Consider the following 144,179-nt stretch of genomic DNA (forward strand, 5'->3'; position numbering starts at 1 on the left):
GCAGGATGTGAGTGGTCAGCTTCACGCCCCGGACGCTTTACCACCGAGGAAAGAGCCTGCGGTACCCATTGAATAGGAGGCTGGGTGGGTCTCCGAACTATTATGGACGACTTGAAGAAGAGAAAATTCTTGACCCTACTGGGACTGGAAACTCGGACCCCTTGCTCGTCCAGCCGACTACGCTATCAAGGCTCCGTCTGTTCATGAGTACTTATAATATTTTTGGAGAGCCAGGCTAATTAACTCGGTATAGCTACTGGCTAAGGGCTGGACGGCCGATGGGTTGGGGTTCAAGTCTCGATAGGTTCAAGAATTTTCTTTCTCCACGTCGTCCAGACCGGCTCTGGGATTGACCCAACCTCCTATCCAATGGGTACCAGGGACTCTTTCCTGAGGGGTAAAGAGGCCGGGGTGTGAAGCTGAACACTCTCCTCCAGCTAGTGCCGAGGTCAAGAGAATGTGCATCTATACATCCACTCCCCCATGCGTCTTCATGACGCAGTGTTTAATTAGTTTAGCACAGGAACAGCTTTACATTTTTATCTTACCTTATAAAATTTTTATGCGGCTAATTGGAATATTATTAGTTTTTAACATGGAACGTGACTTAGTTCAGGAATGTTTTGAAGATTGCTTTGCTTTTCAAAACACGCACGTATGAATGAATCCGTATAAATCAGTTCTGTAAAATCTATCCCTCGAAATTGTTAAGAACTTCACTAGTATATTCAACATCGCTATTTCATGAGCATAAAACTATCTCATTAATGCAGGGATTGACACCAATTACAGAGGTGTCCTATGCTGATAATTCCATAATTAGTGACGCAATGGTCATAAGTTATCTTTGAATAGCAACGATGTTGTAGCCTAAATATACATGGATCACATCGTCCTTTATTTTAACAAGTCTCTAAACTTTGCAGTTTCTTTTAAATAACCCCATTCTACGCTGGATTTATATTCATTTAATAAGGAAGATGGTTCTATTTGACTGTGAGAGTCATATTTTAACTTTATCATTGACTAAAACGGCTCGTTCTCAGTTTTCTTACAACAGCACTCATAGCTTGAAGTTGATTTCACTAATGGTGAAATGTAACGGCACATTTGTGCTTAAACATCACGCCTGAAGATGTATTAGGGAGTGGATGTGTAACTCCATGCATTCATAATCTGAGCGTTGCTTTAAACAGAGTGGTGAGCTTCATGCCCCGAACAACTTACCTCCAGGAGAAATAAAATAAACGAAATGGAATGATCATGATAGTAGTGTTATATCTGTATTACCAGAGATCTATGCATTAGTAAAGTAGGCTTAGGAGTTATATTCGAATCTCCTTTTTGTTCGTCCAATCTTAAATAGAGGACGGGACCACCTCTCTCTCTCTTCTCACATATTCTGCGTTCATAATCGTCCCCAAACCACAGCAACCAGTAGTACTGCAGCAAAAAAGTAGGAAGTGGAACTAACCAAATGGACCAATATAAACTGGTTTCCAATTCTTTTGTCTGGCATGTTCGTTTCCAGAAGGAAGGTGGCAGGATATAGCTCAGGGTTATGACGTGTCCCTAAAAAAGTTTGGTTTTGTTCTCAAGTAACATTGTGTGAGTTGGTCAAACTCGTGTGTCGTATTCAGACATAAAACTTCGAACACGCACTGAGAAATATATACATCGATATGTTACGTGAAAAGATAAGCAACAAATTTTCTGGGACTGTGACAAACCCGATGCGCTATTCTCTTCCTTTCTTCTCCGGTCTCTCTCATTCTTCTTTCTTTCTTTCTTTCTTTCTATCGTCACTCTTTGTTTTGCAAAAAAAAAGTTTACGAATTTGTTTTGTTCGAATGTTACGTGCGTGTCTGTCCGTAAAGGCATTTGAATAAAAAATTGATTTTAATGACATTTGCACGAAATTAATAGTCGTAACATTGGAAGCCATCCGAACTTCTTCACCATTATTTCCATATAATTAGCCATAGTAGCATGATACCAGGAGCACGCGGTAGTGTAGTTGGTTGAGGCACTATGCTACAAGCCGGAAGGTCGCTGGCTCAAGTCCGAATGAGGTCATTGGTTTTTTTTGATTGACCTATTCCTTCCAGCGGCACTACGGCCCTGGGGTCCACTCAGCCTCTAACAGAAATGAGTACCAGGAATATTCTTGGGGATAAAGGGCGGCCGGCGCGTAGGGCTGACAACCTTGCCGCCACCTTTGAGCCGATCGTCTAGATAATGTGGGAACCTCAACATCTGACAACCCTATGAGCCTCCACGGCCTGTTTCAGGGATACTTTTACTTTTATTTTTATTAGCATGATACCACATGATGTGCTAATGTTGTAGTAAGGATGTTGCTATTTAAGATAGACTCCTGAATTCTGTGGGAAGAGGAAATTGTTGCAATCTCAGGCAGGATAGCTGCTAGTGTACCAGCAGAGACTCGACCCGAACATCTCTGGAATATAAGTCTACAGCTTTACAGCCACACAAGCCTGCGCGATAGAAACATATTTACTCTCCAATTTGAGAGCGAGAACTGATCTAAAATTGCTAATATGACAACGGGTAGAAACTTTGAAGTTTTGCCTGCTGACAATTATTAGAGATCAACCATCTGATGGAGTGAGGAGATCACTAATTTGCATAATTATTTTTCTATAATTTCTGCTGCTCGGTCTCTACAGTTGACAGTCTTTTGAGGAAAATATATCTTTTGTTTTCCTCAGGAAACCATCTGGGTTTTTGTAATACGAAAACTCCAGAAACACGGTTATGAAATATTCTGTAACAGGCCAAAAATAACTCCACTGCTCCTTCGACAAATTCATCTGAAATAAATAACATGATAGATGTTGGACTGGACTCATCTGGGTCAGGAAGCCTCTAGCACAAAGATCTATTGATCACCATATTGAATCTTCGAATTCTACAGAAGGTGTAATATTTTTTGGCGATCCTTCCGGATTAGAGCCCCAAGCCTATATCTGGAACATACAGGAGGTTCAGGAGATGATGTACGTTTTTCTACGTTATGTATGAAACTTCTTTACATGTAGGCCCTGTTTAAAGTGGCCATGGTTTAGTGAAGGCAAAGGTAAAGATGTGCCTGTGCTTAACTAATTAAACACTACGCCATGAAGGCGTATGGGGGAGTGAATGTGTAGATCCACATTTTCTTGATCTCGGCACTAGTTGCAGGTGGGCTGTCAGCTTCACGCCTCGGCTGCTTTACCCCCCGCTAAGGTGTCCCGGTACCCATTGGATAGAAGATTGGGTGGACCCCAAGAACAGCTCTGGACGACGTAGATAAGAGAAAATTCATGATAAAAATGGGACTCGAACTCCGACCCCTCGGTCGTCCAACCCGTAGGGTTTAGTGAAGGAAGATACATTGTTACTTGTATCTGCAGTGAAGGTTTTTCCGCGTGTGTAATCCTATCCCCGTACCCTTCTGACCTATATAGGAAAGTCATGAATCGAGAGATGGGAAAGGTAGGGGCAGGAGTTTCCCAACCCAAGACTTCATAACAAGACCCCCTTTTGTACGGTTTCTGTTCTGGTGCGCAAGAAGAGTTCAGTGCGGGAGAGAGGGAAGGTCAGAAGACAGGCGTGCAGAGGCCCGAAAGAGCGAGGGACCTCTTTCCATCTTCTGTGGACCATGCGATGGGAAGAATATATCTCCCAAGCTTTTTGTTATTCCTCTTCTTCTCTTTCTCCACGAAAGATGCATATATAAAAAAGAAGGAAGGTTTGCTGCACACGTTTAAGGGTGCATTATATTACGTCTCGTGAGAGTTGCGGATTTAGGGAAATGGTCTGCTGCATTATTTGTTAATTAGATGCTGATGCAGCGGCCGGTTGCTTTCTGAATAGGGGACAGACACATGGGCCCACAATGACTTGAGGCAGAAACTGTGTCATATTCTTTATGTTACTGTGAGGAAACAAGGTACTGTACAGACACGAGTATACTCGTGTTTTGTAGCTCACAGTCAGAAATAGAACCCGATCACAGTGGCCGCGTGGTCTAAGGCATGAACTGTCTTCGCTCGCTTGAACTCTGGGATCGTGGGTTCGAATTCCACTCGAGACCTGGATATCTGTGTTGTTTCGCGTTTCGGGCTGATCACCACGTCCAAGGAGTCTACCGACTGTGTACAGGATTAAAAAAACTGAAAAAGCGACAAGGTCCACAAAGGATGTAGAGTCATATATATATATATATATATGAGATAGATAGATAGATAGATAGATAGATAGATAGATAGATAGATAGATAGATAGATAGAAATAGGTCTGTGTTGCTATATGTCAGGGACCGAAACAAGGGCCATTCTTTTAGCCAGTATTTCCTGATAATGGTAACACGGTGCTCCTAAGGAAATGACGTGGATGAAAGTGATATTCTGCTCAGTTCTATCCTCAGAAATAGAGGGAGTTAAGCGATCATCCTGGAGAAAGGACAGTGGAAGTTCATTGGATAGGAGACTGGGCTTCAGAAGCCTTTTGGATTTTGGATCAAAGTTAAAAATTTATCCTGTCCCAAACAACACAACCAGAACCTGGTCATGAGCCTCAGTAGAGGCTCGACACCAACGCAGACTATCTGATGGACTGCCTGTCGCTGTGTGACTCTGGTCCCCTGGCTTTAATCATCAAGCCATGAAGGCGTCTAAGGGGCGTGGAAGTAATGCTCAAAGAATTCTTAATCTTTTCTCTTAGTGCCGGTGAGCGGTAGGTTTTGCTCTCTGCCAGCTTTACCGAAGAACGCAGAAGCCCCAGTATACACTTGATAGGAAGCTGCAGGGCCCCATATCGATTTGAGAGTAGTGATAAAGAGGAATATCCCAGCACATGTCAGCAACAGAATTCCATTCGTCCAGTCCACATCTGGCCACATTTTAAATTCGCTTAGTGGGGGGTGGAGTCCAGCTGGGTCCACTCGGTACTGCGGCCACCGATTGGCCTATTGTACCTGCTCCGGTTGATTATGATGATGGAGAATTTGGTGGAATGAAGATTGGCAGGGGAAACTGAAGTACTCGGAGGAAACCTGCCCCAGCACAACTTTGTCCACCACAAATCCCACTTGACCAGACCCGGGATCGAACCTGGGCCGCCGCGGTGGAGAGACAGCGACTAACCGCTTGAGCTATGACGCCGCCATCTGGACACTCTACTGACCTATCCCTACCGTCTCCAGATTCATTTATGTCAGAAACTTGCTTATTGTGTGCCGTGTCTACGAAAGACTGGTAGATCATTCTCGCATCTGCTTACATTTCCTTCTCTGGCTTATATAGGCGTGGACTGGATGGCATATCGATGGCAGACCCGAGTTCTGGGCGTCCATTCTCATACTTTCGCCGGGACACATAGGAGTGGGTACCTCAACAATCCACAGCCGTGGCTGTCCAACTTGAACGTGGTGGTGAAGGGAAGTATTCTTCCGTCTGTCGAGAGTCGAACCCGAGTCCCTAGCTGACGGAGTTATCCCGGCTGTCTGTATGCGCTAAGAGAGAAATCGAAAATAGTCAGTGGAGATTATGGCAACCGTTTTCTACTGCGTTCAGCTACTAACTGCTTCATGCTGAGTTGAAGAAGCAGAAGTGTCCATTCCTTTGCCGGAAAAGAAATAACTTCAATATAATTGCGTTTCCTCGTTTTGCTTTTAAAATTGAAACTGAAGCAGCACACAGAAACGGGTATAAAGTGGCGGCATTTGAATCTTTCCGAGAGACCTTCGTGGTCATGGTTGTAATGCGGGGGGATCCCTAATTTACGGAAATGCTGGGTTTGCAAATCTTGTTCTTCAGAGTAAAATTACAAGATGTGTGGTTGCTTGATCCCATGGTATCACAAACTGTATGTACTGTAATCACTACTCCCTCTAACTCTGTACTTCCAAATTTCTCGGTTCACATGATATTTAAATTGAGAAATTTAGTAGTTGCTTTGATTTTTATGTAAATATTAGTGTATTTATATTTTATAATTTGAGTGCATAGAAGAGCTTGATATGTATAGCTTATATTCTGTAACAGTGAACCTTATAGCTATCATTTCAACATTAATAGGTCTACCATTAAAATTACTTGGAATTTTCTCTACATGGGCTCGAGTTCAGGGAAGATTCTTTTAAAAAACAGCATAAAAACTTCACAAATTTCTAAATTGCGAATTTAACAGTGTTATATGAGGTACGGTTTCTGGATTGGAAGAACTGGATGTCAGAAAATCACGCTTCGATTCTAATAAGACTGTACCTCCACAGAACTAGAAATATTCGACGTAAAATAAGCAACAAAAAACAGCAGTTCATTTCCAAGAACGATACAGTCCTTTAAAGCGTTGATAATCAATACAATTAATAATATCATTACACCATTTCACACATTTTACCTCATATTTATTTTTGGTGCCCCTCTCGATCAGCGGTAAGCAGTTAATTCTACTCGGGAGAATATTTTGAAATGACCACGCAAGTGACAACCTTGAGAGAATTGTTCTGAACTTCAAGAATTCTTAAATAGCTATCACTTTCCCGCACCAGCTAAACACTGCTTCATGCAGACTCAATACACACTCGAAGACATAAATATAATATTAGGCTCTTAATAACTACGTGTAATTCGAACACGATAAACTGAATTCATATCGGAAAGCCTATTCTCGAGGTGTCAGTACAAGTTAAGTATATAGAGCAGAGTACTTCCGGAAAAACCAATAGCCGAACTCCTTTTTCAGAAAATCCATGATTTCTATGGATCCCGAAAGTTTATAACCGTGTCTGCAAGGACCAAACACTGGACCCCATCTCGAGCCAGATGAATCCAATCCACACTTTCTCATCACATATATTCAATAAATTTAAAAAGATAAATTCTCCCTGGGCTTGATTAATTAAGCACTACGCCATGAAGACGTATGGGGAGTGAATACATAAATTCACATATTCTTGAGCTCGGAAGTAGTCGGAGGTTAGTGATCAGCTTCATGACCCTGCCTCTTTATCCCAGGGAAAGCGCCCCCGCTGCATATGTTGGATAGGATTCTGGATAGGCTCCACAGCCGTTCTGGACGAAAAGGAGAGGAGAAAAATCCTGCCCCCACCGGGACTCGAACTACGACCCCTCGACTGTCCAGCCCGTAGCCAGTCGCAATACCGACTGTGTTATCCCGGCCCTTAAACCTCTTTAATATCCATTGATTAATGGGTTACATTATTAATTGATTATATATGTATATACTGTAATCGAACTTGTTCGCTAAAATTATTTAATTGTAGTTATGACCAGTTTATGCATGTTTTCACACGCTGAAAGCAGCCCCTCCGGCGAGGTACCATCCCATGACCTTCAAGTTGTAATTCAGCATAGTCCTCCTTAGGCTTATGGTACCACTGTTGTCATTAACGTCGCCAGTTTGCTCCTAGTGTTATCTTCCGTCGAGATGGGCAGGTATTTTGAGTGATAAATCCATGATTTGACATTGTACGAGACCTGCCAGAAGGAGTCTTGAATTGCCTACCAGTGTACCTTGGAGACCTGAGATGGTTTAATATAAACATATCGGCAAACAAATGTGGTACTGGTGCCTAGCATGACCCTTGGCTGTCTCTTGTTCCATTAATGACCACATAGGGACTTGTGGCTAGGAGCTGCCTGAAGGTGAGTGAAAAGGCAGTTGAAGTTTAGACAGAGAACAGAGAAGTGAGTTAAAGTAGGAGGTAGCGAGTTGTGTGTAGGGCCAGCGAGCTGGGAGCGAATTGGTGTGAATAGAAGTAGTGATGCCGACAGGAGAGATCAGTGAGAGGCGAGCTTGAAGGAGGACTAATGTAAAGATTGACAATCACTGTACGCAATTTTAACTTAAAACGGAAATACACGGTGTTGGTTCTGGAGACCCCGTAATTCATAAACCCCGAAGTGTGTTCCCCTTCCAGTATCCGAAACCCCAGTATCCCCAGGCAAAGGTATCATCTCAAGTGACAGTCGTGTCTTCATTAGACGGCTGTCGGCTGCAATACCAAAAGAAACATGTTCTCGGGCAACACTGATAAAAGAAAAAACTTCCATTTCAAGCGGAACCTTCAAAATATATTAAGAAAGCGCTTGAACAGTTATGTTGAATATTTGGGCGACACACGATGTCAAACGATTCATTCCCAATATTACCACAAAAGATTCATAAGCTGGCTTGCAAAGCTATGCAAAGGACCCTGTACTTAAAGAACTACAGGTGTTTTGCTTGCACGAAACTCCCTAACTATTCAGAGACCGGAAAATATTTGGAACAAACTTCATAGAGAAAAACGAACCACGAATTTTACATTCGGTACACTTTACGTAAGTCTTATTTCCAGACAAAATTGATGAGAGCCAGTAGACTTCATTTTCTACATCTTCATACTTGCATATTTTCAGTCAGTAATTTCATACATTGATTTTTTAATGAAACAATAGCCCAGATCCAGAGATCCATAACGTCGAGATAAGTCCAAAGAAACTTTTGGCAGAGTTCGAAACTATTTTTGGCTCCAGTTCAGCTGACACTAACTCTCATTCTTTGTGGTTAGTTTCCGGGGTGCACTCTTCAACTGTGCTGCAATAGTTCGAATTTTAACTCGACGCAACACATATTTATTAGGCCGGTTTCCTAAACAGAAAACATGATTTTAGAATATGTCCGATATCTCGTGCCCACCCTTGACGCTTAAACTAAAAGTTTACATAGCATAAAATTCGATTATAGATCTCTACCACGTCACTTTTCTTTTTAATTCCGTGCCTTCAACAAAACCAGAGGGCTCCACCAAAATGCATGTTGAGAGATGTCTGCAGATTTGAAATTTGTTTTACAATTGCAGCACAAAACAGAAAATAACATGGAGGTCATAAGTTTTATGAATCGTTACACTTAGAAATGTTAAATTTAGTAAGTAAAAAAGTAAAGCTATCCCTGTCCCAGGCCGTGAAGGCACGTTGAGAGTCCCACATTATCTAGACAATCGGCTCAAAGATGGCGGTAAGTTTGTCAGCATAATAGAAAATAAAGTTTCCTGTGTACTTAACGAATTAAGCACCAAGACACATAGGAGAGTAAGGATATGATTCCTTAGCCCTAAATGAAAGTTGAGTGGTCGGCTTCACGTGCCGGCCCCTTTATTCCAAGGAAAGAAACCCCAGTACCCAGTGCATAGGAGGCTAGTTGACCTCATAGCCGATGTGGAAACTGGAGAAGCGAAAAATTTTCTGTCCATGTCGGGAGTCGCATCCAATTTCCTCGGCCATCCAGGTCGCAGACCGTCACTATAGCGACTGAGCTAACATGATTCGCAAGTTTAGTACAAGTGCCTCATTGTACAGGGAGATTATGTTGAGAAATAAAAGCATTTTTCAAATCAGTCCTCTTATTTGTTTAAGTTCTATATCCAGTTATAACTTACTGGTTGACTTACCTACGTACAATAGAATAGTAGTATACAATAGTATAATAGAAGATTACAAACATACGTTTGCACATAAATAATCATTTTGTGAAGTTGAAAACACTTAGTTAGAAATGGAGTTTAATAATTAGTCTGCCCATTATATAACAGCAAGGAAGCACATTAAATTATATTAATTGGAGGTGCATTATTCATATGTTTTCAGTTGAATCGGTTAGTTAAAAAGGGGAACAAGTTAGCCCTCCCCGCCACTGGACATTCTCCCTTGAAGCAGGTAGTGCTACAAATTCTTTTCACTTCCTTTTCCACGTAAATTAATACGACACAAATCGTCAGAAGGAGGCGATACGTTCGTAGCTCAGTCGGTACAGCGACTGGCTGGACGGCAGGAGCAAAGAAATGATTCCCTGCTCCAGACTGGCTCACGGGTCCACCCAGCCTCCTGTCCAGAGGGTACCGGGGTCTCTTTCCACAAGTGTACAGTATCTGGGGCCTGAAGTTGACCACTCATAATGCCGAAGTCAAGAACGGTGGAGCTATTCCTCTATTCCCCCATACGTTCTCATGGCATGGTGCTTAATTAATTACACATAGGGACTACTTCGCCTGTGGCATTACTGTCGTTTCGAGATTCTCACAGTGGTTACGATGAACAGTATACTATCTTGTTTATACGCGGCCGTGTAGTCTGATAGAAGTGTTAGTAAAGTAAAGGTATCCCTGTAACAGGCCGTGGAGGCCCATAGGGTTGTGAGATGTTGAGGTTCCCACATTTTCTAGACAATTGGCTTATAGATGTCGGTAAGGTCGGCCTTACACGCCGGCCGCCATTCACCCCCAAGAATATTCTTAGTACTCATTTCTGTCAGGGGCTGAGTCGACCCCAGAGTCATAGGGCGGCTGGAAGGATTAGGTAAATTGGAAAAATCCGATGACCTCATCCCGCGACCTTCCGGCTTGTAGCATAGTACCCCCTGATAAAAGTGTACTTCTAGAAATTTCTACAAGACTACGAAGTGCTACATTCCTGGAGATAATTCTTACCAATTAACTATTCTATCTTGATATGACATGGAATCATTTTGTTACAAGTGAAGCATATTTCTGATCTCACTGTAAGCCTATCGTAAACAACTGCTTCTTTTTTGTTTCATTATCGTAGGGTAGATCGCTGTCACTCGAATGATCTGTAAAAGTAGACAAATCACTCAGAGGACGACCTGTACCCTTTCAAAAATACATAGTGCTAGAGAACGCCTAGCGGGAGCCAAGCGTCACCAAGGCTCTATATTTTCCTTACTCATTAGTTTAAGGCACGAATTTGCCTTGTTCCTGCTGCGCAGTCGGTATCTATCGGCGTACACAAACGACCGTGGAAGATTAAGAAATTATAGATCAATGTATGAACTAATCTATAGATTTACGCGCCGATTTGGAACTAAATATTTTCAGATTAATAATTACTATTAACAATCAAAGACAATGAATCACTTTTATTAAACACTTTCCAACTAAATGGATATGAAATTAAAGAAAACATTATTTGTCATACGTCTCCATCTATTGGTAGAATCTGTACAATTTGTGATTCATTACATGGTATACCGAGAGATGGCAGTGAGGTGTCAGATTGTATCCGTTCTCGAACGCAGCTAGAACACGTACTAGTATATGGCGGATTGTTACAGAAATAGCCGACAGATGGAACTAAGGTGCTAAACTCTCTCTCTCGATGGTACACGTGTTAAAGAAGGCTGGATGGGCATTGCCTAGGCCATTTTTGTATTCGCAGTTTTTTCTTACAATAATAAAAAAACCAAATATATAAATAAAACTCTCGATGATTCGGTTGTATCGATTCTCGAAAGCAGCTTTGAGAGTATCGACGTACTAAAGTTTGTTATTGGGCATAACGTCGGGTAGTCCGGTTTAAGTTGCCCCACGCTTCGGGAGAACATATGAACTCCAGCTTCAGGGTCGAAGTGTATGCCAAGCAAGAAACCAGTATGAGAACTCAGCATGAATAGCCAACCAAGTGCATGACGGATTATATTATGACTCACACAAAATGTTTCATTCTTTCAGGTGGTAATTTAACGACGCTGTCAGTATCAAGACTATATAACGTCGGACGATAAGACGAAAGATGAATTGAAAAATATTTGGTAGGAACCTGTCGTGGCCTAATCGAAGTATTATCCCAGCATTTGCCTGGAGAGACTGAGGAAAGGCACGAACAATATGATTGTTCCCACATGTTGCTGTTCTGGAATGTTTCTATAGAAATACAGTGAATGCCTGACCTAATGTGGCCCCACTACAGCGGTGCGAAATAACTAACTTTTGAAAATCAGGTTGTTCGGTTATTTGCAATCTGCACCAAATATTAATAAGGCGATAAAATAAAAAGAGGGTAAAATTAACGGGACATGTAGCACACATGAGATCAGAGTTGCTTAAACAATTTTTACGGGAGGTAATAAGGGAAGATTTTTGGAGGTTTTGGGAAAATATTAATGTGTATTTTAACAAATATGATTAAAGAGTTTGGAATATGTGTCAGGGAAGAGTCCAATCCGCGCTCGTGCGAACACGATAAAGAAGCTTTGGATTCCATTAAGTCGGGAGGGGGGGGGGCATTTCTTGGTCATCCGAGCAAATACAGGCTTTTCAAAAAGCACCCATCTTGAACCATTATAAATTTAATTCGTTTAGTTGGGGGTGGAGTCCAACTGGGTCCACTCGGCACGGCGGCTTATTGTAGCCTGCCCCGGGTGATTATGATGATGGAGAATTTGGTGGAATTAAGATGGACAGGGGAAACCGACGTACTCGGAGAAAATATGCCCCAGCTCCACTTAGTCCACCACAAATCCCACTTGACCAGACCCGGGATCGAACGCGGGCCGCCGCCGTGGGAAGGCAGCGACTAACCGCTTGATCTATGGCGCGGCCTATCTTGAGCCATGGAATTATACGTAGATAGTTGGTTAGTTAATTAAATTGTTCTTGTATTACTCTGTTTTTCCGTCTGATATTTTGGAATGCACTGGAAGGTTCGAATACAGAGTATTCAACAACACCTAAATAAAATTCGGGCATCGCTGCTGATTTAAACCTCCAAAAGAAATATCAAAATGGAAAGTTAAGTTCCATATGCGTTCTTTGCGACATTACATATTTCATTGACCTTGATGTTTATTACTGTAGATAGAGGTACTTTTCCTGCTTAGCTTAACACACTGCAGAAACATTATAAAGTGCCATAAATAATTATTTCACGTAGTCTGATAACGTGGCGTATGTAGTGTCTGAAATGTATGAAGTGAAAGTTGAACGTCTTAACGAGATTTACACGTTATTTAATTGCGTGTAAATTCACAATAAACCGCTTTCGATGGATATAATAGTTGTACGTAGATTTATGCTTTATTTAAATTAGGGGCTATATAAAACGGCAATTTTGTCTGACACATAGACATGAATGGAACGATAATAAAATAAGTATTTAAGAAATTTGGCGTGAGAGAAAGCATTTGGATTGAATATGTTCAGATTGAGGTCCAGTAGCAAGTTCTTATGTAATCGATAATGAAAGTTTGCGTTCCAACAAATGTGGAGAAATTTTTGACTATCTGAGCGACTTTCGAAGGACTCTGCATCGTTAATTTAATAAAACTGGTCGAATCAAGGAGCAAACGCCCTGCCGGATCAGTCAGGGAACACCGGAAAACATCCGTTTGACGCTGTAATTTATGAACAGCTGTTACATATTCAGATTGCGCCCTGAAAAATATTAAGTTTCTTACTCGAATGTTTACACTTTCTTCGACGTTGATTTTTCCAGCGAAAACCCAATTATTTGTATATCTAAGTACTTTAACAACGTTTTTACAAGAAGTGCTGATTAAATTGGAAGGCTGAACGGTAAATAAGTGAGAAATTAAAAAATTGTTATGGTTGCTTTTTATACTAATTTGTGACGCTTCCCCTCGCAAGTCTGTTTGGTTTCATTTGGACTGATGCTCCTGGGCCTTCGGATCTTTGTAAAATTCTGTGTGCATTCACATCTCCCCCATCCATTTTTCACCTTCCTCTTACAGACGGTAGAAAACAGAGCGAAAAATACGTGTTTAACTTTAGGTTTCCTTTGTCTTTATATTTATTAATGATTACATGCATTTGCACGAACAGTTTGTGTGCTTGCGTGCACGTGTGTGTCTACTTCGAGTGACTAGGCTCTAATATGAATTTAATTTCAAGTTTAATAGCAACCCCGTGTTGATGTGGATTCTACTCTTGACTCTTTGATCCACGTGAATGATAGCAGAATCGCAGACGGCTTGAAGATATTTGTTGCCTCCGTGTTCGTGGTCCTGAATCGGCATCAACAATGGACAACCATGAAGGTCTAAGCTCGACAATGGGAACACAATATAAACACAGATCTCTGGCGGACATATAAGTCGTTTCAATTACTACACTACAGCAGGATAAAATAATATAGTTTTTGTTCTGGTACTAAACGTAGATGAATAGAAGTCGATGAGATGTCGAATTAAATTAAAAAATCTGAAGTAACCCAGTCTCACAAAAATTTTTGTGCTGTAATTATAAAAAAGAATCTAAAACAGACGCGAGGGATACAGCCGGTCCGACTCAGTAAGTTGTGGGAACAGTGCATTTTTAAGCTCGTACACATTTTTACTGAACTACTTATAGAAGTGTCAGCCGGTCTGTGCTATGTGCTACCCACACTGGGGCGGAGGGGGAAGCAGTTGAGCTTAGCTGGGTTCGAATCCTCCCTCAATCGGGGGGAAGTGGGACTTGTATTTCTACTAAGTGGAGTATGATATTAAGCTGCACTTTTCAGAAGTAACTTTACAGGGGGAGTAGGTGCAGACTCTTTGTTTATGACGTTCTTGTCCACAAAAATAAGACCGAATTTGCTGAAAGAAAGGCACCATGTAAAAATAAGTGTAAACTCATGAATGTGAAATTCAAATAACACTTTCCTAAATATAGGAATAGAGGGAAGGTAAATATTTCGTATTATGTTCTGGTCCCACCTCTTTAGGTTGTCACGCGTCACCAGTAACGATTTTAGATATTTGAAAAATTCCACTCCCACAGTCCGTAACCACTTATGATTTTGGGATCAGTTCTCTGTTAACTTGTTACTTCGCAGCAACATCACCGGCCGTAATAATGCGCTTACTCACTTACATGCTGATCGACTGCTCTGTGCTGCACTGACTGAGAACTAAAAGTTTGATATGTAAGATTTGAGGTTTTCACGGCGGTGACTATGAAGAATGCCGTCTTGTGGGATATTGCGCCGTGTAGACATAGTATAAACCGACGTTTCGGAGGAACGTACCTACTTCATCTTCAGGGTAGAAGAAAAAAGAGAAAAAACACGCGAGCGTGGAACCAGCGTGAGCAGATGGCTTCGGACTAAGTCTATACGCATTCATGGTTTTGTGCTTAATTAGTTAAGCACAGGGACAGCTTTATCCACCATGGATATCAGAAGTGAAGGGTGACGGTGGGGCGGTCTCCCGGCAAGATTTTCACTATCCGTTCAGTGCTCGAAATGGTGAAGGTGAAATTATCTCTCTGCTTAATTAATCAAGTGCTATGCAATGAAGACATGTGGGGGAGTGGAGGTATAGCTCGGCGGTAGATGGATGTGAGTGATCAGCTACACGCTCCCGCCTCTCTATCCCTGGGAAGAGCACTAATTTTCCGTTGGATAAGGGGCCGGGTGGCCCCTAGAACGGTCTGGATACTGTGCAGTAGAGAAAAATCTAGCCCCTGTAGGGAATCGAACCCCGGCCTTCCAGCCCGTAGCACAATGCTACACCGACTGAGCTATCCCTACTTTGTTGAATGCTGAGCTCTACGTTATTTCGCTTTCCCACCAATTGAAAATCTCTGAAATACTCCTCTTCTTCAAGGTCACTTACACGGACTGTCCAGGCTCTTTTGAAAGAGGAAAGCATTTCTCTAATTGAAGCTGCTTATTAGCTTAATTTTGTTCTCTTGAATTCTAGTATACGAGTAAATGAATGGATGAATAGCAAAATGAACAACTTTCAGAGTAGTATTCTTCCATCCTTGAAAAGATATTTTGAAATTATTGCGTGTGTAACTTTTACGGAGACCATTTTTAGAATATGTAACGGAATACAGCAAAAGAGACTATTTCAGTTACTTTCAAAGATTTAGGAATTTGTGGGTCAAAGATAATCGATACACAGATGTTGTGAACGTATTTCAGAATGGGCGGGTTCATTGATTCTCGTGCAGGGATAGTCCACTGGCTGCCCAGAGAAGAGGGGTGTGAGTGGGTGGAGCGTGGGTACTAACCATTGATCCTGCTTTAATACTGCCTATATTCTTCGCTCTTACGCCGGGCGCTCGCCTTCTCGGGGCGTTGGTCCCGAATATCTCGCAGACGACGAGATCCCGCTTGTCTGCCGTCAGATGTTTTCCAACGACAGGTATTTAACATTCTGTTTTAATTGTAACTGAACTAGATTAATGCACGCTGCTGACGTAGAAAGATGTGTAGCAGTACTATGATATACAGTTGTTTACGTGATTTATAAGGACATTTCTTTAACAATATGTGTTTGAGCACATAATTTTAGTCGATTATTTACGTAAAAATTGGACAAAAAAGTGTTGCTTTGAATACTGTAACAAAAATTGGCACGCATATGGAGTCCTGAAAGCATGCATATAATTAACTACTCGTACTAAGTACATACGTACAGGCCTACACTCACACGTTCTTGCTTCAAAGGAGATATATTTTTTTTTGTTTTTCTGAAATAAATACATCTCAATGTCGTTGCAGGGCTATAGTGTCACGAAAATAATTACGTACAATAAGAATAGAGGTAAAATATTTATTCCGTTCTTTCTTTTGTAAAATACGAGAATTCACCATTATCATATTTTCATTCAGCAAATTTTCTCGTAACTGAATTTACAATAAGCGCTCTAAATATTTAATTCATTTTGTAGACCAGCGTAGTAATTTCGGAATGTGTTGTCACGCGTTAAATAGTATTATTCTTTGAAGAAAGCAGTCTTCTGGTATGTGGCGCTGTGTAGATATTGTGTTAACCGACGTTTCGGAGGGAAGTATTCCCTCCATCGTCAGGGTAGAAGAAGAAGGAATCAGCGAGCGAACCAGCGTGAGCAGGTGCTCTGAAGATGGAGGCGATACTTTCCTCCGAAACGTCGGATAACACAATACCTACACGGCGCCACATCTCACAAGACTGCTTTCTTCATAGTCACCGCCGTGGAAACCTCAAATCTTACATAGTATTATTCTTTGATCGATGCGTCAGATCACGTTACGGTGTTTGTAAACAAATGATTTCATTGTACTTTACCTGTTGGACAAAGTTAGTAGAAACTGTAGTTCGTGGATACAACTGGATAAAGGGGATGTACAGTAGCCACTGAGGCGGAAAGTTTCGTTTCATCTTCCCACGGCCGATTTTGTTTTAAGAAAACGTGTGGTTTATTTTTCATTAATAAACATAGTTCCTTTTTTTAGTTTCTTGGGATGGGGTGAAACTGAGTCCACTGGGTAAGTCGGCCACTAACCGGCATATTTTACCAGCCCCGGACGATAGATGATGAGTCTGGAGCAATCAGTGGAATGAGAATTGGCAGGGGAAACCGAAGTGCTCGGGAGAAATCTATCCCAGTGCGACTTTTTTCTCCCTCCTTGGCACTACAGCCCCAGTGGGCCTAGGCCTACCTCCATGAACTTCTCCGTTCACTTCGGGTTTTCTAGATCTTACACATTCGGTAGGACTCCTTGGGCGGGTGATCAGCTCGTCGCAAGGCCACTACCTGTAGACAAACACAGAAAAACGCACACACACAAACTAAACATCCATATCCTGAGTGGGATTCGAACCCACGATCCCGGTTTCCAAGCGTGTGAAGACCGCTCGGCTACCGTGACCGACCAGTGCCACTTTGCCAACCACAAATCCCACATGATGTTACCTGGGCTAGAGCCCGGGTCACCGCTGTGGGAACCCGGCGACTAACCGCCTGAACTATGACATGGCCTTCAGTAAATATAAGTAGGTTATTTCTCCTCAGCTCGATTCTCGTCCTTACATGTAATAGTGTTTACTAATTTGCAGTTGTAGGAGAGGATCCCTGGAAAGGTAAATATTTTAATTAAAAGATTAACATGTGAGAAATATAATACCGACAATAATACTAGTGTCTGCTATGAAGAAGTGCAACAGTACTTGTCACACTCTCGTTTACGTATAAATGAGAGTAACTGGAGAAGAACATTGTAATCATGCAGGAAGTGACTGTAGGAATCAGCTTGGTCAGCAAGTGGAACGGAGTGTATTTAGGTACGAAGTAACTTCACGGAACGAGGATAATTTCAATACGTCGCTGGCCCTGAGCCCATTTGGGTTTGCTTTCACGTAGATGCAGGCAACTCAAGTAGTTGTTATTCTTAAGCAATACATGTCTACTGGCCATGTTTATGTATGGTAGGTAATGACGTCATTTCTCATTTCTAGCGATCCTGTTACCTCATGGTACATACAGTTTGCTTGAATGTGCAAGTCGAAATTTTGAGACACTAAGTTATATTGAGGCCATCTGTGTGCGTTTATTCTGTGTTTGAGATCTATGTGTAAGTAGAGTCCTTGCGACAGGCTTATCCCCAGTGTAAGGAGTCCTACCGACCACTATCGGCTGTATATAGGATTAACTTACTCATGGAGCCGCGCCGTTCATGGAGCAGAAGCTAAGTCTACAGCTACTCAAGAATTTCCCAGCATTTTATGGAACCTGAAGGTTCATTACCGTCTTCACAAGAGCCCTCCACTGGCCCCTATCCTGAGTCAGAGCAATCCATTCCATACCATAGCGTCCTATCTCTCTAAGATCCATTTTAATATTGTCCAACCACCTACGCCTTGGTCTTCCCAGTGGTCTCCTTCCTTCTGCCTTTCCCATCAATATCTTATATGCATTCCTCTTCGCCCCCATTCGTGCTACATGCCCTGCCCACCTCATCCTCCTCGACTTGATCATTCTAATTATACTTGGAGAAGAGTACAAGTTATGAAGCTCCTCATTATGCAGTTTTCTCCAACCTCCTGTCACTTCATCCCTCTTCGGTCCAAATATTCTACTCAACATCCTGTTCTCAAACACCCTTAGCCTATTTTCCTCCCTTAATGTCAGAGACCAAGTTTCATACCCATACAGAACCACACGTAAAATTATAGTTTTGTATATTCTAATTTTTATGTTTTGGACAGCAGACGAAAAGACCAAACGTTCCGGGCTGACCAGTAGCAAGCATTACCCGAGTTCAATCGCCTCTTAATTTCCTCCTGAATCAGGTTTCGATCTGTTATCGTTGTTCCCAAATAACTGAACTGTGCCACATTTTCAAAACATCTATTTCCTATCTTGATGTCATGATTTTGCCGTGCATTTTGGTGACGAGACAGTAACATATACTTAGTTTTCTCTGTGTTTACTTCTAGACCAACCTCCTTAATTACGTCAATTAAAGTTTGTGTGTTTTTCTTTATGGTATCTACATTGTTACCCAGTAGATTCACATCATCGGCATAGACCAACAGCTGATTAATAAACTTAAAAATGCGGCCAAGTTTCAAAGGGCTGTAGAGCCATAGAGAGAGAGAGAGAGAGAGAGCGTGTAATATTGAGCCGAATAATTAGAAATTACATACCCTTTAATGCTTCACTGATATGAAAAAAAGAATTATTGGAATACATTGTAATTTTAATGCTCCTTTCATGTCAGTTGCCAACTACACAAATGAATTTAGAGCTTTGTTCTTTAGAATGTCGGATTGACAGAATCCAAGAACTCAGTAATTCTGATTGTTATGCACCATTTCAGTACCTTTCAGAATCTAAATTTACAGTTTTTTTCCGCTTTTAATTACTAGAGCGGAAATGTGCGTGCTGATTTAGTATTTAGAGATACAGAAAATAATAAAGACAGTTCCTGTGCTTCACATTGTGAGAGTTCACCATCACAGATTTGGTCGTAAATTTGTTAACATTGTACGCTCTGGTTTTCCTCACATTTGTTATCATCATTCACGGGTTCTTACTATTTTCTCTGTGTATGTTTATAGCCATCAAATATCAACATTTCAGGCACAGAGAGTCTAGGTTATTATGAACTGAAGAAGCATAAGTCATGGTTTGACGAATGATGGTTAGAATTATTAGATCAAAGAAAGCAGGCCAAATTGCAGTGGTTACAGGATTCAAGCGAAATAAATGGGGATAATCTGAAAAATATAAAATCGTGAAACCAGAAGACTTTTCAGGTATAAAAAGAGGAATATCTGAAAGACAAAATTAATGAGCTTGCAGAGAACAGTAAGAAAAAGAACATTAGAGACCTGTATAGAGGAATAAATGACTTTAAGAGGGGCTACCGACCTAGCAGTAACTTAGTGAAGGATGAGAATTGTGATCTGCTTGCAGATTCATTTTGAATAAGTGGAAGAACTAACGTACGCCTCTCATTTATTGAATGCACATAGGGCCAGTGATGTTAGGTAGATAGAAATTCATACAGCTAATCCGTTAGTACCTGTTCCTAGCCATTTTGACGTTGAAGTCACTACTGCAAAATTGAAAAGTACAAATCGCCAGGTAATGTTCAAATTCCGGCAGAACTTATTCAAGCAAAAGACGAAATATTACAGTCTGAGTTCTACAAACTCATTAACTCTGTTGTAATGAGGAAGAAATTCTTGATCAGTCGAAGTACAGCTATTTGTAGACTTCAGGAAAGCCTATGATTCATTTAGGAGGGAAATATTGTACAATATTCTGTACTCACGAAACTGACTAGGCTCATTAAAATGTGTTTAAATGAAACGTATAGTAAAGTCCGTATAGGTAAACATTTGTCTGATAAATTTCCCATCCAGAATGGTCTAAAACAAGGAGAGGCTTTATCGCCACTCCTTTTCAACTTTGCCTTAGAATATGCAATTACGAAGGTCGAGGAAACCAGGTGGGACCGAAACTAAACAGGATACATCAGCTGGTTGTTCTCGCCAATGATGTGAATCTACTGGGTGATAATGTAGATACCGGATAGAAGAACACACAAACTTTAATTGACGCAAGTAAGGAGGTTGGTCTAGAAGCAAACACAGAGAAAACTAAGTATATGTTGCTGTCTCGTCACCAAAATGCAGGGCATAATCATGACATAAAGATAGGAAACAGATGTTTTGAAAATGTGGCAGGGTTCAGATATTTGGGAACAACGATAATAAATCAAAACCTGGCTGAGGAAGAAATTAAGAGGAGATTGAACTCGTGTAATGCTTGCTACTATTCAGTCCAGAACCTTTTGTTTTCTCCTCTTCTGTTCAAGAACATAAAAATTAGGATACACAAAACTATAATTTTGCCTGTGGCTTTATATGGGTGTGAAACTTATCTCTAACATTAAGGAAGTAACATAAACTGAGGGTGTTTAAGAACAGGGTGTTGAGGAAAATGTTTGGACTGAAGAGAGATGACATGACGGAAGGTTGAAAACAACTACATAATGATGAGCTTCATACTTGTATTCTTCGTCAAATATGATTAGACTGATGAAGTTAAGGAGGGCCGGACACGGTAACCGGCGGTCTAACTCTTGGAAACTGGGATCGTGGGTTCGAATCCCACTCAGGATATGGATGTTTAGTTTGTGTGTGCGTTTTTCTGTGTTTGTGTACAGGTAGAGGCCTTGCGACGAGCTGATCACCCGCCCAAGGAGTCCTACCGCATGTGTAAGATCTAGAAAAACCGAAGTGAACGGAGAAGTTCATGGAGGTAGGCCTAGGCCCACTGGGGCTGTAATGCCAAGGGGAAAATAAAGTTAAGGAGGATGAGGAAGGGCAGGGCATGTAACACGGATGGGTGGAAGAGGAATGCTTGTAGGATATTGGTGGGAAAGCCAGAAGAGAATAGACCACCGGGAAGACCAAGACGACAGTAGGTGGATAATATTAGACCTGATCTTAGAGAGATAGGATGGGATGGTATGGACTGGAATGATCTGGCTCAGGATAGGGACCAGTGGAGGGCTCTTGTGAACACGTTAGTGAACATTCTGGTTCCATAATATGTTGGGATGTTCTTGAGTAGCTGCACAACGGGCAGCTTCGCAAGAAAAGTTCAGTTCCATGAAATTAGTTAGTTATGTTTAGGCCGCGCCATAGCTCAAGCGGTTAGGCGCTGGCATCCCATCGCGGCGGCCCGGGTTCGATCCCGGGTCTGGTCAAGTGGGATAGTAACTTTCTACCGATAAAATTCGCATGAAAGAAAAAGTAAAACATAAGGTAAAGTTGTCCCTGTGCCTAACTAAGCACTACAACGTCCATGAAGGTGCACAGGTCCATATTTTCTTGACCTCGGCACTAGTTGGAAGTGAGTGGTCAGCTTCACGTCCCTGCTGCCTTAACACTGGGGAAAAAGCCCCCGGTACCCATTGGATAGGAGGTTGGGTGGACCCCAGAACCGTTCTGGACGACGTGGAGAAGATAAAATTTTTAACCCTACCTGGACTCGAACTCCGAACTCTTGGTCGTCCAGCCCGTAGCTAGTTGCTATACCGGCTACGTTATCCCGGCTCACTCGCATGAGAGAAACCAAATTAAAATTATTGGTGCATACATGCATTTGTTGCAGTTAATCACTACTGCATCCAGAATGAGGATTTTTAACGGAACATAAAATTATTAAGAGCGTTGAGAACTGTGTCTTTCTGGTATGATTGTACTCGTTCATTCTGTTTGCTACCTGTTAGCAAATTAAGAGCAGGTGGACACTTGCTACCATATTACTAATAGGAAGTCCATATTGACAGTGCAAGGAGAGCAGTTCATGGAGAACGGAGCTGTGTAGCGATGCTTAACGGAAGCAGGTCAGATTTTGTTTTGGATGAATTAGATCGACTCCAATATCGGCTTTTCTTTCGATATCGAGTTACGACTGAAACAGACTCGGCAGATTGCGGAAGCTGGTAAGGTAGAAACAAGAACTAACAGAAAATCAAATTTACGAATCTACTCGATGACTATGCTCTACTGAAGAGCCAGGGCACATATCATGTGGCAATAGAAACTGCTCTCTCCCTGTATACTGTTAAAGGCACTACGATCAAAACCTTATTTGTTCTAGTTTGTAATCTATCGGTATTTTAAAAACTTTGGTTTGTCTAGAAAATGTGGGAGCCTCGACGTCTCACAACCCTATGGGCCTCCACGGCCTGTTACAAGGATAGTTTACTTTTTTTTTTAATTCGCTTAGTGGGGTGGAGTCCAACTGGGTCCACTCGGCACGACGGCCACTGATTGGCCTATTGTACCTGCCCCGGGTAATTATGATGATGGAGGATTTGGTGTAATGAAGATTGGCAGGGGAAACCGAAGTCCTCGAAGAAAACCCGCCCCAGCGCCACTTTGTCCGCCACAAATCCGACTTGACCAGACCCGGGATCGAACTCGGGCCGCCGCGGTGGGAAGCCAGCGACTAACCGCTTGAGCTATGGCGCGGCCTAGCTTTACTTTACTTACAGATACAGACCTTCTTTTAAGAGCGTCGAGGCATTGCACCTTGCTTGTGAGTTTGAATTAATTTTTTTTGTGCTCTAAATTAGCTTACGATTGGTCTTCTCCGCAAATATCTTTCTTCATGATTGATTCCAGCTTCTCTCATTCGGTTCCGTATTGGAAGTAATAAAACTTGTGCATGATGAAGAGAAAGATTTGTTGGAGTTTTGCTCCCCTAGTTGCTAGGTAAAACGTAGTCAGCGCAAAGTCACTGTCTTTTCTGTAAATGCTTTAGTGCAGAATGTAAACATTAGAGCGTTAACGTTTGCGTTCTGTACGCAGCGGTTGTTCAAACCCACTTGATCAGGTGAATATTTGAACTCATATGAGGTAAAATCTCGCATAATTTATTCCGTGCCCGTACCTCGACCATTTAAGTTTTATCATCGATTTCAGAGGTAATTAATCTGCCTATACCAGAACCATCTTTTCATGAAAGCACAGTTTGTACGGAGGGTCCTTCTGAGAAAATACTTATTGACTGCATAACAATGACGCAAAATATTATATTTAAGGAAATTACAATATTAACGAATATTCTATTTTATAGGTAAAGTAATCTATGTACTTAATTAATTAAACACTTCGCTCTGAAAATTTGTGGTTGAATGAATGACTGTACAAGGGATGGGCCTTCTCGGCCCTTGCACCGCGGCCCACAGTGATCTATTGTGCTTAAGATTTGTGGTTAGTGGAGATGTAGTACCACTGTTCTTAACCTCCGAAATGGATGGATATGAATCGTCAGCTTCACACCTCTGTCGCGTTAACCCGGTACTAATTATAAAGGAGGCTGTGTGGAACCCAGAGCCGGTCTGGATGCTATCGAAAAGAGAAAAGTCCTTTTCCCCCCCACCAAGAATCGATATACTGGCTGAGGTATTCCCCCCTTCCAAAATATACATATTATGCTCATATTTTTGGCAAGGTTATCCTCATATTTGTATATGGGGATAAATAGGAAACTATCCCTCTATTTCGGAGTTAGGAAACTAGGAAAGAAAAATATGGGGACTACGGAAATAAATATGGTAGCCTAAAGCAACAACTCTTTTCGTACAGTGTTTATTAACTACTTACTTATGGAGCTGAGCCCTTTTTGAGGAGAAGCCAAATCTGTAGCTACTCAAGAATTTCCCAGCATTTTATGGAACCTGAAGGTTCATTATCGTGTTCACAAGAGCCCTCCAGTGTCATTATCCTGAGCCAGATCAATCCAATCCATACCATTCCATCCTATTTCTCTAAATCCATTTTAATATTGTCCACCCACCTACCCCTTGGTCTTCCCAGTGGTCTCTTTCCTTCTAGCTATCCCACCAATATCCTACATGCATTCATCTCCCCCATTCATGCTATATGCCCTGCCCACCTCATCCTCCTTGTCTTGATCATTCTAATTATACTTGGAGAAGAGTATAAGTTATGAAGCTCCTCATTGTGCAGTTTTCTCCAACCGCCTGTCACTTCATCTCTCTTCGGTCCAAATATTCTCCTCAACACCCTGTGCTCAAACACCCTCAGTCTATGTTCCTCCCTTAATGTCAGAGACCAAGTATAGTGTATATTAATACTAAGTTAAAAGTGACATTAAACCAAAGATCAGTGACTGAGGATTCTTGTTATATTTGAGGCCTTCAGCTCTGATCCAGCGCCGTATATTTTAAGAAAACTCTACTCCGTCTCGTTAGCAGAGTATTCAGTACAGGTAATAGAAATAGTATCTGATATCCAACTATTGTGAGTGGACATTCTCCCAGTGGAAAGAGACCATGGTGTTCCATCCTTGAATGTGAGGCACCATGGGACTCAGACACGTTCTAGACTTTGTAGTGAAGTGAAAACTCCCAACTTCCTTTCACGGGCTCGAGGCTCAGCCATCAAGTCCCCAGTCCATCAAGTTACTGACAATTATTACTGCTAATAGTACACTGCAAACCACTGTAACAATAAGCTTGCAAATATTGAGACGGCTTATGCCTGATTAAAATAAAAAATCAGGCAAGGAAAAGTATGAACTGAGAAACTGAAGGCTTCCCTTCGCAACAGACTCTCTTATAAAGCAGGAGTACCAGCTTAAGATCCGTGGGCCGCATTCAAAGCTAGAGTGGTAACCAATACAATGTTACTCTCTGTCGTGACGAATTCTCAAATTATAGCATGATATGGTGGTGTGTTTGGGGGCGCAATTGAAGTTCCGCGCTTTCTGACCTCGCAGTATGTGAACACTGAGAGATGAAGCCAACAGCTGCAGCGGATACAAGTAACCCTTATAACACATATTGCATAAACACTGTTCAGCTGAGTGACTATTTTTAAAATAGCCCAACAAGTAAGAGAACACATTATTATTGATTATTATTAATAAACACAACGTGAGTTCTACAACGTCCGGAGATAGGGACTAGCTGTATCGATTGGGCCCAGCTGAGTAGGCTTTTACCTGAGGACGGATAGAGAGTCGAGTCTCCGAAACGTAGTATTTATAAAAAACGGGACGATGGATATTGTCACAAACTTCTAGACCTTATTGACGTGAGTTTTGTTTATACTCTATACATTTGTAAATACGCTAGCATAATGTCGGTTAAAATGTAAACTGGAAATTATTACAAAAAACTTCGTCAAACTACCTAAGCTCAGTAGTTTGGGAAGCTCTGCTAAGACGCTTACATAGAGAGTGAACTTGATACAGTAATAATATGCATTAAGAAAAGTTGGTCCTGTGCTTGACTATTTAAGCACTACGCCATGAAATCTTATGGAGGAGTGGATGTATAGATCCATGTTTTCTTGATCTCAGTAGTATTTTGAGGTGAGTGGTCAGCTTCACGCACCGGCCGCTTTACCCCAGGGAAAGGGCTCCCAGTAGCAGTTGGATAAGAGGCTGGATGGGTCCCAGAGCCGGTCTGGATGACGTGGAGAAAAGAAAATCTTTGACCCTACCGGGACTCGAACTCTGATCCTTCGGTCGTCCAGCCCCTAGCTAGTCGCTATATTAACTGCGCTATCCCGGAGACCAAATAATATGAATTAAGTTATTCTTAAGATTTATCCCTTATTTGGTTTGTAGATTGTGTGAGTCTAAGTAAAATGGCACATAAGGTCAATATTGGAGTTTTCCATTTCTAGAAATCGAAAGAATTGTTACACAGAGTGGCGTGTGTCTGCCTGGGTGAAGTGGATGTAGCTGCCGGCTTCTTGTTATCGGCAGGAGATAATACAGCCAATATTACACAACACGGACAGATGGAATGGCTTTTTCCGCAACCAGCCACCAGCAGTATGCTCGGTATTATGACGATGGAGCCGAATACGCAGATATTGGCATGCAGGAGTGACAGTACATTTACACATTTCTCGTGGGTAAGAGTAAACCTAATCATGTTCGCGTGAATTCATTAGACCTATACCTTAATGGAAAGGGGAAGAGATGCTGTGGGGCCGTTTAGTGACTTGTTTTAAGAGAAATTCACACTGAAAATCGAGCAACCTTGCGACTCGTGACTGAATAAAATTCACCTCCCCCATATTTGAGAAGGGGCACGCGGTAGCGTAGTTGGTTGAGGCACTTTGTTACAAGACGGAAAGTCGCTGGTTCGAGTCCCGATGAGGTGGATTTTTTTTTTCAATTGACCTAATCCTTCCAGCCGCACTATCTCCCTGGGGTCTACTCAGTCTACTCAGCCCATAACATAAATGAGTACCAGGAATATTGTTGGGGGTAAAGTGCGGCCGGCGCGTAAGGTTGACAACATTACCGCTACCCGTGATCCGATTGTCTAGATAATATTGGACCCTCAACGTCTCCAACACTATGGGCCTCCATGGCCTGTTCCAGGGATAGTTTTACTCACCATATTTAAGAAAAGAGGAAATATTTTGTATTTTTTTATCTTTCTTACTGTCACGTATAAGGGGTTAGGATGGCGAATATGTGTGGGTTCTTGATTTGATTTGTTGATTACAGTTGATTATAACAGTTCAGATATTGCACTTCTTGAAAACCAATCTCTCACTGTTGCCTGAATCTCGGTCTGGTCTCTCGAATTCTCTCTCTGGATCTCTGTATCTCGAACTGCACTAGCTCAATGCGGACCCAACACGTATCACCAAGTAGAACAGTTTATTGTTCTCTTCTGCTCTCCGTTGCCATGACAACGTGTGACAATCTCCAGGCAAAATCTCGATTCATACCAGCGTACTCGTTGCCGCGGAAAAGTATTTAAGCTATCCGTTTTAACGGAAACTTACTCTTTACTTGGTCGTTGTTCAACAACGGTGGTCTGGCTCTGGCTCCGTTATTCCGACTTTCAGCCGTCAAGTCACAAAATTTTAGAACTGATTTTTGTGTTGCGTCCTGTCACTTCACAGTAGCTTCGGACTCTTCTCAGTTTATTTGAAGATAACTTTTTTCTGCTTAAGAAATTTTGGTAAGCTACAGTAACACTATGGTATCATTATCATTCAGTCGATGGTCGTGGCCGATTTATTAGAATTCATGCTTCATATTCGTTATGTCCTGAGATCGGTTATCCTGTTATCCTACCTGAATGTTCTTTTTACAGTTCGTCTAGAAATGTATCCTAAGATAGGCAATACAAATTACTTCGGCGTTCTTTCAAAATCATTATTAGCTAATTATCCTATCATTCGGATTATAGGCCTAAGCTTAGCAATTAAAGTGTCGTTAAATAAGTCTAAAATAAATAAAATACAATTGGCTCATTATTCGTAGGCAGTAATATAAAGTAAAAAATGGAAGTAGACAGTAAAAATTGACTGCTCCTCCAAGTAGGCCGCTGAGAAGGAGATAACGTTTTTCCTAAGCATCACGCTAGCCAGAATGAAAAGAAGAAAAATGTTTCACACATTCGTTCGCATGCCAAAACAGATGACCAAGTGGAGGAGAAATTTCACAGGAATTTGTTAACGAATGCGACTCCTCTGATGGCGAATTTATATCTACTGCCTCTGTTCAGTTATAGTTTTGATCTATCATCACCAAATTTAATAATAACGCCCTGTATTTCAAAGCAGTCAGTAGTTCACTGATATAATTTGGAGCGATATTTATCTCCACAGTGTCAGCATTGTTCACCAATGTTCAAGTTATCACAGACATGAGACAAAAGACGCAGTCTTACTTCATTCGTGATTCGTCAGCATGAAGCTGACGTCAGTAACATGACTCAGACCGGTGTGCGGTGGTTTACATATTCTCATTCGTTTCAACTGTGTTCCTTTCTTTGCGTCATGTCACAGACATCGTGTCTTGACTGTTACATGTCTTGACACATCCCGGTGTGCGGTCTACCTAACAGTAGCTACTACAGGACAGCACATCTCACACGATTCCTTGATTACTATTCATTCTGATTCGTTTAATGACGTATTCTAAGCTGTGTAGTTTACTATACACGTATTATATTTAAGCATCCTGTTGCACTATACACTTCTATACGTAATAATACAAATGCCGTCGTGAATGCAACAATTTATTTGGTTGTAGTTCTTTGACTTTTCTTCCCTTACACTGCATGTTTCGGCCGTAACTGGCCATCATCAGGTGTATTTTTCACTACGTAGCTGTCACACAGCACACAGTCCAAAATCCAAAACATCAGACTGTCAGTTTTGTTTTAAAATCTCGCCAACACAAGTTCGTCAATTTGATTTTAGAATTATAGTTTAAAATTTTAAAGTTCAAAATTTAAAGTTTTAAATACAAAAGTATTAAAGATGAGCAGCGACACACACACACGGAGCCTGCACAGAACAATACGTCAACGGTACTGGAAACAAGAAATAGCTGCTGCAGCACATGTAGACACAGAGCGGGTGTCCCTGGTATTTAAAACTGTAAATTTTGAACTTTAAAATTTTAAACTATAATTCTAAAATCAAATTGACGAACTTGTGTTGGCGAGATTTTAAAACAAAACTGACAGGCTGGTGTTTTAGATTTTGGACTGTGTGCAGTGTGACAGCTACGTAGTGAAAAATACACCTGATGATGGCCAATTACGGCCGAAACATGCAGTGTAGAGGAAGAAAAGACAAAGCTCTACAACCAAATAAATTGTGGCATTCACGACGGCATTTGTATTATTACATATAGCTGTGTAGTTTAGATGGAGTTTAACATGAAGGAGGTTGTGATCTGTTTATATATTTGTGGTTTATTCAGCAACTCAGTCAACACCGCAATCTATATAGGCGATTAGAAGGATGCGCAATGAATAAGGATTGGAAAGGATATAGCAGGAATTCGTCATGACCTAACTGAGGTACGATAGTAACATTTTCTTGGATGGACTGCAAAACACATAAAATATACCAATCAGGATAATCAGTGTCCCGGTCGCGTTTCGAACTGGGAACCTCTCGAATATACGGCACTTATCATGTTCACGTTACTAATCATTCTCTTAATTTTTTTTAACAAGCCAATGACAATTTGGAAGTGAAACTTTCCAGTCTTGTGTTACTGTATGTTCAATTACCAATTATGTTATTTAACGGCTCGGTGTCAACTAACACCTGCGTTATCTCCGGGCTGACCCACTTAGTATATTTTCCCCTGTTAAGATTTTGAACACATGTTACCTGATTTCAAAGCTCGTGACGATGTTATATTAACAGAATACAAGTGCAACAGCGTAAACGGCGCCTTCTTTACAACAGTAATACCTACGAAATAAAGACGAAAATAGATACTAAAGCATCAGTGTTTGTTTTATTAATTATACACAAGTGTTGTCTTTATTTTGTAGATATTATTGCTGTGTATGTGGCCCCATTTACGCTATTGTACAACACACAATAGGATGCATACCATAAAAATGATATATTAATATAGTGGATATTAGCTACTGTCCTGTTTTGAATAAAATACAGGACGACGGATAATGCCAAAAAAGTGAATAATTGTACAGACTACCGGATTATATGAATCCGTAACCTTGGAGTACATCCTCATGCCTGTATGTGAACATATCACCACGGTCGTCTGTGGAGTGAGAACTAGGTTATCTGTAATCGCCTGTCCTTGTTTGTCGTTGCAGGTGACTTAGACGAGCCTCAAACTGTAACGGGCGGCATCAGTCAAAGCACCGAAGTCAGGGGCACGCAACATGAGGCGGCGCCGCTCCTCCTGACTAACCTACTGACGAGAGTGAATTAACACAGTCAGCCTAACAACGCATCTCCAATTTTGTTTCAGTTTTTTTCGATGTTAGTAGCAGGGCCTACATCTTCATCACTGAGCGTGAGTACAGATTGTTAAAAATATTTCGGTGGTCATATCCACATCAGTGTTAATTAATGATATTAGGCCTAATCGTATTTAACAGCTTAGGCCTATACAGTCAGGATTTACATGATGACCATGAGTATGACGATATTAGTAATAAGGCTAATGAGATAATGCCTATTTTAATAGTTTCTTCTCTTTATCTACCTTACCGCCATCTGTGAGCCGATTGTCTAGATAATGTGGGACCCTCAGCGTCTCACAACCCTATGGGCCTGCACGGCCTGTTACAGGGATAGCTTTATTTTTTTTTTTTTTTACTTACTTTACTTCCCTTTATGATCTACTATGAGTTTCTCTCTTTACGTCAAGGTTATATGCCCAGTAATTTGAGTTCTACTGTAACGAAAATGTAATATTTTGCTTATATCAATGTAATTCACTTTTTAGCTCTAATAATGGAATACGTTCGTCACTTGTCAGATAGTAAGCTGTCTAGAAGACTTCAGGTTTTCTAAATGTTGGAGCGAATTTTCTTGATTGTTTGTGTTCCCAGTTTTTGTTCTTGTGCCCAATTTCTTATGTGCCTTCCAATTTTCAAGAAGATGTATTTTTGTTCTTAAGGTCTTGAATTTCTAATCCATTTTCATGTCCTTGTAAGTAAGTGAAAATTGCATCAACTCGCAACTCGAACCAAGCCCTTGCTTCTAGCGCATTCCTAAATTATTGACAGAAAAACGGGTTGTACAGAAGAGTTTATATCTGTCACATTTCAGCCAACTCTGTTTCATTCTGTGTTCTACAACTTTTTCAGTCGAAATTTTAGGTCTGACAGTTAAATGACTATTTGAAGTAGATGAATTAGGTGAGCTATCACCACTGCTACCATCACGCATATCGCGATATTTGCACAATTCTTTGCGAGAAATAGCAAATGCTTCAATATCCGTTTTATTGTTTTACGAGCCCTCCCGCCGGTCACAGTGACCTCACGGTCTAAGGCATGAACGCTGGGAGCGTGGGTTCGAATCCCACTCAACGCATGGATGTCTTTTTGCGTTTATTCTATGTTCGAAATCAGTGTATTTCGGCTGATAAATCTAATTACTTCCTAGCACATAGAAACACAGAGATTCACACTCACTCATGGAGCTGAGCCCTTCTTGAGAAGCCGCCAATTGTGCAGCTGCTCAAGGACTTCCCAACATTTTATGGAACCCGAAAGTTTATTACCGTGTTGACAAGAGTCCTCCACTGGTCCCTATCCTGAGCCAGATAAATCCAATCCATACCACCCCATCCGATTTCTCTGAGATCCATTTTAATATTGTCCACCCACCTACGCCTTGATCTTCCCAGTGGTCTCCTTCCTTCCGGCTTTCCCACTAATATCCTCTCTCCCATTCGTGCTACATGCCTTGCAAATATCATCCTGCTTGACTTGATCATTCTGATTATACTTGGAGAAGCATACAAGTTATGAGAGATTCTCCTTCACAGAAACCTAACATGTACTGAGTCCCCAAATGTACAGTACCGCATACCTCTTCCTCTCTTCAACAGTCACTGTTATGGAGAAATTTAATTTAAGAAAGCACCGCGATAGCGGGTTCGCAATGTTTGGGCCCCCCTTTACCTTATTCACACACTCAGAGAACTTCATAGATTACTGGTTAACCGGACACGTTTCACACCTGTTACTTCTTGACTCCACCTTCTCTTAGAGACTGTAGAGGTTCTGACTGAATCGCGTTTGTGGTTTCTTCTTTTCTTCGCTCACACCCCCGGAGTTTGTGTATTTTCCCATACCCGGTATAGCGACTAGACTACAGGCTCGATGATGGAGGAATCGGGTTTCGACTCCCGGCAGGGGGAAGAGACCGGCTCTGGGTCAACCGAGCCTCCTATACAGTGGGTACCGGGAACTGTTTTCATGGAGGTGAAGCGGAGGGGGCGTGACGCTGACCACTCATCTCCATCTAGTGCCGAATTGAAGGGTGTTAGAGCTGTACGTGTTGATGGGGTGCTGTTTAATTGAATTATGCCATATAGAACTTATCTGTTTACACCTTCGTGTTGGGGTGGACGGGAGGCTTTTGTAGTCGCTCTATTATGCGCCTGGCAAATGATTTTGCCTCTCTTCGCGGCTATTAAGTGCACAAGAATGGCAGTTCATTTTTACTGCCAACATGTCAATGTACGTACGTGTCCGTTTGGCTCCCGGGTTAGATTCCCGGCGCTATAAGATTTTGTGAGGAGTAGCGGGACTGGAACAGGGTCCACTCAGCCTCGTGAGAATAATTCAGGAGCTATTTCAAGGAAATAGCGGCTCCAGTCTAGAAAACCGAGATCAACGGCTGTGGCGATTCGTTGCGCTGGCCACGTGACACCCTCTATCCGAAAAAGTTGGCATTAACTTCGCCGACAAGCTGCGGTCCTTCGGTAGGTATAGTTCGCTTGGGGACTAAAGCCACAGAGTTTATGTTTTATTTTAAATTATAATGGAGTTTGTCACTCGAGACTGAGAGACTGTCTCTTGCTTGCTGTATATTCACTATATTTACAGTTATGTTTATTCCGCACCAGAACTTCCCCCCCCCAACTGCATCCGGTGTGTATGTCATGCGTTCTGACAAAGGATCCACCTAGATAATATGTCTACAATATTTTTGAGGGAGCGTCATCATCAGATAGGGATGTAGATTATTGATCCATTTTTCGAATATTGTCAGATTTTATTTGAAACTGGCGGTGGGAATCCAAGTCGCCGTACCGGAAGTGTCGTTACTGACACAGAATTCTCCTTCAGTACAGTTGTCTAACCATCGGAAGATGTACTGTCTAAGATATTTTAGACAAAGAACAGCCCATGTTGAATGTGACCTTCCCACAGCCGTTATGTCTAAGAGTACTATGTTCTGGAATGTAACACTGTCTAGTTCGGTAGACGGTCAACGACTTTTCGGAGGAACGTACTTCTTTCCTTCAAATCCGGCGAACTTCTTCCGACCTTCATGGAGTTAATCGCCCCCCCCCCCATACAGTAAAAGCTATCCTTGTAACAGGCCATGGAGGCACATAGCGTTGTGAGATTTTGAGGTTTCCACATTTTCTAGTCAGTCGGCTCAGAGATGGCGGTAAGGTTGTTAGTCTTACGCACCTGCCATCCCTTACCCCCAGGAAGATACCCTCGTACGTTAGAAGCTGAGTCGACACCAGGGCCATAGTGTGGCTGGAAGGATTATGTAAACTGAAAAAATCTACGTCATCGGAAATTGAACCCGCGATCTTCCGGATTATAGCATAGAACCTCAACCAGCTATGTTACCACGTGCTCCCCCATCCCCCCCCAAAAAACAGTACTCTTCAAAATATAACCCAGTTTGATAACCTCACATTTGTTTGTTAATATTTTTCTCAGAAATTTATGGAGTACAACTGAAAACGTTTGTTGCGCAGTATTGTCGCTCTGGTACATGTTCTGACCCAAAGTTCATAATGTTTTAGGTGATGACGACGGATGACAGTATGAGTGACGACGTATTCGAGTCGCCAGAAGACACAGCTATGACGGAGAGTGGAGGGGGAGGATCAGTTAGCAAACAGATGAATATGATGTCTGTTCCTGGGCAACACTCACAATTAAAGACACCGTCTCCAACAGGATACCGCGACTATAAGCCTCCTGTTGAGATGCTAAAACTGTACGAGCAACAGCAAGAAGAGTCTGAACAAATGGTACACAAGGTACGTCAAAATTATTGCATTGTATTCTGATGTAAACGCATCCTTCGTATTGGCTTCATAAATGGACACACTATAAAGACCTGTGGTTCTACGTTTCCGGCCTTTCAGAACTCGCCAATGAACCTTAAGATTGTTGAAACATCTCCTTATTCCTGTTTCTCATTATAAACTGCTTAAAGCATTTTCTTTTCGCCACAACTTCTTGCTTGGCCAAGTTTTATGATTATCATCTGCGTGTCTCGTGAACATTTCTGACTTCGTTCCATTAACAGTTTTGTCGTCTTCGCACTTCTTTCAATAGGCAATTTGAAAATCATTGCATTACTTAGATTTGCAAGGACTTGTGACAATTCCGAATAGTTTGTGGCCTTCTCATGGATAATATAGACATAAACCTCAATACTGGTGCTAGTAAGAGGCAATGTCAGGATATTCGTCAGAGAATTTTTAAAGGAACCCGGGCTAAGCTGTTCGAAGATGCTTCATACTTCTCTGCGCAGATCTTGTGTCATTGGTTCTTCTTCACCGCTGCTTGGTGCCTCCTTCCGTTGCATTTAGTCTCTTCCAGATTTGTACTGTTGACACAAAGAGTACAATTCTTCCGCTTGACTTCCGCTATGACTGCTGTTTCTTAGAGTCTCACATTCTTTGCGCAATACTTCTGATAATCCAGCTTCGTTTCTAACCCATTTAAACTTCACTTTTTTGTGAGTGATCACTCTGTGCCTTTTCTTGTTCTCTACGTAATAGTTAGTATCTAGGAATCGTTTATTATCTCTTATTTTCCCCAGAAAAAGTTCGTATCTGCCAAACTCTAGCTGATATCTCACTTAGGTGTACAATTATGATATGAAAACCCGGCATATCTCTAGTGTTCTGCGTTCCTAAAATGATTCTACCCTCATGTCTTATGGATTATTTTGCCTTAGCATGTGCCAGTTCTTTCCTACTCTCTACTTTATCAAAACTGAGGTCACTTTTCTTCATATAATTTCCTTTTAACAGACACTACCTTTTCCATAATATATGCCAGTTAATTTCAAATCTTGGCTTTCTCAAAGTCTGAGGTCACTTTTTATACGGCAATTCTAAACTCAGTTTTCAGGTTCTCTGTCTCGTATGTCAATCTTTGTCATTACTGTTGGGGCCTCTTTTATCAACACGTGCTTCCTGCACCAGGCGAAGCAACTGGGTTTACATTTATTTCTCTCCCCACCCCTCATTTTCAGTATCAATTGAAAGAAATCTCGGGTTGATACTGCAGGCTTCATCTTAATATCACTCTTCGTCTTTTCGGTTCGGCTTCTGACACTGGGAAGTCTCTTTACCGACTCAGTGCTCAAAGGCGCCTGTCCTCACTGGCTGGCAGTCCTGAGTTGTGCAGAAATTTGTTACTGGCATTCGTCAGCACAGTCATTGTTGGTTTCGTGCCTCGTCGGATCTAAAGGACACATATATATTCGTTCCAAGACCATTTACATGCTCTGAAATTGGGCGTCCCCTTCTGCGAGAACAGAGGTTGGTCTTTATGAGTAGGCGCCACGTTTGTTGCACCGTTATTCACAAATTTACCCGCAATCACAGCGTCCAGGAAAGAACATATGCACGTTATGAGCACTGTACACACTTTTTGAGTGCACTATACTAAATAACAACTACATAAGACTTACAGAGGACCTCTGTGAGTGCAGACTTGTGCAACAGGCTATGCCTTAACATATTTAGCCATTCTGAAACGTCAGTTAGTCACTTCAACGGTCATAGGCCGGACCGCCACCGAGTTCAAGTATTCAGAGCTTATTGAAAATGAAAGTCTAAGCTATCGATCTGTTCAGAAATAATGTAAATAAACAGTTCAGTCATTCTGCAAAAGTGCTGTATCTGGCAGCAACGTAGTGATCGAGGTGACTTGCCGATTCAGATCAAACTGATTATCTAACTATGTTGTGCTGCTTATTGTCTTACCACTGGATATGTGTAGACCTCCTGAACGTTTTCAGATATCCACTCATTGATGGAATTCCTAGGTCTATAACTCCATTGCCATCAACACAAAACTCTCCCGTAGACCCACTTCTGGTCCAGTTCAGTATAAGTCGCATCCGCCCAACCTGCTTCCATAAGACCGATTTTAATAACCAACCTTTTCTCTGTCAGTGTTTCTCAAATGGTGTTCCGCGAACCCTGAATTCCTCGAAGTGAAAATATGGGTTGCGCAAGAAAGTTTTTTATTGTAACTTTATTGATGTCACTTCAGACAGCTAATATATACAGTTAAGGAAATTTTTCTACTTATATTTTGGGGCGGCTAACGCCAAGGACATTTGGCTTTATCAAGATGTGAAATTCGTCATCTGATACCTTTTTTTTTACCTTCGCACTACAGCCCCAGTGGGCCTAGGCCTACCTCCATGAACTTCTCTNCAATAATCAGCAAAAACAGAGAACCAGATTAAATTCAGCGCAATATCTTAGAATTCAAGCTGTCAGTATCAAGCCGAACACACAGAAAATATTTGGGAAGAAAAGAAAAAAACTGCTCTTCACATGATAATTCCATGCATGTGGTACAGTAGGTTTAAGCTTCAGTTTTCGTATACATGAAATGCCATGCTTGTTTCTAAACGTGTACAATTAGACAATGCTTTTATCTCATAAAGTGAAGTAAAGCTATCCCTGTACCAGGCCTTGAAGGCCCATAGGGTTGTGAGACGTTGAGGCTCCCACATCATCTAGACAGTCAGCTCAAAGATGGCGGTAAGGTTGTCAGCCTTACGCGCCGGCCGCGCTTTACTCCCCAGGAAAATTATTTAATTAATTCCTGGTACTCATTTCTGTTAGAAACCTAGTTAAATATTTATTTATTATCATCCTTAATTATTTGTGGTCCATTTTTAGCGTCACATGGTTCTGTAAACTTTTTTTTTCCAATTTCGGAATGGTTCAGTGGTCACATTATTTTGGGAATCTCTAATAAAATTTCAGATAACCAAGTGAATATGGTATATAGGAAGTTCTCTTTATCTTCGGTTGGGGCGCTGAAGGCTTTGCTCAAATCCCACAGACTATTTTTCCCCGAAACATGTAACGCATCGCATTTTGAAGAAGTACCTAGAAGTGCGCACCGCATTCTCCTAAGCAGAACTGGCATAGTGACAAAATAGTTCAAAACTTGCGATAAAATTATCTTCAAAGCAGAATTTTTTCTTTAATATTGCCTCTCATTATCGCCATGAAATAGGGATGATTTGCATAAGTTTTCCCTTTCCGTATCACCAATAACAAACAAAAAGAATGGAAAAATTCAGAGTTTGGCGCGTATTTTTTATTAATGAAATCTGTCTGCTCTCTCTTCTCTGTAAGCCTATATGAAGTGTGAAGCAGATCGAGCAGGCAGCATGGGAAGGTGACAGCAGGTGATGGGTCAAAGCGTTCGATTGTGCACATGTAGTAAGGACTTTACACCTATTATAACAAAGATCTTCTCAAAATCTCTGAGTTTTAGGCGAACATTTTTAAGACGTAGCATGAGGTCTATTGGAACGTACCTTACTCATAGTAATATCCTTTCTTCAAAAATTGTTTTTTCAGGTCAATGCTATAGGAATGTACGAGAAAATAGGTTTCGGTTCTTAAGTAATGGATGTTACAACGAATGAACGCAAATGGACAGGTTTGTGATACTTAACAGAATTGCCATATTTTGGTTTTCATAAAAATCTACGAAATAACTGAAAAGTTTCGTATTTGACGCGAAATAGCCGTTAAAATGAAAGTAAATTAAGAAGAGTACTATCTTCTAGGATATAACACCGTGTAGTCCGCTTAAAGTCAACCGAAGTTTCGAGGAATATATTGCCACCATTTTCAGGGTATAATATGCCGGCTTATTCGACCTTGGAAATGAAGGCGATATGTTCATCCGCAAAGTCGGTTGTCTTTTAACAGACTACATGGCGTAATACACCAGATAATCAGCACTGTAATAACCTCAGCTCCCACAAAGTAAGTTAAATTTACACTTAGTAATAGATTTAATCCTGCAAGTGCATCTGTTCTACTTTTGCACTGAAGTATCCTAACAAAATATTCACGTGGGGCGTAGGGATTTTATCCAGTACACGCTCTATTTCCTCATGAGAGCTAGGGCCTATCCTATATACCAACACTTCTATTCTCAGTTGGAGCATGCGCAGGTAGAACAGTAATATCACAGCAACGACCTCTTGCTGCTGAGGGCTCATACGATATTCTACCACTAAAACAACTATCCATTCTTTTCTGTTGATCTGATCCTTCATGTACGAGAAAGGTCTTCTCCTAAATTGATGATTATTCTCTTTCAATAGAAAAATATGGAGTCTTCAGTGATGGAATAAACCTTGTCCCGTCTGACCTCCTGGATTAATTGCATTTTCAGGAACCTCATGCTCTTGATTTTAACGAAACAGACCTGCACAAAACCTGATATTCTAAATTCTTTATCTCTTCTCCATTTTCTGTTGCTTTGAAACTTTACTTACTGGAGGAGCAGAGGATGTTAATTACATAAGGAGAAAATTGGAAGAGCATGAGAAATTGGGGCCTTAAAAATAAATTATGGGAAAGCGGAATATTTAGGAACAAATTATGCAGATAAATTGAAAATTAATAGGAATACAATTCCAGCTGGAAAATATTTTGAGTATTTGTGGTTAATAGTTCTGATCTTGAAAATGAAAAGGATTAATGAAACAAGAAAAATTATTAAAACAAACTCCGTGACCTGTAGTCTGCAAGCGAATAATACCGACCGAGCGACCGCCGCTTGTCGGCGAAGTTAGTGCCAACTTTTGCGGGTAGTGGGGGTCACGTAGTCAACGCAACGGATCCCCAAGGCCGTTAATTTCGGTTTTCTAGACCGGAGCCGCTATTTCCTTGAAATTGCTCCTCAATTATCCTCGCGAGGCTGAGTGGACCCCGTTCCAGACCCATGACTTCTCAGAAAATCTAGTAGCGCCAGGACTCGAACCTGGGACCCCTGAATCTGTATCCAGAAACTCTGAGCACTAGACCACAGAGGAGGTCGTAAGGGGAGTTATTAGCGTGCTATAATTCAGTTTTATGGAATAGAAATATTTTACACTCAACAAAGTTATTAATATACTGATCAATAGTAAAAAGTATATTAACATATGGAGCTGAAACAATTTCCAAAAAACGGAAAGACACACATAACATATTAGCCATAGAAATGGATTATCTAAGACGTTCGGCAAGGCTGTCGCAAATGGACAGAATTAGAAATAAGGCAATTAGAAGAAAAATGGAATGAATAAGAAGAAGAAAAAGAAAAAGAGCAATTAAGATGGGACGGCCACGTTACGATAGTGGAGGACTGCAGAATTGCTAGGCAGGTAGCAAGATGGCACCCACAAGGGAAAAGAGGTGCGGCAGTCAATATACGGAAGGATGGGATTAGGGACAAAATGCGAAGAAGAAACCTGAAGGATAAAGGATATTTCATTCGAGGGATCTATAGGGCAAAAATTATGTTTTTGGGTTTAGGAAAACCGTGTATTCGCAAAAAAAAATCATATGTATGTAGGTCATGTCAGAAAATGTGTCCTAGTACGAAAGAGTCTGTGGCATCTTGTAACAAGCTAGTTCCTTAGGTAAGGGTTGTTTGCATCCTTCCCAACCTCACAACTGAATGACACCCCTTGTCACCTGTTCACGATTAGATATTCAACATATTCACGGCTTCTCCCCGCATCAAAATATCTTCTCTTCCAGCTGCAACCTGAAGACGACTCATGACCACGTGGCATGGCAAAATGAGTTAAACTGAATGAATACTCGTGTAGTGATTCGTGGTCTGTATCAAGTCTATCAGAAAGTGTCAAACAGTGAGCGCTAAATTTCATTTAGGCCTGTAAGTGAAGTGCCATATAAACGATTGAAACCAGACAAAAATCGAAATGGACCAACCAAAGTTAGTGTAGCTCCATTGTTCAGTGTTTGATCAATTCCCATTTATATGTTCTGGGCCTTATTAAATGCTGAAGAATGATGTTTTGAACACTCCGGTAAATCAAATGGATTCAAAATGTGACCGCTGAGAAGGCCTCAAAACACCACTTATCTACGCGTTCATCATAGACTTCAGCTAGTCACTTTCTTTCCTTTGTTCAGTCTCCACAATAGGAAACCCAGATACACCACATATTCTTCGTTTTTGACAACTTGCTTCGACACATTGAACCATCATCAAGTTTTTGACTTCTTTACAAATATACGGTATGTTGGGGCACACGGTAGCGTAGTTGGCTGAGGCACTATGGTATAAGCCGGAAGGTCGCGGGTTCAAGTCCCGATGAGGTCATTGAATGTTTTCAATTGACCTCATCCTTCCAGCTGCACTATGGCCCTGGGGTCGACTCAGCCTCTAACTGAAATGAGTACTAGGAATTAATTAAATAATTTTGGGGGGGAGTAAAGCGCGGCCGGCGAGTAAGACTGACAATCTTACCACCATCCATGAGCCGATTTTCTAGATAATGTGGGACCCTTAACGTCTCACAACCCTATGGGCCTTCACGGCCTGTTACAGGGATAACTTTACTTTTTCTTTCACACGTGTGTTGGTCTGTAAGAATACTAGCAGGCCACACAGGTGTGTGTAAAGAGCCAAATGCCTGATAATGGCTCAGTGAGCAGAAACATATTGTAAAATTCGACGAATGTATGGTACTATACCTGGGTTTCCTACTGTGGTGACTGAACAAAATAAAGAAATTTCACACACACATCTGACGCTAAAGGTAAAAGGTAAGGTAAGGTAAGGTAAAGTTGTCCCTGGGCATTTACTGTCTTTGTTCGCTTGGAAACCGCGATTGTGGGTTCGAATCCCACTCAGGGCATGGATGTTTAGTTTGTGTGTGTGCGTTTTTCTGTGTTTGTGTGCAGGTAGAGGCCTTGCGACGAGCTGATCACCCTCCCAAGGAGTCCTACCGAATGTGTAAGATCTAGAAAAACCGAAGTGAACGGAGAAGTTCATGGAGATAGGCCTAGGCCCACTGGGGCTTTACTACCAAGGAAAAAAAAGTTGTCCCTGTGCTTAACTAATTAAGCACTACACCATGAAGACATATGCGGGAGTGGATGTATAGATCCACATTTTCTTGACCTCGGCACTAGCTGGAGGTGAGTGGTCAACTTCACGCCCCGGTCGTTTACCCCAAAGGGAAAGCCCCCGGTATCCATTGTATAGGAGGTTGGATGAACCCCAGAGCCAGTCTGGACGACATAAAGAAGTGAAAAATTTTGCCCCCCCGGAACTCGAACTCCAAATTCTCCCATCTCCAGTTCGGAGAAAGTCGCTGTACTGACTGAGCTATCCCGGCTCCCATGACGCTGAAGTAAAATATTCATTCCTCGTACAAATGTTTATCTTGTGAGCTGTTGCATTTTCCATTAGAAGTGCCCGAAACAAAATTCTTCTCAGTCATTTCAAGAAATTGATATTAGTCTAACGTACAGGAATAATACGGAATATACAATGTATTAAAAATAACCAAGGCCTTGTTTTCCTGTCTGATTGCTCGAAGGACTGCAACTTAAAGACAATGGAATGAGGCACATAAGAGCCCAGGCGCGATGACTTGGCCCCCGATATCATCAAATTTGAAGCCACACGACCTCTTTCTTGTGGCTCTATATTGAAAGTGTCATGTATAACTGTACTGCGTAAGTGGCTAACTTAAACAGCCGATCACTGCAGCTGTCGATAACAATAATTCCAGAGATGGACTAGAATTAATTATTGGCTGTATATCTCGAATGCCAGAAAAGGAACGCATCTGGATATTTATTGACAGAACCTTTCTGATTAAAACTCAGTTTCAATGAGTTATTTCTTTAATATGTGTAATTGTTAAGAAAATACAGCCTACTAAATCTTTAAAATATCTTTCTGGAAATTCTATATGTGTATAATATGTCCACATACATGTTGGAAATAGTAAAAATTGTTATACTGTTTAAATATATAAACGGTTTAGATTAGATCTCAGCTACTGGTTTGCACACACGTGACTTTCAAGATAAAAGTACACACAGCCGTACTTCTATCAATTGCATATTTAATGGTGCATTTCGACGTTACCTTGCTGCATGTTTTCGTGTCTGCTAACTTTCCCTATCTTCTAGAATGTACAAGGAAGTCGGAACTCAGTTCCAGGAATTCTGTCTAATGTTAAAATTTTCGATATCGTTAGGCCTGTGGAAGAACTCGTTTGTCATCTCGTATAGACGGCAAGACTTCGGCAACATAAAACTTGTCGGTATGGGGAGACAGATGATTTAATTATTCCGTTTATACGAATTCAGAAACTGAGGATGAAAGCGGTTGCTCGGAGGGATAATGCAATACGTGGTAGTTATTCCGAGGAGAACAATGTTGGTAAACTGATTACTCTAACGTTTGAACAAAGTTTATTCTGCAGACCGCAACTCCCGCCATTTCGATCACGGTGAGAGGGCTGCCGGCAATGTGAGCGATAATTGCGGTTTGCAAGTGGAATTGTCCACAGGCTGAAATCAGAGCATTGTAACATGTAGGCCTGTAGATCATCTTGTTCAAATGCCGTGTTCTTTGAGATGTTAAGACCCACGGGAATTCTGCTGACTGTGAGTTTCCGACTCGCTCTTCAGATCACCGCATTAAAGAAATATTCTTTCTAAAGACTTTTTTACTACACTGCTGTATATCGTACACTGTGCCGGCCATAGAAACTGCTGGATCAGGAACACAGCACGGAACCTTACACGTCATCACAGCACTGAAATTATGTTTAGTTGTTTTAAAGTGTAAGTTACCTCGAGTATCGACCGCGCCATACCTCAAGCGGTCGGTCGCTGGGTTCCCACCGCGGCGGCCCGGGATCGATCCCGGGTCTGGTCAAGGGGGATTTGTGGTGAAGAAAGTGGCACTGGGGCAGGTTTTCTCCGAGTACTTCGGTTTCCCCTACGAATCTTCATTCCACCAATTACTCCACAATTACCTTCACATATCATCTGGGGCTGGTACAACAGGCCAGAAGTGGCCGCAGTACAAGGGACTTAGTCCAACCCCACTAGCCAAAAAAAAAAATGGATGGTAAGAAGCCTCGCTTCCCCTCCCCCCCTTGGCGTTACAGCCCCATTTTGGGCCTTGGCTTACCTCCATGAAACTCTCCGTTTTACTTCAGTTCACTAGATCTGGGACATTCGGTAGGACTTCTTGGACGGGTAATCAGTTCGTCGCAAGGCCACTACCTGTACACAAACACAAGGAAATGCTCACACATACACAAACACTGAACATCCATGCCCTGAGTGGGATTCGAACCCACGATACCGGCTTCTGATTGAGCAAAGTCAGTGCATGCCTTAGACCGCTCGGCTATCGTGACCGGCAACAAGCCTCACTTAGTATTTTAATATAAAAACTGTCTATTACGAAAAATGACATAAGGAACGGGTATGAAACATTTTTTATCGTCCTATTATTTTAAGGGTTCGCTGAGTTTCGACTAAGCATGAAAGGGGTTGAGTTCAGTAAGAGATTAACATCTCAAGGCACGTGTTCATATTTTTGTATTTCTGCCACTGTGATTTTCGGGATACGCTATGCTTTCGTACCCCAAGTCCGTATACGTATGGTTAAAATCTAAGAGGGGACATTCTGTATGAAAATGACTCCAAATCCATATTCTGCTAGAAATTCTAAAGAAAAAACTTAGACAAAGAAAGAAAGGAAACGCAGTGTACGTTCCTCAGAGCAAAGCTTGGTCATAAATGTTTACGCCCTTATGCTAGTCAAACTTTTGTGATTGATTCTATTAGTTTTATTCTGTAGATAGACGGGAAATAGGATGAATGAGAGAGACACTCAGTGTCTGCTAAAGCTATTCTCACTACTCCTTTGAGCCGTGCAAATAAACACGTTAACCCCGTTGTCTAACGGCCAAACAGTTGCATCCTAGTAGTTCTACGCAGAGGTATGATCTATGTGACCAAACACGTCATAGTTAGAGCAGTTTTTTTAATTCGCTTAGTGGGGGAGGGGGGGGTGGAGTCCAACTGTGTCCACTCGGCACGGCGGCCACTGATTGGCTGATTGTAGCCTGTCCCGGGTGATTATGATAATGGAGGATTTGGTGGAATGAAGATTGACAGGGGAAACCGAAGTACTCGGAGTAAACCTGCCCCAGCGCCACTTTGTCCACCACAAATCGCACTTGTCCAGATCCGGGATCGAACCCGAGCCGCCGCGGTGGGAAGCCAGCGACTAACGGCTTGAGCTATGGCGCGGCCATAGCCGGTTTACTGAGTATCATTGATCTTGTGTTAGGGCAGAAAAAGACAGTCCGAAGTTAGCAGCCGTGTTTTAAATTCTAAACTCCAAAACACGAATAGGACATCAGTGCTTACAGAAGCCTCATAGCAACAGGTGCTCTCCAGTGTTTATATTGAGGCCATTCAGCTACTCCCTCGCTATGTGAGAATGTAGGAGGTTGTCCTCCTCCCTCCACTTTACCCCCTTACTGACAATTCTACTCCGATAGATACCGAACTATACTCCTCTTTAATGTTCGTTACTGTGGAATTTTACCGACCAATGATATTAATGAATTTTGCTTGGTTCTCAGATTATTCTGCTCTGAATTTCATTCCAGATGTCGGATCTTCTGAATACTATCACGTGTTGGAGTGTGAATCTCTATGGGATTTTTGATTGGAGATTGGATTTATTGACTACTTTAACATATGACTCATGATTGCACTTAATTATACAGCGCCATCAATGATTTACACACTTTACAAATAACTACAGCACACGCTAACGCGTTTCAGTCTGCTGTGTCTTCACCAGTTTTTCCCTGGTAACGGCTTTTAACAGTGGGGATACTTCAACTGCACCGATCAAGTCTTCTCTTCACAGATTCCCTTACAACTCTCTTGTAACTGACTCTGTTACAACTGATTAACTTCCAAGCTTGTCTGTTATAACATCTTAGCACGGACCTAGAAGAAAACACCGTTCATTTTCGTACTCCAATCGTTTCCATGGCAACGTGTTTGTTTGCGAAGGCGTTGCCCAGTAACGGCTGTGTATACTTGCTTATTAAGAATCTGTTGCCTAGGAGCAGATGTTTCGTTGTTTTTTCGAGGTTATTATTCAGTAACGGGCCTAGACACTACAGTATTTTCCTGATACGTTTCCGTTTTCGATATATATATATATATGTGTGTGTGTGTATGTATGTGTGTGTGTGTTTTGGTATAAAAATTATGTCAACCGCCAACACAACTAATACTCAGTTTTTAATATTCGATCTTTATTGCTGCTACATAATTCTGACGTACGAGAGTATAATTTGAAAAACACAGAACAGGATGTAACCAGTGAAGGAGATTTCCGTTTTCATTGCTTTATATTATTTTGCATACTGTTATTCTGATTAATTGCTTCTTGCTAAGATATTTCCTGAGTTGTTCCCATATTCTTAATTTTGGTATTTTTTTTTTTTAGGAATTATCCCCGTGCATCTCCGTCGTCTTCTTTAATTTACTTTTGTAAGAGTTATCCCCAGTAACTCCCGTCGTTTTTATGCTTATAGGGGACGGTTCTCTTAAGTAATGCACAATATCTCTGGAAAACTTATGTGCTAAAAATATCGTTAACTTTTTATCGTCTTCGAAATACGCGTATATCTATAATCGCTTTTACCCTTTTCAGTTTGATAGTTTTTAGGTAGGGTGTCTGTGCGTTTTTATCCTTATACGTGCACTATGAACCCACATTTACAGCCTATGGGCTGTTCGGCATTTCGCTTTGCTCCATCTTGGAATTCCGCCACCTTGATTTCCCGCGTGGGGGATCGAGAGCATGCGCACTTCTGCGGGAATATAGCATCTCGTGTAATTTTAAGTTTTACGTTTAAAAATGTAGCTGTTGTATAGGAATCAGAAGAATCTGTTTCTGCTACCCCTGTTTGACATAAACTAATTAGTTTATTCTCATTTTAATATAATATACAATTGTAATAACACAATCTCCATCCTTCCATGAAAATATAAGCCACATTTTTATTGATTCTATAAAAATGTCTCTGAATTAGGCTTTTCCCCTACGCGTTGTTTGAAATGAACGTAACCACTTCGTTAATCGGAATTTAATTGCGTCACTGTAGGTTCTACGAAATGTCACGGATCCTGTCAATCCTGGTCGACATACCGTCCATTTACATTCGATCAAAATTCATATACATGAAGGTAATTATTGGAGCTAATGATGACAGAAAGAATTAGCACAGCAATTTCATCAGACACGTGCGGTTTTAATACTTCGCAGGTAAATTGTAAGCTGTTGTTTAAAGAGTAGTGGTGTTTACGAATATTTGGGGTTCCTGTATATTCATTAATAGTAGTAACCCATACTTATAAGGGCCGCGCCATAGCTCAAGCGGTTAGTCGCTGGCTTCCCACCGCGGCGACCCGGGTTCGATCCCGGGTCTGGTCAAGTGGGATTTGTGGTGGACAAAGTGGCGCTGGGGCAGGTTTTCTCCGAGTACTTCGGTTTCCCCTGCCAATATTCATTCCACCAATTGCTCCACAATCACCCTCACCTATCATCTGGGGCTCGAACAATAGGCCAGAAGTGGCCGCATTGCAAGGGACTTAGTCCCACCCCACTAGCAATAAAGAAACGCATACATTTAATTTCCCAGTGTCCTTCTGAGGAAATACGTAAACAAAAGTTTAAGAGAGACAGTTGATGAAATTGAATAGGCTACTAAAATAATCTCTGAATTTTGATAAATGGGGAACAGACAGTTTAATCATGATGTGCTATGTATTCATACGCAATGTATCCACTTACGGGTAGAACTAAGCTAGACTACATTGGTTTAAAACTCTTTACGTAAACACGTGGAATCGTTTTATGTTGCAGACAATTTTGCTGGGGGACAGCGGAGTCGGGAAAACATCTTTATTAGTGCAGTTCGACACAGGGAAATTTCAGACTGGGACGTTCTCAGCTACCGTGGGTATCGGTTTTACGGTAAGTGAAGGTAACGTTCTCTAAAATACTGCGTGTGGTACGCTTACTGGTAAGTAAATATTAATATATGAATAAATTCGAAGAAACTGTTCCGTGTAAATATGCAGCTGGCATCTGTTTTAGTCGCCGACTGAAAAACAGATGTTTCGCCCAAATACGTTAGCAAGAAGACTCCTCCAATAGAGCAGGCTTGGTACTGTCGAGGTTTTAAGATGATGTCGGGTAATTCATATTACGCTCGGAGTTTATGTAATGTTATTTTTGGATAGTACTAGATATGAAAGACCAAAAATTGGGAAAGAATGTGGACACAGAAATAAACTACCAAAGCGATGTTAGCTCTGTTAAAATATTTTTAAGTTCCTATTTTCCGATTTTATTAAAAATTAATTAGATGTTGTTTCTGTCCCTGTAAATACACTTTGAATTTTTTTTGTGTGTGTTTCTATGAAACTTATGAAAACACTTTCCTAGTTACCCTCACAAAATAATGTAACCGCCGTGGAGGAAGAAACAGGGTAGTAGTCAATTATATCTAAGGAAAATATGTTTAACAGGATGTATATAATTCAGGAGGTTAATGTCATATTTCACTATTACGAAAGTGCTACGTATAATTTAATTATCATAACGTCTTAGAGTATATTAAAATTAAATATGGTCTACAGTTGTTGTTAAAAGATGATTTTAAAAAGGTCACCTAAATTAGTTTACGTGTTAGGGCAAGAATAGTGTGAATTAAATTAAAGTATTAATTGTCATTCAGACGAAAACTATAACAAATAACTGGAAAGATATTATTTTCAGATATATAGTTTTTAGTTCGTTTATGATCATGTAAAAATAAGCTTCCATATTTGTGTAAGAAAATTAATTACAATTTTCATAAATTTTATAAAAATCAAATTTACAGTCTAATATGATTAGAGAAATAATCTAAAATCTAGTCTACAGAAAATCTTCAAAATTTAAAATGTTTCGAAATTTTGAGAATAGCGTACATTGCTGTTAAAAATTATTAAATAAAAATTAATCTCTTTGCATACTTATAAATGTAGAAAGATTGAAGTGTTCTGAATGTTTTCGAAAGAAGTAGAGTTTGCGAAAATGGGAATTCTGAAAGGTAATCAAGTCTAGGAAAATGTCTAAAATTTCAGATTCGAAGATTTTTTTTTGAAAGGTGGAAACTAGTACGAAGAGCGAAATTTCGAGAAATTTTGAAGATTTTTCCAGAAAACGAAAACACTGAAAGTTTCGAAACGTCACTTTGGAATAACTCAGCAAGAACAAACGTTTGGATAGTAGTCTATAAGGTAAATCAATATTTCCGAGACATTAAGTTGTTTTATGTTGTCGAAGCTGCTCAAAACATATAAATCTTCCAAATATTCCACAAATGTGTCTTAGGGATATGTCAGGAATTTTATAAGACTAGAAGTTAAAGAAATTAAGAAATTTCTCAGTCTGACAGTACCAGACCTAACGTAATCTGTTGTACTCTTTTGCAACACTATACAATTTGTTTCAGCAGTACCCTGGTACGTAAGTGGTTGAGATTTATGTGCAGGGTAGTGTGCAGCTAGAAGCAGAAGCTCATGCTATTTGAGCTAGTGAGTTAACTGTGCGCAACCTAATCCAATCCGGCCTGGCTGCCTTGAAGATATAGTAGAATGCACAGAGTGCTTTCAAAATCTTCTGATGAGGTATCTAAAATTTTCCCTTCATATCATAACCTAACCGAAGCTAATTATTATAAGATTTTATATTTACCTTACGAAATTGTTAATCATGTATATATTGCTGAAATTTTGAAAATTTCTCGAACTACAAATGCTAAATGCCCTCAGATATTTTACATAGATTCGGATTATAAGATTTTTTTTTATTGCTAGTGGGGTGGGACTAAGTCCCTTGCACTGCGGCCACTTCTGGAGTATTGTACCAGCCCCAGATGATAGGTGAGGGTGATTGTGGAGCAATTGGTGGAATGAAGATTGGCAGGGGAATCCAAAGTACTTGGAGAAAGCCTGCCCCAGCGCCACTTTGTCCACCACAAATCCCCGTTGACCAGACCCGGGATCGAACTCGTGCCTCCGCGGTGGGAAACCAGCGACTAACCGGTTGAGCTATTGCGCGGCCTTGGATTATAAGGTAGCGAAAATATTGTTTAAATTCCACTTAGCTCATGAATGGTGATTTGAAGTAGATTGAAATGTCCAAGAATTACGCACATGTTATAAAAATCAATCCAACTATAGAAAATTGGCTGTCCTAAAAATGCAAACAATTCGTTGTAACTAGAGTCCGTAATTTTAAAAACTCGAAGTATTACATAGATCTGATGATCTTCTTAATTTGAAAGTTGAAACAGTCTGTGAAATCGTAAAGTGAGCTTTTTCAAGTTGTAAGAAATTTGAAAAATCCAGAACATATACGTGGTATGAGTATGAATGGAGACATTTTCAAAATACTCGTAACCCTTTGATCTTTCAAAGCGCAAATGAGTATGATTATAACGATCTGCGCAACATTGAATCTAATTCCGTACCACAGGATTCACTAGCCATTTAAATATCCGATATGATATCATTAATATTGGAAATACAGCGGTGTATATTTTAAATATTAGGGCTAATTTCACCGACCACACAACACGTTTTTAGTATTGTCACACTACATGTTTCGACCTCAAGAGGTCATCCTCAGGTGTACGAACACAGTTGCACAATCACACTCAATCACATTCGTTTTCAACTTATTTCGATCCTGTATCCTGTTCAGGCCTACGCTCAATAATATATGTCAAGTTCTTCTTATAAAATAAAGTTAAAATACTATTCAAATGTTAAAAGTTAAAATTTAAAATTTAAAAATTTTAAAAATTAAAATTTTTTTTTTCGTGAGTCGAAGTTCAATTTCGACCACTGGTTATACTTTCACATTCACTTGTTTTCTCTGTGTATAGTTCACTTTAACTAGTTATATTATTATCACTGGTTAAAAAGTTCATGAATTAAAGTTCAACTTATCATATTGGCTGCACTTTCACTTTTGAAGGTCTCGCTGCTCTTCCGCGTCCTCTGATGCTGGATCTGTTACGTTCCTTGTCATGATGGAAAACGAATTTGATTGCGTGTGATTGTACAACTGTGTTCGTACACCTGAGGATGACCTCTTGAGGTCGAAACATATAGTGTGACAATAATAAAAACGTGTTGTGTGGTCGGTGAAATTAACCCTAATATTGATTAAATACACAACAGGATGCAAGAAAGAATTAAAAATGTATATTTTGTTGGAAATTAAAATTCGTTTGTATGTTTTCATAAATTCTTATGAAATTTCTTCATGCGCAACCAGTAATTCGCGAATAATGACGTGAGGAAAGATTTTTTTAAGATGAACTCTTTAGGTGGAAGTTGAACGAAGTTCCGGATTGAACTTTCTTGTCCTCTGGCCATGAATTTGTTACGTATTCGGACGTCATTTACTAAGAACGTTTGGGATGACACATATATAAGATATGTGAGATTGAAAGGCCTTGTGAGAAGCAACCACTCTACCACACTTCTGAGGCCAGGTAGACCAAGTGGTTTAAAAGTTCACTCATTCTTTGAAGGAAGTAGATTAGATGTTTTTATATCTGTCTCGATTTGTTATTATTTCCGATGATTATCTGCGTTAATTTAGAATATTTTTCTTTACATTAATAGGAGTGAGCCATGGCTTAGAGCAAACACGGTTGTAAAACGCCTTGAGCAGTCTTGTTAACGTTTGCTGAGATTATATAACTTCTGGAACATCACAGTGCCCAGAAGTGGAGTAACTTGCAAATTATTTGTTTGAGGAAGAGTAAACGAGCTTAATATTATGAGTAACCGTAAGAGTTTCTGAATTTCAAAAACCAGCCTGCAAATGAGAGAAGTTTGATACTGTTTGCTACGTAAATAATTTGCTGAGAAGGAAATGTTAAATTCACAGTTCATATTTAACTGAATCCAGCCACAGTGATGGTGAAGTTAAAGTACGTAACATGTTTGCAGTTCAACTTGCATGATCCCTTCCACGGGACATGGATGTCGGGTCCCATTTTCATAACCAGTAGTCATTCTTCTATTAATTCAGGCTGAATTGAGGGGCGATTTTCAGAGGGGAGAGTAATCTGGTTTTTGGAGTGATAATTCACAAGAAAAATGATTTTGTGGTTTCTGAATTATATTTAAATTTAAGTAAATAACATATTTTTAATAAAAACCGATACTTCAATAATTCAAAGGCAGCAAATATGGTAGGCTGTCAAACAAATCGAGTAATTGAAGGGCACGTGAGTTTGTATGTCAGGGTATTCTTGCATTTTTTACATTTGGAGCAGTTTCACATGTTCGTATGCCTTTCGAAGTTAACATAATGATCGCCCGTCTTAACCATTGTTACTGGTAAGTAAATAATTATGAATAAAATGTATTCTTCATGGATGGAATTTATTAGACAAGGTGACATAGTGTTCGTTAAAATGGAGTGGTACATCATTGATATAAAATGGACAATGTGAAATTGTCACGGAAAAAGGTGACTTATATCGCCGCTGTAGGTGTTTACATGTGTTTCTGACAAGGAGACGAAATCAATAATCACTGGTATATTTTTAATTGAGATTTTCATTTTCTTAGATTTTTCTTATCCTGTCGCATATACGTGTGTTCAAGTACACGTAAGGTTTCAAATTATGTAACTCAAAAATATATGTATGGCTTTATTTTGAAATATTAAATATGGTTCTAGAGATTAAAAAATGTATTAAAATGTTCTAGACAGCCATTCAGTTAAAGTAATAAATTGTAACAAATTATTAAATATCTTTGCATTATTCAATGTTGGGTTCAATGTAATTTAAAATTATTTACGAAAACCAGTGAAAATTTCTGTCCTTTCCGGAATGTTATAAGGCAGTTTTATGAATAACATGCAATACGGTAAGCTCTTCAGTGTTGACATTTAACTTCTTCGACGAGGTAAGTATTCTTTGTATATTACTAAAAATAGTTCCAATTAATGGAATAGTGTTCTTAATTTACAAAGAAATCTGGTTCAATATTTCAAAGTATCATGTGTCTATAAAATGAAGCATGTCATCTTCTGGGATGTGGCGTTGTGTAGATTTTGTGTGAAGCGACGTTTCGGAGGAACGTCGGATCACACAAGATCTACACGGCGCCACATCCCAGATGACGGCATTCTTCATAGTCTCCGCCCTGAAAACCTCAGATCTTACATAATATCTATAAAATAATTTTGAATTATAATTTAATCCCTAGTAGGAATTGTGCATTCTTCTTCCAATATTTTTCTGTCATACACGAAGTTACTAGTACAGGTGTGGACACATTACAAGGAGATCGATATACAATTGTACAGCAGTGTCAAATGTCATCCGTGAACAGAAGAGAGTTGTATATTTATTATATTTCTGTTCGTTAATGCCCTGAAGTTCAATCATTCTCACTGAGGACTGTGCGAAGGAAGAAAGCCGACATTCGATAATTTTTCTGTTCGTCATGAACGTATTAATCCACATAAAATCAGTTTTCTTTTTGACCTTGTGTCAGCCCTTCTAGAACGAACTTAACATAGACACACATTCCCATAAACTTGGTTTAAATATCCTGACGTGAGTCAGAAGAAATCCTTATTTCTAAGTCATGCTATAGTAAATTATTTGTCACTTAGCACTAAATGACACGTTTGAGGTTATGGTTTATGAGTTATATTGGCTGGACACCTAGGTCCCTTGTCACATTCAATGGATATTCATTTGTACACAACGAAGTTTGTCGGAGATATAAATTCAACCTCTATACTTGACATCATACCTCATAAACAGATTGTCAGGTGTTAGTGACTAGGCACGGGGTTTGGATTCTTAACTGACTTATTGAACTCTCACATAACTTAAGCATAATAATGTTAGGCCGCTGTCGCTAATTCACATACTCTACGATTCACTAAAGAAGGCAAAATATCTTGTCATTCTGTTGTGTATTCAACAGTCCATTCTTGGTAACGGCTCCCAACTCCGTAGGTACCTCATCTTCCGAATTCACGTCCTTACTGGCCGGCGACTGTCTCACAATTCTACATGGCTGCAACTCCTAACCACTCCCTGTCTCCTAGCCGTGTCTCTACCACTATTATTGCTTACAGACTCACAATCTCGACTACTAACCACTGACTGCAGAACTAACTCAAAGCCCCAGTTGGCTCTTCTTACATAGTCTCTGAAGAGACCCAACAGAGAACACTGTTGTTGCGTTCATATCTTTTGCAGCTGTCGCGTGATTCGGCTACCATGGAAACGCGTATACAGACCCGTCGCTTATAAATGGTCGGTTGCTTTTAATGCAGTAGCCTAGCATGGACGTTTCTTCTCGCTCCACATTTCTGGCCTTTCGAGCCGTCATTCTACAATAGTATTCTGCTCTATTCTGTGAATGTATGGGAAGTAAAGAACCTTCACCATTAAGTAGGGCATACTTTGGAAATTCATCACTTCGATGAGTATCAGGGCATGTTCTGCACCAATGAAGTGTTTTAGTTTAATTTGCGTGTGAGATGTGGAAGAATTTTCCAAATCTGCCTGCCGGTGAATAGTTAGATTGATTTTTATTGTTGTGTTGTCGGCCAAATATCGCCAATTCTTGAAATTTCTTGTGTTTCAATTAAATATTGCTACTTCATCAATGTATCTTCTTCACGGAGAAGTTAAAGTTATTCTTCAGTGGGAACAGGAACGAAACCGATCCACCGGATATACGCACACGTAGGGTGCAAACACCCGAAGTGAGGCAAAGAGAGTCCGATAAAGGGAGACTGTTAAGTTAAAAATGAAAAAAAAAAAATCTTTATTTTACTCGTCTGATTTTGCTATTTTTGACGAAGGGGACAGAGTGAAAAATCGGTGGGGGGGGGAGACGATATAGCAAGCGGACGACCTGGTGTATCAGTGTTGTATATAAAAGTTATCAGAGGCCTGAGGAGTGCCAACTCGCCGGGGCATTCATACACGAATCTAGTCAATTCATATTAAGTTTGTGAAATGCCGTGGACAAGGACATCTGGTTTTGTTTTTCTGATTAATTGCAAGTTTTGTATTGTTAAAATATAATTTGGGGTCTCGCCGATCACAGTGACCGTGTGGCCTAAGGCATGAACTGTCTTCGCTCGCTCGAACACTGGGATCGTGGGTTCGAATTCCAATTGAGGCATATGTGCGTTTATTCTGTGTGTAGGTAGCGGCCTTGAGACTGGCTGATTCTCGTTCTAAGGGGTCCTACCAACTGTGTATAAATTAAGAAACTGAAAAATCTGCCAAGGTCCAATAAAGGGCTGTAGAGCCATAATAGATAGATAGATGGATTTGGGGTGTCAAGAGCAAGGTCTTTTATTACGAAGAAAATAAATAACAGGGTTGTATCAGAAAATTCAGTAGCAACTTGGAAATATGAACCATATTAGCATTTGCTTCTCAACAGGGAAAACTAACAGAAGAGTTTTCGAAACGGTTGGTAGCTGTAGCCAAGGGGTCCTACCAACTGTGTATAAATTAAGAAACTAAAAAAGCTGCCAAGGTCCAATAAAGAGCTGTAGAGCCATAATAGATAGATAGATGGATTTGGGGTGTCAAGAGCAAGGTCTTTTATTACGAAGAAAATAAATAACAGGGTTGTATCAGAAAATTCAGTAGCAACTTGGAAATATGAACCATATTAGCATTTGCTTCTCAACAGGGAAAACTAACAGAAGAGTTTTCGAAACGGTTGGTAGCTGTAGCCAAGGGGTCCTACCAACTGTGTATAAATTAAGAAACTAAAAAAGCTGCCAAGGTCCAATAAAGAGCTGTAGAGACATAATAGATGGATGGATGGATGGATGGATGCATGGATGGATGGATGGATGGATGCATGGATGGATGGATGGATGGATGGGTGGATGGGTGGGTGGGTGGATGGTCTCTTATTACGAAGAAAATAAAGAACAGGGTTGTATCAGAAAATTCAGTAGCAACTTGGAAATATGGAACCATATCAGCATCTGCTTCTCAACAGGGGAAAACTAAGAGAAGAGTTTTCGAAACGATCGGTAGCTGTTTTTAGGTATATAAGGATGATAACTGGATATAGTGCTCGGACCGGAGGGCAAACCGGTGCGAGTCATGTATTTTAATCGCTAGGTTAAGAGACTAAAGATGATTACAGATATAACAGGATGGCTCTGTACAGCCAGCCAATTTGGAATAAATATGAGGACGGTAGGAAAATGATTTCTGTACAAAACTTTAAGCATGCTAACTGTAGTAATTGCTCAAGACTTTTTAAAATTGCTGCTGATCGCTGTCGTGGAATCAGTAGAGCGTGAGGAAGGATAACTGGTCGGTTAATTATACGTATATGAGCGTTAATATTTAGCTATTTTGCTACCATCTATATCCACAATAAAGCCAATATCAGTAATGAATTATTGTAAAATACAACTATCCAGATTTTTGTACCAAAAGCAAAATTAAAGAACAGGCCTATTGAAGACAGTGAGACCACATAAAATATTTTTCCAGTCATAACACATAGCTAAATCTTTTTATAACCCTAGCCATTCACTGTCAGTATTGCTCTTAATAGAATAGGGTAAGTAAAATGTAAAGTAAAGCTATCCCTGTATCAGGTCGTGAAGGCCCATAGGGCTGTGAGACATTGAGGGTCCCACACTATCTAGACAATCGGCTCAAAGATGGCCGACCGCGCTTTACTTCCCAGAAAAATTATTTAATTAATTCCTGGTACTCATTTCTGTTAGAGGCTGAGCCGACCTCAGGGCCATAGTGAAGCAGGAAGGATTAGGTCAGTTGAAGAAAAATCCAATTACCTCATCTGGATTTGAACGTAATAGAATAGATCTCGCCCAATATGTGAAGAAAAATGTTGCCTAAACATAATTCTGTGTTCAACTCAAACAATTTCTCTTAATGTTTTTGTAGTTAGTTATATCATATGTACGTACCTTAAATTGCTTGGTACAGTGAGAAGATTACGCAAAGGCAAAGAAATATGATGTTAACATAAATTAAATTGAGTAAACTTTGTTTCTTTATTCCTAACTGTGATCATGGAAGCTTTAGTTTTAAACTTCAGGCGCTTTCTCAATTTTGTTACATTCTGTCACATATAATTCTTCTGTCGCTGCATATAACTTATATTATAAATGATCAAGTCCATGATAATTTATGTTTCATTGCGTGCAATTGATGTGACGTGATATGATTTTTCTCCACGGTAACACGACAGGTCAGAGAAAATAACACCGAAATCGTCGTAACATTTCAAGAAGGCCGCGCCATAGCTCAAGCGGTTAGTCGCTGGCTTCCCATCGCGGCGGCCCGGGTTCGATCCCGGGTCTGGACAAGTGGGATTTGTGGTGGACATAGTGACGCTGGGGCAGGTTTTCTCCGAGTACTTCGGTTTCCCCTGCCAATCTCCATTCCACCAATTGCTCCACAATCACCCTCACCTATCATCTCGGGCTTGTACAATAGGCCAGAAGTGGTCGCAGTACAGGGGACTTAGTCCCACCCCGCTAGCAATAGAAAAACATTTCAACAACTTGAGGTTGTGGCTTTAACACTCCTGTTTATACTCGACAGATACTCGTTTCATACCAACTTTAGAACTGATTAATCTTACCGAGGTTCTAGTATCTTTCCATATTTAATTTGGCCTTAAAATAGGCCACTTGTTCAGCTGTTCCCTACAATGGTTCTTGTAGTATTCCTGTCTCAGGTTTCGCTAACGGTATTACATCAATCATGCTGTTGAACAATTGATAAACTGTGGTTAAATAATTAGTGGTACATTGAACAGTAGTTTCTGACCATAGTCTCTGTGCGAAGTGACCTGGACTTTTTTTTTTGTTTTCAATTTTAAAGAGACTTATAGAAATCCATTAATACCAGTTTTGAATTTAAAATAATAATTACTATGAATTTGCGGGTCATTTGACGCTAACGGCGTTGCAATTACCAGAGAGCTGGTAGATTCCTAAGTTACTAAATTAAAGCATTTGACATTATTTTTGCTTATGTAATGTGTAAAAACCGTACTGAATCTATAAAATGGTAATTTGTTCTTGCTGTTTGGTTTTCATACAAAGTAGTAAAGCAAAGATCTTGCAAGACTTACAGCCACAACCCCTTAAATAGCTCCAGGAGCGTCAATTGACCTGTATTTCATTATTCATGAAGTATATACTACCACAGTCAATAAGTTCGTGGAATGGCCGCAAGGCGTCGTACGGGGAATTTACTGCCAATATGTTTCAGTAATGTTTTCGACAGCTATATCAACGTTGGCAGACTTGCATAGCGGCCAACGGCAACTATTTTGAGGGGCGATGTGAGTCTGTGTAAGTGTATGTGGATACCTTGTGATATGATGCGATAAAACCACATTCCACGAACTTAATGACTCTACCACGTTGAGTATACATCAGCTGACAATGATACATTGCTTCGAATAAGAAGGAGCTACCAAATATGGCTTTAAAGTTAGGTTTCTGTCTTCAGAAAATAAATACGTATTGATAGCAAGGGGTGAGGTGTGATGAACTTATCACAAAACCCAAAGTCAAAGATTATTTAGAAGCACTGGGCATAGATGGGATGATAGAATAGAAAGGTAGTTTAGGGAGCGTAAAAGTGTGGATTGAATACGTTTCACTGAGGATAGAATTCAATGTCGAACTTTTGTCGACTTGGTAATGGATTTCATGTTCGTTAAATGAAAGCTGTTTTCTGGTTTCCTGAATAAGTGTTCATTTTCGAAGAAATCATTTTTAGCATGGAGGAGGGAAGTTAATATAGCAGTGAAAGTAGATGCTGCTGAAACATTCCCGAAACAAATGGGTTTATAATAATACGTATTAACTCATTGCGACTGTTTGTATCTGATTCTGCGCTGTAGAGCGGGAAGTTTGAACACCTCCAGTAGGAAGAACTGGCCGACATATGTATGTTTTTCGATCGCTATTGTAGTTCTCTGTTATTAGCGTGCAGTAAGTAAAGGATCAAGTCACGAAAGAATATGGTACTTTTTAAAAGAAATAGGTTGTCCAAAAAATATGTTTAAAATTTAGGATTTACGTAGGTTCTCACAGAGGTGGTTATGAAGTCATATCTTCCGTGATATAACTCCGTGTAGTCCGTTGAAAATGAACAGACATTTCGGAGGAACATATCGCCTTCATCTTCGGGGTTGCAAAATGACACAAGAGAGAGACCAACTTTAAGCAGATACCAAGCAAAAGCGACATGTTCCTCCGAAACACCGGCTGACTTTCAACGGAATACACGAATTATAACCCAGAATACAGAATCCTTCAATATTTTTAAAAGTAAGAGCCCTGTTTGATTTGTGTGTGATTCCTGTAATTAGGCGCCGTTTATTCAGAACGGAGTTGCTTTCGCATGTGTTCTGGTGAAACTCACCACAGAACGCTTCAAATTGCGGGATTACTTTTGCTGTCGTTCCGTTAGTTATGTTGCAACCAACGCACTGTCAACATTAATAATATAAGTAAACCATGAAACTTTCAGATATATATTTATTTTATGCCGAATGCGTCTCGGCATCGATGTGCCATTATTTACTATACTGAAACGTCGACACTATTAACTACATATATATGGAATTAAAATCTTGGTAGTGAATGGGGGAGACGAGGAATTCGTGTAGGATATTGGTGGGAAAGCCAGAAGGAAAGAGACCACTGGGAAGACCAAGGCGTAGGTGGGTGGAGAATATTAAAATGGACCTTAGAGAGATAGGATGGGATGGTGTGGATTGGATTGATCTGGCTCAGGATAGGGACCAATGGAGAACTCTTATGACCACGGTGATAAATTTTGGGTTCCATAAAATGTTGGGAGATTCTTGAGTAGCTGCAGAATTGGTGGCTCCTCCAGAAGGGCTCAGCTCCATGAGTAAGAGAGTAAGCAATAAACAGTGTTACCAGTGACGATTGCAGACTGATATCAAATACGTACACCTCACGTAGAGCAAAAGTAATAGAATTATGAACGATAAATTTTTAAGGCTTTGCTATTATATTTTGTAATTAACAAATACTGTGGTATTAAACAACACAGAATTAATGAAACTTCAGTCTTAAATCGGACCAGCTGTTATCAGCTTATGAATAAACGAACAGCGGATGTACTCCATGTTTTATACAGACTTATTAAAATCTATCATAAAACAGAGCCAGTGTTTATAATGCATTGTCTGTTACTCATGCGTCAGCCACGAAATTTGCTCTCTTGTTGACAGTGAATGACAGATGGCGAGAACGGGATAATTGAGAGTCAGACACTGATCACACATAGGTCCTTACTTCAGTCTGATAATTGCTAAGATTTTTAGTTAGAATTGTTTCACGTTTTTGCCACAGGATTCTTAATTCTAGAACATAGAAAAAACAGCTTAAATATTTAACACGGACCGTAATACACATATTTCAGTAAAGTGACACGCTGCACTATCAGGAGTTCGATTAATGTCACGCGGTTTGGAATTTTCTTCTTTCCATTTTTTTTAAATCTTGTAAATCATAACCAACACTATGTTCAACTGTTACCGAGCACAGACCACCTAAATCAAGCACTCAAAACAGTATATAGTCTAGCTTGTGAAATTGATCTCTCCAATACCGAAGCTACAGTTCTGTGAATTGTTACCATATGGTGCTAGTATTCCCAATAAAAATTCGTAATACGCAATTTTCATGTCTCTGACGCAAGGCCTAAAAGTGCAAATTTAATCGCACGAAGTAAATTATGTAAATAATATTCTCCCAAAAATGCCGAAAATATAATTACTTGGTGGAGGGAATTATGCGGGGAAATATAAAATGTCACATGTGCTGACCAGAGGTAATGCTTTTGAGCCATTTTTGCTTGCAAATACTTTTAGCACGTTGTAATTGTGACTTGAAAACTAGTTATCACTCTGAGTGCCTTCTAACTTCCGTAGAAAAACAGCAGCTATTGAAAAGTACATACCGGTAGAGATTAAAACGTGTTTTCAATGCCAGTTGTACATTGAAGTCAGAAGTTCAGGGGCAGAGTTCTACGTGGCATAAAACAGTCACATTTTCCTACAAGCGTCTCAGTCTGATGAGAGTAAGAGTAAATACTCGTATTTCGGCTTCAGCAAAGATTATTTAACAGTTTAACATGTAGATAATATTCTTAAAACGGCGAAAAATTAAACAGACTTCATCATCCACATTTTGCTGATTAAACTAAAAACTAAACTTCGTAGCTCATACTGAATATTTTAGGAGCTCACTGGCTACGGATTGGACTACCAGAAATCGACTCACGGAAGGAAATTTTCCTATCTGAACCCAATTAGACAGGAATCAAATGGGTATCAGGGGCTCCATTCTCGGAGATAGAGCAGCCGGAGCTTGAATATGACCACTCATTGCATGTGGTACCGAGGTTAATAATGCATGGAGTTTTACCTCTGATCTCCGTTACGTCTTTAATGAAGCGGTTCTTAAAACTCAAAGGCCGCTATACCGCTTACTTGTACTAAATATTTTGGGTCCTCAGAGAGAATATATGCAGTTGCTTTCAAAGTGCATAACATCGACTGAACCTTGGTTCTAGGTCCCTGCTCATCATGTAGGCCGATACGATGGGTAATTGTATAATCTTAACTCTTTACTGGCTGCCTCTGAATTTAAAGCAAGAATGTAAGCAATACCACTCTTCATTCGGCGAGATTGTAGTTTTACATTGAAAATATCACATTAAAGTTATGACAATAAATAATAATTCATACAAGATATATGGACTGATTAATGTAAACTGGTATACCCAACATCCATCTTCACCTAAGAAATTAAGGGGAAAAATTATTAAATGTTTGTGATCGGTAATGAATGGTAAATCTATGGAATTCAACCCGTAAAGCGACGATTGTACGCAAATTTACCTCTCATATGTTCATACTGATTAAATTAAAGAAATAAACTCATACCTCGGCGGTCGATACTGAATGTTTTAGGAATCGTTATAATGAAACAATAAGTCGCTTTCCGGCGAAGTACCAATGACGGAACAAGGGAAATCCGTCTTGCGACAGTATATGCTTACAACCTGATTTTTGCCATGTGACAATACATTATACAAACTTCAGATTGTGCTTTGAAGCAATATGCTGCCTCCATCTTTGGGGTCGGTCCTGAAGATGTATACAGTATATTCGTTTGAAGCGTTAATATCTGTCTACAAGACTACACGGTGCTACAGCCAAGAAGATCAAAATCCGAATACCTGCTGCTGCGGGAACCTCAAATCTTGTATTTAAACCTACTTATATATTTTCTGGAGAGGAGACACACGGTAGCGTAGTTGGTTGAGGCAGTATGCTACAAGTCAGAAGGTCGCGGGTTCGATTCCCAATGGGGTCCTTGGATTTTTCAATTTACCTAATCCTTCCAGCCTCACTATGGCCCTGGGCTCGGCTCAGCCTCTAACAGAAATGGGTACCCGGAATCTTCCTGGGTTAAAGAGTGGCCGGCGCTGACAACCTCACCACCTGTGAGCTGCTTGTCTAGAAAATGTGGAAACCTCGAACTCTTTACAACCCTATGGGCCTACACGGCCTGTTACAAGAATTTCTTTATGTTTTTTACCTATTTATTCCATTAATAATTATAATTGACGAGTTTCAGTCACACGAATAAGAAGACATTGCGAGATATATACCATTCAATGTTGGATAACAACTGGATACAAATCCACTCGAATCCCAGATACAAAATAATTTATATTATTCTGTAAGACTGAAGAAAATAGTCGAGATGACGAATAATCGATTTACAGTTCTCTATATTATTTACATGAGACTGGTTTTGGATTTTATGAGGGGAAAATTTAAATAAAATATAATTTTATTAATAATAATTTGTATGTGGTTGTGTATTTATCCGGTAATATTCGCTCAATTCTATTATCGTACTCCCATTGTTCTCAAGCAGTAGTTGTTTTATCTGCATAGCAGAACGGCCATATTGGAAAGATTATGCTAATGAATTGGGTAATGGGCTATAGTTGAAGAAAAACATATATACTTTCGTTGATATTCGAACCTGTCTCTCTAGCATTCGGTCGGCTCTGTCGCTTTTAATTAACACTGTCGTTTAAAGAATATAATCGCTCTTATGCAAATACTTGCAACTCCCTATTTCTCGTACTAAGCGTGTTCTGAATAGTATTAAAGACATTAAACGCTATTAGAAGTTCATTTCAACTAATTTTCGCAGATGGTAACATCGTATAATTTGATTGGCCTGCTTTCGATGTGAATCCTAAGCCCAGGCTTACCTGGCTCCATAGTCTGCTTTGCTTTGTAAGCGGCTGACAGGGGTTGCAGGTTGGAAAAAGAGCGCAAAGGGGAAACTGCTTTCACTTCATCACCAACATGAACAAGAGCTCAGCTACCTGCTGTCATGGTAACTTGGCGTTTGTCTGTATCATCCCGCGTGCGCTACTGTTGCGTTAACCGCGCGACACTTTGAGTCATATACTCGTAGTTCCGCCTAACATTTCCCGTTTGGCGCTGGCAACGGAAGCACGTCACGAAATTCGTCCTGTACACATAGACTTCATAATAAAGGATATCTCTTGAACACTTTACTGTTATCGGCACTTTTCCTGCCTTCGACGTAATTGTTATCAGTGTCACTGACTATAGGAAGAGAACAGGACATTCGGCGTGGTCTGCACACGCTGACTGAACACAGTGAGTAGTAATTTATACTTTGCAATTATGGAAATGTGGTGATCAAGTGTACATATTAACGCAGTATTATTGTGTATGCATATATTTCAGGTATGGTGCAAGCATTAAAACTTAATTTTTATAATAAATAATTTTAACATTTATATTCGAAATTATTTCAACAAATGTATTGTTAGCCACTTACTCGTAAATTATGCATTTCTTTTTGTCCTGGGATTTTAGAGAATGTATTAAACGGTACTATTTTTAATTGTATGTAATGATTTTAATTTCTAATTAATTCTGATGCAGTATAGGTCTAGACCACAAGTTATATTTATCATATCACCTGCATATATGAATTCATACATTCGAGTATACATTTCTGTTGTGTGAGATATTGGATGTTATGGGAATATCAGCGCGTTTTAGATATTATATCTCTCTATCATCGATTGCATTGATCATTGTCATGATTTCACCTTTAAAGAGATTCAGCAATAGACACGATCCCCCACATAATACAAATTCAGGTCAATATAATTCTAGGAGATGACTATTCGGAATTTAGAGCACTCCCTTACATTGGATGAAAGCCACGACGAAAAATTTATACGTGTTATTTAAACGTGAATTTAAAAATTTCCGAACAATGCAAAGGGAGTATAGTATGAAGATGTAAAGCATCAACGGATATCTTATCTATAGATTCGTGATTCTTAATGAATATCTATTTCTATATGCAAAGAAATGTCCTATTTAATGTCACTTTTTGTACTCTGTTGAATATTATGAAAGAAAAAATTTCTAGAGAGTCGTATAAGAGGGGGCTCCTCAAGATAATACTCGGAAAGCGTGCATTCATATCATTTGTAGTTTATATAACGTCACCGATAGTAAGTCAGACCACGTGGCATCAAGGGCTGTGCCATAGCTCAAGCGGTTAGTCGCTGGCTTCCCACCGCGGCGTCCCGGGTTCGATACCGGGTCTGGTAAAGTGGGATTTGTGGTGGGCAAAGTGGCGCTGGGGCAGGTTTCCTCCGAGTACTTCGATTTCCCCTGCCAATCTTCATTCCACCAATTGCTTCACAATCACCCTCACCTATCATCTGGGGCTGATACAATAGGCCAGAAGGGACTTAGTTCCACACCACTAGCAATAAAAGAATTAAAAAAATCTAGCATCAATGACTGAAGGTAGTGCTTAGCATCGAATGATTGATGTACCACGGAGAAGAGCGGCTCAAGACGTAAGGCTTTTGACTTGTATTCTAGATATGAACGCTTTCAGTCTTGTCCGGAACACCGACTGAGGGTTTCAATAGCTTTGCTTATTCCCTCCAGTCAAATTCCAGGATTATAACTCAAAATAGGCCACGATCGCTTCCTCTGTAATGGACGCAGTTACAACCACAGCTCTCTCATATCCAATTGTTCGTGTATGCTATATTCTTATAATCTAACACTATCGAGCCCCTTTCAGGCATGTTAAATTTTTGAGAGTATAAATCATATGTTAAATGATTTAGATAATATTCCACTTGTGGTTTCATGTATGATATTAAGTAACTCTATTCGAAATATTTTAAAACAGAGAAGAAGTGTCCCGAAGTACCAGGTTCGAATCTCAGAGGAGGTTTTGTTTGTTTTTACAACCTCTCCAAATGACACCTTGGTACCACTGTGACTGTATCCTTCTAACGCAGGTCATTCATAAACCTCATTCGCTTTAGGCCTTTCATTACAGATATGTGATAAGATGTCATTTATTAACCTTAGAAAAATTTAAATACTTCAGTTTTACGAATTGTCATTGAAATTGTCTCAGTTCTCTGGTCAGATGTGTCGGTATTCGCGAGGATATGGTTGCAGACTTTAACATGAATATGCCGCAACTGTCCAAACAAATGACGTAATATAAACAGAGTCACCTTGCTGATCATTTCTGGTCTTTGTTCATGTATGTTTTTATTTTAAGTTACTCAAATATCAACCTACGCTCTTACGTCTGCACACAAAGCATTTCGTGAATTAATATCTCCTTGCGGGTTTACATGACCTTCATTTGACATTTTCCTTTTCCAAACTTACTGTCCAGACATGGCCTGGTACAAGATGCCGAATTCTGCTAACAAAAATATTGAAAATGTATTCTTATTATTATAGCCCGTTCTTAACTTTTGACTTCTTAATAATAAAGGAAATGACATTTTAGACACTGATATTAAGCTGTCTGTGAACACAGCGTTTCACATAAAATTCAACGACAATGTGTTGTCAAAGCTTTAATAATTTTAAAGGTTTTAAACATACTGTAAACTGGTTCTTCTTTTCTTTTTTACACTTACAAACCGTTTTTACTTTCCTTTATCTCGATAAGGTTCTGTAGACATTAGACAAAACGGTTGTAAACGTAGACCTTCTGCTAGCATATCAATATCAGTTTAGAAGAAAAGTAGGCAAAAAATCTGAAACAGAAACTCCTGGTGAAATGCACATTGTGAAACCTTGCTCGCCAGGCTGCAGTATCAACTGACCTCCTCTGAATGAAAGAGTGGTTGTGAAAAAATTCTCCTAAATTTGGATCCGCAAGATATATATCGATAAAATTGTTAGTCATATCGCATTATGTACAGTGCAAGAATTGCTTACGTGTATTGAATCACTCATTAGCACATACATTTAGATGGTCACTGAATAAGTCTTATGATTGATAATGAAATTGAGGGAATAGACGCAATATAACAGTAGTCTTTGAAGCAAAATGTTGACATTTAAGTATGAAAGTTTGATAAAACAACGATAAATGAGTTTTAAATACTAATTATGTTGTCACATGTAGGATGGTACGCGTCACGAAAATGACGGTATGTAGTTCGGATGATTGGATTTATTAGAACTTCGGTTACATTCTCCTTAATCACATTAGTACAGCGCTATCGCTGTTTCCACGATTTGCAGTTCACTGTTGCACACGCACTGGCATTCTCTGACTCCACTAGTCGTCTCCTAGCAACGGACCTCAGTATAGAAACTATCACTTCAGATCACTATGAAATCTTCTTTTCTTCAATCATTCTGCACTCCTCTGTCCTAATTTGTCCTCAGTCTTCACAATTCACTAAGGACACGCTCCATTCTCGTTCTTGTACCCTCAACTGCTGAACCATCCTGGACTCTCCACTGCCTTGGTTCAAGTCAAGTCAAAGTCACAGTGTGACTGACTGTCATCAGTCAGTAAGTCTTAGTGTCGAGGCGCGTCTGGGGTTCTTGACCAGATATTTATTACTGTATGGCAGTTACGGTCTTGTTTTTGTGGGTCGCCCTCTCTGAAGGGAGGACAGATCCGTCTGTTTTATACAATGCTGGCTCTTTCCAGCGCAATTTTCTCGGGTCCGAGTCCCTTAGTAGTCTTGACCATATTTTAGTGTCCTAGACTTGAAACTTCTCTTTTTATCGCCCCTCACGTCTCGCACGGCCACGGTGGATGTATTCGACCCCACCTCCACACAGGTTATAGCCTTGATTATTATTGGAATCCCGTTATATAGCCGCGGCAAGGATCACACAGAAAACACAGACCTCTTGTAAGAATCGGTGAGTAGCCTAGCAACTGATCACAGAGAACCCCGTTCCTAATGTTGTTTGGCGCGAACTACATAGAAAACACAACTTCCTCTACTGTTGCCTGTATTCGTGTTTACAGAGCTGCTGCCTGGCAACACGTTGATCAAATGCGTTACAACTTATTCCATCGGTATTAAGTTTTAAACTTGAGTTTGTTACACAGTAATTAGGCTCATATACATTTCGTGATCACGTATTTGAAACGGAGCAGTTACAACACAAAACAGAACATGAACTGCTCCACTCTTATATAATCACTATTTTCACCGATTATCGAGGCTCTGCCCGACGACCAATCTCGTAACCGCTTCAGCAGCTTTTTGTGGGAACATTCTTTGAAAATTTCATTTAGAAATAAACTTTTATATGTATAGAGTATACTGATACGTACAACTAATAATCACGATGAGATTAAGAATAAAATAATAACAGAATCCACGTTTCTAAGTTTGAAAACGCTTGCCTTGCATTTGTTTCCTTAAGGACCGTAGATAGAGATGCTTGTAACCCACGCTTCTTAGTTTCTTACTCTAAGAGAAGTGAAGTAATTTGGAAGCATATAATAAAAAAGTTATATTTGAATATTAAGTATAACTAGATAGAAATCGGGGGCACGCGGTAGCGTAGTTGGTTGAGGCACTATACTACAGGCCGGAAGGTCGAGGGTTCGGTTCCCAATGAAGTCACTGGATTCTTCAATTTACCTAATCCTTCAAGCCGCACTGTGGCCCTGGGGTTGACTCAGTCTCTAACAGAAATGAGTACCAGGAATCTTTCTAGTGGTAAAGGGCGGCCGGCGCGTAAGGCTATCATCCTTACAGCCATCTGTGAGCAGATTGTGTCGAAAATGTGTGAGCCTCGGCGTCTCATAACCCTACAGGCCTCCACGGTCTGATACAGGGATACCTTTACCTTTCTACTAGATAGAAATCGGAGAAAATTAGACTGTAATGAGACACATAATGAGTTATATGAACTATGCGTGTATCGCATTCTTTCAGACGTATGGAGTGGAAACATTAGATGGTTTTGATTGGGAATCTAATTTGGAGAGAGACCCCTGGGTAGGACGAAATGAAGATGGAATTGTGATTCTCTTAATGTTTATATAGCAGTCCATTCTTTGCCTCGAAATTGACATTGGCCCTTTCGGGGTATTGTACGTTTAATTGATACGATATTCGCGTTTGACTCTGTTCTGGTCCTATGGTTATCGTAATACAGATATATATTCTCTTGAGTTTATTTATTTTTATTTTACATAAGTCGTTAGTGAGAGCTGTCGAAATTGAGCCAGAAGCCATTTAAATACTAAATAAAACTACTATCCATTTCTCAATAGGTGAGTGGTGTGAATGGTGCTGTAATGAGATAGGTTCACATGGAAATGAGAGTAGAGACAACTCCCGAAACGTCGAATACATTCAATATACTTAAGATAGAACTATGATTGAGACGCAAAAGTTGTGATGATGCATGTTTAGCTTGGGAAATAGTTCGGTTGAGTAACAATGTTTATACTACGATGGAATTTGGAATTTTACGGTATTTTTTTTATATCTTCACTCAACTGGAGCATTGGAATTATCTAAAATAAATAGAATCAGATTACTTGAACTAATGTAGAAATATTTAATCTGCTTAAATTGAGAGAATACATGCAAATTGTGAAAACTCAGGCCACTAGAAATGTATTTAGAACCTATTAAGTTAGATAATTGTACAAACGTCTAATATCTCTCTATTGTGTCTCAACATTTGTGTGAAAGTATTATGCATATTATGATTTTACATTCTGTTTTTGTAATAATCTTTTCTCATTAATGGATTTTATTTAGCATTTTATGCTTTATTACCGGTTGAAATTTCTTTTACATTAATTCAAAATCACCGCGAAAACAAGGTTCAAAGGTTATGCCCTGTATCTTAACATACGTCATTTCCGCATGCATTATATACACCTTTGCTGATACAGATAACTTCTAACATCAATAATTTTTACCATTGCCACGTTTTTATTTCTTTACTTAGAAACAATATTTAGTATAGATTTTTTTTTACATTTTATGACCTATTTCTGTACCAAGTACATACTTTCCTAACTCAGTGGTTCACTAAATATGGTTAACAATCAGAAAGATAATGCTTAACAAAAGCTGCTTATTTTTAACAGGTGTGTTAACATACATAATCTGAGGATTCTGTATTAAGTGTCGCTAGATTCAGCATAAATCGATGCTGTTGTGACTGAGGTCTGCCTTCTTCAATTTTGCCTAAACGTAATTAAATATAGAGTGAGAACATGGATCTTTCCCATGAGATTTGTTTTAATCACTCATATTTTGCTTACAGCATACACACACAAATTGCGTTATCTCCAATGAAATTATACTCTGAACCGAACTGCAAACTCTATTAGCACTATGAGATTACTTTCTCCTCAGATTCAGTGCATAACCCTGATTGAAAGTGAACTTCAAAATCTCGCTTGTATTTTCCTTTAACTTGGTCCTCTAGAATTATTTTGTTACATATTTGCGTCAAATATTCTTTCAGTTCAGTTCAGCTACTATTAAATGAGCTTAGAAACCAATCTTCACTGTGATCACTGTTTCACAGATTCCAGATTGTAGCTTTGAATGCAATTTCCTGTATTCGTGAATTATTTGGACTACACCCTATTTAACTATTTGTAAATAACCATTTGTTTAGAAGATTCCTGGAATTTATGTTACAGTTTGCACATCAAGAAAAGAAATAGAGATCACTTAGCATATATATTTTACAAGGGAGCTCATATAAATAATTCATTACATGCAAATATTTTCCTACCTCCAAGAAAAATAACCGAATTTTGGTTACGAAGATGGATCGATTAATTCTGTTTAAGATAATAGACTTCGTTCTTTCTTAAATCAGAACCCACAGATATAGTCTGTAGATAAATTGAAGAATTATTTAATATTATATAAACTGAAGCAGATAGTCACCTCCGTACTATAAAATTTAAAATATATTTGATATTAAAATATTAATCGAAATAACGCTATTCTTATATTGTACGCAATATTGTAACCTTCCTTGCATCACTTTTTCGCCATAACACAAGGTGTATCACCTTAGATATTTAGCAAGTTAACACACATCTTGGACACTGGAAATTCAGCATATTTATCATATTCCTCCAAAGTATTTCCAACGAGAGAGACAGATGTACTTTAGTCTGAGGTGTACTATGTAGTGTCCTAATGCATTCTTTGCGATTTTTCCACCCCTCATTGGTCGTGATGTTAATTTATTGTAGATACATATAAACATGTTGTTGCCAGATGTATCGACAGTAAGGATACTACACTGTTTAGTCATAAATTGTGTCCTTGACGGCTGCAAGCAACAACACTAAATATATTACACAGAATAATCGCATAAATTATTATACCCTATGTTTCGTTTAATATGCCTACACTATACTGAAACTACACTTTCAGAATATGAAGATTTTAATAATATGTCTGTTTTGTAATTCCGTCTTCTTACCTGAGATGGTTTGTGAAAATTTGACTAAATACATTACTAAATTCGACATACGCTTAATTACATTTAAGCCGATGTAACTCAAATCCAGATTAAACCAATGAGTTTATGTAGACCCCTCAATAAAAAAAAACTTTAAAAATCGCTGAATAATAATAGTTTGCTATAACAAAAGTCCATCCCACTCATTTGTATCAAACAAAGAACGCCTACAATAGATGTAGCCATTCCCGTTAATATGTTGCCACACATACAGGAATAGCTTTTAGTGCTATAGTAGACACAGAATATTAAAAAGAGCCCATAACAATAGGATACAACAGTCCACTCGCTTGGTCTTCATTAAAAATCCAGTTTTAAGGTACTCGATTGACTGTGTTCAGTATGTGGTAGTTTTTAAAATATTTTTTCCAACTATTTTCTTCAGGCACATTTTCGAGTTTACAAATTTCTCCCGTATATGGAACATGAAACACATAGCCCGCAGAACAGCACAGTTCTACATGTAGCGATGTTTGGATAGGGACAGCACCACCTAAAATCACGAACAACATTAATGAGAATAACAATGACAACAAAAATAAAAATAATTCAATTATTGTTTATTTACTTGCAAAATTAACAGCCTAGGGGACAAATATAAAGTTAGCATGACTGAGCATAATAATAATAATTATAATAATAATTCAGTTCAATTCTTCATTATTTACTTGCCGAGTCAACAGCCACAAGGCCAGTTACAGACACAGTACAGCAAATTTAGGGGTTCCCAGTAAAACATTAGCATGCTGAATAACATCAGGTACTATATCTACAAACATTAAGTCGAGTGGGGTCCATTGCTTATTCTATCTAATGAATGACACATACCTTCAGCATACATGTCGAAGTTTAGAATGCTCTTCCCCATTAATTGTTAATGATGCTATCATATGAACGTATTTGCTATAATGAATGTGCAGCCACTGCGCATAACCCACAGTTATTTAACGTGATGCTTCCCTTGCGACTCTTCTGCCTGTACTCACTTTAAAGTAGTTTGAATCTGGCTCCCGAATAAGAATTATTGCCCACTCCTGCTATTGTGAGAGACAAGAATCGTTTTTTAAATCCTCCTACAGCTATTTAATTAGAATGCCGTGGTAATTGAAATGAGGACTCTTGCTGTAAACGTCACTTTAATTAGGATGGATAATTGCTATTACAAACAAAGGAGTTTTCTGAAGAAAGTCGTCTTCTGGGTTTTGGCGCCGTGCATTCTTCGTTTTGGCCGACGTAATTACGCTACTGCTATCTGCATTCACAAGCCATTCACCTCCTCTGTAGATGGAGGCGATACTTTCCTCCGAAAGGTCAGCCAAAACGAAGAATACACGGCGCCAAAACCCAGAAGACGACTTTCTTCATAGTTATCGCCGTGAAAATCTCAAAACTTACAAAGGAGTTTTCTGTTTCACCATTTTTCGAAAAGTTGGTTTAAACATGACTGAAAAAAAAATTCCTATACTGTTCTATACAAAAATCGTATATAATTAGGCTCGACATTCTGAAAACTTATACAAGTTTATTCGTCAACTTGTTTCATTCTTTCATCAATTAATTCTGCTTATTGGATTAAAGTGCCTTCTTTAGGAAAAGTTCATCAGTAGCATAAGAAGGACCGTAAGGGTGCCACTGTTTACCTTAAATGCCTTTACGATTAGTGGAAGGTGTCCTTATCACAGCGATAAAGATGCTCGTTTACTCGTATTTATCATCTGCTGCGCCGATGAATGATTACAAAGAGATCGCAGAATTTGGTTGGATTTAGCCAGTGCTGAGCTTTTCAGTACGATACACGGACAACTATAACCACAAAACGTGTAAGAACGCAAGAGGATGTTTGGAGAAAACAGCATGCCTTCAGTTCGGTAAACTTGTAACCCCCGGCAAAGGAAAGGACAACCTCATTAAGTGTAATCGCAAGGAGATTTATTAGAGAACCAGAAATTCTGGGAGGACTTAATCGCCTATATTCCTTTGACATGACACGGAACGCATAGAAATCGAATCCTCCAGCAATTCTTGTTGCAGGGGGAACGTCTTTTTTTTTTCTTGGCACTACAGCCCCAGTGGGCCAAGGGCTACCTCCATGAACTTCTCCGTTCACTTCGGTTTTTCTAGATCTTACACATTCGGTAGGACTCCTTGGGCGGGTGACCAGCTCGTCGTAAGGCCTCTCCCTGTAGACAAACACAGAAAACCGCACACAAACATCCATGCCCTGAGTGGGATTCGAACCCACGATCCCGGCTTCCAAGTCAGCGAAGACAGTGCACGCCTTAGACCGCTCGGCTACCGTGACCGGCGGTGGGGACGTCTTTACGAATTATTATCGAGAAACTATAGGAGGATAGGCATAGAGTCCCGCAGATACACACGTCCAATGATTCTTCTACTGTTGCTTGTAATGTCTGCCGCAGGAACATGTTCACCTAGCCGTTGCGTATCAACGAAAGGAGGGATACACTTAACAGTGTCTTTGCCCAGCAACAATAGGAAGGATACCGTCACAGAGAATGATGGGAGGGATTTAAGAAGTACGCCGTTGAGTTGGGCTCGGATGTCATGAGCTATACCAACTTACGTTACAAATAAAGAAAAACACAGTGTGGAAATCGTGTAAGCCTACTTTCATTCTTTTTTCAAAATAAGGAAAATAAGCTAAAAATGAATTCGAGGTTTCTTATTGTTGAGCAACAAGTCATATAAGTACACGTTTCATTTCAAAAGAAAATTTTATTCCATACTGAAATTATTAAATGCAAAGCGAAAGAGGCGAACCGTTAAAAATTGCCCTGATCACTGGAAGTCTATGCTTTTAACTTGAGAATTTAACAGTTACAAACTCAGTGTAACTATTCCTAACAAACGTCATGCCATAGTGCATAACAACCTCCTGTGTACAAGTATCTCGTAGTTCCAGTGTTTGGCGCTGGCATGGAGACCGGCAATCCTGCGTGAGGTCTATCCTTCTTTTATTGGCTTTTAGGAAAGCTCTGGGGTTGCACTTTGAAGCGATTTTATTTCTTTCCTTTCCACATTCTTACCATTCATTATTCACAGCCACCGTACAGTTCGGCACTGTAAAAGGCACAAGAGGATAAACTTCATTAAACAAATCCAAAGCCAATCCCAGTTTATTGTAAATAAACTAGATTTTTATAATGTTACTCTTAATGAAAGGCAGCGCCATAGGTCAAGCGGTTAGTCGCTGGCTTCCCAGCGCGGCGGCCCGGGTTCGATCCCGGGGTCTGGTCAAGTGGTATTTGTGGTGCAGAAAGTGGCGCTGGGGCAGGTTTTCTCCGAGTACTTTGGCTTTCCCTGCCAATCTTCATTCCACCAAATTCTCCATCATCATAATCACCTGGGGCAGGCTACAATAGGCCAATCAGTGGCCGCCGTGCCGAGTGTACCCAGTTGGACTCCACCCCCTACTAAGCAAATTAAAAAAAATGTATATTACTCTTATTGAAGAGTACAGATAGTAAAGTTATTCCTGAAGGGAACATAGTTCCTTTCAGCAGAGCTTCAACATCGGTAATAGAGTGGTACGTGTGTTGTTTAATAAAATTTGGAATAAACTATTTTCTCTACGTCGAAGAAAGCGTTAATCAAGTGGATATAATAGATTGAAGCTAATATTAAACTGTAAGCTACAGAGTAGGCTTCCGAACAAAACGGTAGATAGGTTCCTGCGTCTACTGCCTACACCTTTAGTGCAGTGGCTGTAACATAATTGGAGTGGCGTGTCAGTACAGCGAATGATGATGTCTCTCCAACCATGAATTCACATGAACGGGCTTTGAGTAAAAGGGTTTAGATGGATGTGGTATATTATTATTTAAAGTAAAGGCTCCATTTACAGAAATTCAATGTAATTTCATATAGGATCCATGGGTAAGTTCGTATAGTAAATAGTCATATGTGGAACTCATTTTACAGCCTCTCGTCCCACAGTATCTCCGCTGTAAGCTACGACTAGTATCATCGAAATGAAAAGAGTATGTTTTCCGCTTGATACTTCCACTTATCAACGGGTGAGGTCAAGTGAAATATGAAGCAGACTTTATTCCTCTCCTTACATGTATGGCTTCCTTTTGGGGGATGAAATCAGACTGAATTTTATGGTATTTTTTATTTAATTAATAGAGTATTTACAATCTACTCTCGATAATATGGAGCAATAAGTAAATTTGTTCTAAGTAGATGTCTTGAGTAGAGAAGCCATCCAGTGATTATACTCTGACAGGCCCTGTAAAGAATGGTGATGGTTTTAATCATCGTCATCTGCGGGTTGTGGTAGGTCAGGCGGTCACTGTCTCCTCAATCTTCTTATATTTCGGTGGGTTGCTAATTTCTACAACTAGTGTGTTTCAGCCTAAAATGGGCCTATTGTACCAGTCTGTGTTAGAAGATAAGAGAATGCAGCATTGGTGAAATGATAATTAGTGAGGAAAGCTAAATGCTCGAAGAAAAACCTACCCAGTGTCACTCTACATATACTACATATAACTGACGTATAGAACAAAGATGCTCAGATATAGCAACTATTAAATCATAGTAACATATAATTTTACACCATGAGATACTCTATCCGGGCTTCACATTTAGAATATTATTGCATATATATTAGAATTAATGGCAGAATTGATTGGATGAATAATTGAAGAAGGTACACACAACGAACACAGGAATGTTACAAAACTATTGGCACCACCGATTGGAGTAGGTGAACAAACAGAAATAAGTATTATATTACATCAGTTTTTGTGATCAGAATCGGGCTAGACACGTTCAAAATCCAATTAAGAATTCGAAAAGTCAATTTCTCTCTCTTTTTCCTTTTAGATTTCTTTGCTTTGTTTTATTCAGTAACGGACTGACCTTCTTTAGTGTTACATTTTACTGACTAGAATATTGTTTCTGAACTAATATGATATACACTTCGTATAATCCGTGCTTAGTGCTCTGAAGTTGCTCAGTTGTTTTGATGGAGATAGGGTCGTGAAGGAGACCATTAATTTGTCTCGATTAGAAAGTTAGTGACTGTCCCGAAGTTTGATAAAACATCCAACTTTACATGTCCCTTATGTGTTGTTACATAATTTGGTTATATGTTTTCATGTGGAAATAGCGTTAGGGTTCTGTATGGAATGTTTCGCTCCTGGGTTTCCATTATATAATATTATAATGATTTTATGGATCATATAAGCATGTTTATTTTGTTCCTGTAATCAAAAACCAGTGGCTCACACTAGGAATTGAATTATAGTTAGTTTCGTGTTATCCTCTGCTAGTTATTCAATCCATCCTAAAAATATGCACATATTATAAATAATATATATATTATATGGCATTAAGTTTAAGGAAAAGTGAAGAAGACAGAATGGGTTCAGTGTATCAGGCATCTCGGCCAGTATTCGAACACATTTCCTACTAATTCAAGTTACATCCACTTTAACTCGTCGAATGATCCAAGTGAACGAGGAAATAAGATACGAGCATGCTCTTTTTTTTTTTTGCATTGCTTTAAAGAGAACTTCGGCGCAATGGACATATATTGGTACTTGTTTATTTACTTCAGATTTACTTCGCTATAAATTCTTTACTTCCAGCCCGACAAGTTCTTCATGAGGCAGATTCATTGTAACCCGAAAAGTAGTACCCAAATGTTCATTTCATAGAATTATGATGATCTTTGCTGATACAGCGCAGTCTTACTGCAGTTATAATGTGAATCGTGATTATCTCGCTCAGTGACGTTGTTTTAATTCGTTTTCAGAGGTTAGAAACGTTTTAGACTAGAGATATTTGTACACTTATGACGTTCATTTTCCTTTACCCAACGATTTTTCCGTGGGTTGAGTGGATGCCGTTTATTTTTCAGGAGGCAAATTGACTTGGGAATGAAAATCGCTACACATCCCCATCTAGTGGCAAGGCTAAGAGTACGCTGAGCTGAGTCAAGCACAGGGAAAACTTTACCTTTACAAAGTTCTTTAATAATCTGTTGATTAGTTCGAAATTCTCTCAAGGGGTTCAGACACACAAAGATGATCATGAAGTTAAACTACGTGCTAGTTTCTCTTTAAGTAGCCGGGATAGCGTAGTCGATATAGCTACTGGCCGAGGGGTCGGAGTTCGAGTCCCAATAGGATCACGAATTTTCTGTTCTCCACGTCGTCCAGACCGACTCTGGTGTCCACTCAACCTCCTATCCTATCCAATCTTTTCCTGGGGGTAAAGCGGCCGGGGCATGAAGCTGGCCACTCACCTCAACCTAGTTCTGAGTTCATGAAAATTTGTTACATAATCCACTCTTCCTTACGCCTTAGTGCGTAGTACTTAATTAGTAAAACGCAGTGACAACTTTAACTTTACCTTTCCCAGTTTCTTTGTTCTTTGAAATAAGTATAATTTCACTTTCCTCCTTAAGGAGATCTGAAATCAGAAGAAATAGTTCTGTTTTGTCATTCAGAAAAAGAAACGTGGATATAGGCAGCACAGCGGGAGAGCCGGTTTGTTTAAGATGCACTTCAAACCATGGTGACTGCAAACTGTGACAGGAAATGGAAGACTTTCATGTGCTGCACAGCCCTCTCGTGGTTCATCTTACATCACTACTTCTTTCTTTCTTCTTAATGGCAGCTAGGAGCCCGGTGGAGCGCCTATTACTTTTGCTCCAATCGTCCGTCTGTTTGTATGTACGCACGGAACAATTCAAGAACCACTGACCGGATTTCCATGAACTCTGCTACTGATACAACTGTAGTAATATCTGCCACATATTTCAATTTGGTTAAAATGGGACAAGCATAACGGACACTTACATGAAGACATACGAGTATCGTTTCTGCGCATATCTCGATATTAACTCTCGAAATATTTATGGGAGCGAAAAATGTTGCTAACAGACGTTGTAGAGAAGATGAAACGCATGCTGCTTTATGTTTAATACACATTTCCGGTAAATCTTGCGGTTTTCAAGACGGTTGCACAAAGGGGACACTATTTTATAAAATTGTCAATCGAAGCTTCCTCCAAACGCACGCATACTTGTATATCTGTTTACTTAAACTCTAATTGATCTTGCTGCCGACGTCTTTATTTTTGTTCATAATAGACCAATCTATATGATAAAAAGTACTTCAGTTATTTCAGCAAAAGGTCGCATTTAAAACAATTTGGTTGAGTTTAGACTGTAGTGAAATCAGATTGATTTTATTTTATTCAATACAGAGCTTCATTACAATATTACTTGGAGGCGTATATAAAGCAAATTACTGCAGCAATATTTTCGCGACATCTTTTACACGTATTTCAACGGGCCGTTCTCTAGTAGCAGTAGTAGTTGTGGTAGTAGTAACAGTAGTCACGGTGGTAGTGGTAGTAGTAGCAGCAGTAGTAGTAGCAGTAGTAGTAGCAGCAGTAGTAGTAGCAGCAGTAGCAGTAGTAGTAGCAGCAGTAATAGTGGTAGTAGTAGCAGTAGCAGCAGTAATAGTAGTAGTAGCAGGAGCAGTAGTAGCAGTAGTAGTGGTGATAGTGGCAGTAGTAATGGTGGTAGTGGTAGTAGTAGCAGCAGTAGCAGTAGTAGTAGCAATAATAGTAGTAGTAGTAGCAGTAGCAGTAGCAGCAGCAGCAGTAGCAGTAGTAGCAGCATTTTTTTGTAACGTAAGGTTTCTGTACTCAGATGTGATAAAGGGAAGACCGATAAGCATGTACTAAAGATTTTTTTATAAAATATACTCGTATATGTGTACCGTGAATTAACGAAAACTATGAACTTCAACTGGAACAAGATTTTGCCCTTATTTCTCACAGCATTTTCCATATTTATATTAATATAAAACTTTTATTTTGTGTCTTATAAGGGAAGTACCAATACGGAGTACCATCAGAAAGTAGGGTCTTGCATATTGTAATTCTAATTTAACGTTCTGAATGAAATATTAGCTGCTATGAAATTCTCTCATCACAGACTGTAGAGATGACCCAGCATAATATGTTACATGTAGGCCCTATGGATATTGAAAATGTCTACCACAAGTAGGGCACGTCAAATAGATTGATTACTGTCATTAAGTCATTACGTGACACGTGAAGGAATTTCGGATCCAGTAACGCAACATTCGATATACTAACGAAGGAAACTCACAGTCCTTTCGAGACAATCTAATTTTCGAAGCAGAAGTTGAAATTTGACATATTAAACATGTAAATGTAAATCAAACTATAACTGCATGCAAGAATATATAGAGGAAATGAATTAACATGAAAATATGCTGAATGAGGATAAATAAAGTAAAAACAATAGATAAAAATATATCAAAAGAAAATGCTACTCAATAGTTGTGAATTAGTTCAGGACTGAATGGCTTAAAGTGAAAAGTAGTAGTTGCAAAGAATAGAAGGCTGGCTTTTTCTTATATCTTTTAATAGATTATTAGTTTTATACAATTTTTATAACAACTGTGACTGGAATTTTAACATAAATCTACATAAATAATGGAATTAATATTATTTTACGTAAGTTATTAGAATTTAATTACATACTTCTCATATCATTCCTTAACGTTATGACAGAATAATATTGTGCACGAATATTTTCGGTGTTTACAAGAATATATGTATATTGATTACGTCTTCTTTAATCTCGTGGGGGCACGCGGTAGCGTAGTTGGTTGAGGCATTATGCTGCAAGACGGAAAGTCGCGGGTTCGATTCCCGATGAGGTTATTGGATTTTTTTTTTCAATTGACCTAATCCTTCCAGTTGATCAATGGCCCTGAGATCGGCTCAGCCTCTAACAGAAATGAGTACCAGGAATCTTCTTTTGGGTAAAGGGGGGCCATTGCTTAAGGCTGACAGCCTCACTGCCATCCGTGAGTCAATTTTCTAGAAGATGTTGGAGCCTCGACGGCCTGGTACAGGAATAGCTTTGGCTTTTTTTTAACTTAATCACATATTCCTTATGCATGAAAAGATGCTTACTAATGAATGCAAAGCAGTCTGACTTGGAATTTTGGATACGAGGTTCTCATAGTGGTAACAATGAAGGGTGCTCTTTCCTGGGATTTAAAGCTGTGTAGTCCGGCAGAACTGAATTGAACTACTGGGCTACACGGTGTCACATCCGAGGAGGAGCGCTCTAACTTCTGGAAAGTTAATGAAACTTGCATCAATGCTCGACAATGCACTCGGTTTATCAACGTCTTATTCGCAACAGAATTTAAATTCATGCAATATATTCGTCAATAAAGTGAAAGAGAAGGGAGAATAAGTAAAGGAATGCAGTTAGGAAACTGAAAAAACAGATATAGAAAGAGTGCAGAATGCCAGAAGGGTGCTATACGAAATAAACAAAACTCTGACCCAGATAACCAGGTTAATTTTATTTTATGTGACTCTAATTTGGAGTACTTATATTGTTCAAAGCATTTCTTGCGATTTTGAAAACTCACTGGCTTCAACATTTTTCAATTGCCAATAGAAATCTAATCTCCGAAGACAATCACTCTGTAGATGCATTGCATATAATAAGAAAATATTTTTCTCGTAGTTCATTAAATATTCATATATAGGATACTGTTTCAAATAAATACGGTAGGTAAATGAATAGGTCATTATTTTACTGTCTTTATATTTTTTGTATGATGAGCCACTGTTGATAGAATTCATGAAGTTCCTTTTACATAACGTACAAGTTACGCTAGATCGATATGGGCTAAAATCTAATTCGAGCGAGTTATAGTTGAGACTTCCGCTACCAAACCTAATATAAATACTGTCACGTACCCTGATAAGTGACAAATAATTAATGGGTTTCGGATTAGATGAATCGATTTATTGAACAATTTCACAAATTGTAATCACAGTTAACTATAACACTCTCAGATTACTTTTCGAACTTGCTACACTTACTTGAACGATGTCTGCCACTCGAAAGCACGCCAATTCACTTCTGGCGTCACTGCTGAACTTCTGGCGTCACTTCTGAACTTCTGAAATTCTGAAATTCTGAACTGTTTGCTTCTCGACTGGCCTCTCTTTATTCTTGCTAGGCGGTTGGTATAGGAATCACCTCCTTGAAGAATTCTGTTTTTATATCGTTAGTAACGGTCTGTTTAGAATGTCGTTACCGTGAACATGTCTCCAATAGCTCCATTAAATCCAGAGTAACGGTGTATTTCGCGTTACCAAGGGAACGCGGCCCATGAAGCCACGCCAGCAAATGGGCAGGTTGCGGCTGTCAGGCCGCACGTCATAATTAGTGCTATAGTCGTTTCGGAGTTGCTGATGGATACACAAATGATTTCATGAATAACACTTCATTTTACATATGTTTTGCTACAAGCCCAAAAAATTCGGTTCGCTCTGACCAAAAATAATTTCAGATTCAAAAAACTTCTTTTAACTGAAGAATGACATCATGTCTGCTATAGACCTTATATGAATCTTTAATAAAATACTTATCTAAGATATAATTATAATTTATGGTTCAATATGCATACATTTTTCATTCTCTCAATGCTGACGTATTTAAATAGCAGTGGCGTTTGTGATGATCGATAAGCATAAAGCAACCAGAATTTTCTTAATTAAGCGACGCCAACAGATGATTTCCCTGAAGAGTGGAGGTGTCGGAAATCTGACCTGAAGTCTGTAACATAGCATTTTCTCGCCAGTAGTAGTGGTTAAGTTCCTGAGAAGCACATCGGTTTGCAGGACACAGGATTTACGCGATACGGGGGATTAGGGGAACTGCGGTCGCTGATAACATCAAAGCCTAAGTTGCCTGTTCGTTCACTAGACACACAAAATTAATACTCAACAACACCTTAAAAATAAATTATATATAACATACAGAAAAGGGGGGGGGCACGCGGTAGCGTAGTTGGTTGAGGCACTATGCTACAAGCCGGAAGGTCACGGGCTCAGGTCCCGATGAGGGCATTGGATTTCTTTCAATTGACCCAATCCTTCCAGCCACACTATGGCCCTGGTGTCGACCCAGCCTCTAACAGAAATATGTACCAGGAATTAATTAAATAATTTTCCTGAGGAGTAAAGCGCGGCAGGAACGTAAGGCTGACAACCTTACCGCCATCTTTGAGCCTATTGTCTAGATAATGTGGGACCCTCAACTTCTCACAACCCTATGGGCCTTCACGGCCCGTTACAGGGATAGCTTTACTTTTTATTTATACACAAAAGGTGCTACAAAGCACTCCCAAATAGAATTACAAAATTTAGGAAAGTGGGTATGAGGGACCAAACATTTTAAAGGTTTTGTTGCAGTAACTTCAGGGAATCGAAACCAAGAATAACTGTGCTGGCGAAGACCAGCAGCAATTTACTGCTCTGCTCTATGCATTTAATTTTTAAATCCGTTCTAAATAGGTAATATAACATGGAAATCTAGAACTTAGACAAATTCAGCTACAACATCTATGATATTCTCAGGGAGCTTCTTGTATAAATGTAAAATGCCTATTATTAACTTTCAAGAAGGAAACCATTTTTCTGCGTAACAAATCAGCAGAACTCAGTAGACCTTTTTACGTATACGTATGCTTAGGAATGTTCTAACCAATTTTATGAGTTTCTCATTCATTCATCTTTAATATTGTTGTGCCACACTATATACAGTTCGAATGATAAAAATGCATATAATGCATATCTTATTATCGAACAATACAGATCTGAACAGCCTGTACCTTGTGTATTTCGCATATGTATGGGATGCCATTATGTGGAAATCCGCAACACGTTACCATGGAAACGTTTATATTGAATTGCATACCAGTTACATCGGAATTACTAATGAAGGATGCCTATTATGCAGAAGCGTCCATGGAGGATATACGATAGAATAAAAAATCCAAGAGTGAAAAGATATATTCGAGTGGAGTACACAAATTCTTCAGTTGTGTTCTTTGTGAATGTGCTTTTCTCCGAGGTCTTGAATTTATTTATTATAGATATAAGTTCCTCCCTTCTTTCGCTTTTACATTCTGTGCTGAACTCTTACAGCAGATGCTAACACTAAAGCGTCCTCGAGCAGAGCAGCATGTAGAAATGTATAGACTGAACGAGCCACGAGTAGACGGCTGCAACATCTTGCCCGTTATTTTGTTAATGACTTATTAAGACCTCATGAATAGCTTAATGTTATGACTACATGACAAGCTTGATCACATTTTGGAATTATGTAAAATTATTAACATTTATAAATTATTTCCATGTTCGCTGTCCTCTACAGTCTTGTGGGAGAAATCGAAGTTAACCTTAAAGTGAGCAAACGAAAAGCAACTTACCTACGATGCTGCTAAGGGGTGATTTTTTTTTCAAATATATTATCTTTAGACATACACCATATCAAAACATATTTTAAGGACAAGTTTAATTCGTAATAATACCGTAACATGGATGGCAAGAGTGTTTCAAGGCAACGACCTGTAAACAACTTTCAGTTGAGTACGTGACAGCAATAGGATGAATGTTTATAGCTCGTTGCTAGGCGACAGTCAGCGCACCAAAGGACTGACGAGATTTCACGTGACGTGTTTTCTGTGTGGTCAGCGTCATCAAATTTCAATTGTTTCCTATACTATCCGTGCTGCGACTTTATAACGAGAGCTGTGAGTCCCCCGTGTGGAGGCGGGATCGAATAACTCCACCGTGACCCTGCGAGTCGTAGGAGGCGACGAAAAGCGAAGTCTCAAATCTGAGACAGTAAAATATGGTAGCGAGTCCCAACGGACTCAGACCCGAGAAAGACTGCACTGGCAAGGGCCAGCAGTATGTACAAGTCAGAGAGGACGTCCCACAAAAACAAGACCGTAAATGCCAAACAGTAATAAATATCTGGTCATGAGCCCCAGATATGGCTCGACACCAAGATTTCCTGACTCACTGACTGACTGACCGTCAGTCGCAATGTGACTTGGACTTGGGACTAAATTGAGAGCTAATTGGAACTAGAAATGGCAGTGAGAGCGAGTTCTCAGTTCTAGGTAGGAGACAGCCATGGAAAGTTCGTCGACTGGTGAAGATTTAAAGTTCGATTATAAGACTTTATTCATATATAATATTCGGAGTGATTTGAAGCCCTAGTTTCTGTATTTAAATTGTATTACCAAGAGAGGACTAGTTTGTGTGTAACAGTGAATTATAAAGTGTAAATCAGCGACAGCTCTAAATGTGGTTAAGAGAGATTGTAACCATAGCGCTAATAAATCCGATTATCCGAGCTAGAGCCGGAAAATATTAGCCACGCGTACCACCATACACGTGACAATACGTATATTTCATAAATGTAACAATATTTTGTATAATGGACTTTTTAGAGATATCTGGTAATGTTCAGTTTAATCACCATGTAAATACTTAACCAGTGTTATGCCCGTAAGCAATAACGGGGTCGGATGGAGTCCCCGGGGTCAAGAAAATATTTATCGAAACAATGGTGCAACCAGGAAGAAGTAGTAATGCTCCATGCCCAATTTAAAAACAATTCCATTTGTAGTTTCCAAGAAGAAACATGTGGACAGATTCGGCATTCCCATTATGGGTTCATTTTATGACGTCGCGCAAAAACACACGAAGATCAACAAACTTGAATTACATACAAGCATACATTAGCGAGGAATGTACTGTCTTCGCTCGCTTGGAAACCGGGATCGTGGGTTCGAATCCCTCTCAGGGCATGGATGTTTAGTTTGTGTGTGTGCGTTTTTCTGTGTCTGTGTACAGGTAGAGGCCTTGCGACGAGCTGATCACCTACCCAAGGAGTCCTACCGAATGTGTAAGATCTAGAAAAACCGAAGTGAACGGAGAAGTTCATGGAGGCTCACTGGGGCTGTAGTGCCAAGGGAAAAAATATATTAGCGAAAATTCACGTGAAAAAAGCAAGTTATTAGAAATTTTTCAACTGAATAACAGTGCTATATATTCTTGTGACAAGTAGTAGACTATAATAACGCACAGTTTATTACCTATTTACGCCTTCTGTGACAAGCGTTTGACTGTATTTTGTTGAATAAATTATAGCCCATTCACTAGAAGTTAGTCACTGTTTGCACCTGATGTGCATTTCGTCAGTAGCGGAAATTTAAATTTTAGAAGCACACACGTTCAGTAGTGAGAGAACTATATACGTCGCAGTGTTTAAACCGTATCCTATTGTTTAGACCATTATGTTATTACAGTTTTCACATTTAGACGCACCCATTTCGGACATAACCATGAATTTTCTAGATTTTAATGTATAATTATTCTGTTCATGTTTTTTTTCGTCACGTGAAATTTAGGAATTAATTTATGCGCGTTGTTTATTTTAAGGATGTCCACATTTTTAAAAATACAACCTTATATTTCCTCTTTCTCTGGGTAACAATATTGTTCTGTATTTGGAGTTGAAATATAAAATAACAGCAAAAATGTATATTTCATCATAAATACACGTATACCTTTGCGAACTGCTGAAATCTGTAGCTATTTCCGGCGTTATCATAAGACAATAGGTGTAACAGGCCGGTACCACAAACAATAAGACAATACGTGTAACAGACCGGTACCAGCAAACGATAAGACAATACGTATAACAGACTGGCACCAACAAATAATAAGATAATACATGTAACAGACCTGTACCAGCAAACCTTAAGACAATACCTGTAACAGACCGGCACCAGCAAACCATAAGAAAATACGTGTAACAGACCGGTACCAGCAAACAATAAGATAATACATGAAACAGACTGGTACAAGCAAACCATAAGACAATACGTGTAACAGACCAGTACCAACAAACCATAAGACAATACGTGTAACAGATCTGTCCCAGCAAACCATAAGACAATACCTGTAACAGACTGGTACCAGCAAACAATAAGATAATACATTTAACAAACTGGTAACAGCAAACCATAAGACAATAGTGTAACACATCGGTACCAGCAAACCATAAGACAATACGTGTAATAGACCGGTACCAGCAAATCGTAGTTTTTCTCAGTGTCTTGTCATCAATTTTATTCCCGGTGTCAGAAGGCAAAAAATTCGGATCACTTGTAGATTTCTTCCATGTATAACGCAACGATATCAATATAGATTTTAATGATACTAATCCACATTTAACTTACGAAAGTGTAGATTTAATGTTTAAAATGTCATAAAAATATGAACATTCTGTGTTTATGCGCTACACGTTTCGGCCACACAGGGCCATCTTCAGGCAACACATTTTTAATAAATCCACTGCCTTGTGTACTTTGTCAAGTAGTACTCTTAAAATACGTCATTATTATTATTAATTTGGTGTTATAGGATGTTTGTTTTTTTTTTGTCTTTTGTATTCCGGCCCTCTGTGCCCCACTGGGTTTGCCGCTCCATTGGTTTTGTGTATCTTGTGTTGATTTGAGTTCCTTATATATATATATAGATCACATTTTAAACGTTTTAATGAATATTTCAGTGAACAAAATGTGGATTAGTGTCATCAGAATCTATACTGATATTGTTGCATTATAGACGGAACTACAAATGATACTTCAATGCAACAAACAAAACAGACTCCGTGATTTTAGTCCGCAAGCGAACTGTACCGGCCGAGCGACCGCTGCTTGTCGGCGAAGTGTATTGCCAACTTTTTGCGGATACAGGGTGTCGCGTGGTCAGCGCAACGAAGCCCCACGGCTGTTAATTTCGGTTTTCTAGCCGGGAGCCGCTCTTTCCTTGAAATATCTCCTCAATTATCATCAAGAGACTGAGTACACCCCGTTCCAGACCCACTACTTCTCAGAATAAGTCTGGTAGCTCCGGGAATCGAACTTCAATGCAACATGATGTTAAAATACAATATTACAAAGAATTCGGAATTCTAACGCTAAATGAATACACAGTGAGTGAAGCTGCCATTTCCCGGCAATTACATTAATGCGAGCGCCCAATATAACATTTTATGTGTAAATAATTTACTGTCAATAAAGAGACTTTAAAATTCATACAAATTCGCTATTCAACAATTTGAAATAATTAAACTCACAGCACAATGGACATCTTCCTCCCTTAATTGTCGTATGCATGTACAGGGCGTGTTCATTTTATTAACTGAAAGCCAATGGAAAAAGTCTCCCTTCATTACTGCCAGTGATTTGATCCCTTTGGGGTGAGCATTGGCCGGAGGGCTCTTGTTGACCTGTTTTGTGTGGTTGATACATAGGAGGTTTCACCTTCCAATATAATTTTCATTATAGCGCATCAGTTTTAAAAATATCGATTCAGACATGTATCTTCGAGATTTTAATTAATCTAATACAGAGATGGTACCCCTCGTATGGAGGCGGGTTAGAATACCCCACCCTAGCCCTGCGAGTCGTAGAAGGCGATGACGAGGGAACCCGGTGCCTGGGGGTATAACTAGGCCACCCTGTCAGTGGGGGACATAAATACAGAGACCTGGTCCTTCAGGTTGGGTGTTCGATGCAAGCCTGACGGCCTTGCTCTAAAAGTTATTCTTGCCAAGTCCAAAAAAGTGAATACCGGGTGGTGTACTTCATAATAACAAGGAATAGACAATGTTTTGAAATGTTTCTTGGTATAAAATAACGCAGAAACTTCTTTATTTTTGTTCTTTCCCCAAGCAGTATATGAAAAAGACTTCTAGAAGAAGTGGATGTATAGCTCCACTCATACTGAACCTTAGGACTTGATTTAGATGTGCGCTCAGTTCCCTGTGTCCGTTTAGTAGAACGCAGTGTGGGCTTCAGAGCCAATCTGAACGTGGTAACTTAAATACGAGTATGTTATCCGATTCTGCCAGTATTTAAGCTCCATTCATTCAGTACTTAGCCAGTCACTTGCTGGCAGAACTGACGGTACGCGACTGAAAATAAAAATTACTACCCGGTTTTTGTTTAAAGTATTCCATATCGAATTCTAGCAAATTCTGTATAACGGTTTATGGGGTACGCGAAAATGTCAATATTGGTCGTAGTAAATTAAGTTTTATTATATATAAATATGGCCGGTCACGGTAGCCGAGCGGTCTAAGGCATGCACTGTCTTCGCTCGCTCGGAAGCCGGGATCATGGGTTCGAATCCCACTCAGGGGATGGATATTTGTGTGCGTTTTTCTGTGTTTGTCTACAGGTAGAGGCCTTGCGACGAGCTGATCACTCGCCCAAGGAGTCCTACCATATGTGTAAGATCTAGAAAAACCGAAGTGAACGGAGTTCATGGAGGTACTCGTAGGCCTAGGCCCACTGGGGCTGTAGAGCCAAGGGGAATATATAGATATATAGCTGAGAATATAAATTATCCAACAATGTCCAGTGAAAGGCGTCGATATCAATGTTGCACGAAATCCACGAATCGATTAAGGGGATATATAGAAAATATGACCTGAGGTCTTATGGAAACCAGGCTTTATTATGGACCAATGCGGCTAAAAAAGGAATTTCTCGACAAATTTTAGTGAAAATATCTCATATCGAATTCGAAGAAAATCATTTCGAAGGCATAGACTCTAATACTCTAAATCACAGATAGGACAGAGAGATGGGCACGCATGACCTCCACAAAAAGTCTAATAAGGACATACAGTATTCCGTCCATTTTCATAAGTCCAAGTATCTATGACAATTACAATATTCTACATAAAGCATGAATAATCTTTAATAGGAGCATCCTCTATTACCAAATCTTATGCTTGAATCCCTACATAAAATCTTCAACTGAAACAGATCACAAATTGTTTGGTATGCATATACTTGTTATCTTAAGGTAGTAACGGAAAGTCATTCTCAAGGTTCAAATGTACATTCGCACATACTTAATTTTCTGTTTTCAAATGTGAATATTTGTATATAAAAGATAGAGCATCTGCGAAACTTTTTGCCAGATACAATATGTTAATTAAAATTATCAATTATGTGATTCACTCAAAATTCATTATTTAGCCCTGTATCAAGTGAAGCTTGAAATTCTATATTTTATTATACGTGAAATATTATTTGCATATATATGAAATGAAATAGTCCTACCAATTATAGTCATCCACATTGTTACAAATTCGAAAGCAATTATTCTTAACGTTTTTGGTCCTTGCCACTGGATTGTACGTAAGGGGACGTAGGGCATAGTATTCGTGGCTGTTACCCTAAGGCTGGGGTCACACGAGCGCACGAAGTACGTCCGTTGCAACGAGCGTACTTTATAACGGACGTTGCTGAGGATACCACATAGTTGCAGAATGCGGTGCGTAGTTTTCGTCTGCAATGGAGCCAGAAGAAAGCGTAACATTGCCTCTCTTGTTTATTTCTACAACGGATGTCACGACGTGCGTTACAACGGACGCATTTTGTGCGCTCGTGTGGTCCCAACCTAGAAGGAGAACGGGGACGCATTGCAATTTAAGAATTTACTCTTGTAACTTCGCATATTTTTACCGTTATCTATAGTACTTATAGAAGTCCGTGTACTTTTATATGTATATTTGCTTAAGCGCTAACTCTCTACCACTATCTCCTAATGCATCAAGCGATTAATATAGAGCGTTACGGTGGTAAATAGAAACGGTTTTGTATTGTCATGTGCTTTGGTTTCTAATGGCGGAGTTTAATAATAAGAAGGAATATTACCGGTTTTGTTTCGTGCTGTGCAGAAAATTTTATGTGTGAGTTAAGTGACTGAAGTACAGAAAGTTTTTTATAGAAAATTTATCTACTCAAGTGCTACAATAGTCACGATCTACATTTGCACACGAGGCTAAACCTTCACAAGCCCTAAGAAATATCACGGCCACCTTATTATTACGGTATCGCCGTGGCGTTGGCTTTAAAGAATTAATACTCTGGGCAATAACAGTATATTTTATATAACAAATTTGAAAATTTTCCTTCGAATTTTCAACGGGCATTTTATCGGTTCTGCAAATTATGCTCATTGTGCTCTTCGGACTTCCAGCTCTAATTCATCATTTTGTGAATCACCCAGTTCTTAGTGAGGCTTGTTTGAATGGGGTAGGGTGCGGCTCCTTGTTTTATAAAAGTGGATTATTATTCACAGAAAAAAAAAATACTTTTATATGACACCATCCTGAAGATGGAGGCAGTATGTTTCTCTAAAACATTTGTAAACTTCTACCATACAACACGGCGCCATTCTCATAAGAAGCCATTCTTCATGGTCTCAGTTGTGAAGGCTTCAGATCTCACATATTACCGTATTTACGCATGTATAGGCCGCAGCACAATTTTCAGACAGAAATTAGAGAAAAAATAATTTTCTTGGAATATTATTTCAGGAGTAGAAATTATTCCGAAATTTGGCAACGTTTAATTTTCTTAAATGAAGTGTGATTTCGAATATTTCGAATATAAGCCGCACCCCAGTTTTCCTCTTGAATTTTTGGCAAAAAATGTGCGGCCTATACATGCGTAAATACGGTATTCACCCACCAGAGTATGCTGAATGGAAATACGACTGGGCCACTTCAGACACTTTTCACAACCTGTAATCCGAACTTCTTGAAGTTATAATGACCTTGGTTATGGCTTAAATTATACGTAATCTAAAGGACCCTCCATTGTTGTCTTTACCAAGGTAAGACTGAGAAGAGTGTACTCAGTAGGGTACAGATAAAGATGTCCCTAGGCTGATCACGTTAGCCGAGCGGACCAAGGCATGTACTGTCTTCGCTCGCTTGGAAACCGAGATCGTAGGTTCGAATCCCACTCAGAGCATGGATGTTTAGTTTGTGTGTGTGTACAGGTAAAGGCCTTGCGACGAGCTGATCACCCGCCCAAGGAGTCCTACCGAATGTGTAAGATCTAGAAAAACCGAAGTGAACGGAGAAGTTCATGGAGGTAGGCCTAGGCCCACTGGAGCTGTAGTGCCAATGGGGGGGGAGATGTCCCTGTGCCTAACTAATTAAGCACTATGCCATGAAGGCGTATGGAGGAGTGGATGTATGGACTCACATTTTCTTGACGTCTGCACTAGTAGGATGTGAGTGGTCAGATTCACGCCCCGGTAGCTTTACCCCCGAGGAAAGAGCCACCGGTACCCATTGTATACGAGTTTTTGTGAACCCCAAAGCCGCTCTGGACGACATGGAGAAGTGAAAATTCTTGTCCCACCAGGACTCGAACTCTGACTTCTCCGTTCTCCAGCTCTCAGCCAATCGCTATACCGACTGAGCTATCCCGGTTCCGGTACTTAATAATTCGTCAAACAAAATCCTCATCCGCGTTCTTTGAAGTTTATTATGCTTACGTGCTACCGGATTATAGACTAAAATTCAGAAAAACACAAGATTGTTACATTGAACATGTCGAATTCACATTTCAACGGCTTGATACTGCACAATATGGAATTACTACTAAAGATTAATGGAATAAATCAAAATGCCTTCTAACGATGTAGAGACCTCTCGTATCAAATATAACATAATATTGTCGCATAGCATGTAAGGCTATAGACGTAGTTTGGATTGATGAATAGATTTATTGATCACTTACAGGTCGTAACTACTATCGCTCTTTCCGCACTTTACGGCTCAGTAGAGCACACAACTTAGTGTTCTCATTCTGTTACTAGAAGTTTCATAGTAACAGCATCAACAGTGGCTATTCATCTGCCTCCGGTTCAAATTCTCTCTTCACAGAGTCCCGTACAGAACTATCAACTGGTTTTGTCCCTTGCTTATAATATCTCCGCACGGACAACTTAGCTGTTGCCCAGAAACGGCCCTGGTATAGCCGCCTATCTCGCGGTCGTTGCATTGCAACGGCTATACAAGCTGCAATATAATTAATTTTTATAATAGAGGTGGAGTAAATAAGCATGGCACAGTTATTAAACTCGAATTGCGGAATATCAATTTTTCGCCTCTAGTATTTGCCGAAAAACAATATTATGTGGAATCCGTCTTTTTCCTGGGATATCATCATCGCCATTACACACTACCAGCTTCTGCTGTACCCAGTAATGTATCTTTTTAATCTCTAGTCTGTATTAGCGGAGCCGGCGAATCTGTTGCGCATTCAGTTGGTAAAGGCTTTGTCTAAAATTTCGGACAGTACTAATTAGTTGCAACATGCCCCTGGTAAATCAATTTCACCTGAACCTTCCATTATCTCTCAACACCCACACAAAATAGCGTTCTGTTGAACTCGTCAGTCAATGCATACACTCGTGGGTTTCAACTTAACGAGATCCCATCATGTCCTTAGGTGACAATTAAGAGCACATTACTCTTGAAGGATCCCATTTCGTGTCCTTAGGATACATTTTTTTTCTCGTACGTCTTAAGGATTTAGAGATAATTCATAATATATTTTCTGCTGTGTCATAACACGATAACCGTTGAAGTGATTTTGATAACATTTCTTTATTGGAAGTTCTGGAACAAATTTGTCGGAAGTCACGCATGTTCATCCCTTTCTCTGTGACCTAGTGACTGCACCCAAAGAGTTTCAATATAAATCTAATATAAATTGAATATAAATTTTTGGAGAAGACGGAACTGTCTCAACATTGACGTTCCTTTTAAGGCCTACTTCAACCCTCCGATACAGGATCCTCTTGTTAAGTTGTTTACTATTCAACTTGTTAACAAATTACCCGTTTTACCGATCCAGAAGGCTTCGATTAGACCCTGTCCGAAGTCAGTTTAATCCAGCTCCATTATATTGATCTGAGATTTATTTTAATGTTGTCTCTGTTGTACGCTCACATCTCCCAGGTTATATGTTCCCTTCAATTGTCTAAAGCAAAGTAGAATTGTTTGAGTGTTTCGAATGCGTACTACGCACCCAGTTCATAGCATCCTTTCTTAATTAACCGATAACAATTAGAGAATAGTGAAAAATTTTACTTAATAATTAATTGGGAAGGTCGTGAAAGGAAGCATTGTGGCCTCATTTGAGGCACTATCCAGCCATTTACCTGAAGGGGCTGAAGAAAATAAAACTATTAGTCAGCATAGTGGGTCTCCGGGCCGAAATTTGATATTAGGACCTCCCAAAAAGCACGAATTCTACTCACTCGAATTCGACGTTCGGCTTCTACTGGTAGAGTTCTCTATGTCTTCTCTTACTTTATATCAATGGGAATGGTTGTTTTGTTACTCCAGTTAATGTATCATGAAAGATTTGTGTTTCTTTCAGTTACTGCAACCAATCTTTTATAAATTGATTAGAATAAATTTAACTAACTGCATGGCCATAGCCATTTTCTTCCTTCTCAGAGGTAATTAAGAAGCACATCTAAGTTTAATAAAGTACAAGGGTCAACAAGGATATGTTCATGTATTTATTAGTTTTGCACTTTGGTATATTTTTTATTGAAAAATAGCTGTAGCATGAAACAGGTGGTACACACATATTTGTGACATGTTTATGCTCAAGAGCATACGCAGAATTACCGTAGAACTTCAAATCACCATTTTATGACCTATATATTTACGAAGTATATTACATTAATAAACTTTATATACTATCTTTATGTTCACGGTGAAGATAAGCATCGTGCCATTAAGACGAATAATGAGGTAGATCCACGTTTTCATAGAGACCTAATGGGTGCCCAAGTTACCCCGGCTTTCGGCAGAATTTTTCACAGCGAACAAATGTTTTAGCGGAAAATATTTTGTAGATTCTGAAGTTCCTGACGATGATGTATAACACTCGGTATTACTGCGTTTTTGGACTTTGTTTATCGTCCGGCATTCCAAAGAACACAACGTTTGGGAAACTGGGTCTGTTTCCTTCTCCAGTTGAGAGGGTGGGAGATACCTACTCTGTTGGGTAGGTTAGAAAAGGCTAACCGCAATCACTGGAAAACCTAACGTTCTGCATGATGGTTCTGTGAAAACGACGTAACGTGTAGTACAGTAATTTTTTAAGGAAATGAAACATAACGCAACATATAATTTATGTAAAATACTTCGCTTCTCTTATCATTAACTCGTGAATCGGTGTGGGCCAACTTGACATTTGAAAATCTCCTGTCCGTGTTATATTATAAACAATTTCCAAAATTTTGTACGAAATATTCTGTATGCTTTTGTTTCGATATGCTATGGTGAGTGTGAAATTACAAATCGTCGAAAAATAGCATGTTTATGATTTCGGACATGATGACATATTAATAATCTACCGATTTTTTCTTCATAGATAAAGAAGTTTCATGACAAAATATTAATTTTAGGAAATTAAATAATAGACAAATTCTAACACTTATTATCCTTTCAAGGACTGGCCCCTCGAAATCGTATAATGAGCTACCCGCACTACTAAGTTTTATTCAGAACTCATTTAAAGTCGTTATTCTTTTTCCATATGTTGTGGTACAAATGTTGCAGCCTCTGAACAGAGCAAACCATTCACACATACAGGCTATTTATTTTGTTAGTTATCTTGCGTTGCGTAATATAAGCGAAAATAAATTCTCTTGTCAGCGCTTGACATTTAAAACTAACTGTCTTTGCAGTAGTGGATATTAAGCTTGTACCTAGGATTTTTACAGTGGAAGAGGCATCTGATTTCTAAATTCAATTCGGCATGGAGGGATTAATAGTTTAATTGAGAATGAAGAATAAAGTGGTTGCGTCCTGCAGCTTGTATTGTTGGAAGTGTCATGGCAGACGTGCAGCACCAGCAAGTGCGTCGCGTGGTGACGCGACCGAGTTGGAACACTCAGCAACCGCCTCATGCCAATGGTTCCCCAGTTGTCGGTACGGTGCGGAGGGACTCCACACCAACACCTCTCCGGCCACCATTGCGACCCGTGGAGGCCTGCGACTTCACCTGCAAGGTAAGCCTTAATTTCACCTCAGGATTGGTTTGTGGGCGGGTCATTTAACGACTCGGTATCAAATAATTCCATGGTGCAGGCCTTTTCTTCATAGGTTCCTTGAAGTTGCTCAGTTGACCAGAAAATTCTGTTTGTGTGGAATTCCGAAGGTTCAACATCATGTTCGTAAAAAGTCGACATGGACCATATTCTGAGCCAGTTGAGTGTGAAGTTCACACCGTTATACTTTATTTTTCTGAAATCCAATTTAATATTCTGTTATTAAGATCTGCTTTCAAAGTGATCTTTTCCCTTGAGGGTTTCCGATTAAAATTTTGTTGCATTTCTCAGCTTCGTATGCAAGCTACACATTTCGCTAATCTCATTTTCCAGTAAATAATTTTATGACACTAGGTAAAGAGTACGACTACAAATAATGATATTTCTTATCCTTATCATCTGAAAGATAGAATGCGCTGGCATTCTTCCATTTATTCTTGGTTAACATTTATGCTAAATTGTCCATATATAATGTTCACAGAAAGCCTCGAGTACTGTGAAGAAATATCGTAAAAAGTGGCAACTGAATGTGAAAAATAAAAAATAAGAACAGTCTTATTTAAGAAGAGTTCGAAAGTGAGAAATCAAGAAAATTGGAAAATGGATTGAGTCGAATTATAACTGCCTAGGGGTTATTTTGGATAATCAAGAGAAATGTGTCAAAAGTTGAAGCGGAAACACCTCGCGATTCATAAATAGTTGTTTATAAGAAACTCTAGATGCCAGTTAAACGGCCCTTAACAAAATATATAGTGCAGTCGATAAGTCTATAATGTTGATAATACAATATTAACTCTTTTGTTAGTTCAGTCTCTTGAAATTGGCATTTCTCAGGCAGTAGGCCCAGTATCTTCGATTATGTGTGAAATAAATATTGCGGCGTTGTTGAAAAACGTGCCGAGATTTATGTACGCTTCCACGGGACGAACCATGTGTGAGATGCTGTACGAATGGATTCATGAATTAATAAAGATCGAGAGAAATGACAGTTCTCCTTAGCTCATCAGATTGATGACATAACAATTTTTCTTCGGTTGTTGGACCTACACTCTATTGGTTCCCACGCTTGTCTCTTTCCTTTCTCTAGGTGCACTCAATATGAAATCCGCAAGTAACAAGTAACTTCAACATGTACTTGGCTTTGCTGTTGATACAGGTGATGCTTCTGGGAGATTCCGGCGTGGGAAAGACGTGTTTGCTGGTCAGATTCCGGGACGGCCTCTTCCTCTCCGGCAATTTCATCTCCACAGTGGGCATCGACTTCCGGGTGAGGGCACTGCGGCGTCTGCAGTGGCCATCACAAAATTCATCATTCCTACAACGACATTAGTTGATTATCAGCTTCCTAGTCACATGATTATTTCATTATCTATTTTGCAAGTCCGTACCATTGATTGTTGACATGCTACTCGCCAGAGTGCTTCTTCTACATTGTTGTTAATCTACGAGTTTAAACAAACGTATTTCTCATAATTATGTCACAAGTGATCCATTTTTAATATTTTACATGACTACAGGACTACCTAAATATCGGTCTGTGTTTTATAAAGTCATCACATTGGAAGGCATGATATGATATTATAGATTAGGCCTACTCATAGTTTTACAGAGTTTTTCTTAGAACTAATCATATTTAGTTCTTTATATCGGCGGTAATTGCAATGCAGTGAAAATTATGAAGAAATATTATAAGGTTATTTCAAGCAGTGACTTTAAATTAAATATTGCCTGTTTTTTAGTGTTGAGCAATATAAATAAGTAATTACCATATTATGTTATCAGGAAATTTTACTGTAATGTAATATAAGACAGGAGATAAATTTAGAAGTATTAAGCCGGATATTAATGTATGTCTATCCTTGGAACATGCAATGTCAGCTTGTTGGCTGAATTCTTTGCACGTCGATTTGGAATGCATTAAAAGAACGCCAAATATGTGGATTATTACTATAAAACACCATATTTATTTCATATTCTATAAATAATCCATTTCTAGCAAATTGATGTCCTGCTTTATAGCAAGCGATGAATCGTGTTGTACTCATATTACTTTGTGCCGTATATTTCTCAGTTCAGTCTCCAAAATCTCACATGTTTCAACTGCGATCGCATTTGTGACCTAGAAGTGCTCAGAATGGGAAAAGGCAGTTCTGTGCATGGGAATGTTATGCACAAGTCTGACACAAAACTCTTTCACCTTTCTGACTCTTTATTTACGAAATCATAACGCATCTTTCCCTTCTGAGTACTGAACTTCATGAAATTCAGTAGACAACAACAATAGATTTATGTAAGATCTGAAGCTTTCATGGCGGCTAAAGTTGATAAAATCTCCTCGGGCTACCAGCCGTGCCAATTGGCTAAAAATGCCAACTCTTTAGGATCCATTTGTTTCCTGATGATCTGGGACAGATAATCAGCCACATCACTTCGTTAAAAATTACTGATACTTCAGGGACCCCATAATCAGGACGTGATAATCAGACCCTAATCTTGTGGACAGATGGTCCCTGAAAAGTCGGTAAATTTTAATTAATTGATAAGGCTGATAGACCTAGAAGATTTATCAGCAACTTATTTGTTATTTATGTCAGAGCATACGTATAATTCTCTGCTTTATGAAACAAGAAGTTAGCTTCAGTTGACAATTCAGCAGACACAAATATATGTTGCCTATAAACATGTCTCTGCCTTTCAGAACAAAGTCGTGACGGTGGACCAGTCAAAAGTGAAGCTTCAAATCTGGGACACAGCAGGTCAAGAGCGCTTTAGAAGTGTTACACACGCTTACTACAGGGATGCACATGGTAAGACAGTGCGATTTCTGCTACAGGACTACAAAATAAAGCTCCATGGGAGCTCCATGGCAAAGTTCGGGTATTGTCGGCGTGGAAGTTCCTACCACTGCCGTCGTAAAACCTTACAGAGGTTTTGCCTTTAGGCTGTCCAGTCCAGTTCACATTATCCAGTTTGCTGTTTTCCAAGCAACCTGTTTATAAGGAAATATTTTTATGTGTGGCCCATGCATGCCACATGCTTGGCCATTTCAGGTTCCTTAATTAATCAATCCATACGTCCAATGTAAAATGTAAAATTCTTAGCCATTCTTTTCCTAGACATAAATATTCAGCTCATATTTTGCCCTCTGATATCCCACTCTCCTTTTCTGTTAGATTTTTCAGATCAGTTGTTATGTAACAAAAATTCAAATTGATACTTCAAAATTACAGTTCTGCGGGTATTGCTCCTACTTCAGGTAGGTTCCTTCTGTGTTTCTTCCCTTTTATAATCGTGTTTGTGGCTTCAAAAGATAATGATGTGTACAGTAGCGACTGACATGAACAGGGAAGTGAAGTGACACTAAAAATAGCTTGCAGATTATAGGATTCCCAAATTATTCCTTGATATTTAAAAGAGGAATCCCATCTTCTCTGTGTTTGAGTTCTTGAACCCACGTATTTGACAGTCTTTTAACTGAATGATATTTTCTTCATAAAATCCTCGGTTTCTACAAAATTCGAAACTATAAAAATATATACACGTATACGAGTAAGCATTTACATTCAAGTACTCAGAAGTAATTGCAATGAATTAGAGGCTGAATGGTAAGGCTCAAAGCGGTAAAAAATTATATAAAAAGAGCCCGGAAGTGCTACTGTAACAAATAATTGCCATTCGAATGTGTTGCCAGCAAAAGTACACGCACACATGCCATAAGTGAAATTCGAACCCACGACCCCAGTGTTTCAGCGTGCGAAGACAGTTCATGCCTTAGACCGCGCTGCTGTGATCAGTAATACTGGTTCCAGCCTTCCTATGTATCACCCAGTGTAGGCAACTTACTTACTTACTTACTTACTTACTTACTTACTTACTCACTCATGGAGCTGAGCCCTTCTTGAGGAGCCGCCAATTTTGCAGCTACTCAAGAATTTCCCAGCATTTTATGGAACCCGAAGATTCATTACCGTGATCACAAGAACCCTCCACTGGTCCCTATCCTGAGCCAGATCAATCTAATCAATCCAATCCATGTCATCGCATCCTATCTCTCTACGATCCATTTTAATATTGTCCATCCACCTACGCCTTGGTCTTCCCAGTGGTCTCTTTCCTTCTGGCTTCCCCACCAATATCCTATACGCATTCCTCGTCTCTCCCATTCGTGCTACATGCCCTGCCAACCTCATCCTCCTTGACTTGATCATTCTAATTCAACTTGGAGAAGAGTACAAGTTATGAAACTCCTTATGCAGTTTTTCCAACCTCCTGTCACTTCATCTCTCTTCGGTCCAAATATTCTCCTCAACACCCTGTTCTCAAACACTCTCAGTCTACCTTCCTCCCTTAATGTCAGAGACCAAGCTTCACACCCACACAGAACCACTGTCAAAATTATAGTTTATTATATTCTAATCTTTATGTTTTTGGACAGCAGACGAGAAGACAAAAGGTTCTGGACTGAATGGTAACAAGCATTACCCGAGTTCAATCTCCTCTTAATTTCCTCCTGGGCAGTCTCAAGGTACTTTCTGGTGGTATGACTGAAATGGTCTGGGGCACCTTCATGCATTAGCCGCATGTTTCGTCTAATATCCAGCGAGACAGTGCCCAATAACTACGGCGAACTCTGCTCCAACAAATTACGGTAGTCAGTGCCATCTACTGTATTAAGCAGATCGTATAGCTTTGTGTAACAGCCTGTCACAACACAATCGTTAAGTGGAAACTGCTGTTCATATCTCGATTGCTTTGTATTGTGTGGGCTTACATCATTCCAAATGTGTACTGTATGAAAATTTAGTTGTATTTCTTCAAGAAGCCTGCTTCGTCGTTGAAGAGTATGTGGGTAATAAGGAAGGACCGATGCTATATATTCTCGATACAGACACCGTCGTTAAGTAACCAAATTACAACTCCGTGCTTTTAGTCCGCAAGCGAACTATACCGACCGAACGACCGCCGCTTGTCGGCGAAGTTAAGTAACCAACTTAAGAACAACAAAGAAGGGATCTTCACATAGTCGAAGGAACCACTGCCAAAATTCCTGGGGTGGGCAAAATTGTACGAACTTAGAGCCTGAACCCGTTGCAAACGGTACGGGTACAGCAACAATTAATGGAAAACCCGCCACATTGTCGTGGAGAGTATACATTGAGATGCTTGTACTCGACGAACGCTGACAAGGGGATTCTAATCTATGCGTCTGCGCACTTCCATGTCAAATGTTCATGCTCTCAGTATTTTGCGTTTATGATAGTAGGGCGAACAGCATTGGTCTTGTAAGATCTGAGGTTTTCACGGCGGTGACTATGAAGAAAGCANATCACAGCACTGGTCTTCTTCATGGGACGATCGGTGACATTTACCGTAGTAGGGCGCACAGTATTGGTCTTACAGAGCAGACGGTCAGTGACGCAGAAGTTATTGTGTTAGCAAGTCTACGCTGAGAATGCGTATACCCGCACAACTTTACAGCCACTGCACCATTACCGTGGGTTACACCGAAAATTAAGTGCATATCAGCATATTCTCGGAATTTGAGGCTATCCATTTTAGGCACATACACAGAAAGCAACTGCGATACTGAAAGATCAGAACAGGAGCAGAACGCCTGGTGTCACGTGACAGTGTACGCGGTCAAATCACAGTTACTGAAACATGACGACTGTGTGTTTCGTTTTGGAATTAGGAAGATGATCGTGATCATACTGATCGCTCACACTTTCCATCCTCACATCCAACTTCCTCCCAAAGTGCCTTAGCTTACATTACTTGTGTATCCGAAGTTTCACTATCTACTGTTGCCGGGAACATCTTTTCAAATAGCCCTAACTCGTTGCCAAAGCATTTCTGGACCCATGTTTGTATTATCTTGTCCCATAGCACACACGCTCCAATTTAGTGAACTTATTTTCTGGGTCATATAAGTGATTTTACGAAGCAGAGCCTTTGTTGAAAGACTAATATTTGCAAATTAGTTAAAATATTCCCAAACTTCAACAGAATCTGAAGGATTTCTACTGTGTTTACAAGTTCTTGCCAGCGGACCCTCAGCAAGATGATCCAGTCCACACTGTCATTCCCTAATTATCTGGGATCCATGTTGATATTACACACTCCTCTGCACTTAGATCGCATATACATGAAAAATAAAGTTCAAGTGTAATGAATACTTTATGGAGAATTCATGTGTTTTTTTTCTTTATTTCTAGCCTTACTCTTGTTATATGATGTTACGAACAAAACGAGTTTTGACAATATCCGAGCATGGCTTGGCGAGATTCGAGAATATGCCCAGGATGATGTGGTTATCATGCTGTTAGGTAAGTAAGGTTTAAAGTTATGGCTATTGTTATATAAATAGTTATTAAGCGTTTATAACAAAACTACAATTCTATATCACACTGCTATAATAGATGACCAACCAGGTAGACTTAATTCTCTTCCCTCAATTCCTGATCCTACCAAACATGGCAAGGCAAACGTAAAATTATTCTTATGTAAAATACTGTGAAATAAATATAAAGACTTTTCTGTAAATAATCACTACATCGTGAAGAGCTACAAAGAGTGGAAATAGAGTTCAGTGCATTCTTAAATTGAGTCGTAGGTGGAGGTGGGTGATTACCATCTGTCTGCTTTACCTGTAGGGACAGTGTCCCGCTTACAAATTGGATTTGAGGCCAGGCAGGCCCCAAAGTTGTTGATGGCATAATGAAGAAAAAGAATTCTGAATATGCTCGTACTTAACCTCAGAGTCAGTCACTTTACTGGCTGGACCTCCATTTACATGGATATGAGATTTCTTTTCAGAATACGTTAGAAATGACTGACTAAAATCATTACCCTATGTGCTGACTGAGGTGGACAGTATATGTATCTTTACCATGGAAATAAATTCCAGATTGCTAGGTCCAGTCTAGATTTGGAAGTGGTATACAGGAATTAGGCCTGCCAGTTGCTTCCTCTTTCTCCAGTGTGCTTTATAATGGTGGTCAAGGTAATTAGATGTGCATATTCTGCATAACTTCTCTACTGCTGTTCGCTACCAATGAATGTTTTCTTTGTGGACCAAATTAACTTGACCTGTGCATCATCATCTTTGGAAAATCAGTAGGTTCCCTTTTAAACAACTTCCTGTACTTGTTCGCATGCCAATGGGAAATTCATACACACTTATTCAACACTTTCTCATGAAATGGCTCAGACAAATCAATAAATTTGTAACTTATTTAAAAATATTGTCTGATTTGGAGATATTTTATAGTGTAAAATGAGTTTGGAAGATTATCACAATTGATGAGTAAGTGAGGGCTTGGAAAATGGCAGTTCATGAAAGTATTATTATAGATCCATCTGGAGTGACAGAGAAAAACCACCAGAAATCTCAGTCATAATTGTTGAGGATCAAACCTAGTGCTGGTAATTCCTACATACAAGTCTGAATTGTACTGCTGCATTATGCTCCTGTGTATATATTTCCAGCTTTGTTTACGTAACAAACAATTTCGTGCATAGGATTTTAGGTTCTCACAGAGGTAGTTATGAAGAGTTCTGTCTTTTGGAGTATAACAACATGGAGTACATTGATAGTCAACAGAAATTTTAGAGACATATGGCACCTCCATCTTCAGTGTGAAAGAGTAAGCCAAGCATGCCTGCTTCCTGCATCATGGTAGTTTCATTATTGGTCTGCACTTCAACGCTGAAGACAGAGGTGACCTGTACCTCCAAAATGTTGGTTGACATTCAATGGGCTGCTTGGCATTATATCCCAGAAGTTGGAACTCTTCAGACATATTCCTACATAACATGAAGTATAGTTAAGAACTGGTGATAATGTTTTATTTTTTCAGTTCATATTTTGAATATTTTATGTTAATCAGATGGATTTTGTGATAAGGAGCATTTTGACAAAAAGCAAGCTTCAATCCAGGACTGATGCTGTCATATCATACAGAAGTGAGGTGATGCAGAAATGCTACCACATGACTTGGCTATAATTAAGCCATATTCTCTCCCTCCCTCTCATAGTGACACATGCTTAAAAGCTCAAATTTTGGTCATATAATTGAGGACTAAATCTAAAAGCTAAAAATTGCTGTTATGTATGAGCTACACAATGGATGCAACTGAAATTAAAGTTTGTACTGAATGGAGAAGAAAAGATTCTCTGTTGTATTCCTCCAGACTTAGTGACCTGCTGGCACTTTACTAGCAGACCACAGCATTCACAGCTGGAAATTTTTGACTGTGTGGGCCAGTCAAACACGTCAGGTGCAGTGATAGATGGGTATGGACCATTAATAGATCTATGATTCACAGGCAAGATTGAACTACTTGGCAAGAACTCTGTTCCTGTCTGACTTTATCACAAGTTTCACCTGAGCTGTCATCTTAAGTAAGTCCCATGAACCACGAGAAATTTCCACTTTAATATAGAAGCCTACATACAAAAAAACATAATGACAAATATTTTCTCACTTTAAAAGATGTGAATTCTAAACAGTTTATACAGTGTAATCTCTACAGATTGATTCCGATTAATGCTGGATATCTAATAAAGGAATCAATTTAATCTTGAACAGAATGATGGCAGTTAAATCATCTCTCCACTGCCTTGCTATGTGTATTCCTGTATACATTCAGCCAATTTTGTTTTACAGGTAACAAAGCAGACTGTGGATCTGAAAGAGTGGTACGTAAGGAGGATGGGGAGCGGCTTGCAAGAGAGTACAATGTTGCCTTCATGGAAACATCAGCAAAGACAGGACTCAATGTTGAACTTACCTTCATGGCCGTTGCCAGGTAATGACATTATCATTATCCTAGTAAGGCAAAATATTTTCAGACTGAGTCTAATATGGAAAATTTAATTAACTTTCTTACCCATCAAGTAAGGGTATTTAAATTCCTCAGTATGTTACATCAATTCAATTCAATTCAATTCAATTCATGTGGTAGCACATATTTTTAAATGTCCCTTTAATTTTTGCAGCAAAATTTTTAAATTGCCAAACCTAGAAGTTTAAATTTTAATAAATGAAGGATGTTTTCACTTCATAAAACTAATTTACAATCTTATCTTAGTTGTAGTGCAGTATGTGCATATGGGGCACAGGAAATTTAATTACAAATTAAGAATTGTGTAGTAGCTCTTGAAGCAACTATCCAAACAGAAACCAGCTTCACAATCAGGGAACCAGTAGCTTTATTCCTGTCTCTTCCTTAGTTATGAGCATACCACACACTGTGTTTGAGATTCAGACTTCATTCTGGTGCAGGAATGCTCTACATTACATTACGTTGCAGTCCATGGATCCAAAGTTAGTTAAAATGACTGTAGGATGTGGAATATGTCATATAAATACAAAACATATGTACAGTCCCAATGGAGTTCTCATGCAAGAGAAACCAAGACTACGCAGTGACTACACACAAGGCTATTTAATGATACATAAGTTATTTTCTAGACAATAGGTATTCATCAACAGAGTAGAATGAATGTGTATTTAAGTATCCTTTCAGTTCTATTTTAAATCATGTCTTTTCATTCATAAGACCTTTGAGATCAGATGGCAGGTTATTAAAAATGTTGATCCCAGCATAATATGCGCTTTTCTGAAAGCATGAGAGGTTAGCAAATATAGCAAAATATAAAACAATTTTCTCTGCTATAATGAGATTCTGTTCTCAGTGGCTATGTAGGGGAGGATGTTATATAGCATTCAGCAAGGAACGCCAGAGTGATATAAATGTAAGTTAAGAAGCTTAGGAGAGAATTTGTTCATATATATCTCCAGGATTTTTTCTGTGTAGACCATGGAAAACCATGAAATATTTAGCTTAGAATACTTTAACTTATTGATCAGATATGAATGTCGAGCTTAGAGATATGAGGATCAGTGGAGAGTTCTTTGTTACAAAAATGTTTATTTAATTTGTTTATCAAGAATGAGATTTGCCCAACAAATATCAGATGGCACAGTGTTCAAATATATTGCATAGGAGTATACCCTTTAATCTTGAATATCACATTCAGTATAAGATAGCTAGAGCCACATTTCTTCTTCGGTTTTGTATATTTCACTCTTTCTTTACAGCCTGTGTTAATGGATGCCATTTATTTTTTGTAGGGAGTTGAAATTCAGAAAAAGTGGAAACCCAGATGAGTCAAAATTCAATGTTCAGGATTATGTCAGAGAGCAGTCACAACGTGGTTCCTGTCCACCTTGTAACACATGAACCAGGAGAGTTGGAAGCTGTAAAATGGGTTGGAAATGTTGGCAATATATTCTCTGAGAAAAAACATTTAGCCTGATAAATGCTATTTGTGGTCACCTGACTTACAAATCATGCAAATAGATACTGGTTACTGTTTTAAAGTATACAGTGTCCCAAATGCGCATTTACACTCTTCGTATACAAATGACAGAATTGAAAATGTGTTTATAAATTCTGCAGTGGTCAGTCAACTAAAAACCTGGAGTGGTAAAGAGCCTTAAGAGGAAGGATTTTTATTTGAAATAAACATGTAATATATTTGGCCAAAGGGTATTATTTTATTGGTAAAATTCTGATATTTTTACAAAACACAGTATTTTTTTGATTACAAGTTCATAATTATATAAAATTTAACCACATATTATTAACATATAAATGACAGATATATTTTTAAAACTCACAATAGTGGGTTATAGAATGTTTCTTGCTTCTTGCATGTCTTGCTTTAAACATTCTGAACACAACAGGTGTGATCACTTAGGACCAATTAAGAAATGGCCACGAAAATCCTACCCTGGTCATATATATGTAAATATGTAATAGAGAAACAGTTCCCATAATTTGGTCTGTAACTGTGGGCTTCCAGTAAGTGTTGGCATCTCACATAAACTTTACAGTGCTGCTGTATTTGCTCAACTGTAAGCCAGTGTAATTAAAAACTATATGTTTCCCAGGCTAAGAAACTAGACAACATTTATATACAAATTAAAAATTACTCTACCATTAAATGTACCCTCTCTCTCTCCTTTGGTTTTTTTTTTCAGATTTGTAAGTATTATATTTGAATATGTGTTTTGATACAAGTTTTTTAAATTTCTTTCATGATGGAGGATCTTTTGTGTATTTTACACTAGGTCATATAGCATACTACATCCCAGCTTGATGCTTAAGTGTGAAATGTGACAGCTGGAAACAATTATAAACAGTACATGATGTAACACAATCACCAGACAAGATGTATTTTCATGCCAGTACTTAAACAGTATTGTGTTTGGTACTCTAAATGCTGGGAGTAGAAGTGCCTGTAATTAATGAACTTGGTTGTTATTATCAGCACTGACCACTCACCTTCAGCTAGTGTCTAGGTCAAGAAAATGTGGATCTATACATCCACTCCCCCATACATCTTCATGGCATAGTGCTTAATTAGTTAAGCACAGGGAGATCTTTACCTTTCACCTTTACCATCAAATATATATAGTAAATTACAGAGTAAATATAATTTATCACACAGTACATTAATATGAATAATAATACAGTGGCAATGAACATCAGTACAAGAAAAGTCTCTTTCTTTGTCAAGGATACAGTGCAAAAGACTATTTATCTAACAGTTGAATGAATACAGCAGTCTAAAATACCAAAAAAAAAATATTTAAGAGAAATACATTTAATTGAACCACTAACATTCCTGAATTTTAAGCTTTTTGAACTGCCTTTCAGGGCAACTCTTTGTGACTCATACTAAATACAAACTGGATCATTCTTTATCCTCCTTTAATAAAATGAAGGTTTCCTAAATTCTGTTAAGAAAAGAAATAAGACTCTTTTGGACGAGGGATCAAGCCACTGCAACCAGTTTCTGTGGATGTGTCATCCAAAATCAGAAGCCTGTGCCAGTCCACTATGAGTTGCAGTAACACAATCGCAAGCATATTTCAGTGTCTTAAAATGTCAATCAAACATAAAAGAACTAGTGTTTTTGCCAGGGGTCTGAAACTTGACTTCAACAGCTTGCCTTTTTGATGCTTGATGTGAGGTGGTTGTATCCACACACTCTACTTTGAGTTTCAGGAATATTTTTGTCAGAGGTCATATACAAAGCTATGAATTAATTCCCAGTAAATAACTTAAATCTGAAGCTGATATACCTTTAAACTAAGCATTATTACACAGGGATATTGGGTTTTTGGACTTTATCCATCGTCCTGGTTTATGATAACTAAGAAAAACAAAGTGAAAGTGAAAAAAGAATGTGTTTTTCTTAGTTATCTTAAAACCAGGACGATGGATAAAGTCCGAAAATCCAATATCTCTGTGTGTTATATACCATCGTCAGAATCCTATAGTAACTACTTAAGCATTATTAATTGTAATTTTTGTAGTATTGTTTTAAACAAAGTTTTCTGTGACCATGTATTGTGTTGTTTTGCCCAATTGCAGATAATTCTTTGACGGGAGTGTTATCAAAATGATCTGATTTTTCTTGGAAAGATTCAGTAATTTAATAGTAACTAGACCAAACCATCAGAACTATTTGGGGTAAGTCATAATTCTCCAAGAACTTGTCTCTGTTTCAGAAGGCAAAGAGAGAATTGTTAAATGTTATACTTGACAATTCTATGCTATTTCCCAGATTTTCAAAGAAAAATGATCATAAGGATTTTGTTAAAAGCACTGCATGAGATGGATGTATAAAACTGGTATGGAGCAATAGTACAAGCCATATTCCATTACATTAAATTTGCAGTTTATCTTACACCAGTAATTAAATTTAAATTGGTCCCATGTTGGTAGACAATTCAGACTTTATGCAGTATTTCATCCTCTGAACATCCTATAACATGTATTAAATATCAAACTCACAATAGCCAAATTCAGAGTGGGGCGCAGAAATTTCCTTTTTGTGAAGATACATTGTGAAGGGAGGGGAGGCCACAGAAAAGTGGGGATAGGCTCAGTGAATGCAGCAGTTGCAGAAGTTTCTAATACCCCTCAGTAGGAAACATGAGGTGGACGAGTGAGCAGCATGTGTTTGCTGTCGAAGCCTATTTTTCGAACAACCATTCCTACGTGGTGGTGCAGCATGCATTCTGTACTCACTTCAGAATTAAGCCCAGAGTTCCGGTTCCCAACCGGAAATCGATTGTTTTGTGGGTAGAGAACTTTAGGACAACCGGGAGTGTGGTGGAAAAATCATCAGGACGACAACGGACCGTTACGATGCTAGAAAATGTGGAGGCAGTTCGACAGTCGATTTTGAGATCTTTCTCGAACCAACTCTTGAAGAAATGCATCTAGGAAATGTCTGGTTCCAACAGGATGGTGCCATGGCCCACACAGCTCGAGATTTGATGACAGTTTTGAGAGCAAAGTTGCCCGGACGGCTGATCTCGCTTCGAGGTGACATCCCGTGGGCAGCGCACTCACCTGGTCTAACGCCCTGTGATTTATTTTTATGGGGATACCTCAAGGCAGAGGTTTTTAAACATCGCCCCATAAACCTGCTTCAGGTGAAGAACGTTATTCGGCAGGAAGTAGCCCAAATTCCGGTGCACATGTTGGAACGTGCAGAGGGGAACTTCAGAAAACGGTTGCATCAGTGCATGGAGAATGGTGGCCACCACCTTCAAGATATTTTGTTTAAAACTACATGATTTAAAACTTCAAAGTATGTTCTTTCATTAGCTAAACATAAATTTTGTCTATCAGCAATAATTTTTCTTTTATTCACCTTCAAAAAAAGGAAGTTTCTGCGCCTCACCCTGTATTATGTGCAAAATTGCGGTAAGTCTGTAAAAATATCATGAAAGTTTGGAAGCATATGGAAATAAATTTAGGTAACTAGATGAACATTTTAAAAAAGTTTAATTGTCAAAATTCATTTAGGAATCTGATCTGTTTTGAACCATCCCAGTAATACAAACACACTGTGAATTTTTACATGAGGAGCAAGATAAGATCTCTGTAATGACATATAGATGTAAATATGTATGATGCAAGCAAATACATTTTGATTTTTAATGCGGTAGATATGTGGATCTCATGATTGTCCATGAACAATAATGCTGACTGCTTATCAGTATGCCAGCAACTATTTTTTCTATAATAATATCAGCCATTCACTAACAAATTGGAATAGCACATTCGCATTATGCTTGTTCAAAATTAATATATGAAAAAATAATCAGTATTGATAATGAATCATTATTTTGAATTATTTTAGCCCCATTACAGTTTATCTGGATGTTAGACATGTATTTGAAATGATTTATAAAATATTTATATCTATGTACTATAACTGAAAGAGCTTAATGTCAGAAAGTAAAATATAAGGTTCAAAACTGATTTTAATTCGAAACTAGCCATCTCAAGTACACGTGTTTAATAACATACAATACAGCATAGTCTTTTTATTATTGTATTTCTTGGTCTACAGTGTAATTGCAATTCTTTGGAGATATCTAAAATTTACTCATTCATATGATGCCAGTAACTGTCATTTCACTGGTACAACATGTCACTGTTCCTACATATTCCTTTCTTTTATGAATCTCACATTCAAAGAAGGAATAGGTATTTTTCACTCAGTTTTAAACTGTGGTTACAAATGTATTCAATTAAATCCAGTGCATGTTCTTGCACATTCATTTTTACTTCCCCTTTCTCAGTCTTACAAAACTAATACATGTCTGTATGCATGTTTTTAAATTACAGTTACACAGAAGTATTGTTTGGATGCAATACAATTTATGAGCATTTCTTGACTGATTTTTAATTCTTCAGATTCAATACTAGAAATTGATAAATGCTGTTGTGCTCCTAAACCATAGAGGACAAAGTATGAAGTTATCAGTTATTCGCTGGCTTCCCTCCACAGCGGCCTGGGTTCGATTCCAGGTCTGGTCAAGTGGGATTTGTGGTGAACAACGTGGCGCTCGTGTGGGTTTTCTCCGAGTACTTCGGTTTCCCCTGCCAATCTTCATTCCACCAAATTCTCCATCATCATAATCACACGGGGCAGGTACAATACGCCAATCAGTGGCCACTGTGCTGAGTGGACCCAGCTGGACTCCACAACCCCATTAGTGAATTAAAAAAAAGTATGAAGTTAAGTTTGTGTGCAGATCGTTTTAATTGATTTACATTGGCTATTAGGTTATTCATGGGGTTTGTGAATTTTTTCCAACTTTTTGTTATTTAAGCTTTAAAGTCTCATTTCAAGGACTAACAGCTTTAATACAAAGAGTGACTTTCAAATTGTCACCTGCACTACTCTTCAATTTGTATTGTGGTATTTTGGGAGATCTGCAATGTCTTGGCACATATTTTGAATATTAATCTATATTGATAGTCTGCAGAAAGGAATTCCTTATACATAAAATATTCTCGCTATGTAGTACAACCATCACAAAAGAATATTGCAAATTTAACCATTCCTAATGTTTAAAATTGAAATTTAAAAAGGTCCAGTGTATGTAGGAAGTCTAATAAGGCAAAAGCTCTTTATTCATGCAATGAGGTGTCTCTGTTTTCGCAGTCAGATATTAAACCTGTGTTTTGATCCCATTTACAGGTGAAATTCTGCATATAATTTAGAGTTTATAATCATTAATAGCAGTTTGCCTACAATTATATTTATATATCATAAGTATTTTTCTTTATTCATGTATGAAACTAGTCAGTAAATATGCAGGATTTCAGATTCTCACAGCAGTGGTTATGGAGAGTTCTGTATTCTGGGATATAACACAATATAATGTACTGAAAGATAACCGTCATTTTGGATGAATAGTTCACCTTGGTCTTTACGGTTGATGCAAAGCTTTGCATGCTGCTGGTTTCTTGAATGGCTTACTATTCAACCCTGAAGACCAAGGCAATGTTTCCCTCCTAAATGTTGATTGACCTTCGACAGACTACATGGCGTAATATTCCAGAATATAGAACTCTTCATAGTCAGTTAATCTAAAAATTACTCACTCGATAAAGATTTATAATTAATTGAATGTTTTTCTCTCATGCTTGGCTTTAGTACATATCTGTTTAGAAACGGGAAAGTTACTTTAAGTATAAATGAAGCACTATTTGAGATGGAAGCTCACTAACTGGTTTTAGAATATATGATTTAAGTCATCTGAGGAAGAAGTGATACAAGACTGTCTTTACATGCCATTTCTTTACACGAGTATTGACAGAATTCATAATACAGTCCTGACTTTACACTGCTGTTGATTTACTTGATAGGTAGCCCTGTATCATTCATCAGCTTTTGTACATAATTAAATACAGAGATAAAGAAGTTGCATAATTATAAGATTTGAGGTTATCACAGTTGTATGGATTATGTGGTCTTCTGGATGTGATACCTGTGTAGTCTTGTGTGTAGATATGATATATCAGAGGAACAAAATTCTTCCATCTCTAGGACATATGTGGAGGTAGAGGCAGTGCATTCCACTGAAACAGTGGTGCCCTCAACTTCATGGTGTCACAACCCAGAAGACTACAATATAAAAGTACAGTTACTGTCTTCTTTGGACTGTTTTTCAAGTTCGGTTTGTCTTTGAGATAAATTGTGATGTACATTCTTGGCATTGTTTGGATGCTCACTGGTCTGTTGACACACAGCAGTGTACTGATAAGAAAGCAATTTTCAGTATATCTTCTAGGGCACTTAGCCATGTGAGTGTGAAGTTGGTGTACAGTTCATCAGAGATTAACCTCCAAACATGCTTCTGAAGTTCACAATTCATAATGTAATGCTTGTTATCAAGAAAACAACCGCATGTATATTAGACGGCAATAATTGTTGTAATAAATAACAACATTTAGTTCAAATGATGCTACAAATGTGAACCCTGTTTCATTAAAAAATGAGATGCATATTCTAAAATGAGATGTGACTTCTAATACTCATGTCTATGGTTCAAATAACCCCCCTTTCCCTCATTTTAATTCATGCAGGTGCTATAAACAGGTAATTACAGAAATTAATGTTCTGCAACAGAATGTAACAAAGAATTTCATATTAAAGTACAGTATTTAAACACCATGAAAATTTGGTACCTTCTATATTAATTTTCAGTAAAAAATTTACATTGAATTTCCATATGTTTTTAATTAATAAATATGAAAAATGCATCTGTTTCATTTCAATAACTTAAATTTGTAAGAAACCATACAGAATTTAAACTATCTTTCTCCAGCTTTAGTGGCAAAAAGTGATGTAATCAATACAAAGGTCTTGAAGCACTGCTTTTGTACTATTGAAATCATGAACCATTACAGAGGTGAAACAATAAAGATACACATAATGATACTCTGCGACAGTGATTGATCACGCAACTCTGTTGGATGTTGTACATTGCATGAGTTATGTCTAACATATGGTACATGGGATTTTAGAGTTTGTTTTATTCTTGTCTTTGGTAGTTACCTGTCATTAAACTTCAGTACAAATGTCTTTTAATTTATAAAGACAACCACTCACTTGAAGATGAGTGTAGAGACAGGACCCAGAATTTCATGTGAATAGCATATATTTGGACAGTGGACAGTATTCACCATAATTGTGGTCTAATGTAAATCGTCTCACAAAGATAATTTACTAAAGACAAATGGCCTCTGTATATGTAAATCAGTAACATTAATGTCATTCAGTTGAAAATTTTAAAGAAATCTGTTGCTGTGCTGTATGTTGCTTACATGTATACAGAGAGGTTACACAGTGTCTCAAGACTTTGTACACAAAAAAAAACTGTAAACAGTATATATGTGATTAATAAATTCTGTTCAGAGCAGTTGACGAGAATGTTTTAGTATATAAAATTAATGATGAATATATTACTTAGTGAAGGACACTGACAGTATTACTACCATAAAAACTTTTGAAAACAACAATTTGTGGATCTGTGTCATATAGGCTATTATTAAGGGATATCAATCTTTATCTATAATTGGGCACAATGGTGAGAAATTTGACTAGTTTATGTCAGTTTCATTTGTATTTATTTATTTTTTGTTGTAAAAATATTTATATAATGTAAAACTACCACCAATAAAACTACATCATGTCACATCCCACACATGTTATTTCTGTTTCTCGGCATGATACTTTATGCAGTCACTAATCATATGAACCTTTTTCTGTCAAGAATTTGAGGTTTTCACAATGGAGTACCAAGATTACGCTGTTCTGCCCTGTACCTTGTTAGATAGATACCAAAATTTTGGAGGAAACTGCTATGATGATGGAGGCAGCAAGTTCTCTGAAATATTGATACCTTTCTACAAAATCACATGGCGCCACATTTTCTGTCTGTTTTTTGGTCAGAATGGAGTTAGGTAACTAGAGTGGTCTGCATTTGTTCTGATTGCTCCTTCCTTCCTGATTCTGTCAAAATTAGCGTTTATTTTACATTAGCATGTGGGATTATTCAAAGTACTGTGTGACTTTCCATGTGTTATTAGATGAAACCATTTATGACAGCTGGATTTATCCCCATATTCAGGATTCGGGTGTCATTTCCAAATGTAATTACAATAAAGAAAAACGAAAAACAAACTCCGCAGCTTTGGTCCGCAAGCAAATTATATCGACCGAGCAGCCGTTGCTTGTCGGCGAAGTTAGTGGCAACTTCCATTCGCCAAATTGTGAAATTCTCGTCTACTGGGAACTCTTTCAACATTAAATTTTACATCGAAATATTCTCCGACATTTTCTAGCAGACCCATATTTCATAAAGGAGTCATACTGAAATACAATTTGCTCTAAGGCATACCGCACCTGACTTAGCACATTGCTCACCAACTGTAATTGACAACAAATGACTAATGGAGCTGATTACTGCTGCCTACTGCTGACAAATCATGAACAATCTCCCACGCATGAACCGTACTGCTCACCGTGAAACACAATGCCGTCAACCGCTTCACAAATTAATTACTTCCCTTCATTCCAAACGTTATCGGCCATTAGGCATGCTGATTCACCGGCAAAATTCATATGCACTTCACAGCAAGCAACACAGCGGTCTACATAATTAAAACAACTCTCTGTATAAGACGGATTTTTATTTGTTATTTCACAACTAAAGCCACGGGACTGATTGTCCCCAAGTTTTATTAGTCCGCCGTCCAGCATATTTTGCAGTATTTTTAAAAGGGCATCATAAGATAGTATTATTAACACTCGGGCCGCGCCATAGCTCAAGCGGTTAGTCCCTGGTTTCCTAGCGCGGCGGCCCGGGTTCGATCCCGGGTCTGGTCAAGTGGGATTTGTCGTTGACAAAGTGGCGCTGGGGCAGGTTTTCTCGGAGTACTTCGGTTTCCCCTGCCAATCTTCATTCCACCAATTGCTTCACAATCATCCTCACCTATCATCTGGGGCTGGAAGAATAGGACAGAAGTGGCCGCAATACAAGGGACTTAGTCCCACCCCACTAGCAAAAAAAAAAATTATTAAAACTCCAGAGGCAAGCACACTCTCCATAATTGTTATGGAATTGCCTGACAAGTGCTTTCTTTTTGTTACTATAGCTTTTATGGTTCATTTTGATGGAGGCAGCTCATTTTACAATGGGAGGGGCTTGCCAGAAAATTTGCTTATAGGCTTACATTTAAGTCGTTTCAGACTCTGTTTCCTGTGTTTCACAATGCTTTTAATTTTATTATTAATATTTGGTACATCTCCTTTTCTTCAGTTTTCATTTTTCTTTAAAAACCGGAAGGTAGCAGATGCCTAGTTCCCCCCCCCCCCATTTGTCCTGCGCCTATTGTGTAATAATTCGTGGTTGTGCTCTAACAAACCTTTGTTGTTTCAGTTCGCTGTCTATAAACAAATAAGTCGGTGATAACAATTAGTTCATACCAGCGATCCAAGCGTTAATTATGTAAAGTACGTTCACTCCTTCCCGCAGCGACAAGGATGTCAGGTCGAAACAATTCTTTGCACTTTGCTTTGCGTTCGTCTGCGGCAATGTTCCGTGACGCTAATGTAAAATGTGCACATACTCGTTATCGGTCGTTGTGCTCGTTATTTGAAAGATGTGCGAATATGTGCAGGGGAGAACTGGCGATGGAACGTTGTTACGCCTTCACGCCCTCATAAATTCATGAAGTTCGTGAATTCGCAATTGTGGCCGCATGAGTATCGTTATGAAAAGGCTGCGGGGAAAAAAATTGCAGGCTGAATCTATTGTAGAATTTAAATCTGAGCCTGTTTAATAATTTGTCATAAAGTTGTAAGTAGATACGTTTGCCTGTTGATTTGAGGATTGCGGTATATAGAATATTAGTACTATTAGTACATCATGTTTACTTGTGGTTTGTGTGTGTTTATTTTAGTAGAAGATAACCTCAAAAAGGTTGTCATTATTGCAGGAAGTCATATCCCGAGCGGCCGTTTTAAGGGAGTTAATTTGATATTCTGAATTTTGAGAAGATGACTGAAGTAACGACGAAAGTGACGTTTGATTCTTTACCGAATGAGATCCTGTTAAAAATTTTTACATATCTGGACAGTGAAGACGTATGTTTAATAGTAGCCGAAGTTTGTGAACGATGGAATTATATAAGTCGCGATGTAACGTTATGGAACAATTTAAACTTAATTTGCAGCAACAATATGAGCATAGATTACCTTGAATTTGTGTTACCGAAAATGCCTCTCATAAAATCTGTTAAGCTTCAGTGGCGAACTGATGTAGATTTAATATTCAAGCTACTTTGCCACAGTTGTGAAGAAATTCGTCAGTTGGAATTGGTATGTTGTGGGAAGATGAAGGATTCTTGCATGCAGCTTTTGACTGACCATTTTCCAAATCTTGAAGTTTTTAGCTTAGGAAAATGTTGGGCCATTGAACCGAATTGTTTTAACTTAATTTGCAAGTTTTCACAGCTGAGAAAATTAAATGTGTCACATAGCAGATGTTTGGATGGCCCATTACTTAAAGCGATTGCTGATGCATGTTGTTTTTTGCAGCACATCAATCTTGATTATGTTAGAGGGCTTTCAGATGACAGTGTCATGTATTTATTAGAATCAAAGAATGGTCTGCTGTCATTAATATTATATGGTGAATGCCTTACGGATGTCGCATATTGTTACATGGAAAATTGTAAGATGCTACATACTTTACATTTATCATCATGCATTCAGATGACAGATAAGGGGTTAAGGAGCATCACAAAATTAAATTCACTCAAGTCAATTAAACTGAGATTGGCAAAAAACCTAAGTACAGAAGGCATAAGTAATTTCTTGCAAAGTCGTATGGCATCAAAACTGGAGTGTCTGATTTTATCTCGGTTGCTCAGTATGAATGACGTTGCTGCTCATATTATTTCGAAGAATTGCATTCGTGTGCGATATCTAGAGCTGGTGTATTGTCCAAACATTACATATCAGATCCGAGAATGTCTTGTTTCTGGCTGTAAGGAGTTGAAGGTTCTGCATTTCAGACAAAATGGTCACACAGATATATTGAATGCCGTTAATTAAGGATTCACTGTTGTTGTTTAAGGGTTGAAATAGTGTCACTACTGTATTCAGTAATGCCATCTTATTTATGCTGTTTAGTAGTATTAGCTCTCCTGCAAGTGTGATGTCTACTTATGGCCCCCATACACACACAGTTTGGCCTCCCGTTCAGCCTGCACAGTTGAAGGCTAAAGGGCAAAACTGATGTGTGTGGTGCGGCCAGTCGGCCAATCGTTTGGAATGTTGGCCTGTAGGAAACCCGTCAGCCCGTCAGTTCTACCTGCAGGACCATAGCACGTGATGTGTGTGATTCAGCAATAGAGGCTGGAAGACCGTGACCGTGGCATGAAGCCTGCCGGTTTATCTATGCGTGTATGGGGAAGGAACGGGAGAGGGCAAACTGAAAGTTTAGCCTGTAAGGTCGATCGGAAGGCCAAACTGTGTGTGTATGGGGCGCCTTAGGCCTAATGAAGGCGAGCATTTGGAATATATAGGTCCTCATAATTAATAGGTCTCTGTAACGATTTGATTGTCTAGTCATCAGATAAGATGAATGATCTTATACCATTAATTGTTTAATCCTACAATGTAACAATTTGAGTTTAAGTATTATATGCTATATGTATGGCATGTTTATTGCTATTTTAGTGTTAATTCATAACCTCAGAAAATATTATATTGTAAGCCATTAGTAACTTTCTGCTTTCCTTAATTGAAGGGCAGTCTGAAAAAAGTCTTAAGTTTCCATTTCAAATTAATTCTTACTACTTAATGTTTATTCTCACATGAACTAATGCAGCAGTTATAGGATTTTGATAGTTACTGCACTGTTACATTTCGTTCACAATCCTACTGTTTGTACAATATGTTTCAGCTTTATAAGGCCTTTCTCAAGCACCTATCTTATGTGTAAGCTGCTTTACTGCATCATTTCCTTATTGAAGGAAGCACCAATTAGAATTAATGTAAAATTAAGTTGGAAGTTAAATTGGTTAAAATAGTTAAATGCTTTTAAATTTACATGGGTAGTAACTCAAGTTTTCCACAAATTTTCACTTTTTGAAGGTGAGTACTGCAGTGCACATTTTTTCCTTTACTTTACTTTACTTTACTTTATTTATTGCATTCTGTCAATCCATATAAGGTCAAACCAACCTACTGGATATAGAATCTGTCATGTTTAAACATAAAATAATAAAATATACATTCATAACCATGTCTGAACGTAAGATAATAAAATATACATTCCTAACCTGTACAAGGACAAATGAAAACACTAAGAACCACTATAAATTAGTGCAGTCCTATACAATAATACAAACACTGATACAGTTGTAGTAGATACATAAGCTGTGTAATTATATTATCCGTAGGAGAGACAATCAAGACAAAGTGTTCATTGAGAAGTTGATTTATAGTATTCATCAATACTATAAAAAGCATGTTCAGTGAGATAGCTTTTTAATAAAAATTTGAATTCTTTAATATCTTTGGATAGCAATTTAATGTTTGAGGGTAAGTGGTTATAAATCTTGCTACCTGAGAAAAGCACTCCTTTTTGAACTATTGATGGATTTGTAGAAGGTAAATATAAATTGTGATTATAACGTCTGTTGATATCATGAATAACAGTATTAGCAATAAAATAATTTCTGTTCTTAACGACAAAAAGAAGTAAGGAGAAAATGTACTGAGACTGAAGTGGCAATATTTGTAATTTTTTAAACAATCCGCGGCATGAATCCAGTCTACCCAAACCAGATATAACTCTTATTATTCTTTTTTGAATTTTGAAGATAAACTCATTATGAGGGGCATTACCCCAAAAGATAATACCATACGACAATAAAGAATGTACATAGGAATAATAGATCATCCTCATTGATTCTAGTGACATAAATGGCTTTATTGCCCTTATTGCATAACAAGCCTTAATGATAAATCCGTAATATGGTTCTTCCGAGATAAGGTACTATCAACATTTATTCCCAAGAATTTAGTACAATTGATATTTGTAATAATTGAATTATTAGATATTATTTGCAATTCTATTTCCCTGTGCTTTTTTAGAAAGAATTGTATAAGGTGTGATTTATCACAATTTAATGTTAGAAAGTTACTATTAAACCACATAATTGTTTCATCAGAACTAATTTGATATTATTTTTAAATTTTTCAGGATTCGTGTTTGATATAATACTTGTATCATCAGCAAATAATATTGGATTACCTATTTTCCTAACGGATAATGAGAAATCATTTATGTAAATAAGGAACAATAAAGGCCCCAAAATAGAGCCTTGTGGAACTCCATGTTTAACTATTTCCCATTTTGAAGACACTTTATTAAGTTCGATATCTTTCTTTGATACCCTCTGATATCAATTTTGTAAGTATGATCTCATTAACTTATTTACCATATCCGAGACTCCATAGAATTCCATTTTTGCCAGGAGTATTTTGTCGTTAACACAGTCAAGACGCCTTTTGTAGGTCACAGAATAAACCAACATAATTCTTTTTGTCTAAAGAAGACAATATATTATTTAAAAGAATGTGTGTTGCCATTTCAGTAGATGATTTTTCCTTAAATCCAAATTGTTTGGTGACCAATATATTGTGCTTATTTATATGGAAGTATAATCTTTTATAAATGATTTTTTTGATAATTTTGGAAAAAGTTGGGAGGAGCGAGATAGGCCTGTAATTCGTAAATTCTGATTTATCACCCTTGTATAACGGCTTAACTTCTGAGAATTTCAATCTATCAGGAAATGTACCTGTTTGTAGGATCTTGTTAAATATGTATGTTAAGGGTGATAAGACATATGGAGCACTAAATTTCAGAATTCTTAGTGATATCTCATCATATCCATGAGAGTTCTTAGGTTTTAGTGAAAATATTATTTTTTCAATTTCATGGGTATTCGTATTACTAAGTTTCATAGATGGAAACGAATGATAAAAATTCTGATGTAAATAAGATAAAGAGTCTTTATTATTAACAGAGGCTTTCCCCGAGGAGTTTTAAGTAATTTTTTGGCTACAGATGAGAAGTAATCGTTAAACACATTTGCTATAGCTATGGAGTTACCAGATAATTGTTTTTTTAAGTTCATTGTAGTTACATTCTCATTAGGCCCTTTATTATTAATAATGGTTTTTACTATATTCCAAGTAGTTCTAGTCTTATTGTTACATTTTAATAAAAGTTTATTATAATAGTATTTTTTTGCAGTCATAATAACCCTGGCTAAGATTCGACAGTATTTCTTAAAGTGTTCTTTGATATTAGGATCATTGCTGTTTCTGTAAGCTAGATAAAGTTTCCTTTTATTAGCACATGATGTTCTAATATCGGAAGTTAGCCATGGTTTTAGTTTATACGAATATAGGGATTTTACCACAGGAAAGCATGCATAGCAAATTCTAAGAAATGTGTTCAAAAAATTATTAAAAGCCATATTCACAGTAGTTTCAGAAAAAAATCTTCCCAATTTTCATAGCTTAACAAAAAATGTAAATTGACCTATTGAGTAGTTATTGATATCTCTCCTAAAGTAATATACCTGTTTAGGGATAGGAATAGTAATATTATTTAAGGTGATGACCTGAGCATCATGGTCAGACAGACCATTAATAAGAGGATGTACAGAAAATTCGTGCAAATTGGTATTAATATATATATTATCTACTAAGGTGCAGGAATTATTAAAAATTCTCGTAGGAAAATTAATTGTACTAAAAAGATTAAAAGAAGCTAAGAGAGAGTTTAAAAGATCTTTCCTACTATTATCATTAAAATAGTTTATGTTAAAGTCACCACATAAAATTAATTCATTTGATTTTGATTTGTTTCATTCTGGTCCGTCACACTAACAATTACAAACATAAATCACATTGGACTGAGTGATTTATATTTGTAATTAATTTGATATTTTATGCACTTTGTTAAGAATTAATTCCAGTTGGTTTAAGAAGTAAGAAAAATTGCCAGTAGGGGATCTGTACATACAGATGATAATATAGTGGTTTGATGTAAAAGGTAACTTTAAAGCAGAAATTTCAAGGTCCTTCTCTTTATTAAATTGGTCACGATTAATAGTAGAAAACTGAATATTCTTATGAACCATAACACACGCTCCTCCATGACTATGTTGTCACATGTTGGGTGTGTCACGCGACAAATTCAGGTGGGTCTCGAATTTGGCAAATCTTTATTGGATACTCACTCTTACACTCTTTACAATTGTTATTACTTCAACTGTATTCTGCGGCGGCTATCTTTCAACTGTATAGTATGGCGACTAGGTTCCAACTGTGTTGTTGCTCTCTGTGGCTCTCGGCTTATGTAGGTGTTCTGCGGACTCAGTAGAAGACACCCCTCGCCAAGGTTCGATCTCATGTGTTTGGCAATCTGTTGCTTCAGGAACGCTGTTTATACACTGGTAACATGTTTCGTCTCATCCGTTGTTACTCAACGGGCCTTCTGTTGTTCATCTCTAAGAAAACGCTGCTTCATTGATTCTGCAATTGCTATGCAATGGCCCACTGTTATTGCATTACCATGGAAGTATCTACTCCAGACACGTTACAATATATTTTTTTAATCGTTTCTTGCATCCTGTTGTGTGTTTAATCAATAGTAGAGTGAATTTACCGACTACATAACACGTTTTTTATTATCACATTATCACTACATGTTTCGACCTTAAGAGGTCATCTTCAGGTGTATGAACACGGCTGTATAATTACATGCGGTCACATTCACTTTTCACTCATTCGACCTTGTATCTTTTCCAGAATTATGCTCACTAATATATCGAGTTCTTTTTATAAAACACAGGTTAAAATTATCATTATTCTATTTTATTTGTTAAAAGTTAAAAGTTCGTGAATCGAGGTTCAATTCATGTCACTGGTTACACTTTCACTTGTTTTCCAGTCTCATTTTGCTTATGTTCACTACTGTATCTAGTTCTTTTTAACTAGTTTAATTATTATTATTATTGTCTGCTATTGATGTTACAGTATGTTTGTCTGCAAAAGGAAGTACCTACAATATACTGGCTGAAGTTTAATTTACCTATTTCATCAATTCTCAGGTGATGTTCAGATAAGCAGATGATTTGTGGCTCATTAGCAGATAAAGAAGTTAAAAATTCATCAGCTGTTAATAATTCCTCGTATATTTTGATGGAGAATTGTTAATTTGGGTCTTTTATGATCATGCAGTATTTTATTGGAGTGGTGATTATTCTTATTATGAACAATGCCGTCGAATTGCTTGACACTGTTCTTTTTGGTAGTGTTCACCATAGCTGATTGATTAGCACTTAAGTTACCATAAAAAATCTTGGGACCTTGTTACTGGAATTTTTTTGTTGCGATTGGAGCCCCTAGTAGGAGCTTTTACTAGGTTTTCTTCACATAACGGGGTATTCTTATCATGCAATTCATTGTGCCAACTGAGACTTATTGAAACCTGAACTTTTTCTTCACAAAAGACTCTATGAAGGAGGCTATCAAGTAGTAGCCAGCCGTTTCCCTAATTTATTTCAATGCAACCCATGATTAGTAAATAACTTTCTATTATTGTCAATTTCTATCACATTAGCATGGGGAAAAGCTTTTATTAATTTCTTAATTCTCTTGTTTAAAACAGATATGCTGCTATTCACAAAAGCTGTATTAGGCAAATTGTATCTAAATGGTACGTTCATCACAGCTATATTTGTGTGTTTAGTAGATTGTATGAAATTAGAGATATTTCTCAAAACTAATGAGAACTCGTTCAATTCATAGTCATTTGTCCCACTACAAATTACTATTAAGTCTTCAAAAGATAATTTACTAATCTCCTCTTTGGCTGAGTTCTTCAGTTTACAGGAACTAGATCCAGGTTTAACTACACTGTATATCTCATAATTTTTACTAAGTAGGGGAGTCAAATTGCATCCGTAACCTCCAAAGTGACTGTCATCAATAAAAATTACTCTATGTTTATTTGCTAGGGCATAGTTATCACTGTTCCTTATATTAATGGACCGACTTAGAGTATTTATGCTATTCTCCACATCAGGCATTTGCTTGTTATTTATACAAATTACACCATTCACAACAGTTGGAATAGTCTGGTCTTCATTTTCCGTTGTTGCTTGGTGGAGGTTCCCTTAGGAAGTTTACTCTTCCTAGGTTCTTTATAATTCTTGTGAATACCTGTTTGTAGGTATATGGTATAGTTCTGTTGATGTTCCTTGTGTGTTAATGTTCTTCCAGTGGACAGAACTGCCTTATTTGTATGTATATTAAGCAGTTGTGTCATTGTTATAGTGTGTGGGGTTGCTGAGTGATGATTGCTTCTTTAAAAAGTCAAAATAAGTGGAAAACTGGAGCTATTATCCGTGTCAGTTAAGCATTTTTAAGTACTTCAAACAATTTTAGCTTTCAGTTAATTTTAATTTGTACTTCCTGCATCAGGGAATTGATGCAGTGAAACAGCGCATACACATGAGACATACCGGAGAATTGCCTAATAAGGCATGAACAGTAAGACAATGAATGAAGTGTGGCAATAGCCATGCAATGATCAAAACACTACAAAAATTGGATTAGTAAAAGTGAGAATAGACATTAAATTATCAACTGATGCAATGTGATGCCTAAATATAATATTAAAAAAAGGTAAAGCTGCCCCTGTAACTGACAGTGGAGGCCCATAGGATTGTGAAACATTGAGGCTCCCACATTTTCTGGACAGTCGGCTCACAGATGGTGGTGAGGCTTGTCAGCCTTATGTGCTGGCTGCTCTTTACTCCCCAGAATGTGCCTGGTACTCATTTCTGTTAGAAGCTGAGTCAACACCAGGGTCATAGTGCAGCTGGAAGGAATAAGTCAACTGAAAATCCAGTGACCTCATTGGGAATTAAACCCACAACCTTCTGGCTTATAACATAGTGTGTCAACCAACTATGCTACAGTGTGCCCCAAATGTAACATTAATTCTTTGTAGTTTAATAATGCATGAGGTGGTATTTTTTCAATTGTAAAATGTATATTTGTAAATGTATGTAAATGTGTATTTAGATGTAAAAGTGAAGTGTGTGGAAATAAATCTACCGTCCTTCCTGTGCCATTGAATCGTTGATTCCTTTCATCAGACTCAGTGTTCCACCCTTTTTGCTTTCTGGTGGAGCCCACTTAAGCACTAGTTCGGACGTCTATCTTGTGGCTATCAATAATTATTTTTTATATCATCCAGAATCAAATTTTGCAAGCTTGATTTTTTCCATAATTGTGTGATTCTGAATTATGTCTGAGCTTGATACTCTTGCAAGTTAACTGAAAAAATTTATTTCTCCAACCAGTATTTTCTTTACATGTTATCTCCTTAAAATGTCATACCTCCAAACTATGTAATACAACAATTATTGTCATAATATATACTTTGTTTATTTTTCTCTGCAATACTTCTATCCCATAATGAACCATTCATCTTTCAAATTGTGTATTATCCCAAATTTATTCTGTCCTGCATTCCTGAATCATGTCTTCAATCATTAATTTTAATTTCTGAATATTTATAATTATAGTATTTTATGATCATGCTTCCACCTAAGGATGGACTGTGTTGTCCACAATATCTTCTTAAGGGTCGCCTTGTCGCTGTAATTCCATGAAGTTTTTTATATTTTTCTTCATTATATTTCTCATGGGGTGAGACTGATTTCACTTGGTACTGTTTCTGCTGTTTGGCCTATTGTACTAGCCCCAAATGATAGATGATGATGATTGTGGAGCATTTGGTGGAGTGCAAATTGACAGGGGAAACCAAAGTACTCTGAGAAAACCTACCCAAATGCCACTTTGTCCACCACAAATCCCATATGACTTGACATGGGCCTAAAACTGGGGCACCACTGTGGGAAATGTCATGCAGTTTGAAAACAGCTAAACAATTTGGAGGAACACATCGCTTCCATATTAAGGGTTGAAGAGTAGTGTGAACAAGAAACCATCAACAGTAGGTGGCAGGTTCAGTGTGCCACCTGCTTCTGCTGTTGTCTTGCTTAGCTTAGCCTTGAACTCTGAAAGAAAAGGTGATATGTTCATCCAAAAGTTGGGCTGATTCCAGATTACATGGCATTACAACCTAGCGTTGGGGAAGAATGGAGTCAGGGTTTATGAAGGAAATTAAACATTTAGGCAGAGAATGAGCAGAAGAATTAGATTGAAGAAATTTACACATTTTTGAAAAAAAGGTAAAAGTGGAATGAATTGGTTGTACAGTATGAATTTGGAAGTAGATATTTAAGAAGGAAAGCATTGGTAAAATGATAACTAAGGCAAGTAATAAGATATACGAGGCAGAAGAATTTCCTACAGCGTGGAAGATGAATTTGTTGTATTTGATTTATAAAGGCAAAGAAGAAATGAAGGATCCAGGTAGGTAAAGGGCCATTTTATCACTTTCATTCTTGTTAATGATTTATATGGGGGTACTAAGCAGGGAGAATGAATGAGTGGATTGAGAGGAGAGAGATTATTTTTTAATTTCAGATGTGATTTAGGAAAGGTGGGAGTATCACAATGTTTCATGTCTAGCACAACAGATATATATTTGTAAGTACAAGAAGGGATGAAGTTTACATGTCAAGAAGAAAGATAAATGTTTAAGTACAAAGAGGAGAAAGTTTGTTTGTTGTTTATAAATTTCCAGAACGTTTTTGATATAGTAGTGAGGAGGTTTTATAGTGTGTAATTTTGAAATATTCATATACAACCCCGCAAACAATTTTCGTAAAGTGCGCCACCCATGGTGGTTAGCACACGTCATGGAGAGTCAAGTAATCAGTGGCATAGCCAATCACGGAATACCAGTAAAGCAGGGGCCACGGATCAGTACGGCAAGGATTATATAGGCACTTCCCTCCCCAGTCTTACGGGACAGTCATACTTGATTTTTTCTTAGGGGTTTGATTGTTGTGTGTTTGGAAAAGTATTCCAGAAGTATTGACCTCTTATCGAAAATATTTTTTTGTGTTCATAATATTCAGGGCGTACTGCTAAGTTAGCGAAATGTGTGCAGATATGAAATGAAGATAAAAGACAATATAATGGACTTAAAATTTCGTATTATTTTCCCGCCGACGTAATCTTTCAGCGATGACTTCATGATAGGACAGGCAGCTTCACATACCTACCGTCAAAAAGAGACAAGTATCAATTGACTGATGCATAGTAATAGCAATGTAGCCAGTTGTGATTGTGATTAAACCCAAAATATGTTGAACATGAAAGATGTAGATAATGATGTGCCGTATAATATGAGTGAAATATGTCGTTTATGCTTATCAAAAGACGGAGGCATTTTGCCAATTTTTGGCGAAGAAGAAAGTGGAAATCAGTGTGTACCCCTTTCCTTTAGAATATTGGCCTGTGTCTCAATTGAGGCTAGTATTATTTCGTTACGTTTGAAAATGCAATGTAATTTGTACTATCGCCCCCTTCCAGTGTATATGCCCGCTTTTAGCCTACAGAGGCATGGGTTCACAATGGAAGCCAGATTTGTAAATTAAATTCATGTCGTTTCTTTGTTTAGGTGTCGATAAGTGACCTACTCCCAAAACTGATATGCCAGAATTGTTTGTCTCAAGTGAACACATGGCACATGTTCAAGCAGGTTTGTGACTCTTCCCAGGCAACACTCAAGGAATGGCTGAACAAATTGCAGGAACAGGCCGAGCCAGAAAAGGTTAGCAAAGTATAGGATATTATAATACCAGGAATGGTCATTGTTTACCTTGCAGCATGAAAAATGGATTCGTAATGGAACGGCCAGTTGTATTTATTTAAAAATATCAGTCAAATTCATTTAAGCTTGTCATTCAAAAATTTCTCATGATGTTTGATATTTTCAAGTTTTAGTGTCATTCTAGGGAATAAAACTTAAGAGATTCAATTTTGTTATTTCCCCACAAAAAAAAAACCATGTCTTGCAGATGTACAGTTCTTTTGAAATAATGGGAATTACATCTCTCATTAACTAACTTCAGTATTCCAGTTTCTTAATTTTGGAGGTATTTTTCTCATGCATATTTTGACAACTTGCAGTGTAGTATGATAACAGAATATGACATAATTTTACAATATAAAAAATGCTAGTTCAAAACAAATCCCCCTCCTTTTTTTAAGCAGTTGGATTTTAGGGTTTGTCATTTCTCTGTGGATAGTTTCTGTATCTGCTTACCTAATATTTTATCAGTTATTGTGTTTTATGCTGTAATTTGCTTTATTTTTTCTGCACATTGAAAGCAAGTAATTGTAATTTTGTTGCTGTTACACATTTGAAGACCTACATGAGTTTCTGGCTACATTTCAAGTGTATACATTGTAAAGAAGCATGAAACACATTTTATAACCAGTACACTTTTTCTGTAAGTCATGGTTTTTGAGATAATTAAACAAAAGATGTGGATGTGCAAGAATCTTATGTATGGGGTTACCAAGTTTTAGGACTTCGTCCCTCTTCTGGTATCCCATAGGCAGGTGGCCTAGTACACAACTGACTAACTCATGCTTCTGTGTTGTACAAACTTCTGTACCAAATGGAGCCAGGGCAGTACATATTAGAACTGTGATTTCCCTTCTACTTTTGTGTTAACTACCACATATATTGAAGTTCAAGGTATGTTTAATTTTATATGTGTTGTTGTGTTGAGGGGTTATGTTTTTTGCTACCATTGCAAAAGTATTTCTGTTTGCAAATTATTAGCATCTCATGTCTGGCTTGTATTGTTATTCATTCCAAGAAAGAATAACATTTTGTAAAGAATGTTTGCTTTCATGTACTGAATGTGAAGCTGTGTCAAAACCTTAATAAACTGTGCATGCAGTTCCAAAGTTGGTCATGGCAACTGCTGGTAGTAAGAAGAGATCAGCTGTTTTGTTTGAGGAACAGTTGGTTGAGCTTTAGATATAAGTGGCAGTCTTTTGACTGCCGTTATGTGTTGTAAGTCTGGTAAGCTTTTTTTTTTCTTTATAATTATTATTTAATCTACTAAGAATGTCTCTGTTTCAGTAGGTTATCTCTCAAATATTTCACTGCGTTTCATTACTTCAGGGTCTATTTCTAAAAGGTGTTCTTATTGGAATTACATGCATGTTGAGTTGTCTTTTTTTAACACTCCTAGGGGCTGATCATCTGCTGGATCAGTTTCATTCACTGAAGAATTGATTAAAAGCCTGACATGTTTCTGAACTTCTTTCAGTCTTTTATCTATATATCAAATGTGATAACCAGTAAAATGAGGAAGTAATAGACTGGACAGTCATGTTTAGGGATATGGGTATTCTCTGGTTCCCACTTCACCCAGACTCCTCTCACATGATTACCCTATGGTTGAAATTATCTCCATGTAGTGTTAAAAATTTAGAGATTAACTTTATTCTTTGCAACCTACTGAGTTACATAATCACAGTGTATAGGAGTCATCTACACAGCAGTGACCTGACAATAATATAAAACACGGTGTCGGGTTTAATTTATTGTGGTTACATTTTATACCACTGCATGTTTCAGTTTTAATGGATCATCATCAGGTGGTTTAGAATAAGTAAATAATTACAGAGTCATTGAATTGCAGGTTAATGTTAGAGTGAATTTCAGTAAACTGGATTAATTTTTTACATCAAGATATGTGTTATATTTTGGTATTAAAACACTAAAATATTTTAAATTGGGGATGAGGTTATGTGTATATAATATTGGCATAATGGGTTGAGTGTTTCTATGTGTTTTAATCAGAACTTTCTTGTTGGTTGGAGGGTCTGTGTGGAAGGGTGATGGAGGGTGTTTTGGATGACATACTGTCTATAGTCCCCCCCCCCATCCAAGTAGCATAGTTGGTTGAGGCACTATACTACAGGCCGGAAGAGTATGGTTTTGAGTCCTGATGAGGTGGATTTTTTCAATTGACCTAATCCTTCCAGCCACACTATGGCCCTGGGGTTGACTAATCCTCTTAACAGAAATGAGTACCAGGAATCTTCTGGGGGGGGGGGTAAAGGGTGGCTGGCACGTAAGACTGACAACCTCATCGCCATCTGTGAGCCGATTGTCTAGAAAATGTGGGAGTCTCGATGTTTCTCAACCCTGTGGCTGTTCACGGCCTGTTACAGGGATAGCTTTACTTTACTTTTTACTGTATATAGTGGTCTTCCTGGTTTCTGTTGCAACAGCACATGTATATCTCCAGTTTATGGAGGTATGTGGTTGTACTGGCATCTTGGCAAAGTGGTCTTGTGGGCTAGGTATATGGTATTTGTACATACTTGTTGTCAGTTGTTGTATGAGATTTATGTACAAGGGATGGACAGAATATGGAAACACCCAACAAAAGACACATTACCATGACTAATATGGTGTAGGACAATCTCTGGCTTGCAGAACTGCTTGCATACTCCTTGGAATGGATAAATAGAGGTCCTGTATGATTTGCAAGGGAATCTTGTACCATTCTTCCTGAAAAACATGGTAAGTTCTCTTATTGATGATGGAGGTGGATAGCGCGCACGCAGATTGCTCTCCAAAACAGACCACAAAGGCTCAATAATATTGATATCTGGCAATTGTGGGGGCCATGGCAGACATGACACTTCATCTTCGTGCTCAAAAAAACAGTCCTGGATGATGTGAGCTGTGTGAAAACGGGCGTTGTCGTCTTGGTAAATGGCATCACCATTGGGGAACAAAGTTTGCACCATGGGATGGACCTGGTCACCCAAAATGGTTACATAGTCTTTGGCAGTGATGTGACCTTACAGGGTAATGATGGGTCTGACAGAATACCACGATATGTCTGCCCATACCATGATCAAACCCCAGCCATGTTTCACCCTTGGCAGCAAACAATCTGGATCATAAGCTTGTGGTGGCGTTCTCCAGTCGTAAACTCGGCCAGAAGTTAGAAACAGTGTGATGGTGGACTCATCTGACCAAATGACCATCTTCCATTGCTCCATAGTCCAGATTTTGTGACTTCGGCACCACACTCTCTTCTTAGTGGCATTTTGATCACTGATGAGTGGCTTTGGAATTGCAGCTTGTCCAGAAATACCCTGCTTGTGGAGTTCCCTTCATACGGTTTTGATGCTGACAGGGTTTTTGAGCGTGACATTCAGTTCAGCAGTCACTTTTGCAGCTGTAGTCTTCTTATTTTTCGTCTTAATCCTACGCAATGTTTGTCTGTCTCGATCACTCAACACGCATTTCCATCCACACTGGTGTTTATCGAATGCAGTTTTTTCAGTCCTCCTGTGTGTGGTCATAATCTTGGATACTGTGCCTCGCAAAACACCAAAAGCCTCGGCTACCTTGGTTACGGAAGCACCCACCATGTGGGCCCCAACAATTTGCCTGCGTTCGAATTCTGTTAGCTCTGACGTGATGCACAAAAAATTGCACAGAACACTGTCTCGACAACAAATGAAGCTTGCAACGTATTGCGGAGGTTGTACAGGTAGTGGTCTTGGGCAGATTCGACAGTGTGACCTACAAACGTCGCTAAAATAAACACTTCAATTCAGGCATGCATTTCACGAGGTTTTTCCATATTTTTGTCCATCCCCTGTACATGGATATGTGCTTATATCCAAATTGTGTTTAATCTGTTAGTTCCTAGGTGAAGTGTAGGTAGTCCTGAGCAATGTGTACAAACTCAAGTTGTTAGTCTGCAGGTGCCAGTTTTATAGCATGGTTAAGGTGTGGTTACTTGTGATGTTATGAGGCAACTGTCTTGTGTTAACTAGATCATGTATGATGTCATGAGGCACAATTTGTGTTGAACATTTTCATCTTGTGACCAGCTATACAAATTTTCTTGCAGCATAATCCATTTAACAAACATGAGGCAGTAGTCACCTGTTTATTCCCTATGATTCATTATATGTATCCATTTTAACATGTCTGGTATTTATATTCTGCCAGACTAGATCTTATAAGTTGGTATGAACTCCTGTTGTTTACAAAATGATTTTTTTTAATTGGCCTGATGAAAGTGTCTGAGTTTTGAAGTTTACATTGCAGTGAAAACTTATAATGTGGTCTTCTGAGCTGTGACACCCAAACATCTTAGAAGAATGCAGTGAGTTCTTTGTTGTATACTGATTACTAAATTCCTTTCCAGTTCATCAGTTAGCCTACCATGTGATGCTGTTTAGTCTAGATATTGACAGCATTATAAAATAGCTGAGAAGAAAAAAACACTTTCAATTGGAGCATGTATTTTCTGCATTTTGGGTTTGAAAATTGAAAATGTAGAAGCAGGGTTCTGACTGGTTCCAGAAATAAAATAAAAGTATATTTAAGGATCCATTTTGGTTTGTGATCTAGCCATTACATAATCCACTTCTTGATGGAATGTATGAAAAGGGTGTTACAATCTGTTTAAAGATGCATGGGGCTTACACATCTTCCAGAATGGATTATGTAAGGATGACAGCTGGTTACCCAAGCACTTGAGGTCATTATTCACCTATTTTGTATATAATTTCCCATATGTAATAGTGTGGGATGCAACAACAGGAATTTTGTCAGGAACTAGAAGAATAAAATATTGCTGAATCCAAAAGTAGCAGTTCCAGCACATATTCTGCTCTGAAGGAACTGGAAAGTTGTAGTTTTTTTCTTTCTTTCTTTCTTTCTTTCTTTCTTNGAAGGGTGATTCAGGTTGACTCTTTCTTTTGTATATGCATTAGGCACTTTATATTAGGATACATAGTTTTAGGTTATACCCCATCACTTTAATGAAACATTCATTTGCTACATTTTGGGGAAAAAGAAGATACAGAATTTTTAATAAAACATGTATTAAAATGAGGTAGTATAGTGGAAAAGTGAACCCTGTCAAAACAAACCTTTGTTTCTTATTGCAAGCAATAGAAGAAGCATGAAATTCCATGTTCATTACACAGATTGTGGTGTGTAACAACAAATAGCTCATAGCCATGTACGAGTAGTTTAATGGACATCATGTATTTATTGCATACCCATACCTGTATGAGACATCACTTCCAGACCAAATGGAGATGGGGATATGTGGGGGTACCTTATCAGAAAAAAATGATTAAATAAATATGGCTTAAAAATTTGTATGTGTTTCATTTATGTTTGCCATGAAAACATTAATCACAGTTTGTTTTAGATGTTCTGTTTCATGTAGACTTTCTAATTTGCATGTACATGAAGTGATATTTAAAGGTTGTTATATGCATCAGCCATAAAAATTGGTGAAATCAGTACTATGGTGACAGTTGAAAAGAATAAATAAATGAATGCTGTATTATGTGGTTTTATTGAGGGTTCCTGTATTGGATTTTGTAAGGTATGAGACTGTGCTGTTAAAGTCCATAAATGTAATGAGAAATGTAGCCAAAGGGATGAAAGATTAAAAAGTATATAGAGGATGTGTTTATTAATCTTATGTCTTTAAAATGACAGTAGGTACAGAGCATACTTGCATAACATGCCTGGCCATGGAAATTTGTGTTTCTATTGCATTGTTCCAATGGCAGTAGATTTTAGTTCAGAATTTGTGTTTAGACATAGCTTGTGATCCTCTCCTGGTATGACATGTTTTTCAGTTTTGTTGAATGCAGTAATCTCTTGTTTCACCCTGGTGGAGAGGGGTGGCATTCATGAATTATACCATGGACACCAGAATCATACTTGCCTTCTGGGAAATAGGTCTCTTTAAACATAACACACAAAACAGGTGCTACATTTTCACCATATTCTAGTTCAGGGGTGAACAACCTTTTAGGCACGAGGGCCACATTAAGAGATGTAATATGTTACAAGGGCTGAAGCATTCAGATGTCTCTGCTGTAACCAGCACAGAACTTAAAAAATGGCCTAAACTTGCCTTAAAAATGTGAAATATGTACATGTGGAGAATCCCTCACTTCAATGGAGGGTGAATCTTCAAAGATACATATATATTTATTGCATGGCTGTGAGAGGCATTGAATTTTATTTAGAAGTTCTCACCAGGAGTCAGTCATTTATACAGAACAGACATGCTTGGAAAGGGCACACTTACTGATCCATCCTTGTGAAGTAAATCACAGGAAGAAAAATGACATGGGTTAACATTTTTCCAACTCTTTCCAAAATAGTGTCAGCTTCATTTCAAAAGCTATGACAGTCTCGGACATATCAGACATGAGTTTTTGTTTAATTTGAAGGTTGATACTTAGGTCATTTAAATGGTGGTTGATCTCACATTCATAAATATTTTTATTCTTAATCTCAAAGATAAAATATGTTTCTACATTGCCCCATGATTCAGTCTTTGTGTTCAGTGTCAGTGTCTGTCTGTCTGATGAAAGAGACTGAAACTGGCGATGATTGAATGAAACTGACATCTGATTTCATAATGTTCAAACTTTAGAGGTTTTCCACGGCATGGCTGTTGGTGGGTGATGCAGTAAGTTCCATGAAAATTCAGGATTTATTTTATCCATTTCTTGCTTAAATCTACCCATGAGACCTGTTTTCAGCCCATTTCTTATCACCTTTTTTAGTTTTGTCCAGGGCAGCTCAGATTCCTTCATGGTTTTACACACTTTCTAAAATATAATCTTTCCTGTTGTGCTGCATGATGTGGGTGACATTGCACATGTCCATGCGATGTAACACCCCAGATCAGAATCAGCACGACATAAATGTCTCATCGATATGGTCTGACTGGAGCTTGAATGATACATTACAACTCCAATTTTGAAGTGATGCTGAGCTTGCACCTGTTCTGCTGGAAGCTGAAGATTTGGGCTAACTGCAGTTCTTTTGGAGAATTGATAAGCTAATACACCTCCCCAAACTAGGTGGCACAGGTAGAATAATTAATGGTATTTGTCATTTGTTACGAATAGCCACATGCTCCTTTGAGGTAACTAACCACTCTGTCACTAAAACATTGAAAGGTCTTTGCCAGCAGTTTTTGTGATTGTGTGGACACCAGACTAATACCAGTTAATGAACATACTGATCAATAGAATCAGTTTGATGAAACCATAAATTAAGCAAGTACCATTATGCCAGATTGTGTTACGTGGAGCATTTGCCCTGATTGCCGTATCCTAGGAATGAACCTAGTTGTGAGTTACTGTTAAGATTTGGGAGTGCATAAAGAGGTACTGTGGTGCTTCATATGCTTTGTGGGTTGTGGTTTAAGCTGTCCTACTCTGATTTATAAAGCATGTAGTTTTCTGTCCTTGATTCTTTACCATTTGGCTTTTCTTGCAGTAGTATCACCAAATTTACACTCTAAGGCCATATTTTATGGAAAATAGTAAAGAACAATGTAAAAAGAAGGATAGCTGTTACAAGTTTTTGAAGGGTGCAGTACACTTGATTTTCTCACAGCGAGAGTAATGGCATTGCTGTGAGGCTGGGTGGCAGATGTAGATACGCTGTGACCTTAAATTTGCACAAGTCTGTGTTTCAGATCTGCACATACACACATCCTAACCCATGGATAATCAGAACTCAACCCCAGTTGTACCAGATGAGTGTCTAAATATGTCTTGTGTAATCAAAATTATGTTAATGAGACCTGTGTTAACCTTTAAGTGCTGAAGTGCCCTGTTTGTGCCAGTCAGGAATTTAAACTCCGCTAGTGGAAGCACATGCACAGTCCTAACTATTTATTTTTAAATGTAGTAATTACCAGACAGACTTGAGTAAAACCCTAATAGAGGAATTAAATTGATACCTAAATGAACAACAGCAAATAAAAATATACGTATGAGTTATGCCAAAACTTATCCACGATCCAGTAATTTTATTGCAGATTCTGCAGATAGGTATGTTAAAAATATATTGTAAAATTCGATGTACATACCTTTTTTGTTGTTACCTGCTTGATGCATATATAGGCTGAAATTATACTACAGTATTCGATTTCACTATGAACACACAGAAAACAGATCACACTCTGTATCTTAGCCGCGATGCAGCTGTCTGCTCATTCAAATAGAAGGGGCAGTAAACTTTTGCAGCTCTAACGGAAGGTCTTAGCACTGAAGAAGGGACCCCTCTAGCTTTCTCTTGAATAGCCATGCTTTCATTCTTCTGTCCTTCAGTCAAAAGATTAAAAAATCTGAAGAGTGTAAGCAGGGCTAGCAGAAGACCAAATGATTTTATTGCTTCCATCTGTTTTATGACACCAGGGATTGCTAAAATTCGCCAAGTGTTACAAACAGAAATGAATTTATAATGCAGAACAACTCTGTGAAGAACTGGGAAACCATTTTTGCAGTACACATCAAAATTAAAACAAAAAATTGAAAATAGAGTATAACACTTTGTAATAAAAATTTCAAATCTTCTGTTATAATATGCGACACTATGTTCTTTGCTGATATAAACAAAGTTAATACCATCCATTTATCATAAAAATTGAGGAAGATACAGCATTTTTAAACACAATGCTTAAAATTGATTAAGCGCCTAATAGGAACGGACATTTAAACGCAGAGTAGCAATGAGCATTTAAACGCGCACCAGCAGCAGGCATTTAAATAAACTCCGGCCAGCTCAAGCTTACCACTATTTCGAAGTCCGTCGTTTAAATGTTAAACGAGGGATTACTATAATGTTAGTATGTGGTGAATTCTTATAGTCTGAGTATCATCCAGTAAATTTAAAATTTTGAATATTAATAGTATTTTTAAATATATTAACTGAAACTTTTTTTTTTCTGCAGAGCATAGAGGTGAAGCAGGAACCACCTGATGAAGATGACATGATAGAAATACATGATGATGTTGAGTCAAGAGCAAATTCTGTAAGTGTTTTGAAGTTAGACTTACAGTTGTGGTGATTTAGAGCTGTAATATATGTTTAAAACTGTGGGAAACTATGCAGTGACATAATTGACATCTTCATTAAAAGACTCAGATGTTACTTCCCCCATCCTCCTCAGTTCCACATTTATATGGATTATTTAGCAATCAAGCCCCTGCATCAGTCTGTATCTCCCAGAGCTCCTCATTTTCCTTCTTTCCTTTTGCAGGATGTCTCTTCTAACCAGTTGGTCCAATCTTGAGCTTGCTCTTCCTCCTCTTCATTCATTCTTAAAGCATTCCCCATTCCATCATTCTCCATTATTGTGTTACTTTCCAAGATGTTAATTTTTAATTTTTTTTTTTTTTTGTTTTTTAGTTTCTTGTGTATTCTGTATTTCTTAAAACTCTTCTCAGGTGCTGTTAGGCTGCTAATGTCTGTTTCATTCTTGTCCTTGCACCATATGTTAATATGGGCATGCATGAACTAGACATAGAGGATGACCACAATTTATTCACCACATTTCAAGTACACTGAGTGTAGGAGAAGTAGAGAATTGGTTTGCTTTACTTGAAATAATAACTCTCAAGTTCAGTATATTTAAATAAATTTGAAGTCACATCCTAAGAAATTCTACTTCTGTCCAGCTTGAATTTAATAGTAAGCATTTAATCGAGCATTGTGAAATTGCTGACAAGTTTTCAAAGCATTTTCGGTCAGTATACAGCAGTCTTTGTCTTATCTTCCCCACCTTTTTGTCATCCATTTATGTACTCTTATTTAGCTCCTGTTTCTGATTTTTATGTTTTTAAAGCTATTAATCAGCTGAGATTATCCAAATCTGTTGGAGTTGATGACATCCCTGACTTTATTATTAAGGGCTGTACCAGTATATTAGTACCTGTTCTTAAGATAATTTTGATCTCAGCTTATCTCAGCTGTATTTTCCTACCTTATGGAAGCAAAGAGGAATGTTCCTTAGGATTTGTGGTTTTGACAGCGGTGATTGTGAAGAATGCCAACTTTTGGGATGTGGCGCTGTGTAGATCTTGTGAACCGACGTTTTTTGAGAAATGTGTCACCTCTATCTTCAGAGAAGAAAAATTGGTGAGCAAGGAGCCACCGTGAACAAGTCTGCTAGCTACCTGCTCATGCTGGTTCCTTACTCACAGATTTTTCTATCCTGAAGATGGAGGTGACACGTTCTCCAAAAACATCGGTTCACACAAGATCTACGCAGCGCCACATCCCAGACGTCGGCATTCTTTAGCAGTTATTCCTGTTTTAAAAAAGGCAACAGTGCCTTTGTTAGCAGTTACAGACCAAAATCCCTTCATAATCATTTTTCCAAATTATTTTAATTTGATATTAATGACCATGTATTGCATTATCTAAAGTTTAAAATTAGTCCTCATCATCATGGGATCCCCAAATCTAAATCTGGCATCACCATTTTGGTAACGTCTGTCGATATTATTTCGCCTTTGGTCTGCTCTCAGAGACAAGCTGATGCCATTTTTTTGTTTTATTGAAGCGATGCATTTGACCTTGTCCCATATTTTCTGCATTTTCATAAGCTTAGTGTATTTGGGCTTTCTGGTGACTATGATATATTGGTTTAGCAGTTAGCTATCGAAGTGGAAATCTCAGGTTGGTGTTTCTGGTATTCTTTCCTCACCTTTAAATGTTCTCTATGGTGTTCCCCAGGAACCTGTCATGGGCCTCCTGCAATTCAGCATGTTTATTAATGACTTATGTGATGCAGTTACCCACACCAAGTACAGGTGTCCAGATAGAAGGTATCCAAAATAAGAAATTTATATCTCAGAAACTAATTGTCATACATGTATCCAGTTTATGTCACTGGGAAGGAAAACTCTGGAAGTTTTATTTTGTGCCCGGCTTATGTGCATTTGCCAGCAGTTTACCTTCGGCAAGGTTAATAATGATGTCGATGCTACAGGAGCAGGGTCAATGCGTGTTTTGGCTAGCACAGTTGCAATCTCTTATGGCTCTCCGGCGTCATTTTAGAACGCAATATGGATGTCAGCCTCCTACACAGAAAAGTATTTGGTTCTGGGACAACAAACTGAGGACTACAGGTAGTCTGTTGCATGTAAAATCTCCTGGAAAGACACGGACCTCTGAAGATACCGTCAGTCGCATTAGAGAGGCATTCCAGTGAAGTCCGCGCAAATCAGTCTGTACTGCTAGCTTGCAGTTACAAATTCCACAGTCAACAGTGCCACCAAGGGAACCCATATTGAAATTTATCGAGAAAGTTATATACTCAGAAAAAAACTTAATCTCCTTTTATAATGGTGTAACTCATAAATGTATATAAAAAATGTTTTCTGAGATATAATTATTTCATTTTGCACCCCTTTCATCAGGACATTATATACTTTTTGCTGACAACATCAAAATCTGCTGAACCTTTGAATCTCCTGAAGACAGCAATATACAAGTCAGGCATTAACTCTGCACAATGTTGGTGTAGTGCTAGCTGTATGAAACTCAGTGTCAGTAAAATGAAAGTTATATTCTTCTCGAGGAAAACTAATGTACTGATGTATGATTCTAAACTTCATTTTCATAACCACATTAGCCATATTTTTTCTCATTGCATCAACTTGTTGGGTCTAGTTTGTAGCTTTCCCTTCACCTTTTCATTCCATGAATGCATGTACAGATTATATAATATTACATTAATTAGATCTAGCTGGAATACCCGTCTGTTGTCAGGAATTCAGTTATATTAAATGGTACCAACAAGATGGAACACGTCCAGCAGAGGTTTGCGGTGCTGTATTTTAATCATTTCTTTCCTCAAGTCCATTACAGCTGTTCTGTTGTTTTGGACAAGTTAAAATTTCACACTTTGCATGTGAGGAGGCATCGTCTCAATGTACTCTTTTTTTATTGAAGTTTACATTGTTCAAAATTCTGTCCTTCTCTTTTGAAAACTATTGTTCTTCATGTTCCTGCTAAGTGCATCAGAAACTATGCAATGACTGCTGCTTATGTAAAATTTGTTCCTCTGCTAGATGCACATCAGCTGTTAATGTCGTTTGTAGGGATGCTGAAGTATTTGGAGCCAAAAACGTTCTCCTTAATTTGTATTCTATAATGATCCTTGCATCGTCACAATTTAGAGTGTGACTACAGATGGAGTTTTGGAATGGATATGGATTTATTGAGCACATGACTCAGAACTACAAGCAATTACAGTGCCACCGCTAATCTCCACAATTCACAAATCACTACAGTACCTGCTAAGCCTTTTCTAGCCTGCTCTGTCTGCACCAGATGTTCCCTGGCAATGGCTTCTAACAGTGGAAATTCTTCAGCGTCACGTGTGGAAGTTCTCTTGCCAGACTCCCATACAGAACTGACTTGGTCACCTCATTTGTCTTCAAGATGACTCCTCATCACAGACCATATAGAAACACCCCATTTCCAACAATACCTCTTACATTGCATGTTGATTTGTTGATGTGGAGATGTGTTTACCAAGCCCTTGCCCAGAAGCTACCTTGGTATATCCTACCATCTCATGGTTGTTGCATAGCAACAGCTGTAGATGCTACAGTATTAAAACATTAATTTTACACAACTTGCATGTATGTACAATGAATATTATCCTTTCTCGCTGCATAATGGCATAACCATTGTAAATGTACAAGTTTTGCTTTCCTCATTTCTTTTGTACTATTACCCTCCTGAAGTCTGAGCCACATTCATGCCATAGGAAGAGGCTCTAGAAGCCAGCAGTGGACTTTAACCTGCTTTCAAAAGGCAGCCTAGCTTTGGAAGACTTTAGAAGTACATATCGTTAATTTCAGTGTCCATATATAACTAAATGTGAAACAGTTTTAGTAGTGCTCACACATACTTAATGATGACCATATACAGCGGAAACGTGTCGTAGTAAGATAAGATGTATATGAGACAGAGAAGAGTAATCTGTGTGTATGAGACTGTTGTCAGTGATTAAGTTTACACAAGGGCCACACCATAGCTCAAGCGGTTAGTCGCTGGCTTTCCACCGCGGCGGCCCGGGTTTGATCCTGGTTCTGGTCAAGTGGGATTTGTGGTGGACAAAGTGGCACTGGGGCAGGTTTTCTCCGAGTACTTTGGTTTCCCCCTGCCAATCTTCATTCCACCAATTGCTCCACAATCACCCCCGCCTATCATCTGGGACTGGTATAATAGGCCAGAAGTGGCCGCAGTACAAGGGACTTAGTCCCACCCCACTAGCAAAAAAAAGTTTACAGAAAGTAATTTTACTGTTTTGTAGAGCTTCATTTGAGTGCAGAACACTTGCTAATATGTATTGATATTGATTATAATTTTCAGGTTCTGTTGGACATAAAACAGGAAGACATAGAAGTTTGTGATGTTTGTGATGAAGCAGAAGACTTGAATATTGAAGTTTTGCATGATCCATTAAGTTTGACAGCAACAGATTCTGCTAGAGCATTGCCAGTGAGACCTATCAAGAGTGAACCCATTGATGCTGACCTTATATTAGTAGAACAGTTAGGTACAGAAACGTCAAAAGAAAATGATAAAGTGGATCCATTTGTAGCTGATGTGCAGTGTTTTGATGGAACAAATAATGTAGTCATTGAAGTAGGGAAAGAAATTAAAGTGGAGTTTGGCAATCTAAAGAAGAAACCAAAAAGAAGGAAGCCATTAACTCTTCGAAAGAAGAGACTGTCCTCTTCTCCATCAGAAATCGATCAAGATGAGAATGCAGTTCTGTCCGGCCCAAAGCGATATTTTTGTTTTCCTGCTGCCGATGGAAAACAGCATTATTATTGTATTCCATGTGGGAAATCATTTCCATTTAGGTCATATTACTTGAGACATGAGAAAGTTCATCGTAAAGCCCGTCACATTTGTGGTTATTGTGACAGACAGTTTTCATGTAAATCAAATCTAGATAGACATGTAAGGTTACATACTGGACAGAAACCATATACTTGCCAGGATTGTTCTGAAGGTTTCCAGAACCGGTCTGAATATACAAAGCATAAGCTCACATGTAGCACTTTCACTGCCAAGTCAGAACCTCCAAAACCTGAATCGAGTGTTCCCATGACAGCAGATTCTAACATTGGAGACTCATATCCTTGCTACATCTGTAGACAGACATTTGACACTGTAAATAAGTTACAGTTGCATAGAAGAAGCCATGACGAGTTCTCTTGCCGCAGATGTGGTAAATCCTTTAATGGTGGAATAGCTCTTAGTAATCATTTGAGAACACACAATTTTGATGGTTTCAAACGTTATTCATGCAAGATATGTAAGAAAACATTCAGCAATGTTACATCACTAGTGAGTCACAAGAGATTCCATACAATGAGGGGACATGTTGCTGCCTCCACTGCTGCTGTAGTTGCAACTAAAACCACTCCCAGTGCTATAGTTTCAAAACCAGTGGTAAAGAATGTTAACATGAGCCACAGTAATGGATATAGTTGTACAGTTTGTAAAAAATGGGTCAAAACTCAGTCTGTTCTCAGAAGACATATGACAAGTCACACAAAACTTAAACTGTTTTCCTGTGTGATATGCAATATTTCAATGGGATATGCTTCATCTTTGCACAAACACATGCGATTGGCTCATAATGTGGAGATGAGCTACAAGGATATTCGTGCAATGTTCAGTGTTCCAGCACTAGAAGAACAAGAAGCATTATGTATGGTAGAGCAGAGTAGTAAAAAATCTGTTGAGAAAAATAAGAAACCAGAAGGTGAAAAGGAGGGAGTGATCACCATTGATGTTCCATGTGAGGACATCGATGATGTGGAGTCTTTTGTTAAGTATGTGTGCACATGCAGTGTCTGCTTTAAGAAATTCTCAAACAAAAGACTGCTTGAGAACCATATGAAGATCATCCACATGGGTGGAAGAGCATATAAATGCAACATCTGTTCCAAATTGTTTGCATACAAACACTTGTTAATAAAGCATGCCAAAATCCATTCAGGTAAAGACCATGAATATACATGCAATGTATGTTCAAGAACATTCCCAGATTTGAAGACTTTGAATAATCATAAGGGCGTTCATACGCGATCAAAATATTATACATGTCCTATTTGTTCAAAGTCATTTAATGGTTTGAAGAATTGGGAACAGCATCAGAGACTTCATAATTCATCCATAAGGTTCCGGTGCAAGCTATGTGGGAAAACATTTATATCCAAAGCTGAGTTGTATGAGCATAAAAAAATGCACATTAAGCTCAAGATATATACTTGTGGTGTTTGTAAAAACTCCTATAACAGTTCTTCAACCTTAAACAGACATAAACGAAAGAAGCACGGAGGTGCTTTGGGAATGAGTCCATATGCTGAAGATTCTGAAAGTGAACTGGATGAAGAGGACCAGTGTTTCATATGTAACATTTGCAATAAGACTTTTGCTGATTCGGCATCACTGGGTAAGCACAAGCTGATCCATGTGAAGAGAGACTTTTGCAAGATGGATGAAATATCAGGTACTTCAGCAACAGAGAACCCTTCTGATGACACTGGATTGACAGATCCGGTGTGGAAATTTCCATGTCTGTTATGTCAGAGAGATTTTCCTGACCAGATTTCTTTAAGCAAGCATAAAGGATGGCATTCCAGGAAACCTTTGGAACCAGACCATTTACTGCCATTTAAAGGAAATAAAGTATATGTATGTGGTTATTGCAATAGATCATTCGCTAATAGTGGATCATTATCCAAACACAGAAAACTAAATTGCCCTCCTAAAAGAAATTATATTAAGAATCTAATACCCACGGCATTGATTCCAGGAAAATCAGCATTATCAGTCAAACCAATACTGCATTCAATGAAAACAACAACACAGGTAAAAGAAACCATTCTTTTAGGAAAATCAAAAGTTTCTTCATTTGCAAATGCTCCAAAAATTGAAAAAGCCAGACACTTCCCATGCCTGATGTGTGAAAGGGTCTTCAGTAGTAAGAAGGCTTTGATACGACACAAAGGATGGCATACAAGGTGTCCCTCCCTAGGGAAGGAACAGCCACCACCAGCTGATACTCAATTAGAAAATACTGAAAAGAATGTGACTGAGGGACAAATGGTATCGAAACGCCGTACTTGTAATGTATGTTTCAAAGATTACAGTTCTTCATCGACTTTGAGCAGACACAAGAGATTGCATACAAGGAAAATTCTTCCAAGCATCAAGAGTATCGTAAAACCACTTCCTGTAACCAATGATAATAATGAAGAAGCAGGTCACGAAGGTCTGTATTCCTGTCAGTATTGCAGGAAACCATTCCGAATCAGAAAACACCTTATAGACCATGAGCGTGTTCACACAGGCGAACGTCCCTTCTCATGCAACCAGTGTTCATTGTCATTTTCAAGAAGGGCCATCTTGTGGCGTCACAAAAAGACTCATTTAGGCTTTCGGCCATATTCCTGCACTCTTTGTTCTAAATCGTTCCTCATGAACTTTCAACTCACTCGACATATTGCTGAAAAACACATGCCTAAGGATACATATGCCTGTCATAGATGTGACAAAACATATCGTACCATGTTGGCATTAAGAAAGCATGAACAGTCGATGCATCCAGCACCTGTAGCAACTTGAATAGTTTGATCATTATGTTTAAGGTACCTCTTTAGATATACCTGTATTATTATATTGTAATAATAATTTACTATGAATGTTTCCATAGCAGGTTATGAGGGCTGATTGTATTCCCCCTCCCCCAAGTCATAGACTTGTAATGATGTATTGTATGATTGGTGGGTGTTAGAGAATATGTACTTTACTATTATTTTTTTTTTTTTTGGTACTTTGTAGTTCTCCTTATATAGTGTGATATAGCATTCACAGTTCTATAGCAAGAATTCCCTTCTTGTGGTATGTGTACTATATTCTGAAATTTGACATTTGTTATCAGTGACTGTATATTTGGGAAAAATGAGTTTCAAAGGAGGAATTTCATGCCCCCTATAGGGGAATATATTCATTTTATGCATATTACTGATTCAAAAAGCATAAATTGTATTTAATTTCTGGACATTTTGTGTAAGTTTTTTTTTTTAATAAAAGTTAATTAATATATCTTGTTTTTGTGGTGACTATGTATATTCAGTCTGTAAGTATTTAAATTTTTCTTCAACAAACAGTGGTCCGTAAACAAGATGATGCTGTATTGATCTCACATGTGGATTAATGAAATTAATAGTGACCGTGTCTTGCTAAAATCTTGGTAGCTCATATTTGGCCACAAATATAAACTAAGACACCTGTGTCTGCATCTCAGTATAGCATCCTGAGAAAAATGGTGTGTTTATTTTTATTATGTAATTGGTGGGTGATATGAGGATTTGCATGAGTAAGAAAAATTTTTCATTAGGATCTCATGGTTTAAAGTGTTTGTTTTGAAATCATTTGCTGTTAATAGTTTCATAATCTTGATAAATTGAACACAAGTTTTACAATTTGTGATCATGTAAAATTGACATTTTATGGTCTCGATTTAATACACTTGTCGCTATGAAGTATTTCAATATTCTGCAGTTTCATAGAGCAGAGGATGGTAATGGATTTTATATACAGATAGGCCCAAAAGACATTAACCTGAAACATCCTCTTATATTAACATAATTTTTAGATTTGAAACTGCCAGTCAACCTAGAGAATGTTATCACAGCATTATGAGTTGTTCATTCAACATTGAGGATCTTATTTGAACAGTTTTCATAAATTCAGTAAGTATGAAATAAATTTCTGACATTTTAATTAACATATTACTAACCAGTTAACTGACTTTTGGGCCATTGTGTAGATCAGAAGATATAAGGAATTTGATTTGTTTCATTCTGCTCCATCACACTAACAATATCATGAAACGTTTACAGTTCCATCTAGTGTGACTGGTGAAGATTGAAATTGAAATTGAAATAAGAAAAATCTTCACTAGTCACACTAGATGGAACTGTTAAACTTTTCATGATTCAATAAGGAATTCATCTTGCACGGGTTAAGCATTAAGAGCTGTTGCATAGTTATTAATAGGTGGCGATGTCACACGTATAATAGAGTTGTTAGCTTGAACATATGATTTCCGTGGCGATGTCACATGTATAATAGAGTTATTAGCTTGAACATATGATTTCCTTACAAATGGTCAAGTCAGAAATCAATGAATAGGATAGCCATATCACTTGCCTCCATCAAAAGTTTGATTTTGTTTAGTAACAATGGATAGTATTCACTCTTTGTAATTGGAAGTTGAAGAAAATCATAAATGAAATAAATGATATATTGTCGATATTTTGTGGCACAATTCCATCGTGTTCGTAGATTTTTTTAGCATATAAAATTAGTATTTTTCCCACTGTATCAATACACCTAAAGCCTTAATACATATATGTTACACTTTAAAACAAGCAACAACATGGCTAAAGTTTTTCTACTGCATATGTTGGTTGTGAGTTTTGTGCAGCATCCTTTTTTCACTTTCTTTTGGATTGCAGAAGTGTATAAGATGTAAAATTAAAGTTACCTTTATGTGATGGCCAAGATATCATGGTTCAATTCCCAATAGGAGCAAAGAGTTTTTTTTTTCGTCTCCACAGCTTCAAGACTGGCTCATGCAGCCATTTATCTAGTGATTACTAGAGGTAAAATCACGGGCATGAAGCTGACCACTCGTC

General features: G+C 38.6%; 3 protein-coding genes and 1 non-coding gene across 9 annotated transcripts; 3 read left to right on the forward strand and 1 right to left on the reverse strand.

Moving 5' to 3' along the window:
- Positions 1–10,617: 10,617 nt before the first annotated feature.
- On the reverse strand, positions 10,618–10,774 carry LOC111861723. Its single transcript, XR_002842297.1, has one exon. It is a non-coding gene; the product is annotated as a U12 minor spliceosomal RNA (small nuclear RNA).
- Positions 10,775–15,846: 5,072 nt separating this feature from the next.
- On the forward strand, positions 15,847–105,546 carry LOC111861720 (ras-related protein Rab-37). 4 transcript variants are annotated; one of them, XM_023846520.2, is made up of 8 exons: positions 15,847–15,963; positions 30,204–30,406; positions 33,899–34,138; positions 47,118–47,228; positions 96,828–96,936; positions 100,345–100,455; positions 102,799–102,940; positions 104,269–105,546. In XM_023846520.2, the coding sequence occupies exons 2-8, from the start codon at positions 30,371–30,373 to the stop codon at positions 104,375–104,377; spliced, it is 858 nt and encodes a 285-aa protein (XP_023702288.1). In that variant the 5' UTR covers positions 15,847–15,963; positions 30,204–30,370; the 3' UTR covers positions 104,378–105,546. The 4 variants fall into 4 exon arrangements, with proteins under 4 accessions (XP_023702288.1, XP_023702291.1, XP_023702289.1 ...); XM_023846523.2 differs by lacking the exons at positions 15,847–15,963; positions 30,204–30,406; positions 33,899–34,138 and adding exons at positions 93,894–94,090; positions 95,286–95,396 and having other exon boundaries at positions 47,179–47,228; XM_023846521.2 differs by lacking the exons at positions 15,847–15,963; positions 30,204–30,406; positions 33,899–34,138; positions 47,118–47,228 and adding exons at positions 62,907–63,085; positions 93,894–94,090; positions 95,286–95,396.
- Positions 105,547–113,919: 8,373 nt separating this feature from the next.
- On the forward strand, positions 113,920–120,224 carry LOC111861714 (F-box/LRR-repeat protein 20-like). Of its 3 annotated transcripts, none has more exons than XM_023846506.2 (2): positions 113,920–114,381; positions 114,485–120,224. In XM_023846506.2, the coding sequence occupies exon 2, from the start codon at positions 114,582–114,584 to the stop codon at positions 115,638–115,640; it is 1,059 nt and encodes a 352-aa protein (XP_023702274.1). In that variant the 5' UTR covers positions 113,920–114,381; positions 114,485–114,581; the 3' UTR covers positions 115,641–120,224. The 3 variants fall into 3 exon arrangements, with proteins under 3 accessions (XP_023702274.1, XP_023702275.1, XP_023702273.1); XM_023846507.2 differs by having other exon boundaries at positions 114,505–120,224; XM_023846505.2 differs by having other exon boundaries at positions 114,521–120,224.
- Positions 120,225–124,564: 4,340 nt separating this feature from the next.
- Positions 124,565–143,812, forward strand: LOC111861712 (zinc finger protein 721). Its single transcript, XM_023846499.2, has 4 exons — positions 124,565–125,071; positions 125,221–125,373; positions 134,387–134,467; positions 138,826–143,812. Exons 1-4 carry the CDS (start codon positions 124,904–124,906, stop codon positions 142,099–142,101), a joined length of 3,678 nt encoding a protein of 1,225 aa, XP_023702267.1. The 5' UTR covers positions 124,565–124,903; the 3' UTR covers positions 142,102–143,812.
- Positions 143,813–144,179: the final 367 nt, after the last annotated feature.

This window comes from Cryptotermes secundus, unplaced genomic scaffold, assembly GCF_002891405.2.
Source record: "Cryptotermes secundus unplaced genomic scaffold, Csec_1.0 scaffold235, whole genome shotgun sequence".
Classification (NCBI taxonomy): Eukaryota; Metazoa; Arthropoda; class Insecta; order Blattodea; family Kalotermitidae; genus Cryptotermes; species Cryptotermes secundus.

What these genes read in the sequence shown, in the direction of transcription:
- LOC111861712 (XM_023846499.2), top strand. Translation starts at nt 124,904, where the DNA reads ATGTTGAACATGAAAGATGTAGATAATGATGTGCCGTATAATATGAGT. An exon ending in AACAGGCCGAGCCAGAAAAG is followed by an intron (nt 125,374 to 134,386) that starts GTTAGCAAAGTA and finishes TTTTTTCTGCAG; the next exon opens with AGCATAGAGGTGAAGCAGGA. An exon ending in TTGAGTCAAGAGCAAATTCT is followed by an intron (nt 134,468 to 138,825) that starts GTAAGTGTTTTG and finishes TATAATTTTCAG; the next exon opens with GTTCTGTTGGACATAAAACA.
- LOC111861720 (XM_023846520.2), top strand. Translation starts at nt 30,371, where the DNA reads ATGTTAGTAGCAGGGCCTACATCTTCATCACTGAGC. An exon ending in CTACATCTTCATCACTGAGC is followed by an intron (nt 30,407 to 33,898) that starts GTGAGTACAGAT and finishes ATAATGTTTTAG; the next exon opens with GTGATGACGACGGATGACAG. An exon ending in TGTGGTTATCATGCTGTTAG is followed by an intron (nt 100,456 to 102,798) that starts GTAAGTAAGGTT and finishes TTTGTTTTACAG; the next exon opens with GTAACAAAGCAGACTGTGGA.
- LOC111861714 (XM_023846506.2), top strand. Translation starts at nt 114,582, where the DNA reads ATGACTGAAGTAACGACGAAAGTGACGTTTGATTCTTTACCGAATGAG.